The sequence below is a fragment of the Myotis myotis genome, unplaced genomic scaffold (assembly GCF_014108235.1).
Source record: "Myotis myotis isolate mMyoMyo1 unplaced genomic scaffold, mMyoMyo1.p scaffold_m19_p_9, whole genome shotgun sequence".
In the NCBI taxonomy this organism is placed as follows: domain Eukaryota; kingdom Metazoa; phylum Chordata; class Mammalia; order Chiroptera; family Vespertilionidae; genus Myotis; species Myotis myotis.
Window position 1 is genome coordinate 88,453,682 of NW_023416401.1, and position 143,106 is coordinate 88,596,787.

The 143,106-nt window shown below is 46.4% G+C and overlaps 2 protein-coding genes and 1 long non-coding RNA gene across 4 annotated transcripts; 2 read left to right on the forward strand and 1 right to left on the reverse strand.

Annotated features, from left to right (window-relative positions):
- The first annotated feature begins 548 nt into the window (after nt 1–548).
- VAPB (VAMP associated protein B and C) lies at nt 549–66,713 on the forward strand. Of its 2 annotated transcripts, XM_036321506.1 has the most exons (7): nt 29,118–29,214; nt 34,941–35,074; nt 38,445–38,597; nt 52,587–52,690; nt 55,848–55,928; nt 58,024–58,200; nt 65,261–66,713. In XM_036321506.1, the coding sequence occupies exons 2-7, from the start codon at nt 35,047–35,049 to the stop codon at nt 65,417–65,419; spliced, it is 702 nt and encodes a 233-aa protein (XP_036177399.1). In that variant the 5' UTR covers nt 29,118–29,214; nt 34,941–35,046; the 3' UTR covers nt 65,420–66,713. The 2 variants fall into 2 exon arrangements, with proteins under 2 accessions (XP_036177398.1, XP_036177399.1); XM_036321505.1 differs by lacking the exons at nt 29,118–29,214; nt 34,941–35,074 and adding an exon at nt 549–788.
- On the forward strand, nt 18,498–23,037 carry LOC118662738. The gene is made up of 2 exons (XR_004969871.1): nt 18,498–20,062; nt 20,187–23,037. It is a non-coding gene; the product is annotated as an uncharacterized LOC118662738 (long non-coding RNA).
- A 12,521-nt stretch (nt 66,714–79,234) lies between the features above and the next one.
- Nucleotides 79,235–89,920, reverse strand: APCDD1L (APC down-regulated 1 like). The gene is made up of 5 exons (XM_036320980.1): nt 89,786–89,920; nt 89,339–89,429; nt 88,741–88,879; nt 85,192–85,744; nt 79,235–81,353 (listed from the first exon to the last, which is right to left on the reverse strand). Exons 1-5 carry the CDS (start codon nt 89,918–89,920, stop codon nt 80,583–80,585), a joined length of 1,689 nt encoding a protein of 562 aa, XP_036176873.1. The 3' UTR covers nt 79,235–80,582.
- Nucleotides 89,921–143,106: the final 53,186 nt, after the last annotated feature.

Here is a 143,106-nt window from a genome sequence, read left to right on the forward strand (position 1 = left end):
GCAGAAGTGGCACAAAATAAACAAGCAATAATTTGCAACTATTTATACTTAGTGCTTTTCAAACATCACAGCGTCTAGCACACATTCATTCTCCCATAAACATGTTTATAATGAGAATAAATAGTACTTTCATTATTATTAAAAGTCTCTAACAGTGCCTGGCACTACATATGCAGAGGGAAAGTGGAATTTTATTGTTCTTAATTGTTATTATCGAGTAAAGCACTTAACACAACTGCTGGTCCCCAGGGGCCCTGAAAAAACAATCTTCGTGGGGACACTCATTTATCGGCGTGCGGACACACCCCTAGCTCGGTCCTGCGCGGCGCCCCGCCCCGCCCCGCCCCCTGCCTTCTGGCAGCCCGGCTCCCTAGCCCAATGCCGCGCCTGCGCACTGCGCCGGGAGCAGTTCCGGGAGCGCAGCTTCCCGCCGCCCAATCGCGAGCGGGTCAGAGCCAGCCAGACTGCTGCGCGCGTGCGTGCGTTCGTGCGTCGCTGCGTGCGTCGCTACGTGTGTGCCGTGCGCTCACTGGGCACCGTGGCCTCGCCCTCGCCCTCCGCCCCCGAGCTTGCACCGCGTAGGCCGCCCCTCCCTCCGCGCGCACTCCGCAACGACCCCCGGCCGGCCCCCCCCCCCGTTCGAATTTAAAGGGGGCGCAGCATTAACGTCCCCCGCCTCAGGTGACCTCTCAGGGGTCTCCCCGCCAGAGGTGCCCCGCCGCCAAGGAACATGGCGAAGGTGGAGCAGGTCCTGAGCCTCGAGCCGCAGCACGAGCTCAAATTCCGAGGTAAGCCGGGGGCCGGCTATCTTATGCCGCGGGCTAGGCCCGCGCCCCGGCCCCGAGGGACCGGACGACCTGGCGGTGACGTCGGCCTCCGCTTCCCCCAGACGGCGCGTTCGCCCCGCGCCCCCTGAGGCTGAGGGCCAGGCGTCCGGGCGCGTGGGTGGGTGGGCGGGGGCGGGTGCGGTGCCGCTCGCCTCTCCCTCCAGACACTCGGCACAGTTGCCATGTTAACTTTACCGTCTAGTTGGCGGGACTCTGGATGGTGAGCCTTGCCGACAGGCTGTGCCTGCTCTCCGCAGGGTTGACCTCTCCAGGTCATAGGTCAGGTGGCCCCTCCCCAGAGGGGCCTGCGCTGAGCAGCCACCCCAGCTGGACACCTGCAGCCGCCCCCTGTCGCGTCGCGGCCCTTGGTCAGCCTGGCGCTCACCGCCACCATGTGCGCCGTGTTTCTGCAGCAGACACAGCAGACGGGAAGCGCCCTGAGGGCAGGAGTTGGTCTTCCTCTGCCGCGTGCCCAGCACATGATGGGAGCCTAACACCTGCCAAGCACATGAACGGGAGGAACCGCCGCCGGAGCCTGGTGGACGCCCCGGCTTCCTGGTGCTGCCACCCCAGGCCCGTGGCTCCTGTCCGTGCAGCTGTGGGCAGCCGCCAGGGTGGGCACATCCTTTTCCTCCCCAGAACTGCCCCGAGCGGAAGCCAGAGGAAGTTGAGTGTGCCACCGGGCCCTTCCCAGTGTGGACCTTTCGTTTTTATGTTTCTTTTTCTCCCTACGTTCTCCAGTAAATTGCAAGCGCTGTGAGACAACAGGGACCTCGTCTGATTTACTGGGTCCTTCTCCCCATGGGTGGAGTAACTGCAGTAGCCCTGTGCTTGGCCCTAGAGAGACAGCGATTGAACCAGACAGATAAGTTCCCTGCTCTCACAGAGCTTACTTTATGATGCAGGGAGACGGACCAGCGGGTGAGAGTGTTTCAGAGGTGGTACATGCTGTGAAGGAAATAAAGTGCTTGAACAGCGAGGTCACCTCTGTATCGGCAGCACTTGGCCCACAGTACCTGCTCAGTAGATAATTGTGGACTGAATACTGGCCAGACACCCAGTTGGCAAATGGCACATTTGAACCCAGACTTCGGAGCTCACACTCTTTTTTAAAAAAATATATATATAGTTTATTGATTTTTTTTTTTTTTTTATAGAGAGGAAGGGAGAGGGATAGAGAGCCAGAAACATCGATCAGCTGTCTCCTGCACACTGGGGATGTGCCCGCAACCAAGGGACATGCCCCCGACCAGAATCGAACCTGGGACCCTTCAGTCCGCAGGCCGGTGCTCCATCCACTGAGCCAAACGGGTCAGGGCCAGAGCTCACACTCTTAACAAGCATGTTGTCTGACCCCTGGGAAATACTCTACAACTGTGGAGTTGCTTCCTAGGTTAACAATTCAGAGTGACTCCAAATGTGTAAAGAACCAAAGGTTTTTCCATTTAAAATGAAAATTAGAAAAACAAAAACAAGAAAACCCACCACAAAACCTAACAAGGATCATTGTTCCATGACAGTACTTTAACTTACATGATGTTCCCATCACCTGGAAGAGCCAGGCTGTTAAAGTGAATGTGGAAAGTCAAACTTGGGTTGTCTGAAGTTTTCTACCCTGGAAGCCTGGTGTGGCTCCTCTTGGGAATTGGCACATTCATTCATTTAGTCCACAGACATTTCCTGATGCCTGCTCCATGGCAGAGCATGAGTCCCATCACCGGTATGTTCCCATTGTCCCTCAACCCCCCCCTCTAGAACTTAAGTCTAGGGAAGGGGACAGATGATGGAATCAGCCAGGATAATGCAATGACCTAAGTCAGTGGTCGGCAAACTCATTAGTCAACAGAGCCAAATATCAACAGTACAACGATTGAAATTTCTTTTGAGAGCCAAATTTTTTAAACTTAAACTATATAGGTAGGTACATTGTTATTAACTTAATTAGGGTACTCCTAAGCTGGCCTTTGCTAAAAATGTTTCATTTTATAATAATAAAGCCACCAACACAAAATAATTACAGTTCTGAAATTGATGACAAAAATACCTGTAGGATTTGCAGCTGGTTGGAAAAATACAGGTAACTTTATGCTTCGAGTAGGTCCTTTTGTCACCAGTGTGTGATTTGCAGACGCGACTAGCACTAACCACTGCACAATGAGACTGCTGACTGGCTCACTCAGCTGGTGCATGAATTGCGCGCCTCCCCCGTGTATCCCGCGGCCCGCCTGCGCCCCGTCTCCTGTCACCCAACCAACCGACAGACCTGACCGACACCCCCCACTTTTTCTAACGCCACTTCTTCAAAATAGACTCGCCCAGGCCGAAAACTGACTTCTGCGCATGGGCCACGAAGTTTCAGTCGCACTGTACGTGTGCGCCCGCACATGGTATTTTGTGGAAGAGCCACACTCAGGGGGCCAAAGAGCTGCATGTGGCTAGCGAGCTGCAGTTTGCCAACCACTGACCTAAGTAATCCGTAGTGCTCCGAGAGCAATAAGGAGGTCAACTCTTGAAAGGGGTATTATTTGAGCTGAGTTAAAGGTTGAATGGAAGCAGCTAAAAGAAGAATTGGGAGGGGAGCATGTCAAGTAGGGGAAATTGAATGTACAGGCTGAGCTGACTGGGCTCCTTTGGGATGCCACCTGTAGTTCTGAATGATAGGCAAGGAGCATTTGTTGGGGTCATGAGGCAAAGTAGGAGAAGCAGCTGGCTAGTAGACAGGGGTCAGATCTTCTAAGGCCTTCTGTGTACAGATGCAGACATTGTGCGAGGTCATATTGTGATGCTTCTCCTTAGCTGGTCCTTTGATTGAAGCCCTGCAACCTCAGCCTCTTCCCTCCACCCCCTATATTGACCATGGGCTGGCCATTCTCTCCTCAAAACTTAGGATCATTCCCTAGTGATAAGGATGATGCTCATAATCTACCTTGCCTCCTGTAGAAATTTTTGTTATTGTTAAAAGGAGTGATACTATGGTTTTTCAGTGGCTTTGTAAATGTACAATATTATACTAAGATTGGTGGTTGTATTTAGACAGCTGATTTTATCACTTCAGCTTTTTTGCTTAAAAGGTATGGAGAAGAGTGAGCTGCCTGGTCAAAGTAATGATGGCCAAAGTCACTGGGTATTTTGGCTTAGAAGTGGCCCAAGAGAAGTCGAGGTGTCAAATTGTTGAAGGCTGTTGACTCATGACTTCAGAAGAGGCATCTACAGTCATGTGTAAACAAACCATTTTATGAGATTTGTTTGTTTGTTTTAAGCTGATCACTAAAAATTAGAATAGAAATTAGAATAGAAGCTCAATACCTTGGCTTGCTGTATAGAAGATTATTTCAGGATGAGAGCTAACTGGTCTCTTCCAAGTTAACTCAGGGTGATGACTCTGACTTTGGGTGGTTCAATGAATCAAACTTTAACTTAGCTTAAGAAAATAATAATTAAAATACCGATCCAAAAAAAAATTAATCACCTTTTAATTGCAGCCTAAGTGATGTGGGATTGTATTGGGTTCCAGTTGATCTTGGGCATTTTGTTTGATGATGTTGAGTTAAAGATGTTACGAAAGAAGAAAGAACACAGATCTACATGACCTTGTTCTGTCTTATAGAAAGTGCCATGTTGCATTGTGTTCAGTATTAGAAGAAAACCTGCTCGCCTCCTGAAAGAAGCATGACACCATGACATTACCCAGGGTGAAATAGAAGCTGTTTTGGACTGGTGACCTTTCTGAAAGAATTAAAGGCTTTTGTAAACCTCTGAAACCTGTTCTTTGCATTGTCAAAGAGAGTTTTCTGAATTAGTCACTTTGTAATCTCTTCTTTCTCTGTTCTCTCCCTCTTCTTCCATCAGATTCCATCCATGGCAAATAATATCTTCTATTGCTTTGGTCATTGTCCAAGACTCTTAATCCCTCTTCACATCCTAGGACATCCCTCCTCCACTCCCCCAACCCTCCCTCCATGATACTGTCATATGAGAATGGTCTATTAACCATCCTTATGAGCTGGCAAGTTAAGGTTTAAATCTGCCATGAACCTACTTTACTTTTGCCTTATTCTGAAACTCAGCTAGTGGCCTTCAGGAAATCTCAGATGGTTGTACTGTTGGTCAGTATGGATATCAGGTGGGCTGTCACCGAAGGATTGGTGTGATTGACTGCTACTTTGGGGACGAAATAGCATGGCAGATAGGTTGGGGATACTGTCTTTTGTTTAAGGAAAGCATGCTTGGAATCATTAGTTCACCCCCCTTAAGTTAATGTGTAATTTAACATTGTTTAGGGAGCAAAAACATATAAAAACCCTGTAGATATAGTCAGTTGAATGCAGTAATTATCTTTCATATGCTAAGTACAGCATTAGTTCTTTAGCTTTAGTATAGCACTGATTTCCTTAACATTTTATGACTGCATGGACCAGACTGTGTTTTACAGTACAACAAAATGTCAGCAGTGTGCTTAAGATTCTTTACGGTAGTGGTTTAAACCCATCCTGAATAAATGAAGATTACCTTCATTCATTTAATTATTAACCAGCTTGCTCATCAGAAGCAAGGGGCATTTAATTTACTAAGGTTTAGTCAAACTTAAATCTCGATAGATTATATTATTTCTGAGTTTTTGTTACTGGGAGAAAAAAGAACTAAAAGTTAACTTTCTTTTATCCACTTAGTTACTTTTCTTCACAGTTAACTCCTTTTAGTGGGGGGGAAAAAAGGTTAGTTCTAGGCTCTACGCTTATATTCGGGTCATGCTAGCTCCTTGATGTGTGTAATTGTAACATGCATCAGTTACCTTCATAATGACCTGTTAGTTTTGTATCCAAGTGGAATTGATTAAAATAATTAGTCTGAATTGATTCTTATTAAAAGAGATGAACTCTTAGATATTATTAACACTATATTAACACTAAATAAAATTAATAAATTAATTTTATTTATTAAAATTATCTAGCATATTTCCTTCCAATGCTGAAGGCAACATACTGAGAATTTTGACTCTACAATATTACCATTAAGTAGTTGAAAATTAGGGGAGGAGTCAAGGGAGTAAACTATAATGGAATCAGTCAAATACTGCCCTTAGGTTCAATTTTTAGAACCTGAAACTTGAATTTTTACATACGGAATTAGCCCCAAGATTGCCTCATACATCCCCCATTTGTATTTGAAAAACTTGCCATCTGAAAGATGACAACGATTTGGAACAAATGAGCACAGCTTTCAGCAAGATGACAAGAAAGAAGAACAACGAAGAGTGCTGAGTTCCATTAGTCAGGACAGGGCATGCCATAGTGTCTTTAATAAAATAAAATAAAAGCCTTTGCACAGTGATTTTGCACCGGGCATTGTGTTAAAAACAAAGTTGCATTATGGTTTCCAGGCTTACTTTGTCGTTTTCTATCATTTTAGTCCCCTTTCAGGCTGTTATCAGCATAGCATAGCCAGGATTGCTTGGCCCATGCTCAGTGGGTATGTGGAGTCTTTGAAGTTTTTACTAGACAGACTACCTGGACTGCTGGCTTTATAAAAACAGGAATTATGTAAAGACCTTTGTTAAGGAAACAAAATTACTGAACTTGATGATCATTTTAAGATTATTTAAAAAAATAACGTGGCAAATAATATCTCTAGAATACCTATTTTTCAACTGATAAATGTGTTATTTTAACAGAAACTGTTGATGTATAGAAACAATGTCTTAATTTGCTTTAGGGTTCCCCTTACATGGAAAAAAAACATTCAGGATATTGCATAGTCCTATAGGAAAAATCTTGAAGGACATTCTTTTAATAATGTTTTAGCATTAATGGCACAAAAACAATAACACTATAGAATAGCTTCCTAGAGTTTTTCTTCAACCTTTCAGAAGAGTTATTGTCAATTTTTGACTAGCAAGTTAGTGTTTCTCTTCATCTCTGTCAAGGAATGTGTTGGATCAGGCTTTTGGTTTGTATATGTGTGTGCATGCCTGTCTAGACACCTAGAGAGTTGCTGGTGGGCATACATTCTTACTGATACCAGTAACTTGTCTGAATTAATATACAGCTGGCATTTCAACAACCTCTGACAACCTTAGCTTATTTGGGAAGGGGCGTTAGGGAAATACAGACGCTCCTCAACTTACAATGAGGTTACATCCCGATAAACCTATGGTTAAGTTGTAATTATTGTAGGTAGAAAATACATTGAATACACCTAACCTGAAGAACATCATAGCTTAGTTTAGCCCACCTTAATGTGCTCTGAATACTTACATTAGCCTTCAGTTCGCCAGAATCACCTTAGTGCCCAGCTTCATGAGAGAATATTGTATTGCATATTGCTAGCCTGGGAAAGATCAAAATTCAAAATTCAGTTTTTACTGAATACGTGTCATTTTCACACCATCCTAGAGTTGAAAAACCTAAGTGGAACCATTGTAAACAAAGGGTTGTGTGTAAATATTTTTAGAGATAGGTAGATTGAAACTGTTGTTTGTGTCTTTTGAATTCTACTTGAAGATAGTGGAATGGGGAATGGATCCTTGGACCGTTTAGCCAGATTTGAATGGCTTGGGGCCTTGTGAATATTCACTTTTTATATCAGATTTTGATGGTGTTTAATGATTTTGTGTATTTAGAAAACATTGGCTTTTGAGTGATTTGCAGTTCTGCTACTGTGTTTGGAAGGTCAGGTGAAACTTGTGTGGTAGAGATTTCACAGGTTTGCAGATTGTAAAGTGAGGAAGTTAAAGAAATTTGAAAGGATACTAAGTAAGATAAGAATGTCAAAATAAATTACCTTTATAGGTGCCACCTTAAACTTCGCAAGCAGGATTGTGCCTGCATACTCCTGACAGGCTACTACTTTAGAAAGAGAAACAAATAAGGGTGAGTGAATATATAGCTAGAGATTTCTCAGATGTTGAAAGAGAGAAACTCAAGGTGAATAACAAAAAGTGCAGTTTTATTCTGTCTGAGATCTAGTTTGGGAAGTCATTCCCCCCAAAATGACAACCAAACACATGAGCCCAATTGGAGAGGGTTTTAGAGATATGCCTGGGTTATAATGATTGCATAATAGATGTATCCAGTTGTGAATGTTTCAGGTTTGCACCTTTAAAAAAATATTAAATCTTTATTGTTGAAAGTATTACATATGTCCCCCATATTCCCTCATTGACCCCTTCTAGTCAGACCCTGCCTCCCACCCCACCCTAGGCCTTCACCATTTTAATCTTTGTGTCCATGGTTTATACATATATGCATACAAGTTCTTCTTTACCCACGCACCCTCCCTCTGAGATTCCGTAGTCTGTTCTGTGCTTTTATGTCTTTGTATCTATTTTGTTAATTAGATTCCACATATAAGTGAGATCATATGATACTTCTCTTTCTATGACTGGCTTATTTCACTTAGCATAATAATCCCCAGGACCCTCCATGCTGTCTCAAAGGGTAAAAGTTCCTTCTTTTTTACTGCTGCATAGTATTCCATGGTGTAAATGTACCACAGCTTTTTTTTTTTTTTTTTAAGCCAGTCAAGTTTAGCAGTGCGGGGTTAGTGATACTAACTTTAGGTAAGTTCTGGTAACCCACTGCCATCGGACCAGCCTACCACAGCTTTTTTATCCACTCATCTACTGATGGACACCTGGGCTGTTTTCAGGTCTTAGCTCTTGTAAATTGTGCTGCTATGAACATAGGGGTGCATACATTCTTTCTGATTGTTGTCTCGGATTTCTTAGGATATATTCCTAGACGTGGGATTGCTGGGTCAAATGGCAGATCCATATTTAATTTTTTTTTACATTAAATTTTTATTTTATTTTTTTAATAAATATTTGTTTTTCAGATTATTACAGTTGTTCCTCTTTTTCCTCCCATAGCTCCCCTCCACCTGGTTCCCACTGTCCCCCCCCCCCCATCCTCATGCATAGGTGTACGATTTTTGTTGAGTCTCTTCCCATACTGCCCACACCCCCTTCTCCCCGAGAATTGTCAGTCCACTCCCTTTCTATTCCCCTGATTCTATTCTATTCACCAGTTTATTCTGTTTGACAGATTTTTTTATTCACTTAATTTTTAGATTCACTTGTTGATAGATATGTATTTGTTGTCACTTCGTTGTTCATAATTTTTATCTTTGCCTTTTAGCTTTAACTTTTGATTCTTCTTCCTCTTCTAAAGAATACCCTTCAGCATTTCATGTAATACTGGTTTGGCAGTGATGAACTCCTTTAGCTTTTTCTTATCTGTGAAGCTCTTTATCTGACCTTCAATTCTGAATGATAGCTTCGCTGGGTAGAGTAATTTTTTTTTTTTTAAATTAAATCTTTATTGTTCAGATTATTACATTTGTTCCTCTTTTTTCCCCCCATAACTCCCCTCCTCCCAGTTCCCGCCCCACCCTCCGCCCTCACTCCCCACCCACTGTCCTCATCCATAGGTGCACGATTTTTGTCCAGTCTCTTCCCGCATCTCCCACACCCCTTTCCCCCCCAGGAATAGTCAGTCCATTCCCTTTCTATGTCCCTGATTCTATTATAATCAACAGTTCATTCTGTTCATCAGATTATTTATTCACTTGATTCTTAGATTCACTTGTTGATAGATGCATATTTGTTGTTCATAATTTGTATCTTTACCTTTTTCTTCCTCTTCCTCTTCTTAAAGGATACCTTTCAGCATTTCATATAATCCTGGTTTGGTGGTGATGAACTCCTTTAGCTTTTCCTTATCTGTGAAGCTCTTTATCTGACCTTCAATTCTGAATGATAGCTTTGCTGGATAAAGTAATCTTGGTTGTAGGTTCTTGGTATTCATCACTTTGAATATTTCTTGCCACTCCCTTCTGGCCTGCATAGTTTCTGTTGAGAAATCAGCTGACAGTCGTATGGGTATTCCCTTGTAGGTAACTGAGTTTCTTTCTCTTGCTGCTTTTAAGATTCTCTCTTTGTCTTTTGCTCTTGGCATTTTAATTATGATGTGTCTTGGTGTGGTCCTCTTTGGATTCCTTTTGTTTGGGGTTCTCTGCGCCTCCTGGACCTGTAAGTCTATTTCTTTCACCAGGTGGGGGAAGTTTTCTGTCATTATTTCTTCAAATAGGTTTTCAATATCTTGCTCTCTCTCATCTTCTGGCACCCCTATAATTCTGATGTTGGTACGCTTGAAGCTGTCCCAGAGGCTCCTTACACTATCCTCGCATTTTTGGATTCTTTTTTCATTTTGCTTTTCCGGTTGGGTGTTTTTTGCTTCCTTGCATTTCAAATCATTGACTTGATTCTTGCGCTCCTCTGGTCTGCTGTCGGGAGTCTGTATAATATTCGTTATTTCAGTCCGTGTATGCTTAATTTCTGGTTGGTTCCCCAATATAAGATCGAGGGTCACATTAGTTTTCTTGTAGATCTCATTAAGTTTATCGGCGGCTTCTAAACATTTCTTGAGAGACCTTAAAAGTGTGGTTCTGAACTCTATATCTTCCATTGACAATTTTGTCCTGTTTCTTTGTCTCCGCATTTTGTTATGCTTCCTTGGTGCACCCCCTAGTGGTCTTTGTTCGCAGTCTTATAGTTAAATCTTGATTGTTGTAGCTAATTCCAGGGTGGGTTTGACCTCCAGGCCAAGTGGCTATGAGAATCAGCTGTGTCAGCAGTGAGAGAACTTCTGTCCTCTAGGGAGGTGCTAATCTAGCCCTTGCCTGAGGCTATCCGGCAAATGCCTGTGTGCAGGGCTTGGGCGGGGCTGGTCGCACAGGATCAACAGGGTGGGCCGGAGAGAGCAGTTATGGCGGCTCTCAGTCCTGTCCCCAGGGGCTCTGCCTCTCTGAGTCCCAGCACCCGCTGCAAAGCTCAGAGAGAAAGCTGCACTCGCTCTGACCGAAGCCAGACAGTCCCGCTTCTCCCGTTTGAGTCTGGGTCCCTAAAGACTCACCCGGATCTGGAGCTCAGAGTCTGCGACTCCCTCCCGATTGAAAACGCCAACCGCGCACTCCGCACCTCAGAATTTGACTTCAGCACTGTGCCTCCTCTGAGTGTCCATATGCGTTTCTCTTTCCTCCTAGTTGTAGGACTTCCACTCAGCCAGCGTTCCTGTGGTTCTGGGTGATGTCCCTTCCGTTTTTTGGTTTCACTTTTGAAGTAGTTGTTCAAAGCAGCAAACTCCGGCGTTAACCTATGCCGCCATCTTGGTTCTCCTGGGTAGAGTAATCTTGGTTGTAGGTTCTTGGTATTCATCACTTTGAATATTTCTTGCCACTCCCTTCTGGCCTGCATAGTTTCTGTTGAGAAATCAGCTGACAGTCGTATGGGCACTCCCTTGTAGGTAACTAACTCTTTTTCTCTTGCTGCTTTTAAGATTCTCTCTTTGTCTTTTGATCTTGGCATTTTAATTATGATGTGTCTTGGTGTGGTCCTCTTTGGATTCCTTTTGTTTGGGGTTCTCTGCGCTTCCTGGACTTGTAAGTCTATTTCTTTCACCAGGTAGGGGAAGTTTTCTGTCATTATTTCTTCAAATAGGTTTTCAATATCTTGCTCTCTCTCTTCTTCTGGCACCCCCATAATTCGGATGTTGGTACGTTTGAAGTTGTCCCAGAGGCTCCTTGCACTATTTTCATATTTTTGATTCTTTTTTCATTTTGCTTTTCTGTTTGGGTGTTTTTGCTTCTTCGTATTTCAAATCTTTGACCTGATTCTTGGGATTCTCTAGTCTGCTGTTGGATCTCTGTATATTATTCTTTATTTCAGTCAGTGTATGCTTAATTTCTGATTGGTCCTTTTTCATATCCTGGAGGGTCTCACTACATTTCTTGAAGGTTTCTAGAAGATTCTTGAGTAACCTTATAACCGTGGTTTTGAACTCTATATCCAGTCGTTTGCTTTCCTCCATTTCTGTCATTTGTGACCTGTTTCTTTGTCTCTGCATTTTTTTATGCGTCCCTGTGTTGATAGAGTGGCTTTGTGTGCTAGGTGTCCAATAGGGCCCAGTGGCTCAGCCTCCCTAATCACCTGAGGTGGACACTCTTGGTGCACCCCTTTGTGGGCTGTGTTCACAGTCTTGTTGTAGTTAAGCCATGATTGCTGTTGGTATCAGGAGGAATTGACCTCCAGGCCAATTGGCCGTGAGGACAGTGGGAGAACTTCTGTGTTGGAGACACCCTTATGGGGCAGGACTTGCTTCAGTGGGGCTTTGGCGCTCACTGAGTCTGCCCTGGTTTTTAGGTGGAGAAAGGCCAGGCCATTCATATGCAAAAGCCTGTGCGCACAGCTTGGGTGGGGTTGTAAATTGGGTGGGGCTGGATCTCGGAATCACCAGGGTGGAGCAAATAGCAATGGATGCCAGTCTGCTCTGCCTCGGAAAGGTCCCGGTTCTGTGTCCTGCGCCCCTGTGCAGGAACAATGACTGCTGCAAACACCTGTGCGAGAAAGCTGCCCTCACGTTCCGGTCCCACGCCTGACAGTCCAGTTTCTCTCTGTATGAGTCTGGGTCCCCAAATTCTCACCCGGAACTGGAGTTCAGAGCAGTGGGGAGCTTGTATCTCCCTCCGGATTGAAAAAGCCATCAGTGTACCCAGCTCCCAGCCTCTTTCTCACGGGCCTCTGAACCTCCGCACTTCCACACCTCTGCACCCCCTACCGGACTCGATGCGTTTTTCTCTTTCCTTCTAGTTGTAATTTCCACTCAGCCAGCCTTCCCGTGGTTCTGGATGATAATTTGTTTTGTCTTTTAGTTGTAGTTTTAATGTGGTTGTGCGCGGCAGCAAATTCAGGTGTTTACCTATGCCGCCATCTTGGTTGTCCACTCATATTTAATTTTTTGAGGAAACTCCATACTGTTTTCCATAATGGCTGCACCAGTCTGCATTCCCACCAGCAGTGAACTAGGGTTCCCTTTTCTCCACATCATCAATGGCACTTGTCATTTCTTGATTTGTTGGTGGTAGCCATTCTGACAGGTGTGAGGTGATACCTCATTGTCATTTTAATTTGCATCTTTCTGATGATCAGTGACGTTGAGCATTTCTTCATATGTCTCTTTACCATCTGTATGTTCACTTTGGAGAAATGTCTATTTAGGTCTTTTGCCCATTTTTTAATTGGATTGTTTGTCTTCCTTTAGTTGTATGAGCACTTTGTATATTTTTAAAATTAACCCCTTATTGGATGAATCATTGGCAAATATGTTCTTCTATGCAGTGGACTCTCTTTTCATTTTGCTGATGATTTCTTTGGCTGTCCAGAAGCTTTTTATTTTGATGTAGTCCCATTTGTTTATTTTCTCCTTAGTTTTTTTTGCCTTAGGAGATGTATATGTAAGCATATTGCTATGCGAGATATCTGAGATTATGCTGCCTATGGTTTCTTCTAAGGTTTTTATGGTTTCATGACTTACATTTAATTCTTTTATCCATTTTGAGTTTATTCTTGTGTGTGATGTAAGTTGGTGGTCTAGTTTCATTTTTTTTTTTTTTTGCATATATCTGTCCAATTTTCCCAACACCATTTATTGAAGAGACTGTCTTGACTCCATTGTATGCTCTTGCCTCCTTTGTCAAATATTAATTAAGCGTAATGGCTCGGGTCAATTTCTGGGTTCTCTGTTCTGTTCCATTGATCTATATGCCTGTTCTTGTGCCAGTACCAGGCTATTGAGATTACAATGGTTTTGTAGTATAACTTGATCCCTCCAACATTGTTCTTGTTTCTCAAGATTGCTGTGGCTATTCGGGTGTCTTTTTTGGTTCCATATAAGTTTTTGGAGTATTTGTTCTAGATCTTTGAAATATGCTGTTGGTATTTTAATAGGTATTGCATTGAAGCTATAGATTGCTTTGTGTAGTATGGACATTTTAATGATGTTAATTCTATCAATCCATGAACATGGTATTTTCTTCCACTTGTTTATATCTTCTTCTGTTTCTTTTTTCAATGTCCCATAGTTTTCTGAGTAGAAGTCTTTTATCTCCTTGGTTAAGTTTATTCCTAAGTATCCTAATGTTTTTGTTGCAGTGGTAAATGGAATTGTTTGTTTAGTTTCGTTTTCTGAGAATTCATTATTGGTGTATAAAAGTGCCATCAATTTCTGGGTGTTAATTTTATATCCTGCTACATTGCCAAATTCACATATTAACTCTAGTAGTTTTTTTTGGTGGAGTCCTTAGGGTTTTCTATGTACCATATCATGTCATCTGAATGAGAGTTTTACTTTCTCCTTTCCAATTTGGATGCCTTTTATTTCTTCATGTTTGATTGGCTGTGGCTTTGGATTTCTAGTGCTATATTGAATAAGAGTGGTGAAAGTGGACATCTCTGTTTTGTTCCTGTTCTTAAAGGAAATGGTTTTAGTTTTTGCCCATTGAGTATGGTGTTGGCTATAGACCTTTATTATGCTGAGATATGCTCCCTCTCTTCTGACTTTTGCTGACAGTTTTTATGGGTGTTGGATTTTGTCTAATGCTTTTTCTGCGTCTATTGATATGATCCTGTGAGTTTTGTCGTTCAGTTTGTTTATTTGCTGTATCACATTTATTGATTAGCAAATATTGTACCAGCCTTGCATTCCTGGATTAAATCCCATTTGTTCATGGTGAATGATCTTTTCAATATATTACTGGATCCGATTTGCTAATATTTTGTTGAGGATTTTAGCATCTATGTTCATGAGGGATATTGCTTGTAATTTTCTTTCTTTGTAGTGTCTTTATCTGGTTTTGGAGGTAGAATAATGCGGGCCTCATAAAAAGAATTTGGAAGGCCCTAACCGGTTTGCCTTAGTGAGTAGAGCGTCAGCCTGCAGACTGAAAGGTCCCGGGTTCGATTCCGGTCAAGGGCATGTACCTTGGTTTGCGGGCACATCCCCAGTAGGAGGTGTGCAGGAGGCAGCTGATCGATGTTTCTCTCTCATCGATGTTTCTAACTCTCTATCTCTCTCCCTCTCTGTAAATAATCAGTAAAATATATTTTTAAAAAAAAGAATTTGGAAGTGTCCCTTTCTCTTGGATTTTCTGTAATAGTTTGAGGAGTTTAAGTGTTCGTCGTTCTTTGAATGTTTGGTAAAACTCCCCTATGAAGCCTTCTGGACCTGGGCTTTTGTTTGCTGGGACTTTTTTGATTACTGCTTCTATTTCATCAGTTGTTATTGACCTATTCAGGTGTTCTGATTCCTCCTGATTTAGTTTTGGGAGATTGTATTTTTGTATGAATTTGTCCATTTCATCCACATTGTCTTGCTTGTTAGTATATAGTTGTTCATAGTATTTTCTTACAATCCTTTGTATTTCTGTCTGTCGGTGGTTACTTCTGCACTTTCCTTTCTGATTTTATTTATTTGGGTCCTCTCTGTTTCTTGATGAGCCTGGCTAATGGTTTATCAATCTTGTTTATTCTTTTGAAGAACCAGCTCTTGGTTTCATTGATTTTTTTGTATTGTTTTTTTAGTCTCAATGTTATTTATATCTGTTCTAATTTTTATTATTTCCTTCCTTCTACTTACTCTGGGCTTTTTCTTTTGTTTTCTTTCTAGTTCTTTAAGTTGTAAGGTCAAATAGTGTATTGTTGGTTTTTCTTGTTTTTTTGAGGTATGCCTGTAGTGCTATGAACTTCCCCTCAGGACTGCTTTTACTGTATCCCAGAAATTTTGGGTTGTCGTATGTTCATTTTCATTTGTTTCCAGGAAGTTTTTTATTTCTTTCTTGATCTTGTTGGTAACCATTCATTGTTTAATAACATGCTATTTAGTTTCCATGTGTTTGAATGTTTTTGGGTGTTTTTACTATAGTTGATTTCTAATTTCATGCCACTGTGATGTGAGATGTTGATATTATTTCAAACTCCTTGAACTTGTAGTGACTTGTTTTGTGTCCTAACATGTGGTCTGTCTTTGTGAATGAATGACCCTTGCACACTTGAGAAGAATGTATATTCTGCAGCTTTGGGGTGAAATGTTCTATAAATGTCAGTTAAATCAATCTGATCCAGTATGTCATTTAGAGTTATTTTCCTGTTTAATTTTTTGTCTGGAAGATCAATCCAGTGAAGTCAGCGGGGTGGTAAAATCCCCTAACATGACTGTATTGCTGTTGATGTCTTCCTTAAAGTCCTCTGGAAGGTTTTCTTTTAATATATTTAGGTGTTCCTACATTGGGTGCATATATGTTTTATCAGTGTTATATCCTCTTATTAGATTGATTCTTTATTATTATGTAGTGAACTTTTTGTCTCCTGTGATGGCCTTCATTTTGAAGTATATTTTGTCAGATATGAGGATTGCTACCTCCGCTTATTTTTGTTTCCATGTGCATGGAAAAATTTTTTCCATCCCTTCACTCTCATTCTGTGTGAATCTTCTGTTCTGAGGTGGGCCTCTTGTGGACAGCATATAATTGGGTCATGTTGTTGTATCCATTCAGCTACCCTATATCTTTTGATTGGAGCATTTTATCCATTTACCTTTAAGGTTATTATTGATAGATAGTATTTATTGCCATTTTAATTCTGTATATCTATGTTTCTCTCTATCTCTATCTCTCTCTATCTCTATCTCTATCTCTATCTCTATCTCTATCTCTGTCTGTCTCTCTATTCCCATTACAGCAGTCCCTTTAGCATTTCTTTGGTGGTGATAAACTCCCTTAGTCCCTTAGTCCCCCACCCCCCCTTCATGCCATTTCCTTCTGGCCTATAGAGTTTTTTATGAGAAATCAGCTGACAGCCTATGGGAGCTCTTTTTGTAGGTAACAGATTGCTTTTTTCATGCTGCCTTTAAGATTCTCTCTTTGCCTTTACTTGTTGGCATTTTAATTATGATGTTTCTGGGCTTGTGCCTGTTTGGGTTCTTGCTTGGGACTCTCTGTGCCTCCTGGACTTGTGTGACATTTTTCTTCACCATGTTGGGGAAATGGTCTGCCATTATTTCTTCAAGCATGTTCTTTATCCCTTGCTCACTTTCTTCTTCTGGTACTCCTATTATGTGAATATTGTTACATTTCATGTTGCCCACAGTTTCCCTAAGCTGTCCTCCTGTTTTTTAATCTTTTATTTTTTCTTTTTGGTTCTCTGATTGAGTGGTTTTTCTTCTACCCTGTCTTCTACTTCAGTGATCCAATCCTCAGCTTCCCCTAATCTGCTGTGTATTCCTTCCAATGTATTCTTTACTAGTGCTATGCATTCTTTATTTCCAATTTGTCTTTTTTCATTGTTATTTATATTTTCTCATGATGTTGAGCATCTTTGTCATCATTATCCTGAACTCTATATCTGATAAATTTCTTATCTTCCTTTTGTTTAGCTCTTCTTTTAGAGAATTCTCTTGTTCTTTCATTTGGGGGTTGGCTTTTTGTCTCCCCATTTTGGCTGCCTGTTTGGGTTTCTGTCTATGTATTAGGTAGATGTGCTACAACTCCCTATCACTATTGGAGGACAATGCCAGATGCTGCTGTTTCTGACTGATCCTGAATACCCTGTTTGGAGCTACCTGCAATCCACAGCTTGTGGCTCCCTCTGCTGGGGCTTGGTGTCTTTGGAAAGGACGAAGATGTACAACAGGTTTTGCTTTCCTAACCCCAGGCCCAGAAAGAGATTAAGCAAAGACTCAAAGCCTCCAGAGACACACCTCTGCCTGCAGTCTGATTGTATTCAGGCTTGACTAGCCTTAGGCTATGGACACAGGTTGGGGAGAGAGGTGTTCCAACAGGGTGGGTCAACTGCTTAATTCTCCCCCCCCCCCCCGCCCCCCCAGCCGAAAACTGCCTGGATAGCAAAGGTCTATGGAGAAAGATGTCCTCCCCTGTGGGAGGGAATGACTCAGTATAGGAACTGGGGTGGCTGCCTTCCCAGCTCCCACCCCAGAGCCCCCAACCCTGGATTCTCCTCACAGCTCCAGTCCAATTTGCCCTCCCTTCTCCGGAGCCCTATGTGAGTGGCGGCACACGAAATGCTGTGCATTGGCCCTTTAAGAGAGTGCCTTCATTTCCAGTTATCTCTATCTGGCTGACTGCAACTCTGCTGCCTTTCACAGCCAGATGTTCTGTGGGCACCTTTCTCAGATCTGGTTTTCTGGGCTGGGGAGCCCAACTTGGGGTTTAGATCCCGGAGTGCTCAGTGGGAACCCCCGACAGCTGAGATATCTCTCTGGACCTTCATTTCTTGTCTGTGGGAGTCCAGCCAGCCCTTTTGCGTCTCTATGCTGTCTCCACTTTCCATCCTTCATTTGCAGGGTTCTCTGTAGCTAGTCTTCAGTTGACTTTTCAGAGTGTTTTTTGTTTTTGTTTTTGTTTTGTTTTTTAAATATTTTTATTGATTTTTTGCAGAGAGGAAGGGAGAGAGATAGAGAGAAACATCGATGAGAGAGAAACATCAATCAGCCGCCTCCTGCACACCTCCCACTGGGGATGTGCCTGCAACCAAGGTACATGCCCTTGACCGGAATTGAACCCGGGACCCCCCAGTCTGCAGGCCGACGCTCCATCCACTGAGCCAAACCGGCCATGGCTGTTTTTGCGCCCCCCCCCCCCCCCCCCGTATTTTAGTTGTATTTGCGTTTTGGTCCTGAGAATGTGTCAGTGTAGCTTCCACTTAACTCCACCACCATTTTTAAGCCTCTGCACCTTTTATCAACTCATCTTTGGAGGTTTCCTTTGTGGACCCATGACTCCATCTTGTCGGGTAGAATATAACATGACTTGTGCAGGGTTGATTTGGTCACCACTTACTGAAAGCTTCCTATGGGCCAGGCATTGAGTTGGGGACAAAGGAGGAGTCCTGGCCCTTAAAGTTCCCAGCCTCACAGTAGTGTAGGAAGAGAAGAGAATATGGAGACCAGACGCTTATGGGCTGCCCCCATTGGGAGCTTAGAAAAAGCTATGTTAATTCCACTTCATTGTTTGGATCTCATAGAGAAGGTGACATTTGAGATTTGTGAGTTGGCGAGCTTATACTGTGTGTTAGCCATTTTTCTATAAATGCCCGTTTAATTCTTACAACAAGCCTGGGAAGGAGATATAGCTGTGAATTAGAGGTGGAGCTGGAATTTGAACCAAGATTTGTCTTGACTGCAAAGCCCATGTTCTTTATGTTGGCTATATTTTTTGCTTTAAAAGATGAGTGGGAGTTTGACTGACTAGGAAGACCCTCAGTTGTCTTATTTATTATGTTGTTAAGAAGATGAAAGGAAGTCTGGAAATAGGATCTTGGGAATGGAGAAAGAGGATTAAAAGAGAAATAAGACAGAAAAAGAAAGGAGCTTAATTGTAATTGTAATCTAGTAATGGCCTCTTTGGCACTGCTTTTCATGAAGTACAGAGTAGTTATGGAACATTAGAGTGACTAATTGACTTAATATTTTTCTACCAATTTCTATTTTCCCTTAAGAATTTGTATCCTAACTTGATCACTTCTGATTGTGTCATTTATTTGTGTTGAAAATTTAGTGCTAATATTAACACTATACCTCCCCTTCTACCACCCCACTCCCTACTTGAATTCCTTTATTTCCTTGATGCCTGCCATCACAATGTGTTTTAACTGGGTACTGTCTTAACGTTTTAGTTACATCATTCAGCATTTATAGTACAATAGGAAAAAGGGAAGGAAGGGAGTGGTACCTACTTGAGAACTCGGTATTATTATCTCCATTTTAGAAATGAGAAAACCTAGGGCCAGGACTTGGCAAAATGTGTTGATTTGCATCTCGGTTTTTCAGTCCCTAAAACTTGTGTGCTTTGTGTCATGAAGGGAAACTTAGGTTCCTACCCTTTCCATCACTTAGAGACACTCAGCTGATCTCTTCAGTTTTGATTTCCTCTTTTGTTGGAGGAGGAAGCTTGAACTCAGTGCCTCCTGGTGTTTCTCTTAGCTCTAGCTTTGAGAGGTTAGATTCAAGTTTAGTTTAGCTGAAGAAGAAGGATGGAAAGCCCCTGCAGAGAGAAATGAGCTTGCATTTCCCATAGTCCCTACCTACCAGCGCTTCGCACTAGGAGGCTCCCAGACATTTAATTAACCAACCCTCTTGTTCCTGTTGAAAAGCTCACTGTTCTGTTAACCTTACCTGAGTATTTTTTGAGAGATTTTCATCCAGTTTTTTCTGCATCATCTCAAATTTTACAGTTTGTTTATCATGTGCATGTTTTGTTTACGTCTTACTCTCGGTGTGCTTTATGTGGGACATAACCCAGGACTTGGTCATCTTTTCAGTGTTTGGTATGACCATTTGCAATAGAAGCATACACAAGAATAAAAAGAAGGATTTGCTGAAAAACCAAAGGTTTGTCCTTATGGAGGCTTATTTGAATTCACATTCTGTTGGTTGAATTGATTTGTTGGCATATAAATGTATCCTGATGGACTGCTCTGAAAATCTAACTTCGTGCTTTTTGACCTTTTTAAAGTCAGACACTGCTTTACTAATTGGAAGAAGGAAAGCAATGAATCACTCCTTGGAGAATCTGCAGATGCACTCACTCAAAACTTCCTGTGCAATTGAGGAACAGGAGGATTCAGCTGACTGATGGGTGCCTGGTTGACCTCAGGTCTTACCCAGAGGATGGCAGAGGTGGAGAGACAGGAGATGTTACGTAGAGGAGTCCAAAAAACACTTGGCCAGTTCGTTTGGGTTTTTTACTTTGTTATTTGTAAATGAATGCCTTTCCCTTTCAAAGCAAGATAGTTCCTTTCTTTCCTTTATATACCTTACAGGAACACAGCACTCGGCAATTAGTCATCTGCAGTAAGCATTTGAGTGTCTTCCGCCTTTAAAAAGGAATAATTGCTTTCTCAGTTATTTTGCTACTACTGTCTCTTCCCTTCACTTTCCTTCTTATCCTGGCAAATTTCTGGAAATAGTAGTCTTAATCTTCATTTTCTCACCAACCATCCACTCCTAAAGTCATTGCCCAGGATGCTTCATTACCACATCTGTTGTTGCGTTTTTAGTCTTTGGCTTATGTGTGCTCTCTGTAGCATTGACAACTGTTGCCATCCTGCTTCTTGACACTCTTCCCTTCACCTCCCTAATCACTCTCTTTTGGCTTTCTTCCACCCATTTGTCACTTTTGTCCAGTCATCAAGTCCTGTTGATAATGCAGAGGGTTATAGGTTCTCCCTCTCCCCCTTCTTACTCCTCTTCTCTTTCTCTTAGTTTCCCTGCCTCCCTGTCTTTTACCCCTTTGAGGAGCTCTTCTGCTAGTACCCCTGGTTGCTAACATCATTTAGGATGATCCCAGGCCTGACTCAAGCCCATAAATAGGCTTCAAATGCAGCATGGCCCAAACTATACTCCTTACTATTTGTTTTCCTTTTTCTCCAAACCCTCTCTTCCTGCAGGTATCTCATTGAATGATACCCATACCCACATAGCTGACGAACTTAGAGCCCATGACTCAAATCTGCCCCTTCTTCCTTATCACCTTTGTGGTTGCTTCATTTTCCCTTGGACAACTGTAATAGCCTCTTAATTGGTCCTCTTGTATGAGTTCTCTCTTTTCTCCAGACTGATGACACTTTCAAATATGCAAATCTGAGCTTATCTCTTGCTTGTTTAAAATCATTAAATGTCTGTTCAGTACCAAAAGAATAACGTTTAAATTTTTTAACAAGACCTAGAAAATCATTTATGCTTGTCACCCTTGCTCTCTCCAGCACTGTCTTTCCTTATGCCGTGCTCCAGCCTTGGGACTTCTGCAGAAGTTGTTTCCACCACTCAAGATGTGTTCAGTCCTCCTCCTTTTTAAACTGCTCCTTTCCCCTTACCTTTAAGGCTCAACACAGTTTCATTTCTTTGAGGTCACTTTCTTGACACACTCTCCACTCACAGTGTGCCTCTTCCCTGTACCCCCAAACTTACTACAGTGAGTGTATTTGGTTATCTGACTTCCTTCCGCATTAATCAACAAGACCGTTGCCTTTTTTAGACTGTGTCTTATTCCCAGATCCCAGGGCCTAGCACAATGCATGGCACGTGGCAGGTTCTCAGGAAGTTAATGATGTTGGGTCTGAGAATGCTGAGAAGAGGAAGGGAACTTCCTGTGGTTAGGGTGGTGAAACCTGTCAGTGAGGCCTGCTGTGGGCAGCAGGTGGATGTGGCACGGTGCATTTCATTGAGAAGATAGGTAAAGATTTTCTGCTAAATGCTGATCACTTTTTTCTTTTCTACAAACTTACGTTTTCATGCCTCCTCCCCTCCGATTTCAGAGTCAGAACTGCCTCCTCACCCCCTGTTATTTACCCCAACCATTTCCATCAATTATGGTGTCTTGCTTCATTTGTCGGCCTATTCCTGGTGTCTTGAGTTTCTCTTCTACTAGTCCTTCCCAGTGCCTATGAACATGCTTAAGTTGTCCCTTCCTAAAAAGAGATCACATTCCTCCAGATTGTCCCCCCAATTAAGCAAATGCCCAGTCTTCTACCACAACTAAGTTTTTGGAAGCGATGAATCTTCAGTTGTTTGTTTATGTATTCAGTTTCCTTTCAATTCTGAGACTTTACCCCTCTACTGAAACCCTTCTCAGTTCACCAGATTTCTCCCTGCGACATTTGTCTTTGACTTTTCTGGTGAACTGCCCACTTCTTTATCAATTTACTCTGGATGTTGACATTTTCCAGGCTTCTGCTCCATTTAACTACCCTCTGAATGTTACCTCATTAATAATGCCTTCAGCTCTCACTCTACACAGAAAACTTCCAAATCTCTAGCTCTAAGCAGATCTTTTGATCCTACAGTTTTCTGCTTAGTGGACACCTTTCCTATCTGGTTGTCATGAAATCACCTCAGACTTAACCTATTCTATACTGCATCCATGGTTTATTTTCTTGTTCCCATCCAGTGTGTCTTCCATATCTTGGGAATGGCCTAGCATTAGGTGGGTAAGCCAGAAATCCTAAACTCATCTTCACACTCCTTCCTCTACACCTCTCACATCTACTCCGTCCATTTTCACCAATGAAAATCCTGTCTCTTCTCTTTACCCCCTGCCATATCCTGAGTATAGCCCTCTCCCTTCAGGATTTTTGCTCATGTCCCAGCTTTCTGACTCTAACTTCTCCCGGCTTCCCTCATCCTTCACACTGTCCTGTATACAGTTTTCAGAGTCATTTTTCTAAAATTGAAATTTGATCATGTCATTTCTTTGTTTTAAACATTCACTGGCCTTCTAGTTTTTACAGGTTAGTGGTCAAAATTCTTAGACCAGCATCAAAGCCTTTCAAAATTGGGCCATACTTAAAAAAAAAAAAAAAAAAAAAGACATACAATCTCAACTGGTATTTTCTCTTTTAAAAAAAAATATATTTTATTGATTTTTTTTACAGAGAGGAAGGGAGAGGGATAGAGAGTTAGAAACATCGATGAGAGAGAAACATTGATCAGCTGCCTCCTGCACACTCCCTACTGGGGATATGCCCGCAACCAAGGTACATGCCCTTGACCAGACTTGTACCTGGGACCCTTGAGTCCGCAGGCTGACACTCTATCCACTGAGCCAAACCGGTTAGGGCGGTATTTTCTCTTTTAAACAACAATATTTACAAGCTGTTTAGAATAACACTCCGATACACACACACAGACATGCCGCAAGTACAGGTATTTTATATTTTAATTCTCACCTTACGGTACATTTGTTGACTTTAGAGAATGAGAAAGGGGGGGAGAGAGAATCATTGATGTGAGAGAAACATCGATCGGTTGCCTCCTTTATGTACCCTGACTGGGGATTGAACCCACAACCTAAGTATGTGCCCTGACAGGGAATAGAACTCGAAACCTTTAGGTATACAGGACGATGCTGGAGCTAGCCACCTGAGCCACCGTCCAGGCAGTATAGGTATTTTTACCTCTGGTTTATACTGAATGCCAGTAGAGGTGATGAGTAATTCTTTTTAAAGCCCATGATCAGAAAAGGGAAACCCATTTTCCTTCCTTACACCTACCTCCCTAAAATCATTTTTAATACTTCTCCTTCCATTTCCTCTTATAGAGCTCATTGCCAGACTTATGTAGGGTTAAATGGTCAGTTTTTACAGTTTATTTTTGCTTAAACTATATATATGCTTTTTAAAAGCATAAGCACACATGATTTCCCCCCATTTCTCACCTTCATTCACTTCCCTCATGCCCCTTATACTCTAACCATGTGGTGTCTCCTATAGAGGCCGGTTGCACTTTGATCACATCATACCAGGGCTTTTCTTACAGCTCAACATGTATCTTTTCAAATACCAGGGCTTCCATCAGTGTTCAGCTCTCTGCCCTCTCCACCCTCCTGTGTTCACATAAAGTTTCATATGTTAACTTTATTTTAGTATTCAATGCAGTAAGAGGTAGTATACAATTATGCAGTTAATTTAAGAGTGTAAATTCAGGCCCGCTGGGCAGCTCAGTTGCTTAGAGCATTGTCCTGATACACCAAGGTTTCACGTTCGATCCCCGGTCAGGGCACATGAAAATCAATGAATGCATAAATAAATGGGACAACAGATCTATGTTTGTCTCTCTCTCTCCCTGCTTTCCTCCCTCTCCCACTACTTCTCTTCCTTCCTCCCTCTCTCTACAAATCAATGAAAAAAAAAAAAAAAAAAAAGAGTGTGAATTCATGGGCCAAACTGCTTGTTTGTGGATCCTGGATCTGCCACCTAAAAGTCACATGACTTTGGATAAAGTATTTAACTTCTCCATGCCTCAGCTTCTTCACCATGGGGTATATTAAGATGAAATGAGCTGACATATGTAAAGTGCTTAGTGTAAACCTGGCACTGTTAGATATTAACTAATGTCACTATCACTTGATAATTTTTTTTCAAGATAAATGTAACTTCAGAGCCTCAGTCCCAGAAATTCTTATTCATTAGTTCTGGATGGGTCCTGGAATGGTCCTCCAAGGACATTTTCTGTCTTCCTAGGGTCTGGGCAGGCTCAGCAGTGTCATTTCTAGTTTGAGGGACTAGCACAGTACCTGGAACTTTCATTCATCCATTATCTATTGGATGCCTACTGTGTGCCAAGGATTCTTCTAGAAACTTGAGAGACTGAGATGATAATACTGACAAAACCTTTGCCTTATGGAGCTCATCTGGTGTGGGGAAGATGGGTACTAAATAAAAAAGGAAATGTATATAACTGTGTTGCTGGATAATTGATAGGTGCCGAATGGAGGGGGGGTGCAGTGTAAAGGGGTTTGGGAGTGGATTCTGTCTTAAAGAGGGTTATTGGGAAGGCCGTGTGTCTGAGAAGGTGATACTTGAACCGAGATCCTATACAAAATGAGTTTACAAGTCGTGCACACATTTTGGGGAACAGCATTCCAAACAGAGGGAAGGGCAAGGCCGCAAGGTGGTGATGAGCTTAAAGTATTTAAGGGACAGCAAAGTCATTGTTCCTGCAATGGAGTGATGGAGTGGTACTGTAGGAGATGGGCTCAGGGAGGAAGGAGGAATGTTCCTGGTAGGCAGGTCATAGGAGAGACTTTGGATTTTGTTGTGAGATGGAAGCCATGGAGGATTCTGTGCAAGAATCCATTTTTAAAAGAACATGGCTGGGCCCGGCTGGTGTTGCTCAGTGATTGAGCATTGACCCAGGAACCAAGAGATCTTGGTTCAATTTCCAATCAGGGCGTATGCCTGCAGTGTGGGCTCAGTCCCCAGAAGGGGGGTGTGCAGGAGGCAGCCGATCAACGATGTTTTTCTCTCATCAATGTTTCTATCTCTATCCCTCTCTCTTCCTCTCTCTATAAAAATCAGTAAAATATATATATATATATATTAAAAAAAAGAACATGGTTGGTGTGGGGAGAGTTGGCTATGGGAAATTTGTGGGTGCTGCCATGTGTGGAAGCGGTAAGGCCACTGCAATAATCCAGGCCAAGAATAGGAGAGGCTCTGGCATGAATCAGGGTGGTGGCATGCGGAGAATGTGGTAAGAAGTGCTCAGATTCCAAATCGATTCCGATGGTAGAACTGAGAGAACTTGCTGATGGTTAAGTGGGGTTGGGGGAGGAAGAGAGGAAACTAGGTGACTGACTGCTTGTGGCCCAAGCTTTGGTGAATGGTGGTTTCTCCTCCTGAGATGGGAAGTAGTGGGTTTGGGGCTCGAGTGCAGTTTGGACATGATAAACTGGAGATGTTTAGTCCACCTCACCGGCAAGTCGAGATCGGGGAGGGGGTCAGGTTGCAGATACAAATGTGGCAATCAGTTTATTGTTAGAACACAGGTCCTGAGAGATTAGGGTAAGCCATTTCAAAGAGAAGGTATTTGAATAAAACTTTGAAGAATGAGTATGATTTCCAAAGGCAAACAATAGGGAAAATAAAAAAATATTTACATCCAGGTCTCACATTCTTTTCCCCTGGCCTCTTGTTGAATTTGTTCAAGGGGCTGCAGACCTGGTTGATAACCTTTTTTCACCAGTAAACCACTTAGGTTCTCTCCTAAAAAGGAAGCCAGAACAGATTACATATTAACTGATAAGCCAACCAAATTCCGCTATTCCTCAGTGTTTACAAATTGAAAATTTAAGTTGGGCCCTTGAGGTGAGGAATGTGCATGTGTTTTGCTTCACTCTGTGCATCTGCTGTGAATTGGGATGTGTTGATTTTAGTGTGGGCGCTTTCATATGCTGTCCGTCATTTCCACTGAGCATTTTACATTTTGGGGCAGTTTTACTTCTACTGATACTGACTTTATTATGTACTTGACTCAAACTGCTAATTTATTTAGTCAAGTTAAAACCACAACTGCAGCCTTGAGAAATTGGGACTCTTTTCTCTCTCATTACTCATATCCCTCACTGGTGTCTGTCTTGACTCCTGCTTTGTCTGAAAGAAAACACACATAACAAAACCAGTCATGCTTTGTCACTCTATTTAGGTAGAATTTTATTTGAAGTAGAATATTGCTTATCTTTTTGTTTATTTCCATGATAACTGTAATCATAAATTTTGCACAAATTTTGATCTAAATAGAGAAAAATTACTAGATGTTTGTTAAATTCAGTGGGGTAAAAATTGTGCATTGAAAAAAATTCAGTCTATTAAGTAGTCTAAGATCCTTTTAGAGCTGATATATAAAATTCATACCAGTCAGTAATGCTGTTACCTTAAAACAATCTTAACCTATATACTATCATTTGTCTTTGTACTGAAAAGGGATAAGATATATGTATGAAACGTCAGGCCTTGTATTATACTTTCAGCCATTTTTCTATTTAGAAAAGGGGTTGCATTAAAGAAAAGTAGTCATAGTATTTACCTCTAGGTGGGTAAAGTCTTTTAGTCTTCAAAGTTCTTATAATAGATTTGGTCAAAATTTTAGGTTTGTATTTGTCTTGAATTAATAAGACCACTACTGCTCTATACCCATGTAGGTACATTGGTTTTCAACAATTGCACAGTTCAGGATCCCAGTATTTTATACATACAAGGCGTTCTGGGCAAGAAGAAGCGTCTCTAAAAAAGAACATTGTCTGGCCTGACCGCGTTTTAGTTCAATGGTTGAGCATTGACCTATGAACAAGGAGGTCACGGTTTGATTTCCGGACAGAGCACATGCCGGGTTGTGGGCTCCATCCCCTGTGTGAGGCATGCAGGAGGCAGCCAATCAATGATTTTCTCTCATCATTGATGTTTCTGTCTCTCTCCATCTCCCTCTCTGAAATCAATAAAAATATATATATTTTAAAAATAAGAACATTGTCTGGATCTTATGTAAACTACAGATAGCTTTCTTTATTTGAAAAAAACGTTAAATGCCGAAAAATACAGATACTATAATAAACACCCCAATACAGAATAACTAAATGTCAGTAACTTATATATTTTGTTTTAAATCTTTCTTTAATAAATAAACTTCACTGAGAATGTAAAGACATGTCTGCCCTCCTGCCCCTTCATGCCACTCTTTTTTACCCTTCAGAGGAATTTAGTGTGAACTATTTCTCTCTTTTTTTTTTAATATATTAATTAATGCAATATTTTGGCATACTAGTATGCATCACTTAACATGTTTCTGAGACTCATCTATTTTTGAAATATAGATCTAATTCATTCTTTTCAGCTATATAGTACTTCATAAGAATTTAGCACACTTATTATTAACTAGGGGCCCCGTGCATGAATTCGTGCACCTTAAAAGGAACTGTGGGCCGTGAAGCCGCGGTGGGCACAGGGGCAGGTCTTGGCCCATCCTCCACGCCCCTGCCCGGACCCTTCCAGCTGCAGCCCCCAGTCTCCTGTCTACTGGCAGCCCCACTCCACCACTGCAGCTCCTACGCACTGATGGCGCAGAGCGATTGGGACCGGCGCCAGCAGCAGGTTCCAGGGGCGGCTCCAGCACTGGCTGCAGATGTGAGGGGGGCTGGCACCGGCAGTGGGTGTGAGAGGCAGCTGCTGGTCCTGATCACCCCTCAGGAGCAGGGGGAGGTGGAGAAGCCCTAAAGGGCGATCGGGGCCGGCAGCCGCCACTCACACCTGCTGACGGTGCCGAGCAATCTTGGCTGGTGCCTGGCGCTGACAGCGGGTATGAGTGGCGGCTCCAGTGCCGGCAGTGGGTGCAAATGGGGCTGGCACCGGCAGCAGGTATGAGTGCCAGGTGGGATCACAGTGTGTGGGAGCAAAATATTTTTAGTAACCACCAGAGGCTCTCCCAACAACAGCGACAGGTGCTCCACCTTGGTCTGGCACCCCCACTCACCTGCTCCACCATCCCACTGCTGCTGACGCCCACCATGTTCTGCGTGCGCTACCTGGTGGTCAGGGCATATCATAGTGACTGGTTATTCGGTTGTTTGGTTCCGCTGTTCAGACAATTTTCATATTAGCCTTTTATTATATAGGATGAGTTCTTTATTCTGAATGATAATTGCTTATCTGTTAACATAAGGATCTTTTAGTTACCTTGGCTACAACTAAGTATCTTTTAGTTACCTTGGCTGTTCTTTGCTGTCTAGCTTTATGTCTTTCTTGGGTAGCTTTCCTGAGTTTGATCTTGGGTCTTTCATAGCACTTCCCACCCACTGGATATTTGTTTGTTTGTTTATTTATTTATTTAATATTTTTATTGATTTCAGAGAGAGAGAGAGAGAAACATCAAAGATGAGAGAGAATCATTGATTAGCTGCCTCCTGCATACCCTCCACTGGGGATCAAGCCCGCAACCTGGGCATGTGCCCTGATCAGGAATCGAACCATGACCTCCTAGTTGATAGGTTGATGCTCAACCACTGAGCCATGTTGGCCAGGCCACCCACTGGATTTTTACGCTGCAGTAGAGTGCCTTGTGATCTAGTTTTCCCACCTGTGTGACAGACTAAGTTTTCTTTCTTTCTGCTCCAAAGGAACTAGGAAGCTGGTGAGCTGAAGAAGCAATCTGAAAGGTTGGGACAGGCTATTTCAATCAGGCTGGCTTCTAGTGTGCCTTTAATGGCATCATTAGTGAGTATTCTTGGTGTTGATTTTTCTTGCTATAATAATGGGTGTGATGTTTCTCAGTTGCTGGCTGTCTCCTGAGGATATCACGGAGGTTGCTTTATTAATTTAGGATACATTACATTCTAAGATTTCTTCAGGAAAGTTATATGTCTGTGTGAGGGTTCTTTATGTGTGGTTATTTCAAAATAAGAGCTACACAATTAGGCTTTCTGCTGAAATATCGGAATCCAATGTCTGCCATTAAAAACACATTGGTTGCAAAGCTTTATTTGTTTCTAAAGCATCGATTTAATGTGTGAGCTAACAATTCAATCAAGAAAATAGATTTTTAAAAAAACTTCTCTCAGTGTCTTTACTCTTGAATTCATGGCTATTTAAAGAGCACGCCCTCTCCGAATTTCTGTTACTATGACTTTTTTCTTCTTCATTTTTTTGAGGGAAAACTTTAAACAAAATTATCATAGACTAATAATGATAAAAACATTATTGACACAAAAGACCATTTTCAAAACCTTCAACCTGTATACAACAGCACAAATTTACCATGACTTTAGATCCAAGTTGTGGAGTAGGCATCTGTTCATAGGAAACGTGCAGAGTCAGAATCGAGTTGCCTCTCAGGAATCTGGTGTTCACCCTTTTGTTATGGAACAGTTGTACTGTTCTAGGCTCTGGGCATCCAGGGAAGAATGGGATAGGAATAGTTTCTCGTGTGAAAGTTTACTCTAGATGGGAACAAATGAAATAGGAGTTGATCCTAAGTCCTGTGCTGAAGATGAAAAGGATGATAATGCTGGTGAGGGGGCAACAGTTGTCTCAGAGATCATTCACCCAGAACCAACCGGTTGTGCATGCAGGAGGATGCATCAGGAAGAAGAAAACCATTGCTCAAAATAGAAGGATGTCATGGCCATCCTTTCGTTCATTCATCCAATTTACTGAGCACCTGCTCTTTGTTTGGGAGTGTTCTGGATGCTGATCATCAATATTGAACAAGAGGGACAGAAAAGTATCTGTTCATGGAGTTTTTATTCTGGAAGGGGAATACTTACATAAACAAGAAAAGAAGCAATGTGAGGGTTGGTGCATTGCAGATGAGTAGGGAAAGCAGGAAGCAGTAGGATACCTTTAATGAAAATAGACTGCCAAAGGATAAATTTTAAAGACATCTATAAGATATTCAACAGATTTTACTTTATACTGTCCATTTCCCCCATTTTAATATACTTTTCCCGTGCACAGAGCCTACTGTATTGAAACCTCAAGCATAATTTTATTGTCTTAACAAAATCCATCATCAGCCCTAGGCTTCTGGAGACAGATTATTACCTTCTCAGAAGGTAATCTTTTCAGAGTTGAAGTGAAATATGGTTAACTTGTTTTTTGGAAGGTTTGAAGAAAGGAGAGATATTGTACCTAAATTTTGTTTGCAAGAGTATAAAATACAGCTCATTTTATGCAGAATGAAAAAAAAACCTGTTGTGGAGATAATAACTTTAAGTTTATATCTGGAAAGCTGAGACCTGATAGATTATATATCAAATTGCTATATAACGTATTTGGTAACACATATAGTTTGAGTTTTAAAATACTGTAGCTGCATCAGGAAACATATTACAAAGGAAGGGTATGTGTTTCTAACACCAGAATTTAATGAACTCTAAAAAAAGAGAAAATCAATCTCTTTGCAAAACAAAACATCTTTATTCATTTTATATATTTTTACTTACTCATTTTTATATATATATATATATATATATATATATATATATATATATACACATACATACATATATATACTTAAAATGTTGGGGGTGCTACCAAAATATAACTAATATGAAGGCCAGATACTTTTTTCTTCCTCTTAAAAAAAAAAGTTTCTTTTAATAGCAGTTTTAGGTTCACAACAAGACCCAGTAGAAAGTATAGAGAGTTCCTATATGCCCCTGGCCCCATACATGCACTGTCAACATCTAGCACTAGACTGATATATTTTTTTTTACAATCGATAAATCTACATTGACACATCATTATAACCCCAAATTCCTAGTCTACATTTGGGTTCAGTATTGCTGTCATACATTCTGTTGGTTTTGACATTATAATATCATGCAGAATAGATTCACTGCCTGCCTATTTATTTCTCCCTCCCCTCAACCCTGCCTTTTCTAGAATGTTATATAATTGTAGTTATACAGGATGTAGCCTTTTTCAGATTGGCTTTTTAATTTTAGTAATATGCATTTAATATTCCTCAAGTCTGAACATGGTAGCTTATTTTAGTGCTTAATGATATCCCATTGTTTGGATGTACCACAGTTTATCCATTCAACTACTGAAGGACATCTTGGTTGCTTCCACATTTTGGTAGTATGAATAAAGTTGCTATAAACATTCATGTGCAGGTTTTTGTGTGGACATGTTTTTTCAATTCTTTTGGGTAAATATCAAGGAGTGAGATTGATTGCTGAATTGTATGGTAAGAGTATGTGTTTTTGTAAAGAAACAAACTGTCTTCCAAAGTGTCTGTACCATTTCGCATGCCCACCTACAATGGATAAGAGCTCCTGTTCCACATCCTTGCCAGGGTTTAATGTTCAGTGTTTTAGGTTTTGGCTATTCTTTTTATTTTATTACTAAAGGCCCAGTGCACAAAATTAGTGCACGGGTAGGCTCCCTAGCGGCTGCCGGCCAGGGTCGGCTGGCCCCAACCCCTGGTTGAACTCCAAGTCATGGGGACAGTTTGCATATTAGGCTTTTATTAAATAGGATTATTATTATTATTGATTTTAGAGGGAGGAGGGAAGAGAGAGAGACATCAATGTGAAAGAAAAACATTAGTTGCCTCACGTTTGCCCTAACCAGGGGTTGAACCTGAAACCTGAGTATGTGCCCTGACTGGGAATCGAACTTACCACCTTTTGGTGCATGGGACGTTGTCCCAACCAACTGAACAACACTGGCCACTGCGATTTTGGCTATTCTAATAAGTGTGTATTGGTATCTCATTGTTTCATTGCTGTTTCTATTTGCAACTTCCTAATGGTATGTTAACCATCTTTCATTTGTATATATTTTTTCATCTGTATGTTTTATTTTTCATCGGTTTATCTTTGGTGAGGTGTCTGTTCAGATCATTTGCCCATTTTTAAATTGGGCTGTTTGTTTTCTTATTGTTGAGTTTTAAGAGTTTTTTGTATATTTTGGATGACAGTTCTTTATCAAATATGCCCACCCCCACCCCCACCCCATAGTATGTCTTTTGCAAATTTCTTCTCCCAGCCTATGGCTTGCTTGTCTTCTCATTCTCTTGACAGTATCCATTACAGAGAGATGTTTTTAATTTTAATGAATTAAAGCTTATCAATTATTTCTTTCATGGATTGTGCCTTCCTTAGGTGTTGCATCTGAAAAGTAATCGCCAAGTCCAAGTTTATCTAGAATTTGTGTGTTATTTTCTATGAGTTTTATGGTTTTGTGTTTCATATGTGTGTATATATATATATATATATCTTTCTAGTTGAATTGCTGAGTAAAAATAAAATTATATATTTAGCCCTTAAAAAAATTCTGTCCTGTTATTTACAAATGTGGTGATATGATAGCTTTAGGTTACACAGATAAGGCCAAGAATGAGTTTTGAGTTCACTTGGAGTTTTCACTGGTACCTTTTACGGTTGTTGGGACCTGAACTCAAGAGCTTTGTTATAGTCTCCTCCTGCTTGGGTCTGAATGAACAGTTACAGAAAAATACTTACCCATGCAGAGACTGTGACATGTTTAAGGATTTGATGGAATATTTTTTTTCCATAAAATGCTCTTATGTTTCCTGGTTGATAAGTTTATCTTGCCATTTTTAATGAAATTTTCACTATCTGGAACCTGAACTCTTACTGTTGAGAAGTTTGCTGGATTGTGACCTTCTTTCCTTGACCTTTAAACCAGCACTTTGTAATTCTAAGGCTCCATTTTTGTAAGTAAGACTGTTCCACTTTTCACTTTTAATGTGATGCATATTACTGCTGACGTTGTATATTGTTTGCTTTCTAAGGTCAATTCTAGATCTCTTACTGTCTTAAAATACTTTAAAGTGATAATAAGTCAAGGCTAGGTGTAGGAAATACAGTAAGTCGAAAGTTTTGTGACTTTTAAGTGAAATGATGTATAATGACCAATTTTACTGTGGGCTAATTGATATAAACAAGAGCTAAGTTCTTAAGGCGTTATAATGAAACAGTGTTGAGGACCTGTGTTTAGCTTTATCTAAATAACCTTTCAGATCATGTCCAGGAATTCAAATTCAAGTTAGTTAATGCTATTCATGAGCATCTATCAAACTCCAAGAATTTTGACAGGTGAACACGCCTAATAAAAAGCATAAAGAACATTAGTCCAGTTGTTAAAAAGAAAAAAAATTAAAATTTAATCAATAGTCCTAATTTCTTCCAAAATTATGTTGCTTCATTTTTTGACCTCCCATTTCACATTTTAGGTGCTTAGTTCCTAGTTTTGTATAAACATCATCTGAAATAAGGAATAGAAGATTAGAAAGAAAAATGATTAAAAGTATGTGCTGCGGTTCTAGAGATACCTAATCACCTTTTTCATCTCTTAAAAGAAAAAAGCCTAATTTTGAAAGGAGATGTCATTTGTAAAATTGACTCTGTACTTTACAAGCAATGTTTAAATTCATTGGTGATAAATATTTATGTTGGTATAGTAAAGTCCCATTTTTTACATAATGCTTTAATGGAAATGGCAGTTTTATGAAATGAAAGTGACTAGTAAAAATCTGAGTGATGTTCATAAGCCTTTACATCATTTTTATTGAGGTTTTTGTGTATTCTAATTCATTAATACAGGGGAAAAGGAGAACGCTAACATGGTTTATTTCCTATAATTACTCAAATTGAATAGAATTTATTTTCAATAAAATTCTTAAGAGTAAATTGCCAGGGGTGGAGTGAGAAGGGTTGACCTGTTTTTTGTAAAATGTCTTGAGTTTTACTCATGAGGCTTTGCTATTTTACCAGTGATGTTGTTCACTTGCATATATTTTCAGTATATTTCCCTCCAGATTTTTACAAATTATTACCTATGTAAACCCAAGAAATCCCTAATAGGATTGAGTGTTGAAGAGAAATCTGGGATATTTATTTTATCCTGTTTATTACTATAAATATTGCCTTTTAATAATTTAGACTACTTATGTGATGCATATAGGTTGAAACACTATTGAGATTGCTGTGTAATAGATTAACTGAGGGGATTTCCAAAGCAGTTTAGTGTTTACAATTACAATTGGTTTATTTTTTTGTGGAGTACCTTGGAAGAAAAGGTCAATATAAGGGATAAACAAATACAGCAGGCCCTCAGTTAGCATTGTTTTGTTCAAGGTAGTTTCGATATAATGTTGATGAGATGCCTTAGGAACTGAGCTCTTGTTTATATCAATTAGCCCGTGACAAAATTGGTTTCATTATGTGTCATCTTGCTCAAAGTGGTAGGACCTGTCTCTAATGTAAAGTAAGGACTTAACTGTATTTTAAAAATTTAGGCTCCCCAACTTCATGAAGTAAGGTGGGGAGGAGACAATAGAAGTTGAGTTGAAAACAAGTAAGTGTTCTTAATTTCATCACAGTGTAATCTTGCTAGCATCCCTTTCTTTTGCTCTCAGTATACTTTAAGCCACCTTAGAAAAATCTGTTTCTTTTGTTCTATATTTGTAGGCAATTATGAATTCTTCGCATTTTATCTGAAGAGTCTTCCATGTTCTTGAGGCAGAATTTTGTTGAAACTCGTAACTTTAAGCTTATGTCTGGAGAGCTTTAAGACATGGTAGTTTATAACTCACCTTCAAATGGTCAGTAAATACTTTTTTTATCCCCAGGCTTTACATTTGCAAGCATATCCCTTTTTAGGTGAGTCTTTGTGTAGACACACATTTTTGCCTGTTTTCCTCTCCTTTCCCCCAGCATTGTGGGGCTACTTGAGCTGGAGCTATGCCTATGGAGTTCTTGTGATTGGTGATTCTTAAGTGAGGGCAGGGAATGTAAGTAGGTGGTGATAGTGCCTATATAGGTTTGTGTGTCATTTGGGCATGATTGCATGTATGTGTTTGCTTTCTTTGATCCCAGAAAACTAGAGTTGTGTTCAGCTGTTCTTTTTTTCTTTCACCATTGCTGAAGCGATCTCCACCCGAAGCAAGTAGAGAGGCCTTCACGGGAGCTCAGACTCTCTCCATCTTCATTATGAGTCAGACTGCAGGCTTTAGAGAGTGGTGAAGGGTAGAGTCACAGAGAGCCGCTGCCTCTATAATCCCCAAACACTGCCACAGCACCGTAAGTCCTGTTTCTACCTTAATGCTAAGAACTTAATACAAGGATGGAATGCTATCAGCATCTGGCTTTTCTCATGGTAGTTGAGAATCCTCTTGGGCCACAGGGTACCTGCCCTCTTGTGTAAGCTTTTATTTTGCAATAAGGAGATGACTTAGAATGTAGAGAGAGGGTTGTTTGTGCTGGAGTCAGCAGGTCAGATGCACTATCAAGGACTCTTGCCTTTCTGCATATCTGGCCACAGCTGCTTTTACCCAATGCCTCCCTCCCACGGCTTCCAGCCTGACTCCCAAAGGGAGGGCTGAAGGCAGCAGCTATTATAGAAAGGTAAACAAATGGACAACTTCTCTTTAGGCATTTCATTCTTGGAGGTGTCATTGCACATGAAATGAGAATAGCGTTTAGTACAAGTAACCCCAAAACAACAGATCCAGTAATAGAGTTGGTTCTTTTTTTTTTTTTTTTTTTTTTCAATCCTCACCAAAGGACATTTTCTCTGTTTTTAGAGAGAGGGGGAAGGAGGGAGAGAGAGTGAGAGAGATTGTTTGCCCCCCCCCCCCCGTACACACCCCCCAACCCCAATCAGGGCTGGGGATAGAACCTGCAACCCAGGTACTTGCCCTTGACGGGAATGGAAGCCAAAACCCTCTGGTGTGCAAGCTGACGCTCTAACCACTGACCCACGCTAGCCAGGGCAAGCTGGTTCTATTTTAATGACACTTGCATCCCTAAAAATCACCATACTCTGCAAGTAGCACAGTAAAAAACCACAGGACTTGCAAGGGGGAAATGAAGTTAGGTGCGTAATATTCAGGAACTTTGTTGTGTACACACAGACACACACACACACACACACACACACACACACACGAAACTAATAAAAGCAGTAGCACAGTTTTGCACACATTAAATGGGTAGGAAATACAGAAATATTACAGTTAAGTATGGCACTTTACCTCAAAAGACCTGATGTTTACCCATGGAAGTGGGCATCTGAGGAAGGAGGGTCATTTGCTATCGAGGGGACTATGGGAACACCAGGTGTGATGGACATGGTTCCTAACCCAGAAGGTGGACTGAGGCATCGGTAGGTGGTTAAGGTGTGTCGGAGGTGTGTATTTCTGTGCGACATGGTTCAGCAGGGTGCAATTTTCTGTGTTCACCTAGCGTTTCTTGCAGACAAAATCACGCATAAGCAAATGTGGAATTCATTTTATGCTCAGATTGTCCCCCTAATATGCACATCAATCACATTGGAACAAATTCACGGTTTCAAAATAAGCTTTATAGTAGAACCAACTGTAGTTTATTTAATTTTGGAATTGAGTTTCTCTTCCTTTTTTCCTTTCTATCATTATTGATTTCTTAATTTATATTTAGGTTGAGCCCATACCAGATTGATTTTTCATACCCTGAGCACCTCTAGTGCAGAGAAAGCAGCCTAAGATTTTAATTTTGCTAGTGGTAATCTATGAAGTAGTTTTCCCTTTGGTGAAGGAATCTCTGTATATCTGTGTGTGTGTGTGTGTGTGTATGTGTGTGCGCGTGCGCGCACACACACACACACACACACACACACACCTTTCCTAGATGCCCGGCACAGTGCCAGAGAGAGAAACCGGGAACAGTATTATCTTTATCTTCACAAGCTTATAGTCTCATTAAAAAGTTGTCAAGTCATAGATTCAAACATCTGTGTTGGTTGGGTCTTCTTAGGGAACATCTGACAAAGCATCATTATGTATTTGTTAGTTTGTGAAACCACACCCACACACACCTTCCACCCTATCTCCTACGTCCTTGTAAAGAGCTTGCCTAGAGGAAACACAGATGTTATTGGTTTACATGGTGAAAAGATATAAATTTGAAAAGGACCTAATAGGTCTCATAGTTCAAACTTCCCACCTAACTTCTTAAACCCAGTGGTCATGTTTCCATAGTAGATTGGTAAATGGAAAAAAAGCAAGTTTCAGAGCAGTGTGAATAGTATGATCCCATTTTTGTTAATGTTCTCCCCCTGCATGCGTATGTATGTACTGTTTGTATGAGCATAGATGATGTGGAAAGATCTCCCATATTGTTACCTCAGGGTACAAGGGAAAGCTTATTAACTTCCTCTTTATACATCTTTTATTGTTTGACTTGTTTTAAGAAGCATGTTTTACTTTTTTAATTAAAAAATCTAATAAAGTAGAAAATGAATAAATAATAATAAAATATACCCTCAGGGCACTGAGCTTTCTTTCAATCTTCCCAGTAGCCTGGGTAGTTAAAACTGAATGTGACGTTTCAGGTGTGGGCTGCTCAGCAGGACTATGAACCTGCTGTAGCCCAGATATCATGGACTCTAGGGCAGTACCACTGTATTGTTTATAGACAGTTAACACCTCAAAGCCTTTCTTACATTTGCCACTCTGCACACTCTGCCAGTGACTATCACTGTGCACAGGTCTGGCCCTTTACACTCTCCCATTTAGCTTTTCTCTTGTTATTGTGGAAATCAGTATTCAACATAGGTTAAGAGCAGGCCTTGGTTGGAATCAGGCTGCCTTGTTGTAGAGCGTAACTATCACTAACTAGTGTTACAACGTAGACAAGTAATGTGTCTTCTCAAGCCTCAGTTTTCTCATCTGTAAAACAGCAATAAGCATAAAGTTGTGAGGGATGTTGGAATGCTCACCAGATGCCTGGTGGCAAGGTGAGAACATGTGAATTTTACCTGCTACTGTTAATGCACTAACCTCGGCTCATCTGTATTTATGATAGTGAGAGAGTTTTGGATCTCAAATCTTCCCTTAACCATATTCCATTATCCCTTCCAACCTCAGACTGTAAATCAGTCTTCTAGACTTTCCTCCTGAGATCCCCAATCAGTCTCTGTCTCTCATTCCGTAGGTCCCTTCACTGATGTTGTCACCACCAACCTAAAGCTTGGCAACCCAACAGACCGAAACGTGTGTTTCAAAGTGAAGACCACAGCACCACGTAGGTACTGCGTGAGGCCCAACAGTGGGATCATTGATGCAGGGGCTGCGATTAATGTATCTGGTAAGTCCTGAGATTGGAGGCTGGAAGGGTGGACTAAAGAGGCCCCCTGGAGCCAGTGGGATTTCTTAAAGGTTGTATTTGCAATGTAGCAAAATAAGATGTAGATTTCTCCCCCCAACCCTCCAAGCTCAGTGGGTCCCTCTCTCACCTGTTGTTTTTCCATAATTAATGCCTCTTTAGTTTAATGCTTACAGCCTTTGCGCCTCAATGCTTAGAGCAAAATTGCAATGGTAACTTCAGACTTCAGAATGAGTTTGATTTCACTCCCTTGAAATTTGCCCTTCGGCAATAAATAAAAAAGGGCCAAACAAACTTAATTTTACTTTGTGGGAGAAAGCTAAATGGAGTTATTTTCTTATTTAAGCTAAATGATTTCTGACATTAAGCTCATGTCATTTCCAATGACTGGTAACTGCACTTTACTGATTGTGAAAAGCTAAGGGAGACAGGGCTAAGGAAATTGGAATATATTCCAGGGTGTGAGTTTTGTTCGTGTCTGATGGGTTTTTCCCCTTCTGTCTGAGAGGGAATATTTTTTCCAAAGTCCAACTTTTGAAAAGATGCTGGTAAAGTGCCCAAATTGAGAATTAAATTTCAGAATTAAGGAGATGAAAGTGATGGGTTTGACTTTAATATATTTTAGAAATGGAATAAACTTTTAGCTCATTAGAACTTCTGATCCAAGGATGCCTTTGTGTTTGTGAGGAGCTGTGTGGGCGTGTGTGTTTATCCTTTGAGTATCTAGGGAGACAGAGCCACAGCAGGCTCTGCATCATTAGAGGCCACTACTTGTTGGAAATGGGTACCTGGCTGGCTTTTTCCATGACAGATTTTGATTATGATGCATTTGGCTATTCACTTGACACCTGAAAGAAAATGATTCACTTCTTTGGAAAGATATGAGGTGTTTCATTATCTGATCATTTCTGCAAGCTCTTATTCCCTGCATCCATCGGTCTCTCTCATTATGGCGCGCCCACACCAGCTGTCCCCCTGTGTGCTTCTCTCTGAGGCTGCAAAGCCTGATCTGGACTCTTGACTCAGCTTATTATCTAGGAGAAGTCAGGAGAGTAGGAGCCCACATTTATTGGGAGTGTCCAACACTGTGGGCCTGCACACATATTATCTCCTCCAACTTCTGTTCTCTGCCCTGTGAGGAGTGCACTGTCACCTCCATTGTACTAAGACGGACACTAGTGGCTGTAGACTCAGGAAACTAACAAGTGATAGCAGGGTGTAGATTATTCTGCCTAGCTCTAAAGCCCTAGCTCTTTGAACTGTAGCAAGCTGGAGAATGCAAGTGGCCCAGGGTGTTGGTGTTTCTGTAGTCTTGGTTGGTTCCACAGGTTTAAAAACACATGAGTTTCCATTTTTCTGTTGAAATTAAGGGCAGCCTAATCTTCCATTCCCTTCTTTTATTGACTTTTTTTTCTCGATTTCTGTGCCCATATCAAATTTGAGCAAGATTGTCAGTAGATGAGAATTACCAATTTTCACAGTAACTGTGGGAGCAGCAACATGGTTTTCTGAATAAAATAGTCTCAACAGGCAGTTGTACAGTGTAGATGTTCTTTCTGATATTATAAGTGTTTGTGTGTGTGTGTGTGTGTGTGTTTCAGAAAGATCCATCCCTCTCCATCATAGAAATGTCTTTTAAAGTAATAACTTATCCTGGGCATTTGTTTTGATTTATGATTACCTGCTTAAGGAAGACCAAGAAGTTGGGGGTGTGGCCTTCCTTTGGCAGATGAAAAGGGAAGGTGCAGATAGTGGGCATGGTCATCTAGAGCAGCGGTTGCCAACCGGTGGTCCACGGACCACTGGTGGTCCATGAGGTCCGAAAGGTTGGCGACCACTGACCTAGAGTCCCTGGGTGTTTAGTGCCAGAGCTGGTATTTGAAGCCAGGTGTCTTAGCTCCTGATCCAGTGGCTCTAAGCTGCCTCAACAGTTTTAGGGGAAGGTCGCACTTACACGTGAATGTCAAACATAAAGTGCCCTATTTCTCAGCATGTGATGTACTTGGGGGAAAGCAATTGAATAATAAACTGTGTGTCTGCAAGCTTTCCTTCTAGATGGGAAGGATTATGCTTTGCACATGGAAAAAGGCTCCTTGGGTTTTTTTTGGTGTGTATTTATCTCAGTGTTTGAGGTGCCTGGGGATGAGGTCAGATGTCGGTGCATTTCCAGGACCACCCCACCTGTTGCCACAGAAGGCTGACACCGGTTTATTGCAATTTTATGTGCTGAGAGGCTACTGCATCATTAATCAGACATTCATATCTTGAGATAAAAGCACTGCACTTTTCTAAGGGTCCTGAATGCAGCTACACAGTGACATCTTAGCGAATATGTGGTGTTTTCGGGTTTCTTTGGGGGAGAAAACATCCTCAGGAGGGTGAATTGCAGCTTGTCCAAAGGCCAGCCTTCCCTTCTCCCAGGTGCACGTGTAGCCCAGGTGCACTCCCAAGTGCACGTGTATATCACCTGCTCTACTCAAAGATATATTTGAGGTCTGGAAACCTGAATAGCAAGCCCAGCTCTGCTATGTAACTTGTAGCTTGATCTCTGGCCAATCAATCAACCTCTGTAGGTTGCGGTTTTCTCATTTGTAACATGAAGAGTAGTATCTGCCTCACAGAGTATTTACCATGCTGCTTTAACTGGGCATGGTACAAGGGACGGATTCCAATAGCCTTGAAGTAAACTGGCTAGTTTGTTGTTGCAGGTGGATTGTACATACTTGAATTGCTTCTTAAGAAATAAACTAATTTCATTTCATTAATTTTTGGACTTTTTCTGATTTCAATAAGAAATTTGTATTTTTCTTCTTTCTATATTCTGCATTTGTTTTATAGTGAAAAGCTTCTACTAAATTTTCAGATATAATCTATAGAAAGGTGGTCATCGAATCAATTTAAAATACTGCCAGGACTGCCCTGCCTACCACGCAGAACGTCACAGCATACCTGAAGAGGACGTGGTCTACAGGACTTGTCTCCCTGGTCTGAAAAGCTGTGGGATGTGTAGCTGTTTGGGAAGCTTGTAAATCACTCCTGGAGAGGGGAGTGGGCAGGGAGAGAGAGCAAAGAGCAGGAGGAGGCGGCTACCTACCATAGAGCTGGCTAGAGGGACTGAGGTTTTGAAGGCCCACAAACCAGGTTGAGATGTGGGAGCAAGAATTTCTAGCTGTCAGATGTTTTTCAGATACACTCTGTGAGGCTCTTCTCAGCTTTTAGAAAACCAGCATTCAAGGGACCTTACTTTTTTAGTCAGAAGTCCAGATTCTGACCTTTCATGTTATTATCTTCATAAGATGGCAAATCACTTATTAGGTCCTTTAAAAAATCTACCAACTTTGTTTTATAAACTTAAGTGGTAAAGTTATGGGTGGAGATAGGCATAATCTAAACTTTTTGTGCCAGTAGATAAAAATGTGGGGGCATCCCAAGGCGTTTTGGAGCTGTCTACAAGGGCCTCTGATTTGAATCCTTTTATTTACACTTTACGGAGGTGCTCATCTCATCTCATTCTTACAGTGGCCCCTGCGGGGGCCCATGCCTGTTGGATGAGGCATTGTAAGGGGGGGGGAGGGGTGGCAGGTGTTTGCTGTTTCCATTAATTGACCAGAAAGCCATGATTTTGTCCCCTTGCTCTCTGATACACACCATCTACTAGAGATGGCTTTGAATTATTCAACTCTGGACCTCAGCAAGATAGGCACACTTAAATGGAGATCGGAAAAGAGGAGATTGGATCCCCTCCACCCCGCCCCCGAGATTTTAAATGCAAGGAAAATAGAACTTTTTGAATTAATGAAGTGTTTGAAGCAGTGGGGGGTCTCCCCATTTGTTCTAGCTTTACAAAATTAAATCTATTTTCTGAACTGTCTAGTGGGAAAATATTTTTAAGGTAGATAATTTCTGAAAATGTCTTTGTGGTAAGCTGTTAGTGGTTGTGGATTTTTTTTTTTAATGCTGCAGTTTAATAATGAGGGAGTTTTCCATTAATATTCCAAACCATGTTTGCCAGCGGATACAGCAGGTGAAGTGGTAAAATTATGGGCCCATCAAAAATACTTACGCTTCCTGTAATATGATATTAAGTTTAATATTTTTATAACCTTCACTGAATTCTAATTTCACTAAAGTAGCAAGCACACTTCCATTTGCAGTTCAATTATGCACATTGGTTGCCTGTGTACCAAGCAAATTAGAAATGCAAAATCTCTCTGTGTTAGGAGGGGCACTGGGAAGAGTCATTAAAGATACCAGTATTTAGGTACAGATACACTTTACTAAGTGTACCCTGGGAACTGGAAATGGATGAGAGACAAACACACACAAATCTCCTAGTGTCTGAATATGTCATTTAAATTATAATTCAAAGAATCCGGGAGCAGTATTCATTACTGACAGATAGCCCTTTTCAGCACTTATATCAATCACATTTAAAGCATAAAGTTCTTCCAGTAAAATCCTGAGGAAGGACAATGAATATCAGCATCTCTTCTTGGATGGAAACATTGGTCAATTAATGTAATTGGGTAGCATCGCAGTTGGTAATTAATCCTTTTAAGAGTTTGCTGACTCAGTGTGATGAAGCTGTTGGCTTGCCCTGGACCAGCCAACCTTGGCTGCAGCTTGTAGGTGACCAGCACCAGAGTGCAGTTGCACTGCTCCAGAGGAAGAAGTCTGGCGTTGTCTGTCTCCTGCTGATACATGGGAGCTACATTTGTGAGGTTTGGACATCTTCACAGCCATGTTGTTGTTCGTTTGCTCATTTGTTTTGGAATTGAAGTCTCTGACAAGAGAAACATTTTATAAATTGTTTTCATGAACCAGGTTTACTACTCTTAGATAAGAACAACTCACATTCATATGTAAAAGGTATCTTTAATCTTTTTCACCCATATGAGATTCTAGATTTATAAAAAAAGGAAATTACCAACAAAAATTCAGCCTAATTGTGCTTTTAAATATTTTTTTTAAAGTTTACTGTAATATTTAAGTTTCTTAGGAAGAATTGACAGACCAGAGTGAATGGAAAGGGCTGTGAGAGGCAGCCACAGTGCGGGCTGGAAGGAGCACTACAGAGAGCAAGTAGGGAGAGTTCGGAAATGACAGAGTGGCCTGGAATTACTTAAGCATCAGGCAGACCGTTTTTCACATTCCAGTTGACTGTTGTAAGAGACCTGGTTTATAGGTTTTACTAAGATAGGGTACCATGGGTGCTCATGCTCACAGAGCAGGAGTGACCAGGGAGAGGCTGTTGTAGTCCACTATACAGTGTTATGGGAGACAGGAAATGTGCTGGAGGTTTGGGAAAGATGTATATTTTACAAAATATTTATAAAAAAGGAGTGAGCCTTGTTCTCTGACCTGTGCCTGCATATGGCACACATCGTTTTCCAGTGACACTGGGCACATTTGTGTTAATCTCTACAAATAAATTAGACTATGAGAAGTTGGTTATCTAAGACAGGCTAGCCTGAACTAGGAAAGACACAAAGACAATTCAGTGTTAACGTATTTATAAATAGATAAAATTAATTATTTACCTGCTAGACTCATAGTTCCATCCATGGGTCCCTGGATAGGCAGAGGGGAATGTAGTGATGCTTTCAAAGTTTTGAGAATACTAAAGGAAATAATAAATTTACTCATAGGATACACATTGTAACCAAATGTTGAGCAGCTTCACTTTAGGCTAGAATTATATTACCTCACTGTGGTAACACTAGTTATCTTAAGCTGATCATGAGCTCTGGTTTTTCTCTGATTACTTTAAAACAGTGCAGCAGTGACTTCATTATTACAACATGAATTCAGTTCGGTAGAGAACAGTCGTTTGATATATAGGGTGTATGAAAGGGAAAAGAAAAAGGGACAGTGGTGACCAGGACACTGGAAACCGTGCCTTAGACAGAGGGTAGGATAGTGAGCAGCTCCAGGTAGTAGGAGAGAGGAGAAGCTGGCTGATTGAAGGTCTTTGTGCTGCTCTAAGGAGATTTCCAGAGGGAGCCAGATACAGGAGTGCGTGGAAAGTTGAAGGGAAGACGGTGCACCTCCATGAACCAGTGGAAAATGCAGATTAGTACCCAGCATAGAAACATCAAAACATGAAGTCCTGTTCTTGGTCTGACCAAGTAGGAAAGGCAGACCTGTAGGAAGGAGCTTAGGAGTCTGAGCATCAAACAATGTCCACTTACAAAATAATGCCCATGGTGGGAATGAGGTTGTGAGGTGGCATTCCAGCAGGAGCTGCAGTGTCAGGAGGTGCTGTGTGGCCTTTGTTCTCCAGGTGTGGTCCCTGGACCAGCAGGGTCAGCGTCTGCTGGGAACTTGTTAGAAATGCATGCTCCCAGTCCCACTCCAGACCTGTTGAATCAGAAACTTTGGAGGTGGGGTCCTGCCAGCAAGCAGTCCAGGTGGTTCTGATGCATGCTGAAGCTTGAGACCCTTCCTTACAGAGTGAGTAGTGGGTTAAACTCTGAAAGATGTGAGTAGGGCAGGGGGACATGCCAGTCAGGGTCAACAATAGGAGGAAACTGACTGGTAATAACAGAATCCTTGGATATGGGGGTAGAGGCAACACAATATGCACACATGTTGGACCGGCAGGGGCCTGTGTTGGGTCGTACCAGGACATCTGGGGAGAACCAGACTGAAGAGTTGAATTGATTGTCTTTACCTGCACAATGGGAGGTTTTGATCTGAGGGATATCACAGTGGTGACTAGGGTGTTTAGTGGGAGGTAACATTTGTAGGGGTTATGGAGATATATAACTAGAGTAACCTGGTTGGGAGAGAAACTGCAAAGATCTTTGAGGGGGAGAATCCAGATGTCAGTAGAGGCCTCAGCTGAGATGGGTCATGTAAAATGAGAAGAGACATTTTGAAGATAAGATTCTGAGATTAAAAAATAATAAAGCTCACGCTGTAGACTTTTATTCATTAGCTGTTACCATTATGGTGCAGATGAAAATGAACTGTGACGTGCTTGGGTTCTCATAAGGAGCTGTAATGCTGCATTTAATCAAGTCATCATTTCTCTGAGGTATGTGTGTACTTGTGCATTAAGTAGCATATATTCTGCATTTCTTTCTTTTGAAGAAGGTCTGGTCTTATTGATCCAATGTTTTATGATCCCAAAGGCCCTTTCTTAACAGGATCCCACTGTTGCGATCTGTAATACGGCAGACATCATATCATAAAGTGTTAATGTGGGTGAGTGGTGACCGGGTCTCCAAGCTGTCTCCTGGTAACAGGCTTCTTTTTAATGTAGTATCAGCAGATACATTTTAAAAGTAGGATAGATGGTTCATTTAAGAGGGTTTTTATCATCAGTGTCTCTGGTATTCAAGTGAAATAAATTAAGTTAATGGGAGGCTCTTTTATAGCCTGTCAGGGTAAAAGTACATAATTTCTGTCACAATTTGCATGTATGGAGCTGAAAGAACAAACGATTAACAGCATTTATTCTGTCATGTTCTCATAAAGTTCTGGCTAATAGGGTATAGCAAATTGAATGTGACATGAGATGATGGGGGCTGAGAAATACAAACTTTGGACATGAGTTGGAGGCCATGTTGAGCAGGATGGGTATACTGAGGCACAGCAGGAGTCATGAAGTTTCACAAAGTCTAAGAGGCCACCTGACCTCTTTACTCTTTCTTGCTGATTTGGGACCCCAGAAGGAAAGGAGAGCTGGTCGGTGGAACACACCTTCTTTTCCACTTGCTGCTCAAGGCCAAAGGAGAGTCATGGGGAAGGGTTATAGCCACCTTTACCTCCTGAGCTTCCAGTAAGTTTTGCCTGCAGTTCAAAGTTTTCAGCTCTGGCCAGACTCCCTAGTGCACTGGGCACCCGTGTTCCTATTTCACGAGGGCTGCCTTTGCAGAAGGGATATTTGACCTGCTACCTTAGCTGTCTTCAGTGCTCCCTTGTGATTATTGGTTACCACCATTACGCCCTTGCTTACATTCTTGTTTAACAGAGGTCTAAATGTAAGTTATACCTTCTCACAGGTCTTCCTGATCTACACTGTGGTGACTTGGCAGGTAGGGTGTGCTAGCCTGGGGTTGTGCTGATAACATCTGTAAGGTCCACAGGCAGCAGTGGATCTCAGACGGTACCCTCAGCAGAGTTGGAGCAAACAAGGTGGTTTGGTTAGAGGAGCGCAGGAAACCCTGTCCCCTCCCTGCAAGGGACATGTGCCTTTTGATACCACCGAGTCTTGATCCGTACCAGAACTCAAGGCTGGTTTGTGTGAAACTGCTCTCTGTTTTAACTGCAATTTCTCCCAAACGGTACTAGACCGCTACCAGTGTCTTCACTATTCCGCCAGACCATTTTCCTCCTGCAGAGCCTGTGAGGCAGCTTGGTGTAGAGCAGGGGTGGGCAAACTTTTTGACTCGAGGGCCACAATGGGTTCTTAAACTGGACCGGAGGGCCGGAACAAAAGCATGGATGGAGTGTTTGTGTGAGCTAATATAAATTCAAAGTAAACATCATTACATAAAAGGGTACGGTCTTTTCTTTTTTCAGTTTTATTCATTTCATTTATTTTTTTATTTTTTTTATTTTTATTTTTTTATTTTTTATTTTTTTATTGCTTAAAGTATTACAAAGGGTATTACATATGTGTCCATTTTTTCCCCCCGCCCTAGACAGTCCCCTAGCCTCCCCTAACCCCCAGTGTCTTATGTCCACTGGTTATGCTTATATGCATGCATACAAGTCCTTTGGTTGATCTCTTACCCCCCTACCTCCTGCCCCCCAACCCTCCCCGGCCTTCCCGCTGCAGTTTGACAATCTGTTTGAGGCAGCTCTGCCTCTGTATCTATTATTGTTCAAAAGTTTATAATGGTCTCTATTATCCATGAATGAGTGAGATCATGTGGTATTTTTCCTTCATTGACTGGCTTATTTCACTTAGCATAATGCTCTCCAATTCCATCCATGAAGCTGCAAATGGTAAGAGTTCCTTCCTTTTTAGAGCAGCCTAGCATTCCATCGTGTAGATGTACCAGTTTTATTCATTTCAAATGGGCCGCGGCCCGCGGGCCATAGTTTGCCACGGCTAGTGTAGAGTGATGGTGCTCAAACTTTTTAGTTTCAGAACCCCTTTATATTCTTAAAAATGGAAGACCTAAGAACATTTTTGTTTGTTATATCAATATTTATCATATTGTAAATTAAATTGAGAGTTTAAAAAGTATTAATTCATTTTATAATCACATTAATAAATTAATTACCTCAAAAAATGTAGTGAGAAGACTGGTGTTATTTAACATGTCTTGCATACCTTTTGAATGTCTGGCTTAGTGAAAGACAGGTTGGATTCTCCTCTCTGCTCTTGCAGTTAGTCTCTTGTAATGTGTCATTTTGATGAATGTGTATGAAGAAAAACCACTTTTTACGATAGAATATGTAGTTGGAAAAGGGAAGAGTATTTTTAATAGCCTTTTCAGATAATTGTGGACATTATTCTTTGATACTACACCAAAACTTGACAAGTGACACTTCCTTCAAGTTTGGTGTAGTGTGGAATCTGAAACCACTTTGTTTCTCTAAAACACATTGGTCTCTCTTGTACTGTGGTTGGATTATGTAATATTATGTTAGCTGAGTTATACAGGTCTTCCAAATGTTGACATACCTATATACTTATAAAAGCCTAGGTGGCCCTTGCACGCGACATCGTCACAGTATGGCTGCCACAAGATGGCCACACAACACAGCGGAGGCGGGGCCTGGCGGCTGCTCCAGACAGTGAGGCCTGGGGGTCCCGTGGCTCCACGCAGCGCGGATGAGGCGGGTCCCGGCAGAGGAGGCGGGTCATGGCAGGGGAGGGCAGTTGTGGGCGATCAGGCTGGCAGGGGAGGGCAGTTTTGGGTGATCGGGCCGGCAGGGGAGGGCAGTTGTGGTCAATCAGGCCAGCAGGGGAGCAGTTAGGCATCAATCAGGCCGGCAGGGGAGCGGTTAGGGGGTGATCAGGCTGGTAGGCAGAAGCAGTAAGGGGCAATCAGGCAGGCAGGCAGGCGAGCAGCTGGGAGCCAGCAGTCCTGAATTGTGAGAGTGATGTCTGACTGCGGGATCGGGCCTAAACCAGCAGTTGGACATCCCCGGAGGGGGTCCCAGATTGGAGAGGGTGCAGGCCAGGCTGAGGGACACCCCCCACCCCCATGCATGAATTTAGTGCACGAGGCCACTAGTCCTATATAATAAGAGGCTAATATGCAAATTGACCTATCGGCATATCGAACCAGTCACTATGAAGTGCACTGACCACCAGGGGGAAGATGCTCAATGCAGGGGCTGCCCCCTGGTGGTCAGTATGCCAGAAGCCGGGTTCACGGCTGGTGAGCTCAGTGGCAGTGGCAGGAGCCTCTCCCACCTCCACAGCAGCACTATGGATGTCTAACTGCTGGCTTAGGACAGCAGCGCTATGGATGTCTAACTGCTGTCAGTCGTACATCCCCCGAGGGCTCCCGGATTGCGAGGGCACAGGCTGGGCTGAGGGACTACCCCACCCCCGTCCCCGCCCCTGAATGCATGAATTTTGTGTAGTGGGCCTCTAGTTTTATTATATAACAGCAAAAAATCACATTCATTACTATTTCCACTGATCTCATCGGAAAAGTCTTTAAGTACTTGGGAAACTAGGAAGCTCTTGGTGACAGCTATAAATTTTCCAAGATTCTAATTTTTGCTTGGATTTTATCATTGACCACTACTATAAGCTGTTTTCCTTGAACGGATAGACTCACTTCATTCCTTTTCAAGAAAACATCTGCCATTCAGAAAACACCCAGATCTGAATAACCATCGTTTTCAAGTCCATGAGCCAGTGTCCCCAACCAGATGGATGCACAGGAGCTTTTCCCAGAGAGCAGCAGTGTTCTCTGTGCGAGAGCTGCCATGTACTGTCAGGTCTGGGCGTGAGAAAACTAATGCATGACTTCGTCAAGGGCATTCTTCTGTGAAACTCGTCTGCTGCAGTGCCTGATACAGAGACACCAGCACTATCTGGTTCCTGCCCGGGGGGGGCCAGCAACTTTACCCCAGGGCTTTTGTGCCAGCATCACTGAGTGTCAATACAATAGAATAGGCTCATAATATCCTGGTATTATCATGACTTAATGGGTCACCCAATGGGGGGACCTTCAGGGTCTGTGCAATAACACTTTGAGAACCTATGGTGTGGGAGTCTGACTCTGGGGACAAAGCCAAGTGTGTGTAATACTGACTGGCTCTGTCAATTTTTATGCTGCCATGGGACCCGAGTGAGGCCACATGTTCTTTCTAAGCCCTTGTCTCCTCATCCGGAGAATGAAGACATGGGCTTCTTTGACCATTTGTCGTGAGCACTAAATGGTAGAACTAATGAAATGCGCCTGTGTGGGGTTAGTACATAGCAGGTTCTAGAGAAGTTTCCTTTCCTTTCTTTCTTAGAACATTGGTTCTAGCCAAGCAGAGGTCTCTTGGCTGTTCTCTCACTTGCAGTGCCTTGAGGAAGGGGGAGCAGAATGGACAGGGAGCAGCAGAACTTCCTGGGCTGTTTAAGCAGGGAGGTCTTAGGTTCTTTGGACTCATCAGTTCTATGCGGACGACTTAGTGTAGTTTGAAATAAAGAGCCAGCTTCTAAGAAAATTAGCAGTCTTCCTGTTGCTCTCGTCTTCTGGGCTTTGGGCTCTTTACCAGTAATCCTGGTTTAGCCTCAGAACTCTAGGGTGGAGTGGAGCAGAAGGGGCCTTTCACAGCTGGAAAACCATCTCAAGGAAAAGGCAGCTTCTGCTGCAAGAGCTGTGCCCTGCTGGAAGTCTAAGTGTAGTGGGGGACAAGGTTTTCCCTTCCAGAAAAATACTGGAACATGATTTTGTCACAGCTAAGTGAAACCCGAAATGTTCAAAACCCAGTTCTCTTCAGATTTTAAAAATGAACATTAATCTGACAGTGGTTTGAAGACTGTGGCCCAACTCCAAAAGAGGTCGACAGTTCCTGTCTAAGACAGATCCCATTGAGTCTTCAGTTTATCATGTATTATCTTCCTTATTGCCCCGGAGGTGGAGATGGGGACATGCTATGAGAATGTAGCTTTCAGAAGAAGAGGTTGTGGTTTTGACCTGCTAGTGGGTTCAGTGTCAAGCCCAGTGTGTAATGGTGTTCCAGGTCTTTCTGGGAGAGCTCTTGCCAGCTCAGTGGTGCCTGGTCCAGAGCTGCTGGCAAGGACTTTTCCAGGAGAAAACCATGCCCTGATACCTGCAAGAATACATTCTGAGTGCAGTGGCCCAGTGTTTGAAATGACCTTAGTTCTCTGTGCAGATCTTGGATACTCAGGCTGAACATCCTTATGTTACTAATCTTTATTGGTAGCTAGACTCGGTATTATGTGTACACAAGCCCCAAATTTTAAAAAGGGTTGCGCATGTATTAAGTTTTGTCCTGAAGAAGTCTCCCAGCAAGGTTCCCTGTAGCTCAGAGCACTCAGATGTAATGGGGGTAGCAGAGCTGCCTGGGTGACTGTACACTAAAGCGTTTAAATCGATATCTTCTTAGGTTTTAATAGACTCTCTGTCCCCAAGATAGAAAGGACCCCTGCACCCCAAGATGGATGAGGATCTTTGTATTTCTCTTCTCCATCATATGTGGTTCTGTGAAGTATGTGATGGTGGGCCTGGGGTGCAGGTGAACCCATCTCAATTGGAGTGACCAGTGTGGCAGAAGGGGTGCTGGGCTGCACTTTGCTGTTTGTCTTCTTAATGTTGTGACCTTGAGCAAGCCAGTTCACTTTGTTGAGCTCCAGCACTTTCATATGTAAACTCAGTCTTAGGACACTTGCCCCTTATGTGCTGCAGGGGGTGGTTGGTTGTGAGGCTTCCGAGGAAGGGCTGAGAAGCCCTAAGATGGGGGGAGGGCGTTCAAGGCAAGAGAACACTGAAGAGAGCCCAGAGAAAAGGTGGAAGCCTGCAGGTGGAGGAGGACAGAGCCAATCCCTCCTGGTGGCCGTGATGTTGGCCCTGCAGGCAGACCACCTGCATTTGATGCTCACTTCTCCATGTGTGACCTTTCCGTGCTTCCGTTTTGTCCTCTGAAAATAGGTGTCAAAATAACCTCTGCAACAGTACCTGCCCTTAAGGATTACATGGATAATAATAAGCCGAAAGTCCAAGCCTGGTTTCTGACTATGGGAAATGCTCCGTCATGTTAGCTCTTACTCCCGTCAGGACCACAGTAGGCTTTCCCCACATGTGACAAAGTTTTGTTTCAGAGACATAACTAGATGTGTGGTGTAGCCAAAGCCTGATAGCAACCACCATATTTTAGAGCAGCCGTCATTTAACAAGGATAGGTCCAGTCAGAGCAGCGGGTACCTCGGTGCGGTCGGTGAGTGTGACCCTCCAAGGGAGCTGTTATGTGAGATTCCTCTAGGCCCTTTGGAGAAAAGGGGCATATCCATGCTGTGAGTGTGCTGTTTGTGAAAAATTTACAACATTTTATTGGCAAAACTATATTTCAAACATTACCTTGATTACCTTGCTATGGGAAATAGGACAGAGAAAAGCAAAAGCAATTCCTTACATGTCTTGGATTATTCTATATTAGTTCCTAAAGAGATTATTTGGATGTTTTCTTGAGCAAACAAGCATGTGCTGTTTTTACCTGCTTTACCTGTTCTGTGAGGGCTGTAGGAGATATATTGTCAGGTATGCAATCAGTGGACCAGGATTCAGAAGACCTGGGTCCCAGCTCTGCCACACCCTGCTGTTCAACCTCGGGCAAGTCACCTAACTTTTTTGGACCTCAGGTTTGAGACCTGAAAAGTGGAGAAGATGTTGGTCATCTTGCCCTGCTCACTTCACCTGGGGCATCATGAGGCTCAGTGAGAGAATCCGGGTAAATTGCTTTACAACCAAATACAAGTATTAACAAATGGCTGCTGGTAACCAAGTTCTGACCCTCCTAATGAAATATTTTCTTTCTCAGTGATGTTACAGCCTTTCGATTATGACCCCAATGAGAAAAGTAAACACAAGTTTATGGTTCAGTCTATGTTTGCGCCAACTGACACTTCTGATATGGAAGCAGTAGTAAGTACTGAATGCTTCTTACTTTTTAGTATTCAATGATTAGGGACAGAATTGTGGGTGCATGCAGTTCACAGTATGTTAGAATTGTTTTAAAGGGGAATGTTGTTTCCAGGGAGGTTTTTACTCTGGCTGCCTTTATGGTTTTCCTAAAAGCTTTGATTTTTTACATTTTATGTAACTCTCTAGAATACTGTTCTTCTTTGACTTTTGTATCTCAGTTTGCCTCAGCAATTCCTTGTTCTGATGTATTGTATCTTGAATGGTTTGTGGGTTCTCTCCCTTTCCTCCCATCATGTGCCCTACAGAAAAGGGCACCCGCTCATTACCATGTGTCCCCCCCCCCCTCCCCCCCGAACTCAGGGGGATGTGAGCGAGGTGAATACTAAATGTTCTCCACGGTTAAGAACTCCCCCCTTCCCTCCCCCCCCCCCCCCCCGGTTCTGGTAAGCATGATTTTTTTTTTCCCTTTTAGGTTCTTTCATTTTTTTCTGCTTAAATGCATTTTAACTAATTTGGTAAAAATAAGGTGACTTCATTTTCATAAAATAAATGATACTATATTATTGATTTTGCTGGAAAAAGAGTGTAATGGAAATTCCAAAGTAAGCTTGTTACTCAAATAAATGAGGAGGCCTTCTGGTGCTGTGAGTGTGTCTCAATATACAGAGCAGCTTCGCCATCCATCGCACCGGCCAGGACAGGTGTCTGGTCCTCACAGAGTGGGAAAGAAAGGCAGATTGCCTCACTCCAGCCTGCCAACCCAAACTGAGACTGCAGTCATCCAAGGAATGTCTGCAAGTTTGGTTAGCTGTGACTCACACCGTCTTGTAGTTTTCTCTCTCAGAGTTTGATACTGAGGGCTGTTTAATGCACAGCTCACCTTTGTGTCTCAGAATCACCACACTGCCTTTTCTACTTGTCTTGGAAAAGTAAACCAACCATCTTCATGTGTTTAACTTGGGGCTGTAAATGGAGAAGCCACTATTTGGGGGTTTGAGAGAGATCAGTGATAATGAGCCATCTTCCTTTGCATAAGAACAATTATTGAGGCTACTTTCCCTTTTATTTCCTAGATCATGATGTGTCATTTCATGTTAATTTGTGTAATCAAGGAAATGTATGGCAAATACGAAATAAGGGATATCTGAGAATATGTTCTATTTGGCTTTTGTTGCATGGCTTACTGAAGAGAGCATGGGCTTGGGTGTGGAGCTGAGGCCTGCCTTTTACTAACACCTGTGGCCTTGGGCGATTTCATTAACTCACTTGAGGGTTTGGTCACCTGTAACATGGGGTTAAGGGCCTGGTTGATGGGTTGTCGTGGGATGAAACGTGCTCTGTGTAGAGCACCTGGCAGTGCCTGGCTCTGTTTCATCTGCTGTCACAGGTCTGGCACTCTCGTAGTCAAGGTGAATCTCACTTCCTCATACGGTAATTTTTGTACCAGTTTTAAAGATGTTTCTATGAAATATACATTGTAGAATTTTTGGAAATACAAAAATGAAAAGTTACCTGAAATTTGTTATACTTGACCTAACCACTGTTAATGAATGAAGCCTTGAGCTTTTTTATTTTATTTTAAAATATCTTTCTTTTTATTTTGATATACAGAAAGTTGAAAAAATGCTACATTAACCACTCATATTACCTTTACCTAGAGTCACCATTTAACATTTGCCACATCTGCTCCATTTCTGTCATAAGCTTTCTTTTCTACTGAACCACTTGAGGGTAAGATGCAGACTTCACCCCTAAATGCTTCAGAATAAGGCCAGTCTCCTATATAGCAACATACTGTTACCACAGCCTAGGAGTCAACATGGATTGTATTGCCTAACAGAGAAACACACATTACAGTGTTTTTCAGTTGTTCCCCAGTGGCCTTTAGTTCTAGTCTGGTAGAGTAGCCTGGACCTTTTTAGTTTTTTATTACTTTGAATTTTTTAAAGTCCAGGCCAGTTGACTTTTAGAATGTCCCACATTCTGGATTTGTCCAGTTGTTTCCTCATGATTAAATTCAGGTCAAATGTTTTGTGGCAAGAATATTCCATAGGTGATGTCATGTATGTATCATTTCAGAAGGCATTTAATGCTGATTGTCCCTCTGTTGGTGACACTAAGTTTGATTACTTGGTTGCAATGATGATGGCCAACTCTTTCCAGGGTCAAAGCACATTTGCCCCTTGTGGTTAATAACAGGGAATCTGTGATGCGCTGAGTAAACTGGTGCTTGGACTCAGCAGCAGTCCTCCTCCCAGAGGCCTTAGCATCCAATGATAGTCCTGCCCAATGCTCTGACATGTGTGCATGTTTGCATAGAAGTAGACTCAGAACATTGATGTTGCATCTTCACTGACTTTCTGTGGACTTCCCATGAGTGAAATGCTTCTCAGTGTCCTGTGAACGGCATGCTACACCACGGAGAAACTGCCAGGGTTTGTTGGCAGTTCACACCCTGTTGTCTTCATTCTTGGTTCTTAGTACCTGTGTTGCTCCAGCTGCCCTTGCCTCTTGGTCCTGGGGCAGGGCTGGGGGAGTTTATTCCTTCTCTGTATTGTAACCCTCCTGATGCACTGGGCTACAGTTCTCAGAATCCCATCTTCCACTTCCAAAAGGAGGAAGAGTAAACCAGGAATGCAGCGTCCCAGAACAGGGTTTAGCCAGGAAGCCACCTCTACCAACAGACAGAGGGAGGAGGAGAGCAGCAGAGAAGGCTTGGCTAATGTGCCCTGTTGGTAGTTGGCAGCATGGATCCCGAACCACACCCAGATTGGACGTGCTTACTCTAAGGGATGCACCCTGTAAAGGAGGTTTATTTTCTTAAGGGTCAAGGTTAGCCCTGGCCATCCAACCATCAGCCATGGTCCTCTCTCTTCTAAGTGCTTCCCACAGACTAGCAACGGGGGGCATTGGTTGACTTTGAGGAGTTAGGCAGCAAGACTGGGATTTGCGAAGTGTAATAAATATTCAGGAAGGCTATTATATTTAATCTTGTCATGTTGAAAATATTGAAATCTCAGCAGACTTAATTTCTTTATTTGATATATATCAGGGCTTTCTCATTAAGAGTATTTTTCTGAAATTGTCAGTTATAGGAAGAAAATTATTCTTCCCGAAGCTTTATAATATCCTGATTATTAAATTTAAATTGTTTTAGTGGAAGGAGGCAAAACCGGAAGACCTTATGGATTCAAAACTTAGATGTGTGTTTGAATTGCCAGCAGAAAATGATAAACCAGTAAGTATATTTATAGTTAACAATAATTGAATGTTGCAAGCTGATACTTATTTGCATACCATCTCCTGCAAAACCAGGATTTAAGTTGGCAAATTATTTTCCTCTTTCTGATGCATAAAAAAAAAAATCTTAAGTCGACAAATAAGTGGGCCCCCACAAAATCAGCCTTTGAAAGACTTGCAGAGAGACAACCAATTGGAATAATTTTTGCCCTTGCAAAGTACAACCTGTTGGCTGTGGAAATGTTATAAATCCCAAAGAGCATCTTTGACTTCACAGAGTTATAGGTCGCTCTTACATGGGGTAAGACTAAAACAGGGAATAATTTGCCATTTATCATGGTGCTTAACAGACAGGTGTTAAGCATGTAGGGTCTGTTGTTTCACAAAGAACCTAAAGGTTCTCCAGTCTGCTGTTTCCCTCAGCACCACCTCTCTATCCCGTAACCCCACTTCCTGCTGCTGTCAAAATTGCTTCTAGAGGAGGAGTCTCCAATTCAGACTAACATGTGGGCCCCATACTCTGCTATGGGCTGTCCTGGGCCTTATAGAATGCCTGACTTCTGCCCACTAAATACTGGTAACTCTACCTAGTTGTGACAACCGAAAATATCTCCTGACATTGCCAAATATGCCTCCCCTCCCCCCCCCCCCACCATTGAGAATCCCCTGTGCTGTCTGAGGGGTGAATCCAAGGAACAGCTTCTCTCAGGCTTCCGCTCACTTTTCTCTTTGTGTAAAACCGAGGGATTGGCCTGGCATGGCCCTTACTTGATTCCAGTTGAAGGCAGAAGACTGAAATGCTAATGTGGACTCCCTTCAACCTAGTCAGAAAAACTTAAATTGTATTAAAAACACAATTTGAAGCATAGGCAGAGTATTAGCTACCCTGATTGTTAATAGCTGAGACCTTCTGAGAACATTACCGTAATGACCCCCAGGAATGCTCTGGATCTGTGCCAGAACTACTTAGTATGTTCTTTCTGCACAGTCACTGACGTGACCATTATTCTGTTTCTTTGAATTACACATTATGTCCTGGGAAGGTCAGTTTTGGAAGTTACGAGACCTGTATTCTGGTCCTAGCTCCAGCTCTGATACATTAGCTTTGTAGATTGGGGCCTTGCCTTATAGGGCCTCACTCTTCTCATCTGGAAAATAAAGGTTGGAGCTAGATAGGTCAGTAGAGCTAGATGAGTAGTTCTAGATTACTACTTGGAACCCCACCACCCAGGACAGCTCTCCTTAGCCTCTACGCCAGGGTTCCTCAAACTACAGCCCGCGGGCCACATGCAGATACAAATACTGTATTTGTTCCCGTTTTGTTTTTTTACTTCAAAATAAGATATGTGCAGTGTACATAGGAATTTGTTCATAGTTTTTTTTTAAAACTATAGTCCGGCCCTCCAACAGTCTGAGGGACAGTGAACTAGCCCCCTATTTAAAAAGTTTGAGGACCCCTGCTCTACGCCATCCTCTCCCCCTCCCGTCCTCCTCCCAGCCCTCCCCCCACCCCTCCCCCTCACTGACACATCCCTAGTCAGTCTCAAGATGATGCCATAACACATGGAAATGGGGAGGGGGGCACATGTAACTTTCCCAGATTGAAATATTGCAGACACTGCACTCATTCCACCTTCATCCCAGCTTCCAAGCTCTAAGTTTATGAACTAAATGCCCTCTGTGTCCTCCCTGGCCTCCCACCCCTGCCCAGCCAGTCCTAGGATGTTCAGATCTTCACGGTGACAGTAATTTGTGGATAAGAGTTCCTGCGCTTGTACAATTACCGCATGCTAATTTTTGCATGGTGGGAGTCTGATGGTACAATACATACAGATTTTTCCTCCTCCTCTGAAGCATTAGTCTCGGCTGGACTTTGTTATTTGCCCTTCTCCATAATTTCTGGGGCCAAGTTGCTTTAGATTATTAATATTAAGATACTAGATGAAGTGATCCATTTTTAAATAAACGTGACATCTTTCAGTGTGGATAAAAGGCTGCCATGTGTGGTGTTGCTGAGAGCTACTTTACTTTGCATAAAAAAGTCCTTTATTACATAGTTGGTGACACTTGGGCTTTCATTTATTTCTGAACAGCATGATGTAGAAATAAATAAAATTATATCCACAACTGCATCAAAGACAGAAACATCAACGGTGTCTAAATCTCTGAGCTCTTCTTTGGATGATACTGAAGTTAAGAAGGTGATGGAAGAATGTAAGAGGCTGCAAGGTGAAGTCCAGAGGCTGCGGGAAGAGAACAGACAGTTCAAGGTAACAGCATTTCCTTTTCTGATAATCTGAGAAAGGAGGCTTCTTCCCTAGGATCTTGGGGAGGGAAGTTGATGAACCCCTGAATTTGTAGGCTTGTTTGTATTAGCACACTTTTCTCCCAGGGAGAAATTCCATAGCTTTCATCGGTTTCTCAAAAAGGCCTTGAACTTCCCCTCCCCCCATCAAGATCCTGTGTCTATTTAAACTCTTGTCCCCTGGTGTTAAAAACAAACAAACAAACAAAAAACAAAACCCCTCTCACCTTCCATTAGTGTAAAATGAATATTAGACATAAAAAATAAAGCAGCAGTGGTTATGTGGAATTTACATTTTCAAATCCCATTTCATCCCCACTGGAGGAGAATCTCTTTTTGAAGAGAGTAGATACTGACCTCTCCTCCATTTTAACGCAGGCATAATTCTGACTTTTGAAGATTCTAAATGAATCTGAACATAAAGCCCTTGTTACACTATACATGGCGATGAGGTTGGAGTTGTCAGAGTAGGTGGAGATTGTGGAAGGAGAAACCCGTGTCCAGCCATGGGCAAGATGGCTGGCAGTGGTGCTGGAGGGTCAGGCTACACTGGGTGGTAGAGGAAGGGGGCGGGGCACTGCTCTCGCCTTGGAGGCCTGTGGTGGTGTGGAAACAACTAGTCAGACTTGAACTAGCTCTGAGTCTAGTGTGTGTTAATCACAGCATCTCCTGGACCTCTTTCCCAAAATACCTCTGCAGCCCCTTCCAGCTTTAAAAGTGTGTCTGTTCTAGACACAGTAGTGAAGAAAACACTTCTGATCATTTGATCAGAGGAACTTTTGTTGCAGCTTAAATTTTGAGGCTGACCTATTCCCTTCATCTTGGTCGTGCCACCCAAGCATGTAATAGGTTTTTGCTCTCTAACTACTACAGCACTCGGTTCTCGTAACAAATTCATTTCCGCCGACTCTTCTCTTTTATTCTGACAGTGTGGTCGGTCTAAAACTGTCAGTGCCTGGGAAGCGGCACTGTCTTCTTTTCCTGAAGAAGTCTTCATTGGCCTCATGCCGTGGAATAAATTAGGAAGCTGACTTTACTCTTTGGCTAAAAATCTAAGATACATCTAAAGCTGCTTCTTGAGTATATTTCTCTTTAGAAACAGAGTTCTTCGACATTTAAAGTGATAAGTAGGTAGAAATAGCTTCTATATAAACCCAATAAAATAAACGCTGTATTTTGCTGTGCCCATTTTTTTTAAGTTAATCAAATAACACTGGTCATTTATCACACTGTGCATCGATATTGGCTATGTCCCATGAGCAGAATATCTTTAAAATATTATCAGGCCAATCTTGACATTAGAAGATTCTTTATCCTGCCAGACACTGATTTCTTGTTTTGTGGTTTTTCATTCTTTTATTTGGCCAACAAATTTCTGGCCCTACCGTGCACCCAGCACTGTGGGTACAAATGAGAGCAGTCCTGCCCTTGAGAAGTTACCTGAGAACAGAGAGACATAGGCACAAACTTTGACATAGAGTGACAAGCAGTTCCACAGGTACATGGAGAGTCGGCTTGGTGGGCTGGCTGCTGCTTATCTTCAGGACCTGATAGGCACTAGGTGGATGTGAAGGAATAGAAGGAAAAGAAGAAGGGAAAGTGCAGCTGGTTTGTGAGTCCTGGGATGAGCAGATGGGTCATTAGCCAGAGTTCTAGCTGCAGAGTATGGCTGTGTGGCAGATAGGAAGGCTTTGGTGTGTGTCCTGTGTAGGGATCTAGGGCTGGCCTGGGACAGGGAAGGAGGAAGAAGGGCCATTTCCTTGCACACCTGTTGATGGAGGAATGTAGCCAGGTACCTTTATATATAGGAAAAGTAATATTGCCTCTTCAATGGAAAATCCATGCACCAAGTAGAAAATATTTGAGATGCATGTATCAAGTTGAGTCACATTTTAACATTCCAAATTCATGTTATTTGAATAATGAGAATCCAGCAGTCTACATGTAACTCATCAAATACCTGTACACAGCTCTGCATTGGAAAGCTTCTCGATCCCCTACTTCCAAGTTTCTTGTGATTTTTATTTATTTATTTTTATTTATTTATTTATTTATTTATATAATTTTTTTTTTTAAACATGTTTTTTATTGATTTTTTACAGAGAGGAAGGGAGAGAGATAGAGAGTTAGAAACATCGATGAGAGAGAAACATCGACCAGCTGCCTCCTGCACACCTCCCACTGGGGATGTGCCCGCAACCCAGGTACATGCCCTTGACCGGAATCGAACCTGGGACCCTTCAGTCCGCAGGCCGATGCTCTATCCACTGAGCCAAACCGGTTTCAGCGATTTTTACTTTTTTTAAATTAAATCTTTATTGTTCAGATTATTACAGTTGTTCCTCTTTTTCCCCCATAGCTCCCCTCCACCCGGTTCCCACCCCACCCTCTGCCCGACCCCTGCCACCGACTGTTCTCATCAATAGGTGTACAATTTTTGTCCAGTCTCTTCCCACACCCCCCTCATCCCTTCCCCCCCCCACCCCCCGAGAATAGTCAGTCCACTCCCTTTCTATGCCCCTGATTCTATTATAGTCACCAGTTTATTCTGTTCATCAGATTATTTATTCACTTGATTTTTAGATTCACTTGTTGATAGATGTGTATTTGTTGTTCATAATTTGTATCTTTACCTTTTTCTTCTTCTTCCTCTTCTTAAAGGATACCTTTCAGCATTTCATATAATACTGGTTTGGTGGTGATGAACTCCTTTAGCTTTTTCTTATACGTGAAGCTCTTTATCTGACCTTCAATTCTGAATGATAGCTTTGCTGGGTAGAGTAATCTTGGTTGTAGGTTCTTGCTATTCATCACTTTGAATATTTCTTGCCACTCCCTTCTGGCCTGCATAGTTTCTGTTGAGAAATCAGCTGATAGTTGTATGGGTGCTCCTTATAGGTAACTGACTTTTTTTCTCTTGCTGCTTTTAAGATTCTCTCTTTGTCTTTTGCTCTTGGCATTTTAATTATGATGTGTCTTGGTGTAGTCCTCTTTGGATTCCTTTTGTTTGAGGTTCTCTGTGCTTCCTGGACTTGTAAGTCTATTTCTTTCACCAGGCAGGGGAAGTTTTCTGTCATTATTTCTTCCAATAGGTTTTCAATATCTTGCTCTCTCTCTTCTTCTGGCACCCCCATAATTCGGATGTTGGTACGCTTGAAGTTGTCCCAGAGGCTCCTTACACTATCTTCATATTTTTGGATTCTTTTTTCATTTTGCTTTTCCGGTTGGGTGTTTTTTGCTTCTTCGTATTTCAGATCTTTGACTTGATTCTTGCGATCCTCTAGTCTGCTGTCGGAACTCTGGATAATATCCTTTATTTCAGTCAGTGTATGCTTAATTGGTCCTTTTTCTTTTCTTTTTTTATTTTTTTAAATTAAATCTTTATTGTTCAGATTATTACAGATGTTCCTCTTTTTTCCCCCCATAACTCCCCTCCTCCCAGTTCCTGCCCCACCCTCCGCCCTCACTCCCCACCCACTGTCCTCATCCATAGGTGCACCATTTTTGTCCAGTCTCTTCCCGAATCTCCCACACCCCTTTTCCCCCCAAGAATAGTCAGTCCCTTCCCTTTCTATGTCCCTGATTCTATTATGATCACCAGATTATTTATTCACTTGATTCTTAGATTCACTTGTTGATAGATGCATGTTTGTTCATAATTTGTATCTTTACCTTTTTCTTCTTCTTCCTCTTCTTAAAGGATACCTTTCAGCATTTCATATAATACTGGTTTGGTGGTGATGAACTCCTTTAGCTTTTTCTTATCCGTGAAGCTCTTTATCTGACCTTCAGTTCTGAATGATAGCTTTGCTGGATAAAGTAATCTTGGTTGTAGGTTCTTGGTATTCATCACTTTGAATATATCTTGCCATTCCCTTCTGGCCTGCAAAGTTTCTGTTGAGAAATCCGCTGACAGTCGTATGGGTATTCCCTTGTAGGTAACTGAGTTTCTTTCTCTTGCTGCTTTTAAGATTCTCTCTTTGTCTTTTGCTCTTGGCATTTTAATTATGATGTGTCTTGGTGTGGTCCTCTTTGGATTCCTTTTGTTTGGGGTTCTCTGCTCTTCCTGGACCTGTAAGTCTATTTCTTTCACCAGGTGGGGGAAGTTTTCTGTCATTATTTCTTCAAATAGGTTTTCAATATCTTGCTCTCTCTCATCTTCTGGCACCCCTATAATTTTGATGTTGGTACGCTTGAAGCTGTCCCAGAGGCTCCTTACACTATCATCGTATTTTCGGATTCTTTTTTCATTTTGCTTTTCTGGTTGGGTGTTTTTTGCTTCTTCGCATTTCAAATCTTTGCCTTGATTCTTGCGCTCCTCTGGTCTGCTGTTGGGAGTCTGTATAGTATTCGTTATTTCAGTACATGTATGCTTAATTTCTAGTTGGTTCTTTATCACAACATCGAGGGTCTCATTAGATTTCTTGAGGATCTCACTACATTTATCGGCGTCTTCTAGACAGTTCTTAAGAGACCTTAAAAGTGTGGTTCTGAACTCAATATCCTCCATTGACAGTTTTGTCCTGTTTCTTTGTCTCCGCATTTTTTATGCTTTCTTGGTGCACCCCCTAGTGGTCTTTGTGCGCAGTCTTGTAGTTAAGCCTTGATTGTTGTTGGCAATACCGGGGTGATTTGACCTCCAGGCTAACTGGCTATGAGAGTCCTCTGTGTCTGCAGTGGGAGAGCTTCCATGCTGGATCTCTAGGGCGGTGCTAATCTAGCGTTTGCCTGAGGCTATCCGGCAAATGACTCTGCGCAGGGCTTGGGCAGGGCGGGTCCCCGGGGATCTACAGGGTGGGCCAGAGCGAGCAGTTATGGCTGCTCTCAGTTCCGTCCCGAGGGGCTCTGCCTCACAGTGTCCCAGCAACCGCTGCAAACCTCGGAGAGAAAGCTGCCTTCGAGTTCCGACCGAAGCCAGACAGTCCCGCTTCTCCCGTTTGAGTCTGGGTCCCTAGAGACTCGCCCAGATCTGGAGCTCAGAGTCTGAAACTCCCTCCCGATTGAAAACAACAACCGCGCCCTCCGCCTCCAGCCCACTCCGCATGCACTCCGCACCTTAGTATTTCACTTCAGCACTGCGCCTCCTCTGAGTCTGGGTATGATATTCTCTTTCCTCCTAGTTGTAGAATTTCCACTCAGCCAGCCTTCCTGTGGTTCTGGATGATGTCCGTTCCATCTTTTAGTTGTTTTTTCAAGTGGTTGTTCGAGGCAGCAATCTCCAGCGTTAACCTATGCCGCCATCTTGGTTTCTCTGGCTACATGCCTCTTCTGCTAGTTGGTCCTTTTTCATAATCTTGAGGGTCTCACTAGATTTCTTGAGGGTCTCACTAAATTTATCGGCGGTTTCTAAAAAATTCTTGAAAAACCTTAAAAGTGTGGTTTTGAACTCTATATCCAGTAGTTTGCTTTCCTCCATTTCTGTCATTTGTGTCCTGTTTCTTTGTCTCCGCATTTTTTATGCTTCTCTGTGTTGATAGAGTGGCTTTTTATGCGAGGTGTCCTATAGGGCCCAGTGGCTCAGCCTCCCCAATTACCTGAGGTGGACACTCTTGGTGCACCCCTTTGTGGGCTTTCTGCACAGTCTTGTTGTAGTTAAGTCTTGATTGTTGTAGGTATCACTGGGAAGAATTGACCTCCAGGCCAATTGGCTGTGAGGATCAGCTGTGTCTGCAGTGGGAGAACTTCTGAGCTGGAGACACTCTTCTGGGGCAAGACTTGCTTCAGTGGGGCTTTGGTGCTCACTGAGTCTGCCCCCTGAGTGTGTCCCTTATGGATCTGAGGAGTTGTAATCTGGATGGTCCCACTCTGACCACTGGGTACACTGGCTCTTGGATCTCTAAGGAGGTGCTAATTTAGCCTCTGCCTGAGGCTACCCAGCAGGAGCTATGGAGAGATTCCTCTTCTTTGTTTGGGGTTTGGAGGTGCCCAGATGAGGCCCAGCTGTGAAGCAATGCAAGCTGCTGTAAGGCCTTGGACCTTCTTTTGGATGTTTTATGTCTCTCTGATTCAGCTGCAGTTTGTTAGGTAATTTTCAGGTTGCAAAGGGCCAGACCTTTCATATGCAAAAGCCTCTGCAAACAGCTTGGGTGGGGCGGGGCCTCTTGGGAGCAACAGGGTAGAGCAAACAGCTATGGCTGATTCTCAGTCCTGCCCTAAGAGGCCCCGGGTCTCAGTGTCCCGTGGTAATCACTGCAAGCACCTCTGAGAGAAAGCCGCCCTCGAGTTCTGCCTGATGCCAGACAGTCCAGTTTTTCCCCGTATGAGTCTGGGTCCCCAGAGACTCACCCGGAACTGGAGTTCAGAGCAGTCAGGAGCTTGAGACTCCCTCCCGATTGAAAAAGACAACAGTGTCCTCAGCCGCCAGCCCTCTCCACGTGCGCCTCCGTACCTCTGCACTTTACCTCCGCACCTCCTCTGCGTCTCAGTGCTTTTCTCTTTCCTTCTAGTTGTAGAATTTCCACTCAGCCAGCCTTCCTGTGGTTCTGGGTGATGTCCGTTTTGTCTTTTAGTTGTATTTTTGAAGTGGTTGTGCAAGGCAGCAATTTCCGGTGTTTACCTATGCCGCCATCTTGGTTTCTATTCTTGTGATTTTTATATTCCTGTCTTGAGAGGTACCTATCATTTCAAAAACTGATGACTTCATTAGGGAAGCCTGTTCAATAGAGGAAGGAAGGACAGAGGGGTTGGGGTTGGATGTAGGTGAAGAAGAGCAGCTGAGAGACATGGCCAAAAAAGTGGGTGTGTCCAGACTAGACCATCTTAAGAACTTTTTTCTATAAATCATGGGGAACCAAGGTGTGCCCTGCTTGGATTTGTGGTGCAAAAATGTGTAGGATGGATGGAACAAAAGAAGGGCTTCTGATATTTTTTAGTGTCCTCAAATCAGCCCCCTCCTAGGCTTCAAAATGAGGAAGTTGGACCACATCATGGGGTCTGAGTGTGGGTATGAAAGCCCTCTGCTAAGCTGTACAGCTGACTCTGCTTCTGGTGTGTGGATTGTCTGAAACGTGCATTTGCTCCCTCAGGAAGAAGATGGACTTCGGATGAGGAAAACGGCGCAGAGCAACAGCCCCATTCCTGCATTGGCCACGGCAGGGAAGGAGGAGGGCCTCAGCACCCGGCTGCTCGCGCTGGTAGTCCTGTTCTTCATCGTCGGTGTCATCATAGGGAAGATCGCCTTGTAGAGGCAGCATGTGGAGGGGGGTCGATTGGATTGATGGATCCGCCGTATCATGGGATTTAAATTTATCATAACCATGTATAAAAAGAAATTATGTATGATGACATCTCACAGGTCTTGCCTTTTAAATTACCCTTTCCTGCGCCTGCGAGTGCACCCATACACAAATGTAACACAATGTAACAATCTTTTAGAAAGATACAAATGCATAATACATGATGGGGAAAAGAATGATCTTTGTTAATGATAAGGGAAGCCATGATTAAGTGGTAATGGCATGTTGTAAATGTCATTTTAAACATCCGTAGCCTCGGTCCATGTCGCTGGTTACCTCTCTGAAAACACGACTCTCTTCCTTGCCTGGGTGCCGGCCTGGGAGCCAGAGCCCAGCGTGGTGGGAATACCATCCCTCCACAGTCAGCCCACGCTGCTCGCTCGCTCCCAGGCTTCTTGTCCGTGTGATGCCCGGGCCATCAGTTCCTTGGGACTGATGAGCAGAGTCAGCCGCCGAGAATTGTGCTGTGGCGGCATGGGCAGGGTACGGGACACGGGTGGGCATGGGCACCGATTGGCCCATACTTTGGAAGGAAAAGCCAGTGCTTTGTTCTCTTAAAGGGACCAAGCTAAATTCCTGTTGGTTCACGTCGTGTGATTGAACTGTATTCGGAGATGTTTAATGCATATTTAACTTATCTAATGTATTTCATCTCATGTTTTCTTGTCACAAGATTATAGTTAATGCTGTGGCCTAAAAATCACCTGTGCTACATAATGCCGCCGTTGAAGCTGGCATTATGGCCAGAGGGCTGTGGACTCTGCATACGAATATACAGACGTGTGGTTCATTTGAATGTTGGAGAACAGCAGCCAGGAAGTATTTTTCTGTGTAAAAAATTAACAACTATCAGAGGGAGGAAAATTTGTAGTAGCAACAGTAAACTCGATTGTACCCTTTTTAATGGAGAAGAGCAGCCGATCTTTTATATTGTTCTCTCACTGCCCACCCCTCAGCCAGCACTCACACTTCCAGCACAGGAACCCCAAGCCTGGTCGTGATCTGACCTTACAGATCCAGCTGGGGATCAGGCAGTGAGTTAGGCAGCAGAGGGTTAGGCGAGGGAGTCAGCCGCCGGGGCAGGGAGGGTTGCGTGAGGGGCTCTGCAGGTAGTCCATCTAGCACGTGGTAACTGAGAGTTTGACTGTGGAATCATTTTATGCCGTAAAAGACCAACCCAATTCTGTTTGACTATGTAGCATCTTAAAAAGAAAAAAAGTAAAATAAATCCCCAAAATTCAGAGTTCTTTTGTCATTTTGTCACATTTGCTATATGCGAGGAATTATTATTTTTATCATAATCATCATTATTTTGTCATTGGAAGGTTGATTTTAAAATGTACCATACCCATGAGAAAAAATACGTTTAATTACACACACACACACACACACACACACACACACATATTTGGGGTGTTGGCTTCAACTGCAAATATAAAAATAAAATTGCTGAACATCGTAAGCCCCAGTCTCCCTTGCCCTTCCATTGCTTTGCCTGCCTCTCGGGGCAAAGAAACCTTCCCTCTGGGTCGAGGAGCCCTGCAGAAGAGACTAGTGGGAGGTACACTGAGATGGCTTCAGTGTGTGAATGGGTCTAAAAGACAGATTCATCAACAGGAAGACAGTTCTTAGAAGCCATATACCCCGAGTCTTCTTCCCCCCAGTCTGGCTGGGCACATGGCCCGAGGTTCTGGCTCTGGTGATCTGGTCAGGACCCAGCCTGGAAAGCGGGAGTCTGGTTAGTCAGTAACTTGCTGTCTTCACAATAAGGTCACTCTGTGTCCTGAGTACGTCCTGCACCTGTCTCACCAGTTGCACTGAGCAGGCAGCCATGGAAGGCTGCCCGTTGTGAGTGAGTCTCCCTAGTTTTTCCATGTGGGTCCTGGGAGTGAGCTGCGAGGCATGTGGACTGAAATGTGTCAGGTGTGGGCCCACAGCGGACTAGTCCTTTTGCCTCCCGTGCCGCACCTTGGAGGGAATGGAAGTGGTTAGGAAGGCCGCAAATGTCCCGTGGCTCTGGAGCAGGGGCTGCACACTTGTTCTTAAAGGACATGGCTGTGTGTTCCAATAAAGCTTTATTCACAAAAGCAGTTTGTTGGATTTGGCCTTTGAGGCTGCAGTTTGCTGGTGCCTCCCTATGGGTGACTAAGTTCTTAGAGTGCCTGGGAAGCCTCTGTTTTGGGTCTTCGATCGTGACAGCGTTTCGTGGACATCTGGAAGCAGATAATCAGCTTCTTAAGAGTATGGGCATTTTGTAGCTAAAAATCAAAATTTTAAATCCAGAGTTGTCTCTTTTTTCTAATTAAACATCCTGTAAAATCTCCCTCTTAGAGGTTCGAACTTGGGGAACACGTTACTTTGTGGGACTTTTTGGCTGAGTGGGAGAAGGGAATTCCCCAGTGAGGGTAGTGGCAGGGAGATTGGCTGTTCTCTGAATTGTCCTGGTCAGTAAAGAATGTGTCACAAGAGAATGTGTGAGGGAGCCAGCTCTGCTAAGGCTCAGGGGCCACTTTAAGAGCCGTAACACTCAAGAGCTTGGCCCTGGAGAAATGCACATTTCGGGGGCCTTTTCTGGAAAGGGAAAATCGAGATGTGGATGTGCACGGTCCTATCACATGTTCTGTTCTATCCTGCAAGGGTGGGAGTCAGAAAATTGAAATAAACTGTCACAGAACGAGGCTGACGTTGGTTGGGGTGCTGGCCAGGAACAGAGCTGGGCACTGCAGGCAAGTTGGCCGCTGGTTCCGTAGCACCTCAAAGCCTGGTGCCCTTGTTTTAGAAATACCCACCATGCAGTTTGCAAGTACTGAGATGTAAGCAATAACAGAGTGCCATAAATTTTTATTGATCGCATTTTTAAATGGATAATTTAAGCTCCCTTGGCACGATACAAAAATACCTCTTGAAGAGAGCAGACTAAAATTTGTAGGTGTGAGGACCCGGCTTTAATTTTTTCTCTCCTAGTTTGCATGTTTTCCCTCATTAGTCTTTCTAAACTGCTGGCACCAGCAGTAATAAATACTGATAAAATCAAAATTGATTTTTACCAGTGGACAGTTTATGCCTAGAGAGATGGCTTATACCTAGCTTATACCTGCATAACACAAAAGGGGGAAAATGAAGAACCTCCAGTGATCCGTGTAAACCTAAACGCTTTCAAACAAATTCTAGGAACAGAATTCCTATCGAAAGATACCAGTGCTGAAGGTGGCGAGTCAGAACTGAAGGCAGTGATAGCTCAGAGCTAAACAGCCTTTCAAATTAATTTGAAAACAAGCCGTGTGTGTGTGTGTGTGTGTGTGTGACATGTACCATATGTAAGTAGCTTCCCATTTTTCCAATGGTGCCTATATTGTTTGCACACACAAATCTCTGTATTTGCAAACTCTGAATCTATGCCAAAATGTAATACCATTTGTCATTTTCGGTTCCTTTTCTAGAGAACTGGCCCATTTACAAAGTTGTTTTTTTTTGTGTGTGTGTGTTTTTTTTTTTTTTCTGGTGTGTTTGTGAAATTCTTGGTTTACAAGAGAAAAATAAGGAGAAAAATGGGACATGGGCTGCAAAGTCACCTGAACACTGGAATGACCTTGACCTCTGAGACTGAGTTAGCAATGGCCTTGGATCCCAGAGCAGCCTCTCCTCCCCCTTTCCTTTGAGCCCATCTGGCTAGAGAAGGCGCAGTAAAACTATGGAATGAATCAAAAGTTAGGAGTCCTGCTGTTGCTGAAATGGAGTAGGACTTAATCCTAACCTAAAGAGTATGTGGGTGACTACGGTTCATAGTACGCAGATCCGATCGGGCCCTTGGGGCCCCCCTGTACCCTATGTGAAGGGCCTGAATCACTGGGACATTGTCTCAACCTCACAGTCACACAGGTGACCTCAGGGAAGGCTGTGGTGAGCTAACTCCCCATCTCGCACTGGCGGTATACACCTTTATGCATCTGCCGCCCTCATACCTTATGTAGTTGCTTTACGAGAAAGTGGCTAGAATCAGGACTTTCCTTCTGATGGTTTTTGGTTTTGGAACTGAACACATGTCAGACAGTGAAGAAATGCGTTTCCATCTTCCCAGTGCCTGCAGCCTCTGCCACGTGCTCCTGGAAATGAGTCTGGGGCTTCAAGGAAGCAAATGAGCAGTCTGTCTTGGGAGGGAGGGAGGAGGGTGGTGGCCCAAATTAACTGGGAGCCAGGACAGCTCATTAGAATGGGCGTCACAAGAGAGGCCTGCTAGGGTTAGGAAACAGCCAGCTGCTGGTCTCCGCTCTCCCGAATCAGGTTGCATTTCTCCGGGAAGTCGCCAATGGGAGCCAGTAATAGCAGGCCCTGATCCGGAGCATTGGCCCAGAGGCAAACCTGTGAGGCTGGGAAAGTAAATCTCAGGCCAGATTCCCAAACCCTACTCCTTATCCGAGTCCCACCGGCAGCAGACTCAGCCTCTGAGACCATTAGTTGGGGTGCATAAGGCCACCCCCAGCTCAGGTCGAGAGACTCAGACCTTCCTTTGAGGGGTTGCTTGACACCACTGACAAATAAGGTTTTGTTTTAATTTATTTTCATTACAGAGATATTTTGAAAAAATTTAGAAGGCGTGTGCTCACATGCACGGCTGTGCATCATAGTTAAAAGTGAAACCATGGAGGTGGATGAGAGGCTTCCCCATTAATGTAATTACTTCGGATTTTTTTCTTAATGGAATTAATTCATTAGAAAATGTTGGCATCCGATCCGTAGGAAAGGAAGACAAAGCTAGCAACAAAAATATAGCTATTATCTCACTTGCCATAAATATTTGCAATTATGATACCTTGGAATGCTGCCACGATATGGATTGCTTTGATTAAAAGATGTCAGTTGAATAAAACAGTACGGGGGGATAATAGTTTTCTGCTACTAGATAAATGCTAATGTTTATTTTTAAACCCGGAAACATTGATCCTGTGACAATGCCCCGTTACAATTACTTTATTATCCCAGGGGTTGATGTATATTTAATCATTTGGCTAATGGATGTGAGTGCTGTCCTGAGGCTGGCTCGCTGTCCCACTTGCATTCTGATGAGCGGCAGGAGCCCCCCAGGCTGCTCAGGTGGGGCAGCTGCAGATGGGGCTGCTCAGGTGGGACTGTGGCTCCCGAGCTTCGTTTCACTGGTATCCAAAGCCAGGTCTGGCTGAAACCAAACGGATTACCCTTTATTTTCTGTTTCCCTTCAGTAAACACCGACCAGGGGAGACAAATCAGCCATCTTAACACAATTTCATTAAGGCTTCGTGCTAACAAGGACGCATCGCCTTTCACAGTTGAAGCCGATGATCAATGAGCTTGCGTGTTGCCCACCTTGATGTGATGGCTTTCCATGTAACACCCAAAGGGCTGGTTCTTTTTGCCTGCATTCCCATCTTTCTTTAGGATTTCAGAAGTAAACTCATTTCAGCTGCTACCCTCTCGTCCAGCATGCATTTAGAAATTTTTTCCCCCACTGACCCTTTTACTTGGAATCAAAGATCAGAATTGATTGTCTAATTCTGAGACCACGTGGACAAGAACAGCTTCTTGCTTTTCCCCATTTACTTACTCATTCAGCAAACATTTATCAGTTCACCTTCTCTGTTAATTACCGTGGGAGATGCCAAGAAATTAATCAATGGGAGTGATTGGTTTTTGGTTTCCATTTGTAAGCAATAAGGTGATCCAAGCTTATACATAGACTAGAAAAATGCATTTTGCTCTCATTTCTATTGGTAGTGTTTCCTCTTTAAAGACCGTTTATAAACTGCCATTTGGAATTTCCTATAAGAAACTCAGAATGATCTATTTAAATGTTCCCTTCGCCTCCCCTCTCCTCTTTGAGTCAAGAAGTATTTTAGTACATCCTGCTGTCCTCCCTGCTTTACATCTTTCTGTCTGTCTGGAGAGATCTCCGCAGCGTGTTTTCATTGTGACTTCAATGTACATTAACATTTGGGGAATTTAGTGTTTTAAGGATGTCTTAGAATGCTTTAGATTGCATATTTTTTCTTTGATATATTTTAAAGTTGAATTTCCTATTTGGACATGGGATTCATTTTAAAAGTTGGTGCAGGAAAGGATTCTCCACCGTCATACATTCTGGTTATTTGATATGTCATCGGTTGGAGGTTTTCTGGCTAACGTGGCACTTGCCAGAGGGAAGGAGATGTATTTCCACTGTGTCCAAATCCAAAGAGACATGCACAGCGTGCTCTCACATGTTCCGTGGCAGCCCGAAGAAGCCTGCCTGCCCAGGCACACACTTTTGTACTAGTAGTCTCTGTGTTATGTTCAGTAAACTCTGCTCTGAACATATTTCAGGGATGCTTCAGTGTAAAATTATTTTGAATGGATGGCTTAAGAGCCTTGAGATGTGCTTTAGAGAACCTTCTAGAGCCCATCACTGCTCTGCCACTGCTGCTTAGGAACAGAAAATTGGTTTAAATGAAAGATTATAGGTATTTTGTGCCAGAAAACAGACTCAAGAGATAGCTTAGGTCAACGTCCTCATTTTTCTGATGAGAAAACTCTTGCCCAGAGAGCCATAGCTGTCAGAGGTTGCAAGGTGGGGTGGTCCCTGTCCCAAGCAACAGTTGACAGTTTCAATGTCACAATGTTATCTTGTTGACATATTAGTGAAAAATTTTTAGCTTCTTTTGTCAAAGTACTACATGCAAATGGTAAGACTTCATTGAAGCAAGGCCAAGGGGCAGACAGTACAAAGTGAGCTTTTCTCTAAGCTCAAATCCCCTTCCCTTTTCCAGAAACTGTTGTTTTATGTGTTTCTTGTTTGACTCTCTCTAGGAGATCCTCAGAGTACATATGTCTGTGTGCACACGTGTCTGTGTGTGCACATGTGTCTGTGCGAATGGCCATTGTGTTTTCCTACAAGCGGCAGCACGCACTACCCATTCTGTTGTGCGTGTTGTGCTTTGACTTTGTATGTTAGAGATCATTTCGTATCTGTGTGTTTGCTCAGTGGCACTGTAGTTTTCCTCGGCGTGATGGGCTCATAACTCACTGAGCCAGCCCTCTGCTGGGGGCGTTTCTATAGTTTCCAGTCTTGCTGCTGCAAACACAGCTGTAGCAAACACCCCTGTAAATGAGCAAGAATGTCCAGACAGTTCCTAGAAGTGGTTTAGTTTGTCTTCCAGGGAGGGTGCACCTACTCCTGGTCCAGGACCACCCGCATTCCAGCCCTTCCTGCAGGCTGTGTTGTCTGCTTCCCGTGTCTTTGCTCATCTGAAGAGGAGATGTGATTGCTTAGCTTTAATTTGCATTTTTTTTTGCATGAGGTTGAGGTGCTTTTCATATGAGTTAAGGCCATTTGAACACTCACGAAGATGAGGAGTGAATAAGGTCAGGGAAACAGGCTTTCCACACTCAGGGCTGATAACAGCAGCAGAAATGAAGGTTCTCTTCAACTAAAGGACTTGTATGCATGCATATAAGCATAACCAGTGGACATAAGACACTGGGGGATAGGGGAGGCTAGGGGACTGTCTAGGGCGGGGGGATAAAATGGACACATATGTAATACCCTTTGTAATACTTTAAGCAATAAAAAAAAAAAAAAAAAAGAAATGAAGGTTCTCGGGCATACTCATGATGTGGGCACAGGGATCCATATTATTCTAGGAATAGGGATAGAAGCAAAGGGTATAGACATGGGTTGGGCAGAAGGAAATAAATAGCCTCTACAGCCAACTCCTGGAGCTTCGACCTGTGCCCTGTACGAGCTCACTCACTATTGTCCTTGTCCGGATGTCTGTGTCACACTTGTGTGCAGGGGTCCTGTTGACTGGTCTTCACAGACAACACAAAAGAGGAGGCAGATTTGGGCATCTCAGACACGAGCTTCTATAAGAGGGGCTGAAAATGGTGATAATCGCTAAAGGGTTAAAATCAGAGCTGTGACAGAAGCATTTTCTGAACAATAGAAGGAGCTGTTCTGAAGAAATAACTGCACTGACTGGCCATTATCTCTCAGTGCATTCAAGGACAGACCTGCCCCCTGAGGATGTGCAGAGTCCTGTGACAGGTGTGATGTACCCCATGGGAAACCTGAAACACTCCAAACTTCACTTCCTACTTTTGTCTCTGTTTTCTTAGCAACATTTGACTGCTCAAGTCACTTCAGAGAAGAAAAGGAATAGTAAAAATTTGGAGAAACACACAGTGTTTGGACTTTTGGAAAAATGTACCTTTATGCTACTTCAAAAAAAGTGTTAGGGAAGTGAGAAGGAAGGACAGGTGTTCTACAGTTAAGCCAAGAACCATGGTTATATTGCATACCCCCTTTGTGGGGTCATGCTACTTGTCCTAAAGGTGACTCCAAAACATAGACAGTATTTTCCATTACTGATGACAAAACCATCACAGAGTAGCCATCCAGTTCCTGTGTGAGGATAGTTGTACTAGGTATCTATACTAATAATAGAGGAATATGCAAATTATCCAAGATGCCATCACAGTAATGACTGAACAGCAGGCTGCGTGGGGTGACCAGGCTGGCAGAGGGGGGCTGTTGGGGGCAATCAGGCTGCCTGGGGGCCAGTAAGGGGTGATCAGGCCTGGGGGGCAGTTTGGAGCGACCAGGCTGGTGGGGGGGGGCAGTTGTGGGTGACCAGGCCAGCGGGGGTGGGGGGGAGGGAGTTGGGGGCAACCAGGTTGGCAGGGGGAGCAGTGAGGGGCAACAAGGCTGGCAGGGAGGGCAGTTAGGGGCGATCAGGCCAACAGGCAGAGGCGGTTAGGGGCAATCAGGCAGGCAGGCAGGTGAGCAGTTAGGAGCCAACAGTCCTGGATTAGAGAGGGTTGGGCTGAGGGGACACCTCCTCCCTGCATGAATTTCGTGCACCAGGCCTCTAGTAAAAATATAAAAATCAAGGTTAGAAGTCAGTCTGAGGATTTCAAAAGTATCATTCACTGACTGCCAGCTTCCAGAGTTGCCCTTAAAAAATCTAATGACATTTTAATTCCTGATTCTTTAAAAAAAATTTTCTAGGGGAAATTCTTCAACTTTAATTTTCAACTTTCTTTTGATTTTCTTCTATTATATTTATAACTTATAATTTTCAAGGATTCTTTCCTTTCTGGTTACTATTATTTGTGTACTAGAGTTCCGGTGCACAAATTTGTGCACCAGTAGGGTCCCTCAGCCTGGCCCGCAGGATTGGGCCGAAACTGGCTCTCTGACATCCCCTGAGGGGTCCCAGATTGTGAGAGGGCACAGGCCAGGCTGAGGGAACCCACCAGTGCACGATCGGGGCTGGGGAGAATATAGAGGTTGGTCAGCTGGGGAGGGACCGAGGGAGGGTTCCAGGGTGTGTCCAGCCCATCTTGCTTAGTCTCAATCAACCAGATCTCAGCAGCAAGCTAACCTATCAGTCGGAGTGTCTGCCCCCTGGTGGTCAGTGGATGTCATAGCGACTGGTTGACCAGTCGACTGTCTGCCTTCTGGTGGTCAATGCACGTCATAATGAGCGGTTGAGCGACCTTACCATATCATTACCATATTACGCTTTGATTGGTTAAATGGACGACTGGATGCTTAGCATATTAGGCTTTTATTATATCGGATGGCAACCTGATCTTAGTAGTTACATAATATTTTCTTTTCACTGAAGAAATTGTAGTTCCTACCCAGCTGGCATGGCTCAGTGGTTGAGTGTTGACTTATGAACCAGAAGGTCATGGTTCAATTCCCAGTCAGGGTACATGCCCAGGTTGTGGGCTTGATCCCCAGTGTGGGGCATGCAAGAGGCAGCCAATCAATGATTCTCTCTCATCATTGATGTTTCTCTCTTTCTTCCTCTCCCTTCCTCTCTGAAATCAATAAAGAATTGTAGTTCTTGTGTTATTCTATAAGTTCTTCTTTGTTGTTCTATAAGAGGGACTGAAAAATTGTGGTGGCCTTTAAAAGGTTAACATTCTTTTCACTGAGAATAGTATAATTATTGTTGCTCTATCGCTTGCATTATCTTCTACCTACTAAGCACTTTGGACTAGATTGGTATCTTTATCATTTTGGAGGCTTTCCTCTAATGCAGTGGTTCTCAACCTTCTAGCCCTTTAAATACAGTTCCTCATGTTGTGACCCAACCATAAAATTATTTTCGTTGCTATTTCATAACTATAATGTTGCTACTGTTATGAATCGTAATGTAAATATCTGATATGCAGGATGGTCTTAGGTGACCCCTGTGAAAGGGTGGTTCGACTGCCAAAGGGGTCTCTACCCACAGGTTGAGAACCACTGCTCTAATGCCTGTGACCTTGAATGTCCTTATGTAGAGTGAAGCACTAGCAAGCTGGTGGGCACCTGCACAGGTGGATGGGATATGAACGGTGGGTTTCTGTAACACACCTCCTAAGGACTTTCAGTGTCTGTAGTTGGTCTACCTGGGGCTTCTTTCTCTGAAGACGAATCTTGGCCGCCATCTCTCAAGGAGGCCGGCCATGCACCCTCACTTTTATGTGTAGGGTTTTCTTCACTACCTCTATTTTCAGCTCGATTCCTTGGCCTGGAACAGTATCCTAGTCCAGAGAGCCCCTGGTTAAATTTCTGGTTTCTTACAGGGGTTAGAGACGGGATTTGGGGGTAAAATGACTGTTGTATACTTTCAACGAGTCCTCTTATTTTCTGCCTCCCTGCTCTTCTGTTGTTCAGGGGCCTGGGGCTGCCAGTCCCTGGGCCATTGGAGAATCAGTGGACCTGCTTCAGGCTCTGCCTCTCAACCAGCACTTTTTTTCTGTTTTCTGTGATCTGCTGTCAATGATACGTTATCCATCAGCTTTCCAGAGTCCAGAATTTTGCTGATATCTCTTGTTGACTGTGTTCTCTTCTACTTTTGTGTTTATCCATATGATTTGTGCCTTTTTAGTATGTTCCTACAATTTAATGAGGCTTCAGAAGGAAGGAGAGGTAAAAGTATATGTTCCATCGGCCACGTTAGCCAGAAGTGTGGAATCTTCCTCCCCAGGCACCCAGTTCAATACCTGGCACATGTTGGTGTCCCATAAATATATGTGGGTCTTATTCAACTGACACGGTGGATTTCAACAGAAGTAATGACCACCTAAGTTTTTTACTTTTGTTTTTGCTCCTGAGGAATTAAAAATTACCAAATATAGGAATAAGAATAGTAGGTTATTAACCCCTGGGAGAGAAATACGATGTCACTGGGGGGTTCTCTGTGTAAAGCCGTCCTCTTAAGACACGTGGTGGATTCCTCTTGAATCTGTTACTAGTGATGGGCCTTCCAGGTGCTGGGGCTGGATGGATCCTGGAATCACCAGGTTGAGGCTCCGGGTCTCCCAGTCTCCCCCACATCACAGGTACGAGAAACCTGAGGTGGACCCGTGGGGACCCTGCATCAGGCTCTGTGGTCCTCTGTTCTAGGACGGCAGTTGGCCCAGTGCCCTTCCTAAACAGCCTGGCTAGCAGAACACAGTTCTGAGTTCTGTTCTGCCCATCTTATTAAAAAAATAAAAATAAAGAAGATAGAAACATCAAAATTCCAAGCCAGTATTTAGAGTATGTGGTTGTCACCTTGATGCCTGAGTTCTGAGCCTCCAACCAGTACCCGGCATTTATTCACTCAGCCAGTGTTTGCTGAGCCCCTGTTATGTGCCATCCACACACTGGGGTACAGTGGGGAGCAAGACAGACATGGCCACTGTCCAGAACTCATTCTAGAGGAGAGAGGCTGATGAGGAAAAAGGAAAGGAACGAAGAGGGACTTTCACTGACAAGTGCTGTGGGGGTGAAGATAAAAGGGGTGGGAAGGGGCTGGTGGGGGTGGGTGGCAGGGCCCATACAAAGGCCCTGGGAGGGAAGTGATTAGGAGTGGCAGGGAGCCCCTGCCTGGGGTAGAGCGGGAAGGCGGAAGGGGGTCAGAGGAGGGTCTGTCTGGAAGCTTAGAAGGTTATTCCTTGAGTGTGAAGGCAGGTAATTTACTCCGTCCTCACGTCCACCTGGTCCTAATGGGTCATGTGTGCGATAGGAACCCGGCTCTCAGTCACTGAGGTCACCAGGTGGCCCCTGCCGCCCAGGGCCCGCCCTGGAGGCGGGTAGGCCCCTCCCCACAGGGTTGCACTAGTGGCCCTGAGGCAGCCCGGACTCCCCGCCCCTGCACTCCGTCCTGTCTGAGTCACCCACCCCAGGAGACCAGGGCGCAGTGGCAGGGTCCCCGTCACGCCACCGCCAGCCGCTCTGGGCACCGCTGGGAGATTAAACACATTCGCTTAGAAAAAGCAAAGAAATAACTTCTTTTGATAACCAGCATCTGTTAGTTAATGGGCCTCTGAGAGCTGTATACAATTTAAACTTTTTATTAAAAAGAAAAAAAAAAGCTCATTTACTCTCCTGGGAGCTTACGCTGTGAAATTATCAGCTGCTCGGCTTTTTCCTTTTAAACGTGACTGAACATACAATGGAGAACATTAATTTTGTTTTGTTTTGTTCTGAACGAGAACTGTGGGTTTTACTTTCCTCTCTTTTGATTAAAGTCATCTCGGCTTGTATGTGGGGGAGCCAGACTCACAGTGGGGAGCAAAGAGGGGCCCCTGAGCCCCCAAGCCCACCCTCCTTATTTTAGCCCTGAGCCTGGAGCGGCCGCAGGCCTTTCTCCAGCTGTGATGTTTTCTACCGGCACCAAGGGCTTCGGAACCAAGAAGCCCCGGAGGGGAGGGGGCCTGGGTCCAGGTGGCTGGGCCGGGACCTTCCCTTCCTCAGCACAGCCTCCTAATTAGGTGGCTCACGCCACATCCCACAAAGCAGCCCTGAATCACTCCCCCCAAATACGGTCAAGGAATCCCACCCCTGTCAAGGGACTGGAGCCCCCAGTGCCAGCCCGGAGGAGGCCCAGCTGCTGGGGCCTCGGCCAGCCCCTTCCTCCCTGAGCCTGAAGCCGTCACCCCTCACCCACACTGTCGGGCCGCTGGCCAGGGAGGCTGTACCTGTGGCGGCAGTGACCTCACAGGTTTCGGCGTGAGGATTAACTGGCATCACTCGGCCGTGCGGACTGAGCTTCCACTGAGTGCCAGGCGCTGCGGGACCTGCTCGGAAAGGTCGCGGTGCCTCAGTGCTTCCCTTTTACACTGGCGGCAGAGGACCCCGAGTCAGGAGGCATGACACAAAGCAGAAGGGTGATGGGATGGGTAGAAGACGGGAGGGAAGGAGGCCGCTCTCTGGGGATGCTGGTGGCGGGTGTCATGAGGAAGGACGTGGTCTCAGGCTTGAAGGCAACGAAAGAGCCAAGCTCAGAAGGATCTGGGGGAAGAGGTGTTGGCAGAGAAATAACATGCGCAGAGGCCCCGAGGCGGGGAACAGCTTGCTGTGATCAAGAGGAAGAAGGAACACAGGTGCAACCTGGGTGGGGGAGGCAGGTGGGGCCGCGCAGACATCGGCGAGCAAGAAGTTGGGGTTTCTTCCGAGTGTCCTGGAAGCCCTGGAGCTGTAACCAGGGCCGGCCATAGCGCGGCCTCGAGGTGCATAACAGCCATCCAGCGATGGCCACCCCCGGTCTCGTCCTCTTTCTGGAAGACACTGCATTTCTCTAGGCTCATAGCCCCCTTGGTTGACTTTAATAACTGGTGAGAGCATTTTTCAGACTGTTTAATTTTATTAAAAGATTCAAATTTGATGATAAATGATGGCATGGCTGCCTCAAGCCTTAGACACAGACTCACTCAGCTGTGGACACATTATCACCACCCACCCTCCTCCCACTAGGGACCCCCTCCACCCGATGCAGTCTGAGACCACAATAATTCTTTCTTGTGCTTTAGTAAATATGCCAGGAACACTCGTCACTCTCTGAGACCCACAGACAATATGAACTTGGTGGGGTGTGTGTTTTTTTTTTTTAAGAAGAATGGGTAGATAAGTTAGAGCAATTTCAGCGGGCTGATTGAACCCCACACAATCTAACGGAAGGACAAGGGCTTCCTTCTGAAAGCATCATTAGCCTCACAGACAATTGTTGTTCGAGATCCGTGACAAGAGCCAGAGATAGGAATCGGGCGGAGGAAGGAGGGGGTGCTTCGTCGGCACCGAGTCCCGGAAACCCTTGCGCCCACCAGGATGCCAGTTAATTTCACAATGTACAGACGTGGCCCTGGGCACACAGGCAGGCCTGGAGAGGCACAGCCTGTCCCCACCGTGGCCACAGCCTCCCGAGCAGGGGAGGACGCAGGCGCAGGAGCATCTGTCTCCTCCGTGTCTCCTCGCAGCCGCTTCCTGCCCGCTCCCTGGGGTGGTCCCAGAGACACATTCGGGATTGTTTTCTCCCTCCTTGTCCTCGAGGCACAGGGAATCTTGAAAACAGAGAACACCTGTGCAGGGCTAATTACAGAGCGCGTGGTAATGCCGATATCATTAGTATTAATTACTTTCCCAAGGCTGGGAACACCGCTTTCCTCCCAGGACCTGTTCCCGGCGCCAGCCCAGCATGGTGGGGGCAAGGGCCGCCGCATTCCGGGGCTCAGCTGGAACACGTGCGTGCGCCGGAGGCGGCATTTACCCCCACGCGTGGACCGCTGGCGGCCTGCCTGGCGGAGCACGGGCAGGTGCACACAGACGCCCCCAGTCAGGATTCGGGGAAGCTGAGTTTCCCCCAAGAGACAAGCCTTCTGCCGGAGAGCTGAGAACCGAGAGCCTGGGCGGCATCTGTAATCATGTCTGAGTGTGTATTGCTAAATTCGAATTAGTGATCTTTAAGGAACCTCCCTCGCATGGGCAGACCCTCACCCCCATTGCGCAGAATCCCAAGGGTACAGGAAATAAGGGGGCCTCTGAGGTCCAGTCCCTGGTGCAGGTCCCCGAACTGCCCACAGAAGGCGGGAGCCAGTGTTCAAAACTCAAAGCAATGGACATGGCCGCGAGGCCCAGGCTCGTGGTCACAGTTGCTAACCGACCGCAGTATGCACTCCGCAGGGGCTGCCGCACGCAGGGGCTGAGCCACCAAGATACAGGCTGAGCTGACAGTGGCAGGGCACCACCTGTCAGTGACGGAGAACAGGGAAGGAGTGGCCTTCCTCACAGACAGGTGTGGGGTCTGCGCCAGGCTGGAGTCCCCGGGGTCAGCGGGTCCCAATCTCATAGCCGCTGGAGGAAGGCCAGCCCAGGAATTAGGAGCAGAAAGGGGAGAGGGGCCACTGGAGGACAGCGCCTCCCACTGTTGAGGGGCTTCTGCAGCAGAGGCCCGTGCTGGGGGGGCTGGGAGAAGTCCCGGGCCGCCCCGTTACAGAGCACCAGGGGCGCTTGGTAAGACGTGGGGCGCTTCTCGGGGGTGTCCGGACTCGAGCCATCAGTGGGCCTTTGTCCGATGAAGAGCAGGCTTTGCCCGAGGGGGTCTTGCTCCACCTTGAAAAGCTCATATTCCACGTGGGGGAGCCTGATGCCCAGGGGCAGGCACCCATTGGTGGCTGTGACATCCCGTTCCGCTCCCAGGGACCAGGCCCCGGGGCCCCCGCAGCTGCTCGGCTCTGAGACGTTGAGCGCGGCCGTGGTGACCTGGTCCATGGGGGTCACACGAGCCTCTGTGACCTGGAACACCAGCTCAGTGCCACCGAGGACCTTGGCGGATGGCGTGCCCCTGGTGTAGCGGCCGGCTGCGTAGACAGTGAAGGTGGGCTGCTGGCAGGCGGGGTCTGAGAAGTGATGGTAGTACCCTTCCCAGGAGCGGTTGTGCCCATGGAAGGTGAAGAGCCTGGTGAGGAAGAGCACGGCGGGGCGCACCTCGCACCCGGGGCTGACCCACTGGCCGCCCAGGTGCAGGGGCAGGGCCACTGGGGCAGGCAGCACGGGAGGATGGTGCTCGTCGGAGCGGGCGATGAGGCTGCAGGCTGGGCAGGGGTGAGCGTGGTGCTGAAAGAGACACACAAAGGTCAGTGACTGTCTCAGCTGGAGAAGTCGGGGTGCACTCTGGGATGGGGTGCCATGGGGCCTACCCAGTGGTCACCCATCACTCTCCACTCCCAGCCTCCAGCTCAACGGATTCTTAGCTCTTCTTAGACCCTCTGGGCCTTTGCCCCTGCTGTTCCTCTACCTGGGATCCCCCAGAGCATAGTTTGATCGCTCCTCATCCTCTAGGACTCAGATCAAAGAGCAGCCTTAGGGAGACCCTTCCTGAACACCTTGCCGGGGCATCCTCGGGGCCTTTCTAGTGCTCAGAGACCTGTCATTCCCCGCCTCCCCTTCTTTCCACCCTCCCCGTCATTAGATCGTAAGCTCTAGAAAGCCGGGACTGTCTCTGTGGCTGCTGTGTCCCCAGGGCCTGGCACAGTGCCTGGTCACAGCAGGAACAAAGTTGCTGAGTGATGAGGGAATGGATGGATGAATGAGTGGATGAGAAATGGAATGGAGGTGCCCTCTGTCCTGGGATTTGACAGAAGTTGTTCTTTCCCACCCCCAGCCTGCTTGGTCCTAAAATTCGGCCGTTAAGGCTTATTGTGGTTTCCTTGCCAAGGAGACTCTCTCTACCCTTTCCTGCTTCTGGGTGCCCCTGAGGGCCAGGAACTGTGCTAAGCATGTCTCATGCAACAGTTACATGTCAGAGTAGCAGAAGCTGAAACCCAGTGGGCCAGGCGTCCAGCCAAGGGTGTGGCAGAGATGTGTTGAACCCTGTCTGTCGGACCCCATCCCCTTTCTATGCAGAAAGCCTCATGCCCCTCCCAGGAGCCTGGGTCCCCATTACTGGGTGCAGAAGAGAGACTGTATCTCCAGAAATTTCACCTTGGAAGGTGAGCAGCCTTCCTTCCACATCCCTGGAAAGTGGACATGGCACCAAGGATGGGAATACTCCCCCTGCCGCAGAGCCCATCGCCTGGAGCCCGTGCGGAGGGGATGGCTGGGACATTGCAAAGACGCAGAACACCAAGGGGGGCATCGGGATGTCATTTACAGTAGGGACAACCGGCCACCCCTGAGGCGTCAGGTTCTCTGTGGCCTGGGCTATGAGTTTCCTCTCTTGGTGGCCTTATTTACAGTTTCCCTGCCTTACGGAGCCTCGGGAGCTGGGTTTACAGGGAACACGCCAACAATAGCCAGATGCTGAACCGAACTGCGAGGGAGTAGTCAGTCTCTGCTGCCCAGAGCCTAGTCCCGAGCAGCGTTCTGAAAGGTGAGCTCCTTGGCACAGCCGCGTGTCGGCAGGGCTGGCGTGGGACTAGCACACCTGCGTTTGCAAAGTGGGCGAGGGAGCAGGGCTTCCTGGGGACCCAGCTGGGAAATCAGCTTCTTTTTTTCTTCTTCTTCTTGGAAAAACAAGAGATTTTCACAGATTGCTCCTGGGTGACTTTCGTGCCAAACAAGTGGTGTCTGGGAGGGCTGGTTTAGAAAGAAAATATTGGATGATGGGAAGTATTTTTCTTCTTTTTGGATGACCACATTGAAAGCTTATTATTTATTTCTACGGTGAATCTAAACTTGCCTTGATTTCCATAATGTAGAGAAGTAATTGGTTTTGATTTGGGGGGTTTTGACCCAGAGTACTTGAAGGTGCTTTGAAATACCAGCAAATGATGGCAAAAATGTCTGTGATGGGCCGTTAGCGGAGGGAGGGCATTGCGTTCCGGGGGGGGGGGGGGGGGGGGGCGGGGGCGGAGCCTGCTCCAACACTGGCCGTTCCCCCGCATCCCGGCTGTTGTCATGCTGGTATGTGTCCCCACAGCATAAGGCATCACAGCAGCATAAGCCCAGGGCCGCCCTCTTTCCAGAACGGAGCTGCCTTCTGCAGACAGGACATTGGGGGTGCTGGCTGCTAATTGGGGGCAAGCGTTTTTCTGCGGAGCAGGAACCGGTGGAGAACCTGGCGCACTTCTTAGAGAAGGGGGAGAAAAGGCACGCCCTTCTCTGATGCCCTGGAAGGGGGTGAAGGAAGGGGCCGCCTGTCAGTCTCCCGGGCGTCATTTGGCCGAGGCCCGGTTGCCTGTGTTCACAAACAAGCCTCCAGCCAGCAGAACGCGCGGACGCAGGAGCCAGGCTCCTCCTGGTTCAAGCTTGTTACATAAAGTTACTTCTCCAACAGCACATACCGCTTCTAATTAACCCCCAGAGGGGACACCAGGCTTGGATGCTTTTGGTTGAGTGCTGGCTGATTGATTAGGATTCTATATGCAGGCAATGAATTTGGGGATCAAATTGGTTTGAAATTAACTTCTAAAAATGTTCATGTTTACCATCTGGTTGGGTCGTGGGCAAGGCTTGGGCCCCAGAGAGCACAAGGTCACGACTGATTCGTTACTTAGGGATATATATGCCGCATCTCCTTCTTTGAAATTATCTTCCTTTTTTTCCGGAGAGGGGCCATTTAATTTAATGTCCGTGCATCTGGCACCACTCATCCCTGCAAACGTCCTGGTGCTCTGCCTCTCAGTCACATTGCAGGTGGCACCGGCCTCACGGACTGGTCAGGCGGCAGAGGGCCAGAGGCTGTCCAGAGCCTGGCCTGGGAAGGCACAAAAGTGTCATTCTTGCGCCAGGAGTCCGTCCTCTGCGTGCAGGGTTTCCCTAATGAGGTGGTGGGCTCCAGTCATGACCCTGCCAGCACCTTCTCCTAGGTAGGAGTAATGCCAGACCGTCCTACAGTGGTTCTCAACCTTCCTAATGCGCGACCCTTTCATACAGTTCCTCATGTTGTGGTGACCCCCAACCATAAAATTATTTTTGTTGATACTTCATAACTGTAATTTTGCTACTGTTATGAATCGTAATGTAAATATCTGATATGCAGGATGTATTTTCAGGGGTCACAACCTCCAGGTTGAGAACCGCTGGAATATCGGCTGCCAGAAAGGGAATACTTTTGAGGTTATGAAAGAACTGGGGCTGATTTTCTGATTATGAGAATGTCTGGTGCTTTTTTCTCTGCTCCCCCAATCCTGCCTTGGGAGAAGAGGGGTGGGCTCATTCCAGGCCCTCACCTTGGGGTGCTCCCAGGGGTGAGAAGTTGCCCCACCTGTTTTCAGTGTATAGTACACAGTAGGCACTTAATACTTGCTGAATGATGAATTAATACTTGCTCAAAGAGCACTTGACAGGGACAACTGACCTCATCCGTCCCTCCCTCCCTCCATCTACTTTTGAAGGACGTTCCTTGGGTGCCAAGTTCAGACATTTTCAACCTGGAACCCTAACCTTGACTTCCTTTTGACTAACCTCTAACTCAGTGGTTTTCAGCCAGTGTGCCGCGGGACCCTGGTGTGTCGACAGAATTTTTAAAACATGCAATACCTGACTCTTTAGTCGGGGGTACTGACCTCTTTTCCCTTAGATTGTCAACAGCCCACACAACAATAGCTGTTAGGTGTGAATAAATAAAAATTATACCTATTTTTTTCTCAGATCAGTGAAAAATATCTTTTTTGGCATGCTGCTGAATTTTAGCAATTAGTTTATGTGCTATGAGATGAGAAGATTGAAAATCACTGCTTTAATTGATAAAAGTTAACGTTTCTTCTCACTGTGAATGTAGACAACAAACTCCTACAGCTTCCAGAACCTCTGACGCTGTTGCCTGTCTCATTTTAACATTAGTAAGGATCCTGGAAACTACGCTCATCACTACTTTGAAATTAAGGGAGAGTAAAGACTTCATGTGGCCACAGACCAGGGTGGGGAAGCATGAAGGCCCTGGGCAGGGGCAGATGAGGCAGGGCTTGCTCGGCCGCGGCTCTGAGCTTGCCCTCCCAGGGCCGACACTCACCAGGGCGCTCTGCAGCGGGCGCTGGTAGCCGGTGGGCCGGTAGTGCCACCTCTCTGCCCAGTTGGTGTGGATGTCCCCCAGGTACAGCTCCTCCACCAGCTGGGGCCCAGCCCGGGGCTGCGGCTGCAGGCGGCGCTGCACTCGGACCAGGCTGAGCTCATGCATGGTGAAGCCCAGGGCGGACATGCAGTCCCGCTCGGCCCGGGCACTCAGCAGCTCATACAGCGCCCCGGACACCCAGGCCTCGGCAGGGGGCAGCTGCTGGGCACAGTCACGGCTGGCCTGGGTCCGGTTGAGGCGCCTGGTGATGTCCAGCAGTGCATGGCGGCTGTGGAAGACGATTCCCACCTTGTGCAAGTGGTAGTCGGCCTCAGTGGCACCACGGGTGACCCAGGAGGCCCGGCGTAGGCGGACCTTGCCCTTGATGACCAGGGAGTGGGCAGGCTCCTGGCAGAGGGGGTCCTTGTAGTAGAACTGGTGGGCTCGGAAGAGGCGGCTGGGGAAGAAGGTGTAGGAACGGGTGAGGAACTCGGGCCCAGGTCGCACCTCGCAGCTGTCGGGTGGGAGAGACGGGGTGGGCAGAGCAGTGAGAACCTGCATGTGAGCCCCTTTCTGAGTGGGTCCCACCCCCTACCCCCACCCCCCACCCTAAACCCCCATTGCAGACCTCAGCTGAGGGCTGTTGGGCCTCTACAGAAGTGATGGTGAACCTATGACACGCGTGTCAGAGGTGACACGTGAACTCATTTTTTTGGTTGATTTTTCTTTGTTAAATGGCATTTAAATATATAAAATAAATATCAAACATATGTCTTTGTTTTGCAAATATCAAAAAATTTCTATATGTGACACGGCACCAGAGTTAAGTTAGGGATTTTCAAAATGCTGACATGCTGAGCTCAAAAGGTTCGCCATCACTGCTCTACAGCCTCAGTTTCTCTGAGTGATCTTAGTGAGTCCCACTAGGGGGGCTGGGGCCCTCCACTCAATGCCTGTGGCTTTGGCAGAAGCCCGCTCGTCCCCTTCCATTCAATCCTATCACCTTCTTCAGGTGACACCCTCCCTCGGGGCCCCCGTGGGTCCCGGGGCCCCAGGGAAGTGTACAGGCCTTGCCGCTGGGAGACCTGGTTTCAGCCACTCTGTGCCTCACCGGGAATGTGAGCCAGGATGACGGCCCAGCTCCTGTGTCTGTGATGGGGAGGTCTCCATCACAGTCATGGACATGTTCGCACAACGGTCACACCTGAGAGGTACTCCCCCTCAGGACCTCTGTGCTGGAGCTCTGGAGGCAGTGCCCTGCCTGTTCTCTCTGTGTTGGATTCCTGGCACCTGGCCCAGAGCCCGGGACCCAGGATCCTCCTTGGGTCCTGGCTGCTGGACCATGATGAGCGTGGATGTAGGCGCTCAGATCCTGTCTCCCTTCGGCGAGACTGGCCTCCCCACCAAGTTTTACCCACGCCTGTGCCAGGCTGTGGGCCTAGCCGTGGTCAGCAGACATTCAAGGTTCAGATCATGCATATCATTGCTTTTCTGGGTGGTCTCTGTGGCAACTGCTCAAGGTTATGGTTGTAGAGCTAAAGCGGCCAGAAGCCTATGCAAGTGGGGACATGGCTGTGTGCCAATAAAACTTTATTTACAAAGACTTTATTTACAAACATTGGCCCTAGCCCCCAGGCCCTCAGGCCCTATTCTGCGGGTGGTAAGGATGAGCACAGGGTGGGCTTGGGTGCCAAGAAACGCTAAATGGCTCCGGGACTCATGTCACAACTGGGCTGGGACTCTCCCACCAGGGGCTCGGGGGGGTGCGTGGTGGGTGAGTCCAGGAGAAGAGCAGGCAGGTGCCCCCTCCCAGTGTCCTCCGCCCAGGGGCCGCCGCCCAGGACCTTCTTGCTCAGCCTGCCCGACAGCGCTAAGCAGAGGTGCTGCTGGAGCCAGTGTGTCTTTAACGCGGCCTCCCTTCCTCCCAGAGACAGCAGGCCGGAGGCTCCGCGGGCAGCGGACCTAGTGAGAATTTAATTACGCCGTTTGATTCTCATTGACTTTCTTTTTACAGTTCCCTCCAACTTATGGCAAGTGGCCCTGCTCTCCACGTCCAGGACAATACTGCGCTTCCTTTAAAAACAATCGAGGACACTGAGTGTGCTGCTCACTGCGTACTGTTGTCCTCAGTGCAGCTGCCAGGGTAAAGGAGTCTGTGTAAGTGACCGAAGGCAAGTTGGTGCAAAGGGAAAGTATAAGGAAAGCGCCAGGATAGTTAAACACGAAGAAGGATGCTCACACGCCGAGGTCGCCTCAGCCCCCTCTTCGCCCGTGCCTCAGACAAGGCCCGGGAGGGGACGGTTTGCCTAAGGGGTTGCAGCAGGTCCCACTGGACATCTCGGTCTCTGCACTAAGGCTGTCTGGGAAGTACAGAGGGGAGCTTTCTAGGAAGAAGGTTCTAGAAGTTTCTAGAAGCACTGTTCCAGAATGCAATTGCCCCCGGGGCAGGAGCAGCCAGCAGGCAGTCCCTACCCTTCCTGAGCCCCAGTTCTGTCTCAGAGTGACCCCGGCCAGTGGTGCCTGGGTCGCCCCGGACTGTGGAGTTGGGTGAGAGCCTGGGAATGCATCCAAAGGGGCTTTGCTGAGCTCCAGGCCCTCCTCCACCCAGAGCGATAGCAGATGTTTGGCATCTCGCTTCTCTCTGACCTCAGAAGGTGCGTGGAGGACACGGAGAGTCCATCCAGTCCCTGATCCTAGAATGGGGCTGGCTGGAAGGGGCTGGCTGGAGAGAAAGTGATGTGCTAGGTGTGGAGGAGGCCACTACCTCCCTTCTCTCCATCCCCACATTAAGAGGGAGGACCCCACAAATGAGGGCAGAGCACGAAGCCCATTGCCCCAGAGAGCAACAGTGCCTGAACTGGCAGGCCAGCCTGCAAGGTTAGGGAGAGAATGAGACAGGCAAACAAGACACCTGAGCCCTCTCTAACCCACTACTTCCTGCCTCAGGACCTTTGCACCAGCTGTTCTCTCTGTCTGCCTCTTCCCCTGGTTCTCTGGGTGGCTGACTCCTCTTCTTTCAGCCTTCAATGGAACGTCACCACCTCCGAGAAGCCTTCCCTGACCACTCTCACAAAAACCCTCCCAGGTCACTCACTATTACATCCTTGTTTTATGTCCTTCATTGCAGAGCTTAGCACCACCTCGAGATTGTGTTACTTATTTCTGTATTCACATGCTTAGAGTGTGTCCCCCTCTGTACTAGTTCATACTAGGCACTCAATAAGTATTTGTGTAGTTGGTGTTTGATGCGTTGAGTAGGTGGATTTTGTCCAGTTGCTGCTTGTGGCTGGGGCATGATGCCCAACACGGTGCTTGCCTTCCAGGCTCACTCTGTGGTGTTGGTGGTGGTGGTGGTGGTGGTGGTGGTGGAGGGTAAAGCTTTATACCACAGGTAGAAGGCCTCTTAGACAATAGGACAGTTGTGCCTATTTTACAGATGTGGACACTGAGGCACAGAGAGGAGAGTCTCCCAGCGCAGGGGCCTGAGGTCAAGGTGACCTTTGGTCTTACCCAGTGGAGATCCAGGGTCCCTCGAGGCGTGGAGGCAGCAGTGCAGTGACGGGCGCTCTGCTGGTCAGGGGCTGCTGGCAGCGAGGTTCCCAGCGCAGGTGGCCACCCCCTGCTTTCCCAGCCGCCTCTGCAATATGGGCTGCAAAGCAGACAGACCCAGGGTTAGGGTTCCAGCTCTGCCCAGGTGCCCCAGGTGCCCCACCTGCCCTCCCACCCCAACCTCCACCTCTGCCCCTCCTGGGGCACCCAGCTCCCCCATAGGCCACCCCAGCCCCTGAGACAATGATGAGGTGCCTAGAATCAGCCTCCAGACTCATCTCCTGGTTGTGACCACCATGGAATCCAAGTCTCCTGCAGGGAGACTGTTCAGATTCCCAAAGTCACTGTGCTGAGCCCGACTTCCGCAGCCCAGACCCTGCTCAGACTTGCCTGCCGTGGCTGGGCACGGCCAGGGACACGAGGGCCCTCACTCCCGGACGATGGCACTGTCCACCATGGGATGGGACTGCCACCCCTTCACCAAGGAGCCCAGGTTCCGCTTGACCTCTGCCATGTAGAGCAGAACTGTGCTGCCCCTCGAGGCCCCTCACGCATGGACCTGCCTCGACCAGGCCTTTGCTGCCTGTCTCCATCTCTGTGGGCCCCCGGCCAGCATCCAGCACGTGGGGCTGGGGTGGAACCTGAGGCCTCTGGGGGGAGGATGGGTGTGAACAGCGGGGTGGGGGCCCCAGGCCCTCCTGAGTGACCCCCAAATGTGCTCATCCTGTGGAGACCAGCCAGGCCCGGCCGTGGGACTGCTCCTTCTCTTCCAGGAGCTGCTTGGAGGCGAGAGCTCGGGGCCTTCAGCTGCTGAAGAGCAGCGATCCCGCCAGAAACCATCATCTCTCCTCCGAGCCTGGCCTTGACACAGCCCAGATGGCGGGATGCTGTGGGAAGCCTGGCAGCGAGCGGTGTCCAAATATGACAGCAGCGGCGATGCTCCGGGTGGCTGCCCTTGACCGCTGGCCCTGCTCCTGCAAAGGGCTTTCCAAGGTCCTCTTCCCACCGAGCCTGTGGCCGAAGTGGGCCAGGGGCTCCGGGGCCTGGCGGAGATGTCGGCCAGCCGGGGAGGCAGGCCCTGGCGGGAGGCTGGGGCCGAGTGAAGCAACAAATGAAGGATGTATTCTGTCCCCTTCCCCATCTCACGTTCACAGCTTCTCAGTCATGGTCAGGAAAGGCAGCAGGGCCAGGGGTGGGGGCTGTGGAAACCTGGGGACCACACGACCCCTTCACAGGGCACCTGGTGTCCCCACATGGACTTGGGGGCCCGTGGTTGCCAGTGGCCTCTCAGGAAAATGAGGCAGAGTGGAACCCTCACCTCCCTGGAAGTTGGGAGTCTCATCCAGAGACGCTCAGGGTCCCCAGTGGTTGGCTGAGAAAGCTGGAGCAGCGGGAATGGTGGTGACAATGACAATAACCTGACTATTAACTGAGTATCGATCCATCCGATCTCATACGTCATCTGCCCTTTGCAGCAACCGAGGACACGGGCGTCAGCCTTAGCTTCCTTCTCGGCAACATGGCTTAGCTTGCATGGGGGGCATGGGCTGCCCAGCTGTGGCAGAGCCAGGGTTCCAGCCAGGTGGTCAGACTCCGGCCTGACATCTTAACTGTTGCTCGTCTTGCATGGCAGGCAAGGGGGAGTGGCTGTTTTCAAGACTTGGTGGGATGCAGGGTGCTCCACAGGCAGTTGCTGAATGAATGAATGAGTGAATGAAGGAAGGAAGGAAGGAATGAGCAAATGCCGAGTGGAGGAAGGAATGAGAATGCTGGTGCAGCCCTGGGCCCCTGCGACCTTCCTGGTTTATCCTACAGCTGCTTTATTGGTTTTAATCAGCCGAGTAGAAGTGAAAACCAACAGCCAGCTGTCAGGGCCCGTGTGCCGAGCGACTACATACCAAGGGGCGTCTTGCGTGAGAGGAGCCTGTGGTGGCTCCGCATTAACTCGGGCAGGGAGATTTGCGGGGATGGAGCCAGGGCATTGTGGTGGGTGGGCATCACGGACGGGCCAGACTCCGGCAGACCGTGTGGGGAGTCTGAGCCGGACGCACGCGCCTCAGCGCCAGCAGCTCGCACCTTCCACCTGGGGACCTGGGCCCCGCGTTCAGTCCTGCAGGTGGTGTGCGCACCACTGTGCCAGAGGCCCTCCCGGGTTGACCTGGGGAACGGATGTGAGCAAAGGGCAGCACAGGCCCGAAGGGTCCCGGCGTTTGCTCGCGTCTCAGCAGAACGGCCAGTGGCTCTGAGGAGGGCTCTGAGGAGGGCACTGAGGAGGGCTCTGAGGAGGGCACTGAGGAGGGCACTGAGGAGGGCACTGAGGAGGGCACTGAGGAGGGCACTGAGGAGGGCTCTGAGGAGGGCTCTGAGGAGGGCACTGAGGAGGGCACTGAGGAGGGCTCTGAGGAGGGCACTGAGGAGGGAACTGAGGAGGGCACTGAGGAGGGCTCTGAGGAGGGCACTGAGGAGGGCTCTGAGGAGGGCACTGAGGAGGGCACTGAGGAGGGCTCTGAGGAGGGCACTGAGGAGGGCTCTGAGGAGGGCTCTGAGGAGGGCACTGAGGAGGGCACTGAGGAGGGCTCTGAGGAGGGCTCTGAGGAGGGCACTGAGGAGGGCTCTGAGGAGGGCTCTGAGGAGGGCACTGAGGAGGGCACTGAGGAGGGCACTGAGGAGGGCTCTGAGGAGGGCTCTGAGGAGGGCACTGAGGAGGGCTCTGAGGAGGGCACTGAGGAGGGCACTGAGGAGGGCTCTGAGGAGGGCTCTGAGGAGGGCACTGAGGAGGGCACTGAGGAGGGCTCTGAGGAGGGCTCTGAGGAGGGCTCTGAGGAGGGCTCTGAGGAGGGCACTGAGGAGGGCACTGAGGAGGGCACTGAGGAGGGCTCTGAGGAGGGCACTGAGGAGGGCTCTGAGGAGGGCACTGAGGAGGGCACTGAGGAGGGCTCTGAGGAGGGCACTGAGGAGGGCTCTGAGGAGGGCTCTGAGGAGGGCTCTGAGGAGGGCACTGGCACTGTCCCCCGGCTCCGCTTCTCGAGGAAACGTTTTCTGCTCCGGAGGAAGCGCTGTCCCCCCAGCACCTCTCGGAAGGCGCGGCCCTGACTCCTCAGGGAGCCTGCTGCCGAAGTGGTTTACTTCGTCTTGTTTTTCTGTGAGAAATTAGGATTCAATTAAGTCGGGAGATGATGTGATACGACGAAATCTCCCTGCATTCAGAACATGCGCACACAAAATAGAAAACACAGCCAGCGGGGGAGGGGGTGGGAGGCAGGAGAGGCACGGGGATCCACGCTGATGGAAGGAGACTTGACTTGGGTGGTGAATACACTGTGGTGTGCAGAGGGTTATCCTAGAACTGTACCCCTGAAACCTGTCCAGTTTTATTAACCAATGTCACCCCAATAAATTCAATTACACACACACACACACACACACACACACACACAGAGCGCTGTGGAAACACCCGATCGAACATGACATCTTCCCTCAACCGTGAGCCGTCCACGTCAAGGTTGCCAACATTAAATTAGCTGACTCGAAATGAATACATGAAATTTTCTCAGCTGAAGCTTTTGAGGGAGTCTTTTGATTTTCTTGTCTTCGCTCTCTCTTCTTCTTTTCTCTCCTCTAGAAAAGTCTTAACTAAAGAAGCGGCAGCTGCAAGCAGATGGTGCTGGGGGCAGGCTGTACAACTTTTCGCAGGGACCTGATAGACTGAATTAAACGCATGGGCCAAATTGATTTTTATCAACCATGGATTTTTAATTAACAGCGGTGTCCACTTACTGCCATCCATTATTTACTGTTTACCCACTAATTAAAAATTACGCTGCTTTTGCACTCATAGGAGCAGGGACATTTGAAATTAGATAGCATCGTTCAAATCACCTGCAGAATTAAATCCAGAGCGCCCAAGTGCCCAGACCAGGCTGCTGGGGTTTAAATGCCATCCACTCTAGCATGGTGCATTATTATGAGTCAGGAGCCAGGAACAAGCTTCCCCACATGGAACCTGCCTGGGGCTGTGAAGGGGATGGACTTGCTAAACCTCTGCTGAGTCCCTTGGCCTAGATTGTCTCAGATCAGCTGCCATGTCTGCATCATGGTGGGGAGTCTCCCAGCTTCCAGGGCAGGGGGCCTGTCAATGCAGGGATGCCTGTTGCCAAGTGCCTGATGTTGCTAGGGACCAACAGCTGTAATTTGCACAACCACCACTGATGGAGATTCTGTCAGTGCCCCCATTTTGCAGATGAGGAGACTGAGGTTCAGTGGGTTGGAGGGCCTTGGCTGGTGTCCCTCTATCCCAATTCAAAAATAAATCTTGGCCTGGCCGGTGTTGCTCAGTGGTTGAGCATCGACTAATGCACCAAAAGGTCCCCAGTTCGATTCCTGGTCAGGGCACGTGCCCAGTATGCGGCCCAATCCCCGGTGAGGGCCATGCATGAGGCAGCTGATTGTTTCTATCTCTCTCTCCCTCCCCTTTCCTCTCCTCTAAAATCAATAAAAGATAAAACATATTTAAAAATAACTCTTGGTAAAATATGCCTAACATAAAATTTACCCTTTTAACCATTTTAGCATGTACAAGGAAAACCCAGTGACATTTAGGACATTCACCATCACCCCTGTCTCATCCCATCTCAGAACCATCTCCCTAGAAAGAAACCCCAAACTCACTAGGAGTCACTCTGTGTCCCTCTCCTCTCAAACCCTGGCAGCCACAGATCTGCTTCTCTGGGGACTCGCCCTTTCTGCACTTCTCTAGAAGTGGGAGAGAAAATGCGCCCTTTTCTTATCTGATCTTCAGTAACACCCCTGCCAGGTGGGTGTGGTCCTTCTCATTTCACAGAGGAAAGTGGAGGCCTGGAGAGGTTTCTCAAGCTCACAATCCGTGTGGTTTTTTTTCAAAGTAAATGTAAAGTGTAGGTCTGACTTCACCGGAGGAGGGTGGGGCGGTGGCCAGGGGTGTGAAGCCAAGCAGACGGAGAAATAGCAGATCTTCACACACTTTTTTTTTGGGGGGGGGGGGGGTAGGGGACGGGGCAAAAAGCAAAAGCAGAGCACTCTTTTTCTCCCTTAATTGGCGAGTCTGAGGTTCCGGGAGGTGTGCCAGGTGATTTAGGTGCGGGAGAGCTCCTTTATTCCCGGTGCCGCATTGATTTTAGAGGGTGTGAAAAGGCAGCCAGAGCCCATGGCCAGCTGTGCTCTCACCACGCTCAGAGGACCGGCTGAGCTTTGGAAGGGGGTTGGTCTGAACTTGATTTTGAAATGTTAAGTCACACTTGCAGTGAATATTATTTACTAAGTAAAGGTGAGTGCTGAAGGCCTGAGGGGGCCTAGAATGCAGAGGGGCAGGTGGGAGGTACCGGCACCAAGTCACGGCACCTCGCGGCTGCCCGGCCTGGGCTCACAGTAACAGAGCCCCCAAACTGGGTGACTGAGCACAAAGGTCCGAAGTGTGGCCGGCCAGGCTCCCTCCCCAGGCTGTCTGGGAGACTCCTTGCTGCCTCTGTGGCTTCTGGTGGCCCCAGGTGTCCCTTGGCTGGTGGCCACTCCAGTCTCTGCCCCCCTGGTCACATGGCTGTCTTTCCTCTCTGTCTCCACATCGCCTTCTCCTTTCCCTTATGAAGACCCCAGTCCCCACGTCGGCATGACCTCATCTGAGTGCGATGACACCTGCAAAACCCCATTTCCCAGCCAGGCCACACTCAGAGGTGCCAGGTGTAGGATTTGAACATGTCTTTTGGGGACACACTTCAGTGAGGGCCATCCAAAGCCCAGGTCCCCCGGCCACCCCTGTGCATTCGTCCCCTCACCCGCATGGTGGTCTGTAAGGCGTCATCTCCGGGGCACGCGGTGGTAGCTTGTCCCGAGGCGGGAGATGTTCATTCTGGTCACTTGCTCGAGGAGATGTCTGTTAGTTCTCTCCACTGTTCAATCCCCACTTTCTCTTTATAAGGAAGAACTATCTTATGGGGATATATTTAGAAGTAATGTAGGTATCTTTTTTATTTTTATTTTACTCCCCAACCCTAATTTTATTTATTTATTTTTTAAAAATATATTCTATTGATTTTTTACAGAGAGGAAGGGAGAGAGACAGAGAGTCAGAAACATCAATGAGAGAGAAACATCGATCAGCTGCCTCCTGCACATCTCCCACTGGGGATGTGCCCGCAACCCAGGTACATGCCCTTGACCAGAATCGAACCTGGGACCCTTCAGTCCGCAGGCCGACGCTCTATCCACTGAGCCAAACCGGTTTCGGCCCCACCCCTAATTTTAGTATCTATTGATGTCCATTGGTGATTCTTGCTTCCAAAAATTATTGTGATGGTGTTTTCCAAATGTCCATTCTCCAGTCCTGTCATTCTTCCTGAATTTATTAGTTGAAACTGTGCCATAAGGAAGCACTGTCCCATGTCCCCATTCATCTCTTTAGTCAATTATTTGCACTAGTCTGAACTCACAGATTATTACTTCACTGTACAGGTTACAATCTGTTGCCATCATTATTATTTTTGTGGCTCAAATTGTCCCCGATGTGGACATTGGGAGTTTCTTCAACTCAGCTCCCGTTCCTTGCACATGCGCTTCTCATTTTCGTTAGCACTTCCTCAATTTCTGGTGCCAGAGGGTCTTCCAGGCTCATTCTGTACTTTCTTGGCCCCAGCCCTGGAACCAGCCATATCTTCAAGAGCCCTGGTTCCTTTTATTGGAGAATGGTGTTTAGAAACCAAGATCTGGGTGCTAGGTGTGCTCACTGCTATTGAGGCGTCACTCTGGGCTCTTCAGCTTTCTCCTTCCCACCCTCCCTTGCTTCATTCCTCCCTTCCTTCTTCTCTCCTTCCTTTCTCTCACTGGTTTGCTGACTCCACGAGAACAGGTCCCATCTCTCTTGCTCACTGCTTATTCCCAGCACCTGGCACACCCCTGATGATGCTGAGTAAATATTTGTTGTGTTAAAATGTGGATGACACTTAGAACAGTACTTTCACATAGTGCAATATGCTAGCTATAATTCTAGTTATAATTCCTACTTGTAATTGAATGAGTGAATGAGTGACTTGTGCTTTACCAGGCCAATGCACATGACTCCATGTTGACAGTCCCGCACTCCCTGGGAGTTCCCCTCCTAAGCATCGGCTGGCGATGTCCATTGTGAGTGTGGCTTGAAATGGAAGCGGAGAGAGAAGGCTCGCAGCTGTTGGGGTCACTAAGAATCTGGCTGAGGTGGAAGGTGGTCTGCAAGGCAGCTCCTAGCGGGCTGGGGCTCAGGCGGACCCAGGCAGGTTGAGAGGAAGGAGAAGTTGATGGAGGGAGATGAAGGTGTGAGCCTCAGATTTTGCTGAGAGCTTCGAGTATGAGGTGGATCCAGAACTGGTGCTTTGCTTTAAGGCCTCTGTTGACCCTGGTAACCTGCTTCAGCCAAACCGAGACCCTGGTGTGGTTTTACACCCGCAGGGAAGGCTCCTACGTCCACAGCACACAGCTCAGGAGAAACCAGCTCTGTGAGGTACAAATGTAAGCCTCCTGGGTGACGTTACATTTCCTAGTAGCCACATTTTTTTTTAAAAAAGCTAAAACTTAGTGGGCGAAATTAATTTTAATGATATTGTTTCCAGCCCCAAATATTATAGTTCAACGTGTATAAATGTGAAAACTATTAATGAAATACTTTATATGTCTTTTTCATACAAGTCTTTGAAATGTATTTCCACGCACAGCCCAACTCAATGCAGACCGGCCGCATCTCAGGGCCTGGGGGGCCGCGTGTGGCTGGGGGCCACTGCGGGAGGTGCCTGCGTCGAGGGGTGCTGTCGGGAGGTCTCCACCCCAGCTTCTAAAGGCCACGGGCAGTGTTTTCAGGAGAGAAGGTGGGATGTAGTGAGTGAGGCTCTGGTCTCTCACCCCCAGTGTTAGCCCAAGCAGCCCCTACCCTTTGCTCCGGTTTATATATCAGGATCCAAATTAAGATCTACTTTGAAAAAAAAGGAAGTGTTGTATTGGTTAAAAAACAACAACATCTGAAACCCTCTGGTTTATTTCAAAATCCTCAGCTTGAGGTAATTCCCCTAGAATGTTTGGACGTGGGACCTTGTGCACATTTTAAGTAAAAATCCCCCCTGAAAGTGTAGCCCGTGGTGACAGGAAGCGGCTGCGCTCACACACAGCGACGGCACGGTGGCCCGCGGCGGAGGTGGCAGCTGTCACCACGCCGCTCCAGCGGAAGATGAGCTTTCTGGGGAAGTCGCTGCACCAGAGGCACGCAGACTGTCCATTCCAGCTCCCCCGAGAGGGCCACAGATGGGCACGCGTGACAGTGCCAGCAAATCACAGGCCCACCAAGACCAGCTCTGAATTCTAAGGAGCCTGAGCTTCCCCTCCGGTGTGACCGCGGCTCTGCACACGGCCCACACGGCCCTCCAGCCACACCGGCATCTCCTTGGCCATGTCATCGGAGGGTCTTTGTGTTCAAGGCCAAGGGTGGGGAATGGGCTTTGCATCGTGTGCTCTAGAGAAGCTACAATCCACGGCAGTGAGCCGGGACTCTCCAACGTGCTCTCTTTCTCGTGAGCTCGGGAGTCGAAAGTTGCCCCGAGGAATCCGGGGGCCTGGCTGCCTGGAAAAGCAGGGTGCGAGGCAGGGGCGGCAGATAGCGGGTTGGAAGGTTAGCGAAGAGACATGGTTTCTTTGTCACTGCTGCTCCCTTGCTCCATGACCTGTCCCAGGCCGGGCTGGACCCAGGGGTCACTGGCAAAGGTGGGCCCTGCTTCGTGCCACCTGGAGAAGGCGATCCTTTTATGCTTGCATTTTCCAAATTGAAAACCTTTCTTTTCTCAAGGGGAGCAGCTGGCCACGTAGACATCTCCCCATAGCCCGTGCCGAGCATTTCCTATTGAGGGAGGAGGAGGCGTTCGGCTCATGGAATGGGAAAGGAATGGGGGCTTGGGGAGCGGGTCTGGCCCACCAGGCCTGGCTCAGCAGCCAAGGTTTTTTTGTTTGTTAGTTTAGGAATGTTCCAGCACAAATCTGTTCACTCAAAACTCTCCCTGGGCCCCACGATAGTGCTAATTACGCCTCATTCTGGCTGGGCCTTCCACCCAGATGAAAACTGGAAAACCCAGCCAAAGACCAGCTGTTTTCGAACAGCCGGGGCACCAGGGTGATTGATGGGAGCTTTTCCCTTTCACCCAGATGTTCTGGTGTCTTGGAGACAAGGCCTTGTTAGCTCTGCTTCAGCGCCTGTGTTCCCACATCTGCACGTTGGCCCTTATATTTTCATATTTTTTACCAAATTTGGTCAATGCTCTCCACTGATACGTCTCCCGTGCTCTGAGGAGTGGAGCGAGGGGGAGTCGGGCCTGGACGGATGGAGCGTGAGCTTTCCAGTGATTTTAGACATGCCTGGGTCTCTCTAGAGGAGCAGTTACCAGTCAGTATTTGCTAAACAGAACATGTGTCTAGAATTCTCCCATTGGATTGAATCCTAATCACTCTCTTGGCAGAAGACTGAAGCTTTCATTGTTATATAGAACAGGAATTTGGCAAGATAATCGCAAGTTTTGACACATTCAGCAAGAAAGAAGACGCCGTGTGACTGGTGATGGCTCCTGGAAGAGGGATCTCGGAGGCACATGGAGGAGCTTAACTCTCTGCGGGGCCGTGGGAGCTGGTTCTCCAGATCTTCCTCAGAAGGGCCAAGAACCTTCCTGTCTCAAGGAGCTGTTTAGGTTTCGAGGAGAGAAGGATGGAGACTGGTGGTTGCCCTTGAGTGCCTTTGGGTCTGAGAAGTGCCCAGAGGTGTCGGGGCTCACGCGAACAGCGTTGGGGCAGGACACCACTTATGGGGCTGTTCTTGGGAGGCTCCACAAGGGGGACCTCTTGAGCTTTGGTTGGGGTGGTTGGGCACTGGGGCGAAACCCAGCACCACCTCCTCCTGCCTCAGCCTACATACAGCCCAGGACCACCAGCTCTCTCCATCCACCCTGACTTTGGCCAATTGGGAACCCATGGAAGGAGGGCCTGGGGCCCATGCTCTCCTCCACGTGGGATGGCTCCGTTTCCACCCCCACAGAGAATGTCTTTGGAGACTCAAGGGCGAGGGTAATGAGGTCGCCCAGCCATGCCTCCTTTCAAGGAAGTTTGCAACACAGAACAAAAACTGCAATTGGAACCACAAGAAAGGGCATCTGGGAGCTTCATAAACAGAAACAAACGCCTTGGCTCCCCAGGCCTTTCCCCAAAGACGCATCGGGGGCCTTGGGGCAGCCTCCACAGGAAACACGGAGATTTTAAATGCAAGGAAATTATTGTAATTTAACAAATCAATTTTTCCTACACTGTGTTGAGATTAAGTTTGTGGTCTCTCTCATACATTCAAAATAAGGAATTTCCCCGGAGTGCAATTTTGTGGGAAAACCGACATCATGTTTCGAAAAAACCCATTTTGTTAGGAGTCACCAGATTTTATTTTAAGAGAAATGGTAATATTTAATTATGGCATTATTTTACAGTCTAGAAAATTAATGTGCTTTCAGAGTTTCCGGAGAAAGGCTGGCCGTGGGTCCGGAACCCTGTTTTTAAATTACCATACAAATAGAATCCCAAAGACGCAAATATTGGCTTAAGTGTTGCAGACAAGGTGCAGGAAAACGCGCCGGCTTCCTAAATGTTAAATAAACAGGCTTGTAATTCTTGCCTCTCCGGCGACCCTGGACCCGCGCTCCGGTCCAGGGAGAGCGCACACAGCGCAGTGCAGGCTGGGTGACCCCTGAGGATTAGCACCGGTCTCCTCTCACCATCCCAATAATAGGCCAGGAACTCTGTGAGGCTCCGGGGTCTGCCAGCCCATGCTGACTTCCAACAAGCCTCGGGGTAGGTGTTGGGATTGCCCCCATCTCACAGGCCAGGAAGCAGGGTCTGAGCATGCCCAGGTCTGTCCCTCGAGTGGGCAGGTGGAGAGGCCCAAACTCCAGGGCAGGTCTGTGACCTGGAAACTCCAGGCTCCTGCACACATAGCCTGGCCTGTGCCGGGACGTGGGCTGAGCACCTACTGTGTGCCTGCCCATGGGGCGGCAGAGATGCTGCCACGAGGGCTCCTGTCTGAATCTGAGCTGGCACAGCGGAGCCCGGGGTGCGCTGCCGCTGCTGGTCCATTTGCTGGAGGGACAGGCAAGGAGGGGCCTCGCCTCCTCTTGAGTCTCACAGGCGATGAGCTGCTTGACAGGTGGAAGAGAGCCGAGATGGGTCCTCACTGAGGAGGCTGCGAAGCTGGCCGGGAGGTGTGAAGAGCAGCCAGCCGGGAGGCATAATGAGTCCTGTGCTGGGGGCACGGAGGGTTGTCATGGGGAGGGTTGGAGAGGCAGGGAGCCGCAGGAGGCCTGCGAGCCACTTCTGGGTCTGGAGTGTTCTTCAAACAGAGGAAGCCATGTGGGTGGGGTGGGGGTGACAGCCAGTGGCACTCTGAAAGGCAATGCTTTCCAAAGGGCACCGTGCCTACCTGGTGGTGCTGCCATGGCCTCAGGGGCACACGCTGGCAGCTCATGGTAGGTTGGGTACACGTCTGTTCTGACTCAGTTCGATAACGGACACAGTAAGCCTGGATCTTGTTAGCACGAGGCTGATGCATACAGGGACAAGTTATTTTTAAAATAAGTGAAAATGAGTTCGTTGGTTTGGAGAGAAACAGCGACCCAAGGACAGTGGCGATCAGATGTGACAGGTGGTTGGGGAGCAGAGCTCTAAGGTCCTGCTGGCTTGTGTTCAGGATGATCCAGTGAAGGGGGGAGCTCAAGGCCACCTATTGGAGATGACCTCCGACCTCCACCCACAGGCGAGGCTGGGGCAGGAGATGTGGAGTGAAGGCAGGGAGGAGAGGGTGAAGGCAGACGGGCGCTGGGGGCATGGCGGTGCCCCTCCAGAGATGGAGAACTGAGAGTTCATTGTTGGGGGCGAGCTATTGGAGGACCTAACAGGAGGAGCCAGTGGGGGGACTGGCCTGGAGCCACACATCTGTCCACAGGCATACCCGAGGCGAGGACAGAGGGTGGAAGTCAGCCAGAGCCAGGATCCCAAGGAAAACGCCTCCAGGGAAAGGCAGGCCGAGGCTGGGAGGCCCATCAGAGGGGAGTCGGGTGCTGGGAGCAGGGCTGCAGATAAAACTCAGGGTGCCATTTACATTTGATTTCCAGATACACAACAATTTTTTAGTGTCAGTGTGTGCAGATATTGTGTGGATAAGTGTAGGTGTTTGGAGAAGGGAGACAAAGCCAGAGGGATAGAGAGATTGTGCTTTATGGCTTAATTATTATTTTTATGTAAGTTCTTTCATGCTATATACAAGGCAGGAAAAAAAAGAATCTGAAAATACAGAAAAGGATGAAGGTGACATAAAAGCTCGCCCACGGTTGCCTTCCCCAAGTGAATTGCCATTAACCTGCTGGTACATGTGACCCTTCAGATTCTGGAGTCTGGGATGCCCTGAGGGACTCCGGTCCCCTTTGAACATCCATTGACAACACCACCTGGCCCATGGCAGACACAGGTTACATTTTTGTTGAATGAATGAATAAATCATCTGGCCTTTTTTCCTTTTGGCACACACATACATGTACGTATCCAGTTATTTTTTTACACGTATGGGATCATCCTCTGCATGCCATTTGAAGCCTGTGTTTTGAACTTAATCATAGGTGTTGGAAATCTTTGAGGAAGGTTGGCTTTTGGGGACCACAGGAACTAAAGTGTATTCACAGCCTTTGAGGGAGGGGCCAGAGGACACCAGGCAGTGGCTTGAGCAAGGGGTGAAATAGCCAGGGAGGCAGATGCCTCGTGAAGAAAAGTCCAATGAAAACAGGCTGAACCTTTCACACAAAAGCAATCCATGTCTTGCAGTGGAATTCTCCAAATGTATTAAAAAGGTGTAAAATGAAAAGTGCAAGTAGCTTTCTACCCCAGAGCCCTGGTTGCTCCCTCGAAAGTGAATTATTTTAACAGTTTCTTGTGCATCCTCCCAGAAAATAGTTTCATGCCGAACTCTGCATATAAATGTATATGTTTTTTATTTGGCTATTAAAATTTTTTATGAATGCAATCTTTTTATACACATCGTCCTGCATTTTGCTTTTTATGCTTAAATTATCGGAGCGATCTCTGCATCTTAGATTTAGCTCTTCGTAGAAAAGACAAAATAGTATTCCATGATCTAGGTGAATCTTAATTAGTTAGCCACTCCTCTGTAGATGGTCCTTTAGATTGTGATCAACTAAAACAATTTTTTTTTTGTTATTACATGCATCGATATGTTGGGCTTCCTTTAAATGTATCTTGGTGTAAATTTTGTGTGTCCTTTGGAGATATTCCTAAGAAAGAAACTGTGTTTGCATTTAATAGATTGACAAACTGAAGCAAACTGCCTTCCAAAAATGCTGCTTCAGGGGACCGGCCACCGGCAGCACACGGAGCATCAGCGTCCTCCCATCTTTGGCCACACTGGCCTTTATCAAGCTTTTCATCTTTTGCCAATCTGACATGAACAGTGGAAGAGAAATGACAAATTAATGAAAATTTGAAGCTAATCACACATTTTTGTGCCTATAAATAAGTAACTGAATGAGCTGATTCTCTACTAACTTGGATTCGTACTCTCCTGTGTAGTGTCACTGCCACCACTCTAGGTGAAACCGCCATCATTGCTCACTTGCAAGGCTGACAGTGGCCCCTCGCTCTTTCCTCAGCACCCACTCTGCCCCCGTAATCCATTCTCCACAGAGTAGCTACCATGGTCTTTGAAAAATGTAAGTCAGCATCCTGCTTCTGCAAAGTGTCTCCTGAATATTTTGAGGGACACCCTCCCTGCACACCAATAGATTTGATGTAAAATATAATTTTTCAGAAAGTAGAGAAGCCTCTGAGTTCCCTGGCCCCAAAGTGAGCTGAAGTAGGTACCTGCGGAGACCCTCCTGGGGCAAATGCCAACGTCAGTATTGCGTGTGATAGGAGTCTGGTGGGGAGCCAGGGGTGAGGGTGGTCCCAGGATGCTGGTGCCCCTTGACTCCTGGGAGAAACAGATATGAATGCTTTCTTGAGAAAAAGCATAATAATTTTAGGCTCCAAGATTTTCCATGGATTAAGAACAATCTGCATGAGTTCTCAAAGATCACCAAATACACAAGTAACCAACCCACTGTGGAGTGAGAGTTACTAGAAAAAAAAATTATATCCCAAGAGCATCTGCTATTGGAATTATTTTAAAGAAAAGTGTGTATGAAATGGTTAATGAAATAAAATATGGGATTCAAAAAATATGAACAACAACCATAAGCCTATAAAAATGACCAAAAAGATTTGAAGAAGAAGCAAATAGAACTTTAAGAAATATATATATATGGCTAAATGACCAACCATCCATCCATCTGACCATCTGACAAACCAACCAGCTAGTACATATGACACGCACTGGCAATTTAAAAATAGACGTTGACTCGTGCATGCGCAATACATATAAAGCTCTTGTGCCAATTGCACATGTGTTTTGATCTGACATTGTCTATCGTAAACTTGGTTGTTTTCATTGACATTCTGAAGTTGAAAGAAAGCGGTGGTGACAGAATATGTCTGGAGACCAACTATTGGCACAACATACCATTTGAGTGATGATTCCATCAATTCCATGGCTGATGCTAAAAAGGAAAATTTTCCCATCAAATTTCTTAATAGTATTACTCCTTCGGGAATGCCCTGTCATAAATTAAAATTGAAAGTAGGTGTAATCATCATGCTACTGTGAAATCTTAATAGTAAATGGAGTCTTTGTAACGGTACTAGATTTATTATCAAAAGATTGTGAATTGAAGCTGAAGTATGAACAGTATCTGCAGAAGGAGAGGTTGTTCTGATTCCAAGAATTGATTTGTCCCCATCTGACACTGGCTTCCCATTTAAATTAATTCAAAGACAGTTTCCCGTGATGCCAGCATTTGCGATGAATATTAATAAATCACAAGTACAAACTCTAGACAGAGTAGGAATATTCCTACCTGAACCTGTTATCAAACATGGTCAGTTATATGTTGCTTTCTCTCGAGCTCGAAAAGTGTGTGACGTTGAAGTCGTAAAAACTTCATCACAAGGGAAATTAGTCAAGCACTCTGAAAGTGTTTTTACTCTTATTGTGGTATACAGGGAGATATTAGAATAAGTTTAATCAATTTATCAGTCATTGTTTTTTATCAATGTTGTTCTTATATCATGTTTTTGTTGTTTTTATATCATGTTTTATATCATGATGATATGATCATCATGTCTTTGTTGTTATATCATGTTGTTATTGTTTATTTATTAATTAATTTATATATTATTTTCATATGCATTTTACTAATTTTCTTTCATCTCTGACACTTCTATTATAGAGAAAGGGCAAATAGTGATATTAAAATATTTTTTCTAATTAATTTGCTTTCATTGTGCACAAATCTGTGCACCAGGCCACTAGTTGTTGATATAAAAACTTAGTGGTTGGATCATAGGACACATTAGATACAGTTGTAAAGGGAATTATTGAACTGGAAAATAAATGTAAAGAAATCACCCAGAATTCAGGAAAGAGAGGAGGTCAAAAACTAAGGAAAAGGGGTTGAAGACACAGGAGCTATAATGAGAAAGCCTAACTATTGTCTCTCAGAAGGCAAGAAAAGACAAAGTAGAGGATAAGCAATAGGTGAAGAAAAAAGGTTTGATAATTTTCCAGAAGCAGTAAAATACTCCACACAACTGGTAGCAGGAAGGACAGTGAGTACCTAGCAGGGTTAATAAAAATAAATTGACACTGAAACCTGAAGAGCACCAAAGGTAAAAAGAAGAGAAAGCGCCATCAACCTAGATTTGTGTATGCAGCCAAATAACCTTTCAAGAGCAAGGGTGAAACAAAGACAGGTTCAGATGAACCACGCTGAGTGTGCTTACCATGACACTAAATGACCTTTTACACACAGGACTTCATAGAGAAGGGAGTTCTGATTTAAAGAAGCTATAATGAGGGAAGAATTTGAAATATTGTAAATCTAAAAAACTAGGATAAATGGATAATCTCTAATTTTGTGGGGGTTCAAAAAAGGACATAAGTAAAATCCTGGAAGCATGTAATTTGGGAAAGGAATGATCAATGTGAATTAGTGTGGCTTAGTGTAAATTCCTTCCATTATCAGGAAAAGAGTTATGATATTAAGATGTTATCATTTAAGAGGTAAACACTAAACTAATAGAAGTATTGTATAACTTTTAAACTAGAAAAAAAGTAATAAGAATAAACATAACCCAGTTAATCCCATAAATATTTAAAAAATCAAGAAAGGATGAGAAAGCATTAACAGCACAATTTGTAGAAAACTAAAAAGATAATTTTAAAAATCTGGTTTACTAGCCATTAATGAACATTATCAAATTGGATTTTTTAAACTTCTGATATATGTTGTTTACATACTTAAAACATAAGGACACAGAAAGGTTGAAAATAAAGGGATTGAAAAGCGTGTACTTGCCAAATACTAAATAAAAGGAAGCTGATATTAGATAAAATAGGATCTACTATTGGAACCATTAGTAGGATAGAGATCACTCCATAAAAGGTCCAGGCTGCTGGGATGATATGATCATCAAATAGCATCAAAATATGCAAAGCAAAAATATCTATAGATATAAGGAGATATTGGCATATTCATCATCATTAAGAGAGATTTTAGCACAACTCTTTCAATTATTTACAGGTCAAGCAGACAAAAGGTCAGTAATATGCAGAAGACTTAAAAACACAAAAAGCAAATAGAATTCACTTTATATCTGGGGTTATATACACAGGTGCATATGTATGTGTGTTGTGTGACTGTATCTACACAGATATATGTAAAATACTGTACCCAACAATTAGAGATGCACATGCAACATTTACAAAAAATGAGTGTACAGTAGGCCATAGAATAAATAAAAAAATTCAGGCCTGGACCAGTGGGTTAGAGCTTCATCCTATACTCCAAGGTTGTGGGTTCAAACTCTGGTCAGGGCACATACAAGAATCAAACAATGAATGTGTAAATAAGTGGAACAACAATCGATGTGTATGTGTGTGTCTCTTTTTCTCTCTCCCTTCCTCTCTCTCTAAAATCAATAAACAAAACATGTTCAAAGAATTGGTATTAAACATTTCTGACCATAATGCAACTAAATTAAAAGTCAGAAATAAAAACATTTTTAAAATTTGATGTGTTTGGGAATTTAAAAATCTTCTAAAAACACTCAGGCATCAATGAAGAAATCAAAATAATAGTTAAAAATACAAAGAGCTTAGAGCTAAGCAAAAAGTGAAGTGAAAACAGTATATAACCAAAACCCATGGGGTGTGGAAAAGGCAGGACTTTGACAGAAGTTCATAGGTTTATAAGTTTATATTTAAAAGAAGAAAGTCTGAAAATTAAAGATACTTATTCCAACTTAAAAAGTTAGAACAAGAAAAACAGAGTAAGCTCAAATAAAGCAAATAGGAAGAGATAATAAGGGGGGAAAAGCAGACACTAATAAAATGGAAAACAAAGCTATGAAAGAATCAACCAGGCCCAGGTGGGTCTCTAAAATCCTTAACAAATCACATAAACCTCTGGTACAGTGGTTCTCAGCCTTGGCTGCACATTAGAATCACCTGGGAATCTTTTTTTAAAATCCTGATTTCTGGGCCTCATCCTCCGGAAATTCTGTTTCTTTGTTATGGGGTGGGGCCACAACATTAGTAACAAAGAAACAGAATTTCCGGAGGATGAGGCCCAGAAATCAGGATTTTAAAAAGATTCCCAGGTGATTCTAATGTGCAGCCAAGGTTAACACCTTTCGTACCGCATAGAAATCTCTAAGACATATGCCAGGGACCGCACGTTTTTGGGCAAACTACATGTTATTTAAATCATCATAACTACAGATCATAATGCACTTTAGGTGTTGTTTTTCAATAATTATAACATTTTTATTTACAAAAACAATTAAACAAACAAAGTTCCTAGTACTTTTTTAACGTATGGTACTGCGTAAAACATTTTCTAAAAGCGCCAGGAACTTGAAGACGAAGACTATTCGAATGACCAAAATACAATGTAACTGCAATGCTTTATGGGCTCGTGCAATTATATAGTTTTTCGTAGATTGACCTGCACGGTTTCCACCAATGAGATCGCTTCATTCGATGTGGACATGGCAGTGTGTTGACATCTAAGGTCCATAACAGATGGCGCGTGAAACACGAGAAAGCTTGTGAGCGGTAGGAAAGGTGTTTAAGAACCACTGCTCTGGTAAAACTGGTCATTGAAAGGAAGGAAGGAAGGAAGGGAGGGAGGAAGGGACAGTGTATAGAAGAAAAGAGAGAAAATAATGTTGGGAATGAAAGGGGACATAACTACAGATTTAAAAAGATTATGGTGCACACACACATACATATATTGAAATATATATATATGATTTTTTTAAAAAAAATATTTTAAATCTCACCCCCTTAATAAACAAAAAAACAAAACAAATAAAAATCCCAGGCCAGGTGATTATACAGGTGAGTTCTACTAAATTCTAAAGAAACAGGTCATTCCAATTTTATACAAACTTCTAAGCAGCAGAATGGAAAGAACCCCCCCAAATCCTCTGTGAGTCTCTCACCAAGGCCAGACCCAGGTTTTGTGGAGCCTGAAGTTTATTCCATTTGCAAGACCCTCTTAAGAAAAAGAATGAAAATCCATACAAAAGCTCAAAATCAGCATAAAACAAGGATCACAAACATAACCAAACCTAGAAAAGCAGCACAGCTTCTCAGGCAACTGCTTGAACCCTTCCGGTTGCGCAGTGCCTGCTGCCTTCCTGGGACACAGGCTCTGTGGTTTCATTTTCTCCGGCAAGAGTAGAAAGTCCATGTCTTTCTTCTGCCTTTGTTGACTGAAAATATGTTTGGTTACTGACAATGAGATAAGTTTCTTCAGCTTATTGTTACGTTGTCATACATTTCAGTGATACCTGTCTTTCTCTGACTGACTTATTTCACTTAGCATGGTACTGTCCAGGTCCCTCCATGCTGTCTCAAAGGGTAAGAGATCCTTCTTTTTTACTGCTGCATAGTATTCCATGGTGTAACTGTCCCACAGCTTTTTTATCCACTCATCTACTGATGGGCACTTGCACTGTTTCCAGATCTTAGCTGTTGTAAATTGTGCTGCTATGAACATCGGGGTGCATGCATTCTTTCTGATAGGTGCTCTGGGTTTCTTAGGATATATTCCTAGAAGTGTGATCACTGGGTCAAATGGCAGATCCATATTTAATTTTTTGAGGAAACTCCATACTGTTTTCCATAATGGCTGTACCAGTCTGCATTCCCACCAGCAGTGCACTAGGGTTCCCTTTTCACCACATCCTCACCAGCATTTGTTGATTTGTTGATGGTAGCCATTCTGACAGGTGTGAGTTGATGATAACACATTGTCCTTTTAATTTGCATCTCTGAGATGAATAGTGACTTTGAGCATTTTTCTTATGTCTCTTGGCCATCTGTATGTCCTCTTTGGGGAAATATCTATTTAGATCCTTTGCCCATTTTTTAAAAAATATATATTTTATTGATTTTTTTTTTTTTTTTTTTTTTTTTTTTTTTACAGAGAGAAAGGGAGAGGGATAGAGAGAAACATTGATGAGAGAAAAACATCAATTCATCTGCCTCCTACACACTCCCTACTGGGGATGTGCCCGCAAACAAGGTATATGCCCTTGACTGGAATCAAACCTGGGACCCTTCATTCCGCAGGCTGACTCTCTATCCACTGAGCCAAACCGGTTAGGGCTGCCCATTTTTTAATTGACTTGTTTGTCTTTCTTTTGTTAAGTTGTATGAGTTCCTCATATAGTCTGGATATTAACCTTTTATCAGATGTATCATTGCCTAATATCTTCTCCCATGCAGTGGGCTCCATACATTCTTATGGTTTCACAGCTTACATTAAATCTTTTTTCCATTTTTAGTTTATATCTGTGTATGGTGTAAGAAGGTGGTCTAGTTTCATTTTTTTGCATGTATCTGCCCAATTTTCCCAATACCATTTATTGAAGAAACTGTCTTGACTACATTGTTTGTCAAATATTAATTGAGCGTAATGGCTTGGGTCAATTTCTGGGGTCTCTGTTCTGTTCCATTGATCTATATGCCTAGTCTTGTGGCAGTGCCAGGCTGTTTTGATTACAGTGGCTTTGTAGTATAACTTGAAACCTGGTATTGTGATTCTCTGACTTGGTTCTTCTTTATCAAAGATTGCTGTGGCTATTTGGGGTCCTTTTTGGTTCCATATAAATTTTTGGAGTATCTGTTCCAGATCTGTGAAATATGTTCTTGGTATTTTAATAGGGATTGCATTGAATCTGTAGATTGCTTTGGGTAGTATGGACATTTTAATGATGCTGATTTTACCAATCCATGAACATGGTATATTCTTCCACTTGTTTCTATCTTCTTCTATCTCTTTTTTCAGTGTCCTGTAGTTTTCCAAGTACAGGTCTTTTGCCTCATTTGTTAAGTTTTTTCCTAAATATCTTAATTTTTTTCGTTGCAATGGTAAATGGGATTGCTTGTTTAGTTTCTCTTTCTGAGAATTCATTATTGGTGTATAAAAAAGCCATCAAGTTTTGGGTGTTTATTTTAAATCCTGCTACATCGCCAAATTCATTTATTGAATCTAGTAGTTATTGGTGGAGTCTTTAGGGTTTTCTATGTACAAAATCATGTCATCTGCAAATAATGAGACTTTTACTTCCTCCTTTCCAATTTGGATGCCTTTTATATCTTCTTCTTATCTGATCGCTGTGGCTAGGACTTCTAGTACAATGTTGAATAAGAGTGGTAAAAGCAGACATCTCTGTCTTGTTCCTGTTCTTAGGGGAAATGGTTTTAGTTTTTGCCCATTGAGTGTGATGTTCACTGTAGGTTTATCATATATAGTCTTCATCAGGTGTGGATATGCTCCCTCTATTCCCACTTTTCTGAGAGGTTTTTTTTTTTTTTTTTCAGAAATGGGTGTCAGATTTTATAAAATGATTTTTCTGTGTCTATTGATATGAACATGTGATTTTGTCTCTTAATTTGTTTATGTGATGTATCATGTATATTTTAAATATATATATTTTTAAATATATTTTATTGATTTTTTACAGAGAGGAAGGGAGAGGGATAGAGAGTTAGAAACATCGATGAGAGAGAAACATCGATCAGCTGCCTCCTGCACACTCCTCACTGGGGATGTGCCCGCAACCAAGGTACATGCCCTTGACCAGAATCGAACCTGGGACCCTTGAGTCCGCAGGCCGACGCTCTATCCACTGAGCCAAACAGGTTCGGAGTATTTTAAATATTTTAAAATATATTTTTTATTGATTTCAGAGAGGAAGGGAGAGAGGAGGAAAGAGAGATAGAAACACCAATTATGAGAGAGAATCATTGATTGGCTGCCTGCTGCATGCCCCCTACAGGGATCAAGCCCAGAGCCTGGGCATGAAACCTTGACCAGAATTAAACCTGGGACACTTCAGTCTGTACGCTGACTCTCTATCCACTGAGCCAAAAAGGCTATGCTGCGTTTATTGATTTGTGAATATTGTACCAGCCTTGCATCCCTGGAATAAATCCCACTTGATCATGATGTATGATCTCTTTAAAATATTGCTGGAACTGATTTGCTGATATTTTGTTGAGGATTTTAGCAACTATGTTCATCAGCGATATTGGCCTGTAATTCTCTTTCCTTGTAGTGTCTTTATCTGGTTTTTGGAATTGGGGTAATGCTGGCCTCATAAAAAGAGCTTTGAAGGGTTCCTTCCTCTTGGATATTTTGGAATAGTTTGAGGAGTATAGGTGTTAGTTCTTTGAATGTTTAATAAAACTCCCCTGTGCAGCTGTCCCGGCCCAGGCTTTTGTTTGCTGGGAGTGTTTTGATTACTGCTTCGATTTAATCAGTTGTTATTGGCCTGCTCAGGTTTTCTGATTCTTCCTGATTCAGTTTTGGAAGATTGTATTTTTGTGTGAATTTGTCTATTTCATCCACATTGTCCAGCTTGTTGGCATGTAGTCATTCATAGTATTTTCTTTTTTTTTTTTCAGGTGATCATCATGGCCAGGTTCCTTTTAGCCAGGTTCCTCTTTTTATTGTCCTCTTTTTTTTTTAATTAAATCTTTATTGTTCAGATTATTACATTTGTTCCTCTTTTTTCCCCCAATACTCCCCTCCTCCCAGTTCCCGTCCCACCCTCTGCCCTCACTCCCCACCCACTGTCCTCATCCATAGGTGCACGATTTTTGTCCAGTCTCTTCCCGCATCTCCCGCACCCCTTTCCCCCCCAAGAATAGTCAGTCCATTCCCTTTCTATGTCACTGATTCTATTATGATCACCAGATTATTTGTTCACTTGATTCTTAGATTCACTTGTTGATAGATGTGTATTTGTTGCTCATAATTTGTATCTTTACCTTTTTCTTCTTCTTCCTCTTCTTAAAGGATACCTTTCAGCATTTCATATAATCCTGGTTTGGTGGTGATGAACTCCTTTAGCTTTTCCTTATCTGTGAAGCTCTTTATCTGACCTTCAATTCTGAATGATAGCTTTGCTGGGTAGAGTAATCTTGGTTGTAGGTTCTTGGTATTCATCACTTTGAATATTTCTTGCCATTCCCTTCAGGCCTGCAAAGTTTCTGTTGAGAAATCCACTGACAGTCGTATGGGTATTCCCTTGTAGGTAACTGAGTTTCTTTCTCTTGCTGCTTTTAGGATTTTCTCTTTGTCTTTTGCTCTTGGCATTTTAATTATGATGTGTCTTGGTGTGGTCCTCTTTGGATTCCTTTTGTTTGGGGTTCTCTGTGCTTCCTGGACTTGTAAGTCTATTTCTTTCACCAGGTGGGGGAAGTTTTCTGTCATTATTTCTTCAAATAGGTTTTCAATATCTTGCTCTCTCTCATCTTCTGGCACCCCTATAATTCTGATGTTGGTATGCTTGAAGCTGTCCCAGAGGCTCCTTACACTATCTTCGTATTTTTGGATTCTTTTTTCATTTTGTTTTTCCAGTTGGGTGTTTTTTGCTTCTTCGCATTTCGAATCTTTGACTTGATTCTTGCGCTCCTCTGGTCTGCTGTTGGGTGTCTGTATAAATTCTTTATTTCAGTCAATGTATGCTTAATTTCTGATTGGTCCTTTTTCATAACCTTGAGGGTCTCACCAAGTTTATCGGTGGTTTCTAGAGAATTCTTGAAAAACCTTAAAAGTGTGGTTTTGAACTCTATATCCAGTCATTTGCTTTCCTCCGTTTCTGTCATTTGTGACCTGTTTCTTTGTCTCCGCATTTTTTATGCGTCCATGTGTTGATAGAGTGGCTTTCTGTGCTAGGTGTTCTATAAGGCCCAGTGTCTCAGCCTCCCCAATTACCTAAGGTGGACACTCTTGGTGCACCCCTTTGTGGGCTTTGTGCACAGTCTTGTTGTAGTTAAGTCTGATTGTTGTAGGTATCACTGGGAAGAATTGACCTCCAGGCCAATTGGCTGTGAGAATCAGCTGTGCCTGCAGTGGAAGAACATCTGTGCTGGAGACACCCTTCTGGGGCAAGACTTGCTTCAGTGGGGCTTTGGTGCTCACTGAGTCTGCCCCCTGAGTGTGTCCCTTATGGATCTGAGGAGTTGTAATCTGGATGGTCCCACTCTGACCACTGGGTACACTGGCTCTTGGATCTCTAAGGAGGTGCTAATTTAGCCTCTGCCTGAGGCTACCCAGCATGAGCCCAGCTGTGAAGCAATGCAAGCTGCTGTGGGGCCTTGGGCCTTCTTTTGGAAGTTCTGGGTCTCTCTGATTCAGCTGTAGTTTGTTAGGTAATTTTCAGGTTGCAAAGGGCCAGGCCTTTCATATGCAAAAGCCTCTGCAAACAGCTTGGGTGGGGCGAGGTCTCAGGGGATCAACAGGGTGGAGCAAGCAGCTATGGATGCTCCTCAGTCCTACCTAAGAGGCCCCGCTCCTCAGTGTCCCGGTAATCACTGCAAGTACCTCTGAGAGAAAGCCGCCCTCGAGTTCCGACCGATGCCAGACAGTCCAGTTTCTCCCCGTATGAGTCTGGGTCCCCAGAGACTCATCCGGAACTTGAGTTCAGAGCAGTCAGGAGCTTGAGACTCCCTCCCGATTGAAAAAGACAACCATGTCCTCAGCTGCCAGCCCTTTCTGCATGCGCCTCCGTACCTCTGCACTTTACTTCCTCACCTCCTCTGAGTCTCAATGTTCTTTTCTCTTTCCTTCTAGTTGTAGAATTTCCACTCAGCCAGCCTTCTTGTGGTTCTGGATGATGTCCGTTTTGTCTTTTAGCTGTATTTTTGAAGTGGTTGTGCGAGGCAGCAATTTCTGGTGTTTACCTATGCCGCCATCTTGGTTTCCCCTCCCTTTGGGCTTTTCTGGTTCTCTTTTTTGTTCTTTAAGTTGTAGGGTTAATACTGTTTAGATGATGTTTCTTGTTTTTTTGAGGTAGGCCTGTTGTGCTATGAACTTCCCTCTCAGGACTGCTTTTGCTGTGTTCCAGAGATTTTGGGTTGTTATGTGTTCATTTTCATTTGTTTTCAGAATGTTTTTAATTTTTTCTTGATCTCATTGGTAACCCGTTCATTGTTTAATAACGTGTTATTTAGTCTTCATGAGTTTGAATGTGTTTGGGTGTTTTTACTGTAGTTGATTTCTAATTTCATTCCATTGTGATCTGAGAAGATGCTTGATGTGATTTCAGTCTTCTTGAACTTGTAGAGACTTGTTTTGTGTCCTAACATGTGGTCTATCTTTGTGAATGACCCAGGTGCACTTGAGAAGAATGTATATTCTGCAGCTTTGGGATGAAATGTTCTATAGATATCAATTTAATCCGTCTGATCCAGTATGTACTTTAGAGTCACTATTTCCTTGTTAAGTTTTTGTCTGGAAGATCTATCCAGTGAAGTCAGTGGGCTGTTAATGTCCCTACTATGACTGTATTGTTGCCTATCTCTCCCTTAAAGTCCTCTAGAAGGTTTTTGTTTTTTAGATATATTTAGGTGCTCCCATATTGTGTGCATATATGTTTACCAGTGCTATAACCTCTTGTTTGGTCAGTCCCTTTAGTATTATATAGTGATCTTTGTTGTCTCTTGTGATGGCCTTCATTTTGAAGTCTGTTTTGTTGGATATGAATATTGCTACTCCAGCTTTCTTTTTCCCACCATTTGCATAGAACATTTTTTTTCTATCCCTTCACTCTCATCCTGTGTGTGTCTTTTGTTCTGTGGTGGGTCTCTTGTAGACAGCATATAGTTGGGTCATGTTTTTGTATCCATTCAGCTACCCTATGCCTTTTGATTGGAGCATGTAATCCATTTACATTTAAGGTTGTTATGTTTAGGTACTTAATTATCGCCATTTTAATTCTGTATGCCTAGTTTTCTCTCTCTATTTCTTCTTCTCATTGCAGAAGTCCCTTTAGCATTTCTTATAATGCTGGCTTGGTGGTAATGTACTCCTTTAGCCCTTTTTTTTTTCTCTTTGTCCAGGAAGCTCTGTATTTGACCGTCTATTTTGAATGATAGCCTTGCTGGATATAGTAACCTTGGTTTCAGATCCTTACTCTCCATTACCTTGAGTACTTCGTGCCATTCCCTTCTGGCCTATAGAGTGTCTGATGAGAAATGAGGTGTCAGCCTTATGGGAGCTGTTTTGCAGGTAACAATTTGCTTCTCTTTTGCTGCCTTTAAGATTCTTTCTTTGTCTTTAATTTTTGACATTTTAATTATGATGTGTCTGGGCATGGGCCTGTTTGGGTTTTTCTGCTTGGGGTTCTCTGTGCCTCCTGATCTTGGTGACTTTTTCCTTTACCAGGTTAGGGAAGTTTTCTGTCATTATTTCTTCAAAAATGTTCTCTCTCCCTTCCTCCCTTTCTGCCTCTTCTGGAGTACCTGCTATTCGAATACTGTTACCTTTCACATGGTCCCACATCTCCTTTAAACTGTCCTTCTGTTTTTTAATTGTTTTTTCTTTTTGGTTCTCTGAGTGAGTGATTTTTTTCAACCCTGTCTTCTAATTCACTGATATGATCCTAAGCTTCCCCTAATCTGCTGTGTATTCCTTCCAGTGTGTTCTTTATTTGTGCAGTGTCGTTCTCTATTTCTTTTTTCATAGTTACTATATCTTTTCTCATGCTGTTGAGCTTCTTTACCATCATTATTCTGAACTCTGTATCAGATAAATTTCTTATCTCCATTTCATTTATCTCTTCTTCGGGAGAATTCTCTTGTTCTTTCATTGGGGGTTGTTTCTTTGTCTCCTCATTTTGGCTATCTGTTTTGGTTTGTGACTATGTATTAGGTAGGTCTGCTACACCTCTCAATCTCTAGTGGAGAACAGTGTCAATAGCTGTTTCTGACTAATTCGATCAGACAAATATTCAGACTCTAGACACCACCTCTGCCTACAAACTGATAGGACTTTGTCTTAAATTGCCCTCAGACAATTGTCCATAGGTGGGGCAAGAGTTTTTTTCAACATGGTGGGACAGTTGCTTCTGCCAGGAGGCTAATTTTTATTCTCATTCTCTTAATGGGCCTGAGCAACTCTGCACCGTGGGGTGGAGCAAGGTATTTTCCAATAGGGTGGATCAACTGTCTTTCCCCCAGACAAGGTTGCCTTTATAGCAAATTTCTGCGTGAGAAAGATGACCTCCACATTGTGAGGGAATGACTCAGCACAGGAAACCTGGCTGTCTGTCTTCTGAGCTCTAACCCCAAAGCCCCTGATCCTGGCTTCTGGTCATATAGCTCCAGTTCACTCTGCCCCCTCTCTGTCGGAGCACAGGTGGGTGGCTTGACAGTCAATTTTGTGTATTATCCCTTTAAGAGAGTGCCTGAATTTCCAGTTGTCTCTCCCAGGCAGATAGTAACTCTGCTGCTTTTCACAGCCAGATGTTATGTGGGTACCCTCTCAGTTCTGGTGCTCTCTACTGGGGGGCCCAGTGTGGAGATTAGACCCCAGAGTTCTCAGTGGCAACCCCCAAAGCTGAGATATCTCTCTGGAACTTCAGTTGCTGGCTGTGTGAGCCTGGCAGTCCTTTCGCGCCTCTGCCCCTCCTACCAGTGTCTATTCAGTCTCAACTTTGGTTCTCAGTCATCAGGGTTCTCTCCAACAAGTCTTCTTTTGATTATTCAGAAAGTTTTTCTGTATTTTAGTTGTAATTCCAGTTTGGTCCTGGGAGCATGTCCGTGCAGCATCCACTTACTCTGCCGTCATTTTTAATCCCCTACCTCACGTTTTCAATGTCTAGGAGATCGATGTCCCTGTGAGCACCTGGCTCTGGGTCCTGCCCCTTCCGGGTTTGACAGGACCATCACGAGCGACAGACCGAAGCCTCTGGAGGACAGTGTGTAGAAGGAAAGTTACAACGTAGTCACATTTATGGTCGTGGTCGCCAAAGTCCTAAATAAAATGTTAGCAAATGGAACACAGTAGCATTTAACAAGATCATGCAGTGGGTCTATGTTGGGTCTGTCCCAATAAGGCAGGAGGGCTTCATTTCAGAAAAATCTATACTAGTAAATGTCATTGGCCACATTCACAGATTAAGAGAAAAGCCATACCACCTACTCAGAGCTGCAGGAAAAGCATTGGCTAAAATCCCACACCCATTAACCATTTCAAAGAAATCTTATCCAAAGGGAAACCATTTGAAAATATCCTTATCCTGATTTGAAATATGCCTTATTATAGGCATCCCCCAAATTCCTACATTAGATGATAATTCTTCAGGGTGACATACAGAATGTCTTTGGTCAGGAATAAGAACGGTGCCATCATCAGAATGGACGTCAGTTACTTTCAACATTTACTGAAGGTCCTAGCAGTTCATTAAGAAAAAGAAAAGGTATAAGGATTCAAAAGGAAATAATATTACCACTATTTGTAGATGATATAATTATTTATGTACAAAATTCAAAATCTACAGAAAAATTAGTTGGAACAATAAGAGTGTTTAGTAAGATGTCTAGATAGAAGAAATCTCTGTAAAAAAATCAATTACAATCTGTAATAGCAACAAATGGGTAGGGGAGATACCATTTACAATAGTAGTAAAAAGTATAAGGTGTTCAGGAATAAAAATAATAAAAACAAGCAAGACATAGAGCCCTGGCTAATGTAGCTCAGTGGTAGAGTGTTAGCCCATGCACCAAAGGGTCTGGGGTTTGTTTCCCGGTCAAGGACACGTACCTCGGTTGTGGGTTCATTCCTGGCCCCAGTCAGGGTGCATGCAGGAGGCAACCAACTGATGTGTCTCTCTCACATCAATGTTTCTCTCTCTCTGTCTTACTCTCTCACCCTCCCTCCCCTTCCACTCTTTCTTAAAAAAGAAAAAAATCAATGGAAAAAATATCCTCAAGTAAGGATTAACAACAACAAAAAGTATTGAGCCCTAACCACTTTGGCTCAGTGGATAGAGCATCGGCCTGTGGACTCAAGGGTCCCAGGTTCGATTCCAGTCAAGGGCATGTACCTTGGTTGCGGGCACATACCCAGTAGGGAGTGTGCAGGAGGCAGCTGATCGATGTTTCTCTCTCATCGATGTTTCTAACTCTCTATCCTTCTCCCTTCCTCTCTGTGAAAAATCAATAAAATATATATTAAAAAAAGTATTGAAAGATATTAAAGAAGATATAAATTAATGAAATGGAAAGGAAAGATCAAGAGGTGTCTGTTCTCTATAGAACTAATCCAGCAGTTCTCAACCTGTGGGTCACGACCCCTTTGGCGGTCGAACGACCCTTTCACAGGGGTCGCCTAAAACCATCCTGCATATCAGATATTTGCATGATGAATCATAACAGTAGCAACATTACAGTTATGAAGTAGCAACGAAAATAATTTTATGGTTGGGTCACAACATGAGGAACTGTATTTAAAGGGCTTAGAAGGTTGAGAACCACTGAACTAATCCATGATGGATTCGGTCAAAATTCCAATAGGTCATTTTGCTTTTTATTTTTTTTAGTATCTTGTTAAGATGGTTATACAATTTATCTGAAAGAGCAAAAGTGTGAGAAATTGAAGAAAAATAAGACATAGGGGCCTGCTGTATCAGAGATCAAGATTTATTGAGAACAGGAGTAATTGTAGCATCATATATTTCTTGAGGTGATAGATAAATTGACCAACAGAATAGGACAGGAGCTCAGATCTTGACTCACAGAATGTATAGGTTGATGTATGTCTGGGCTGCTGGTCACTGGGGAAGAGATGGCTGTTCCGTCAGCAGGGCCATCCAGTTGGTCATCCACTGAAGAATTTAGAGAAATTGGACCCTTCCTCACACCATACTCCCAAATCAATATCCAGTCAATAAGACTTAAACATAAATGGCAAAAATACTAAAGCTTTTAGAAGAAATGTAAAATAATGTCTTTATGATCTCAAGATAGCAAAAAAAAATTTTTTTTTAAACAAAATGCAAAGAATGTTAACACGACATTAAAATTAGGAAGTTCTGTTATCCAAAAGATGCCGTAATGAGAATGAAAAGGGAAGTGATGAACCAGGGAAAGGTATCTGCAGCCCACATAAGGGTTAATGCACAGAATGTGTGAGGAAGTCCTACAATACGGTAGAAAACCAGGCACAAGACATGAGCCTGTTTCACTGAAGCGTTAACGCTGCGGAGAGCTATTCACATCCATCACTAGGCAGGGCCATGCAAGTTAAGATCCAATGAGGTAACGTTTTGACACTCACCACTTTAGGAAAAATTACGAATTCTAAAAATGCAAGTGCCAGGGAAGATCGGTGGGAACCCTGTTGGTGGGAGTGAATCAGGATAAGTACTTTGTAAAACAATCCTTGTAAAGTAACTTTATAAAAGTTTACAGGAGCTTGCAGACATTTTCTGGGACTCACAGGTAGAAATACATTTCAACATCAGCACCTGATATGTACGCCTGCATGTGAACGTACACACACACATACATGCACACGCACGCTCACCCATGCCTGCACACCACATGTGTGATGGAGGCTTCAGGAGGTAATATAGGCTCTCCCTAGGAGACCTCCACTCTGCAGCATTTCTTCTTGTTCACGGTCTGAGCTTTGCCAATGTGATTTCCTGACCCATGAATAGATCCTGACTCAGACTTTATAACTCTTGCCCACATGTTCCCAGTGACAATTACTAGAATGTTGGTAACAGCCTTGCTTATAATCTCTCCAAACTGGAAACAAATGAGTGTTCACAGAGCGAAGCATAGAAAAGTAACCTGCAGCGCCTTTACATGGTGGAATATTATACAGCCGTGAAAAATGGATGACTGCAGCCACACCCAGCGACATGCACACATCTTGGAAACATGGTATGCAGTGACCAAAGCCAGTGCCGGAGAAGAGAGACAGTGTGCAGTAACTTTTCTATGGCTCAGGAATCAGCGCGGCTGAAAACTGCCTGCAGGGTGCACATATCTGGAACAAAGCGGGAAAGATGCACATCCTTTAGGAAGGGCAACAGACGTGGCAGGTACAGACGCCGGCAGTGTTTGGGTCTTGCTGTGAGAGACAGGGTCACAGCTGTCCATTCTATGTTCTGTTTCAAAGTATACATATTTTTGTAGTCATTAAATATGATGGAATAAGGATCGACATTTGATCAAGTCATCTGTTCAAAACACTTCCCATTTCAAAGTCTGACACAATGCAGTCTTCACTTGTGATTCCTCTCTCTTATCATTTTATTTTTAAAAAAATATTTTTATTGACTTCATAGAGGAAGCGAGAGATAACATCAATGATGAGAGACAATCATTGATGGGCTACCTCCTGCACGCCCCCTACTGGAGAGCCAGGTGGCAAACCAGGGGTGTGCCCTGACAGGGAATCAAACTGTGACCTCCTGGTCGACCCTCAACCATTGACCCACACCAGCCAGGCTCTCATAATTTTCTCCAGCACTCTGCCTACCACTGCCCTGAGCTACTGTCAATTTCCTTTGATCACATCCAGTATATGGGCTGATGTGTGTTCCCCCCAGATCCAAATGTTGAAGCCCTACTCCTGTGTGATGCATTGGAGGTGATTAGGGTTAATGAGGTCAGGAGGGTGGAGCCCCAGGATGGGATTAGTGCCTCTGTTTTCTCAGTCTGCACAAGGGGGTCAGAGGCTTGCTGTGGGCAAAGAGGAAACAGACAAAAAGCTCAGTCCTGTGTCATTCCTGTCGCAAAAGGGAACACGAGTGGGACCCTGGCCACCAGCCCCAACACGCCAACATACTCAGCTGCTAACAGGGCCATGGGCTGAGCCGGAGTGCCGCCTCCCTGCACTTGTCCGGGACCCCCAGCTGAGGTCACTGCTTCAGGGACCGTGGGCATTTCCATTCAGTCCCGCTTCCCCCAAGGTAACGGATTCAGGTTGGTTTTCGGAATCCCGACAGGAAATGTGAGTGTGTGAAATTACTGCCTCTATGTAGCAATGACCGGGCCAAGCCCGGGTGGGGCGTGGGAGACACGGGGCGAGGAAAAACGTGCCTGGCTCCGGAGCAGTCCAGCCCTGTGGGGGTGGGTGGGGGTGGCCACGTGGCTGGGGGGCAACCGGCCGGGTGCAGCGAGAATGACGGGCCCTCTGCCGGGTTGTCAGCCCTTGGGGGTGGGGGGAGCGCATGGGAGGCCTCCCAGCAGTGCCACGTACTTGGGGCTCCTCGGGGATTGGGCAAGGAACGTGGGGAACGTGCCTATGGCAGTGAGGTGGCAGGACAGCAATCCCTTTGAGGTCCCTTCTGCCCCGTGCGGCCACTAGACTGTTCCAGGCCTGGGCGGGCGGCGGGGAGCTGGAGGGCCACCTTCGGGAGCAGCCCTGCGGCGACCACCTTGACAGCCCAGGTCACAGAGGAGGGAAACCTGGCCGGTGACTCACTCTGCTGATTCCAGAACACAGCTCCACAGGCAGGGCCTAACCAGCGGGGCTGGATTCTCCCTGTTTGGCGGCTGGACATCCCGGATCAAGGTGTCCGCAGGGCTGGCCGCTGGGAGGCCTGCGCCTGGCGTGTTCCTTCTCCCATCTTCACATGTCTCCCTCTGAGAGTGTCCGTGTCCGCGTGTCCCCTTTGGATGAGGACACAGTCCTGGTGGATAAGGCCCCACCTAATGACCTCTGTCTTAAGAAGGACACATTTCAGGGCTCTGGGCGAGAGGACTCCACCCTCGGAATTTGGGGGAACAATTCCACCCCTAACATTTCCTCAAGCTCATGCCACTGGTGGGGAGCAGGGCCCCCTCCAGCCTCGACTAATACATTCTCATTATTATAAAGAATGCGAGGCAGGCGAGCAGATGCCCCTCAGTGCCCTCCCACCTCCTCTCCCCTTCCCAGCAGCAACTCATATTATTAGTGTGTGCATCTTTTCAGATGTTTATTTCCATGAAGGAATATACATAAATATGCGCTGTGGCAGAGGGGAGGCTGTTTTTAAAATAAAATTTAAATCCCTGTTACGGTGAAAAACCTGCCTAATGAAAATTATGTTTCAAAATAGACTGAGGCGTTCTTTGTGCTAAATATGGTGTCCTTTGTCTCATTTGCAATGGAAAAGTCCCTTGTTTTTTAAAAAAATACATTATTAAGAGGCCTTATAATACAAACCACATTTTCCAATTCAATAGCATCCAAGGTCAGCCAAGCAAAGACAATGTAAACTCGCTGCGGAAGCGTCTTGCTCAATAATGAAATTTGTTCGGAGGGCAGCATTATAATCAGAGCCTGGTACAAGCTGCTGAAATGGTAGCTCTGAAACGAGCCCCATTCAGTAATTGGGAGCCTATTAAAGCAGCTTACGTGCAATTTCAAGTATTGCATTTCCTGATTAACAAGGATATAATTTCTTGAAGGAAAAAAAAACAAAAAGGATTCTGTTTATGTCCTTGGTTTCCTTGAATTGGCCCTTACGCGAGGAAAGGCCACAGGCCACCGGTCTAGGCAGAAGCTGACGAGACACATTGACCAGGGAGAGGGGCTGAGGGCTGCAGAGCGGAAGGAGGAATTTCAGGAGGATCTGTCTTTACTGGCCACCTGAGTTCTGTTTGGAGCTGGAGACCAGCTGAATCCACAGCTCCTGTCCTCGATGCCCAGGGCTACCGAGCCAACCTCCCTGGTGGCAGGTCTAAGCCAGTGTGGTTTGTAGAGATGCCTCGTCCTCCTTTGGGCCAACGCCCCTTGTCCGTGGAGGCCGTGCGCGTCCCCTGCAACCACAGCCACTATTGCCGTGGGCCTGAGACCGCCTTTCTTGGAGTCTCATCTCTGTCATGTGTCCATCTGCTGGCCAGCTCCCCCCACCCTCCTGCGTCAGAGCCCTCTAACCCTTCATTTCTCCCCCTGCTCTACTAATTAGGACAGAGTTTCAGGGTGGCCACCCTCTTGGAGCGTCCACCACCCACACTGGGAATCTGTGGCTACTTGCTGTTGGCACATCTCTGTGCAGCCGCCTCTGAAGGGCCCGGCTCCTTCAGTGGACAGTGCCTTCTGTGAGCAATGGCAGAGCTCAGGACACCTGTGCTCTAGGATTTCTTAACACCAACCCAGCCAAACGGAGTTCTTCATTTCCCCTCCCTCCAACCCAGCTCCTTCTATGGGTCACAGCTAGCCCAGGAGCTAGAGAGTTCAGGAGCGAGTTAGAAGGTGACCCCTGGGTAGGCACCCCCACCCCCAGGTCCCATCTTCCCCCTATTATCAGGCATCTGGGAATGAGTCTGGGAGTCATCTCTTTATCCCTGTTGTGGGCTGAATTATGTCCCCCCAAAAGATATGCTCAAGTCTTAACTCGCGGTACCTGTGAAGCTGCTCTTGGAAACAGGACGAGGTGGCCCACCCGCCTCCCTGACTGTCTCTGTCATCTCTCCTGCGCCAACCACTCTGGTGTCCTTCAGTTTCCGAAACGTGTCTCAGCCTTCACACCTGCCGAACCCTACCAGGCTCCTTTCGCCCCAGGTCTTCACGTGCTGCCTGCCTCTGTTCATTCTAGAACCGAGCTCCGTGTCCCTCCCTGGAGAGGCCTTCCGGGAGACCTCAGCTGGCAGCCCCACCTCTGCGTCGCTCTCAGGACACGCCCCTTCTTTTCTTCACTCATAGTGCTATTGCCGTCAGTCTTTTCTCATTTATTTATTTGTTTTCTTATTTATTGTTTATGCTCTCCCTGTCCCCCCCCCCCCCCCCCAACTAGAGCACAAGCCCCGTGAGTCCCACCAGGCCCAGGCCCAGGCCCAGACCCCTTTTGTTCACTGTTCTGTGCCCAGCGAGTAGAACAGTGCCTGGCATAGTAGGCGCCAGCTGAATGTCCGTTTAAGAACCGACTACTGGCATGAAGAGATATCTCTGCCATTGAGTTGAAGTTGTACAAAGTTATCTAAAAACGTAAATGCATGCTCGTTCACTGAAGCTCTCCCAAATGAGAAGCTGGAGGAGGGAGAGAGAAGTCTGTCTTTGTGCTTAAGCAGGATAAAAAAAGAAAAGAACTTTCTGAGCAAATTATCTACATGAACAGGGACTGTGCTTCACCCTCTGATAACGAACTCCAGCCCCGAGGGTGGCTCAGTTGGTTGGGTGCCATCCCGTGCACCAAAAGGTTGCTGGTTCAATTCCTGGTCAGGGCACATGCCTTGTTGCGAGCTTAATCCCTGGCATGCAGGGGGCAGCTGATCTATGTTTCCCTCTCACATCAATGTTTCTCTTTCCATCTCCCTACCTCTCCCTCTAAAAATAAATTTTTAAAAATCTTAAAAAAAGAAAAGAACTCCAGTAGTTCTGGCCTCAGATCCTCTGGAAGCTCTCTGGCAATGAATATGCAAATTCCCAGCGATCCTTGAAGCCCTTACAGGATTCTGGAGCCTCAGGGTCCTGACCTCTCCTCCCCTGCCCCTGTCCGCAGCAATAATGAATAGCCTGGATGTGAATGGACTTAAGTGTTCACACGTAACCTGGAACTCTGACTTCTCAGGAAGCCGGGTGGCCCCTAAACACCCTCAGCGTCAGAAATGCAGACACAGGCACCTGTAGACCCTGAGAGCGTGGGGTGGGGCTGACCATGCAAATGCACCTAGTCACTCAGTCACAAGGTCACTGCCTTCTCTGCGATTTCAATGGGCACTTTAAATTCACCTTCTGCAAAAGGCAGATGAAAATGCAAAGGTATTGTAAGACTGTGGGAAAAAAAGCAAGCCCAACATTGGTCGTTATAAAAGCCCAGGTAATCGCACTCACCAACAAGTTGGCTTTAATTTTAGTAACGGTGGGTTGCTGTTAAAAAAACTGTAGCCCATCAGAGTCTGGTTAAGACTCTTGGGCCAAACAGTAGACTTAAGTTTCAAACTATCTAGAAACCACACCCAGCCACCCAAACACATGTTAAAACAACTAATTGTATATTTCAAAGAACAAGTAATTTCGTTTTACTGTGGTCACTGTGATTCCAAGCTAAACACATTCACAGCTTGCTCTCTGTTTTTACACATCTTTTGGGGGAAAAGATGGGGTTGGGTGTGAGCTATTGCTTTTCTTCCCATTTTCGCTATAATTTACCACTGAGGTTTGAGGAGGGCAGCTCAAGGTTTTAATGCACTTTGAGCTCTGAGGTGAGCTAACCTCAGTAAAGCATATATGCTATTTAGCTATCAGCTCAGAGATCATGGCCTCAAAGTGGACACCGGACATACTCATCAGGTGCTTTGGTTGCAAGCAGCCGAAGCTATGTCTGACTCAGACAAGCTAAACTGGGATTCCGTGGAAGGGCATGGGTGCTCACTGATCTAAGAGGTACTCAGGGGGTCCGGCTGGTGGGAAGTACCCTGCAGTTTCTCCGGGACTCCCCTGTGAGCAGGATGCATTTTAACTTCTGGTCATTGACATAAGATTCCAGGTCTTGGGGCAAACATCCCGTTTGCTCAACCTGAGACTCATGCCCTAGGCCAGTGATGGCGAACCTTTTGAGCTCGGCGTGTCAGCATTTTGAAAAACCCTAACTTAACTCTGGTGCCATGTCACATATAGAAATTTTTTGATATTTTCAACCATAGTAAAACAAAGATTTATATTCTTGATATTTATTTTATATATATATATTTAATATATTTTATTGATTTTTTACAGAGAGGACGGGAGAGGGATAGAGAGTTAGAAACATCGATGAGACAGAAACATCGATCAGCTGCCTCCTGTACACCTCCTACTAGGGATGTGCCCGCAACCAAGGTACATGCCCTTGACCGGAATCGAACCTGGGACCCTTCAGTCCGCAGGCTGACGCTCCATCCATTGAGCCAAACTGGTCAGGGCTATTTTATATATTTAAATGCCATTTAACAAAGAAAAATCAACCAAAACAATGAGTTTGCGTGTCACCTCTGACACGCATGTCATAGGTTCGCCATCACTGCCTAGGTGGAGGGGAGACACCTTGATTGACCATTCTCCAGGATTTGAGTCAATGCAGAAAATGTTGCTGCTAGTAGAAGGGAGTGTGACTTTACCTATTGCTGACATCTATCCACCCATAGCTGTGTTCTGGCCTCAGTCACCCTATCAGGATTCCATTTCCTGGTTCTGAAGCCCCATCCACTTGGCTGTAGACAAGGCACCTTTGGCATGCTCCCAGGAAGGGTCCTGTCTAGATGTCTGGATGGTCGGGGCCCTGCTCTTCCTTAGATCAACACCAGGAGCAAAGTTTGTCTAAGACCATCTCTCCTGCCCAGGACCCCAGTGCCATGCTGGGTGATCCCACTTCTGACACCAGAATCCTGCAGTCAGATCAGGATTCCCAAGCCCCAGTTTCCACTACTTCTCTAACCAGCCTCTTTTGCTGAGGTTCTAGCAAACCTTGGGGATTGCATGACTTGGAGATTGTAATCTCGGTGACAGCAGACACCCAGCCCCTTTCCTTGGAACCCGCAACCCCAGATGGAACTGATCCTGTAGGAAATACAGAAAAATCATATAAAGACAAAGAGAGAAATCACCCATAATTCCACTTCCCAGAGATAACCACTAATTTCTTATGTCTTCTTCTAGTTTTTTAAAAAAATAAGGATGCCACCCTTCCAATTAAATCGTATTTGAAATCAAATGTACATACACTGTGTTTCTGTTCTAACATTATGCCAAAATTATCTTCCCATTTCATTCAATATTTTTAAATATATATATTTTTGCGGGTGCATAATTCCCTCAAAATTTGTTGACATCTTTGCCTAACATTGGGTATTTAGGTTTTGGTCTCCTGGTCTCCCTTTCCTCCCTGGGTCCTTGGTCATGGCTTGTCCCTGCCCCATCACCTCTCAACTGTAGGCTGATCACCTAAGTTCTTGAATCTCCACTTCCCAGAAACACCTGATGCCTTCCCACCCATCAGAGGGGGCCCTTCAGATACAACACGAGGAGTTGTGGGCTGAATTGTATCCCCTCAAAAGATACGTTCAAGTCCTACCTCGGAATGCGACCTTGTTTAGAAATACAGTTGTAAATAGTTAAGATGCGGTCCCACTGGAATAGGGTGGGTCCTAATCCAAGAGGACTGGTGTGCTTGTAAGAAGAGGAGAAGACACACACGGGAGGAGAGTGTTGTTGGGGGCAGAGATTGGAGTGACTCATTTAAAGGCAACGTAATACTGAATGTCAACTGTCATTGAAAGAAATAGTAAAGACACAGATTGCCAAGGCCTTTTAGCAGAAGCTACAAGAGGAAAGAAGGCTTCTCCCCTACAGTTTCAGAGGGAGCTGGCTCCGTGACACCCAGATTTAGTTACTTCCAGGATGGTGAGTCAGTTCATTTCTGTTGTTCTAAGACATCCAGTTTGTGGCACTTTGCACAGTAGTCCTAGGACACGAACACAGATATCCCAAGCACATGGTGCCATCCCAGCCACTAGCGGGGGCCCTTTGGCTACATCACCAGGCAAGGGCAACCCCGCCCCCACGTGCCTTTTGTAGCAGAAACTTGGGCTTCTGACCTCCTCACTTACTCTGCGCCCATCCTCCTCTGACCTGTCAGCCACCAATTCCGACCCTTCCTCCCGCCACACTTCTGATTCCTCAGATGCTCTGTGGCCGTCCCTCAGAAGCAGTAGATCTTGGTCCCAAGAGCAGAACCCACAGAGCAGTGTCCTGTCATAATGATGTAGTGACACCTACCAGGCACCTGCTCTGTGCCTGGCCCTGTGGGCAGTCTCACCTACTCCTCACAGCAACCCATGGGTAGACATGACTTGGCAGAGGAGGAAACTGAGGCCCAGAGGGACTAAGTAATTAGGAAGTCAGTGGAGCAGCTGGAATTAGAATGTGGGAGATTGAATTCCAGAGCCCAGCCCACGCAGCTGTCTTTGCAGATGGACAATTAAGGTCCTTCGCTCTTCAGCCCCTCTCAGAATCACATTTAATTGAGGATTTAAGACTGTTCCTGTTAGCATGCCTGTGGTCTCCACACTGTGATCTTCCGCCCTAAGTCACGTTATGTAAGCTGTCAGCCGCATGCCTCAGCGCGTGGGTATCTTCCGCTGCCCGGCTTCGTTCTAAACCCGGCTTCTTTCCAACAGGCAGCGGAGCAGGAGGTCCTGGCCTGAACCTTGAGCTGAGCTTTCCAGGAAGGGGCAGTCGAGGCATGAAGCTCGGTGGCCCACAGACCTCAGTGTCTGGCTGGCCAGCTGGATGCTCCTAAGCGCATCTGTCCTCTGTAACACAGTGCCAATGGCATAGGGAGGTCACAGGCAGAACCGCTGAGCACACGTGCATGTATGATAAGACCACCTGGCCATCTATTATCCCTCAGGAAAAAACGTACATTTAGCTCATCGCCACTGCGCGGGCTTCACTGGAGTGAATGTGAAAGAGATGAGGAGCAGGAACACCTCTCAGGAAGCTCAGGGGAACCACGGGCAAGCTGGGAACAACTGCACCACAGACGGAGGTAGCCACTTTTCCATATGTAAAGAGCACTAACAAATCAATAAGAAGAGACTCTTTAAGAAGTCCAATATAAAAGTGGGCAAAGGGTATGCCCAAAAGGAAAACCAATACAAGGGGCCCCTAAAAGTAGAAAGAGACGTTCCTCTTTGCTCACAATGACAGGAAGGAAGTCTGAACATCGCCGCTGGCAGGATTTGTGAAGAATGATACTGACAGGTGGTGAGGACGCAGGATAGCGGTGCTCCCATAGGCCACCCGTGGGGGTGTTGGCTGTGCACTCCATGTGGAATGGAGGCTCGCGAAAGACTTTAACACACGAGTTGCCACAGCAGTTCCACTGTTAGGAATTCACACCCACATCTGCAGGTGAAGGGGAGCCTGGGGGCAGGGAACATGTTCTAAGCAGAAGGAACAGCATGTGTGTGTGTGTGTGTGTGTGTGTGTGTGTGTGTGTGTGTGTGCGCGCGCGCGCACAGGCTGTGGTGGAAAGGAGCTGACTTGATGGACAGCCTGACACTCTTCTGTGTGGCTGCGTCACAGTGGCAGCGGCTGGGGGTCGCCGTCTTCTCTGAGGAGTCTGTGGGGACGAGGGCCGAATGGGGACCCAGGAGCCCTGGGAGAGAAGGCAGGGCTGAAGGGGAGCGGACAGGCTGGGGACGTGGCTGAGCTGAAGGAGGGTCTGGCTGGGACTGAGCCCCACACACCCTGAGCGACTCTGGAGGTGGACTTTCTTACATTCTACCCTGACAGCAGCATCTTAAACCTCAAAACTGGCCCCTGAAAGTAGTCAAAGTCCTCAATTAGACCAGAGGCATGCCTCACGGGAAGTGGCTGGGGGGGGGGGGCTGTCCTCTCCTCACCCAGGGACGCTGTAAGGTGGGCTCCTAGGGCATCTGTGCCCCCTGCTGAGTAGGGGCGGCGCTGAGCTGGTGGCCAGGTGGTGGCCAGGTGGTGGGACAGCTGGTGGACAGGTGGTGGGAGAGGTTGTGGACAGGTGGTGGGACAGGTGGTGGGACAGGTGGTGGACAGGTGGTGGGACAGGAGGTGGACAGTTGGTGGACAGGTGGTGGGACAGGTGGTGGACAGGTGGTGGACAGGTGGTGGGACAGTTGGTGGACAGGTGGGGGACAGGTGGTGGGACAGGTGGTGGACAGGTGGGGGACAGGTGGTGGGACAGGTGGTGGACAGGTGGTGGGACAGGTGGTGGGACAGGTGGTGGACAGGTGGTGGGATAGGTGGTGGGACAGGTGGTGGACAGGTGGTGGGATAGGTGGTGGGATAGGTGGTGGGACAGGTGGTGGACAGGTGGTGGGACAGGTGGTGGACAGGTGGTGGACAGGTGGTGGGATAGGTGGTGGGATAGGTGGGGGACAGGTGGGGGACAGGTGGTGGCCAGGTGGTGGACAGGTGGTGGGATAGGTGGTGGGATAGGTGGTGGGACAGGTGGTGGACAGGTGGTGGGACAGGTGGGGGACAGGTGGTGGGACAGGTGGTGGGATAGGTGGTGGGACAGGTGGTGGACAGGTGGGGGACAGGTGGTGGGATAGGTGGTGGGACAGGTGGTGGACAGGTGGTGGGATAGGTGGTGGGATAGGTGGTGGGACAGGTGGTGGACAGGTGGTGGGACAGGTGGTGGACAGGTGGTGGGATAGGTGGTGGGACAGGTGGGGGACAGGTGGTGGGATAGGTGGTGGGATAGGTGGTGGGACAGGTGGTGGACAGGTGGTGGGACAGGTGGGGGACAGGTGGTGGACAGGTGGTGGGATAGGTGGTGGGATAGGTGGTGGGACAGGTGGGGGACAGGTGGTGGGACAGGTGGGACAGGTGGTGGGATAGGTGGTGGGATAGGTGGTGGGACAGGTGGGGGACAGGTGGTGGGACAGGTGGTGGACAGGTGGGGGACAGGTGGTGGGACAGGTGGTGGACAGGTGGTGGGACAGGTGGTGGGACAGGTGGTGGACAGGTGGTGGGACAGGTGGTGGGATAGGTGGTGGGACAGGTGGTGGACAGGTGGTGGGACAGGTGGTGGACAGGTGGTGGGATAGGTGGTGGGATATGTGGTGGGACAGGTGGGGGACAGGTGGTGGCCAGGTGGTGGACAGGTGGTGGGATAGGTGGTGGGATAGGTGGTGGGACAGGTGGTGGACAGGTGGTGGGACAGGTGGGGGACAGGTGGTGGGACAGGTGGTGGGATAGGTGGTGGGACAGGTGGTGGACAGGTGGGGGACAGGTGGTGGGATAGGTGGTGGGACAGGTGGTGGACAGGTGGTGGGATAGGTGGTGGGATAGGTGGTGGGACAGGTGGTGGACAGGTGGTGGGACAGGTGGTGGACAGGTGGTGGGATAGGTGGTGGGAGAGGTGGGGGACAGGTGGTGGGACAGGTGGGGGACAGGTGGTGGGATAGGTGGTGGGACAGGTGGTGGGACAGGTGGTGGACAGGTGGTGGGACAGGTGGGGGACAGGTGGTGGACAGGTGGTGGGATAGGTGGTGGGATAGGTGGTGGGACAGGTGGGGGACAGGTGGTGGACAGGTGGGGGACAGGTGGTGGGATAGGTGGTGGGATAGGTGGTGGGACAGGTGGGGGACAGGTGGTGGGACAGGTGGGACAGGTGGTGGGATAGGTGGTGGGATAGGTGGTGGGACAGGTGGGGGACAGGTGGTGGGACAGGTGGTGGGACAGGTGGGGGACAGGTGGTGGGATAGGTGGTGGGATAGGTGGTGGGACAGGTGGGGGACAGGTGGTGGGACAGGTGGGGGACAGGTGGTGGGATAGGTGGTGGGACAGGTGGTGGGATAGGTGGTGGACAGGTGAATGCTGGCGTTGTTACTAGGCACTACATTCGGGGGAGAGGGGACTCTGGGGACTAAAATGAGAGTTGAAAGCATGTGTCTTGGCAGAAGGAGGTTATGGGCTTCTAAGAATCGGATACTTTCAGGGCTGGAAGCAAATCTAGGTGACTCCCTGTGCCGCGCCAGCACAGCCAAGGGTGAACCTGAGAGGGGCGGTGAAGGATTGAGAAAAGACAGACAAGAGAATAAAGCTGGGTCTCGGTGGGACGCTGCTTCTCTGATGGAGAGACAGAGCCATGGACTACAAGCCATGTCTTTATTTTGTAGCAGATTCCACGAGGCAGAGTAAGGGGGTGTTCAAGATGTTTACAACATTCTCTTGGGTTTCAATCCTACTCAACTACATGCACCTGAACGCTATCAAGCCCACATCACTCAGGCATGTGGGGCCACATGTTTGGACCATAGGTTCAAGCTCACAACCACAGCTGTTGGCTATAATTGTGCTGAGAGGGCCCTGCCTTCCAAGTGGAGACTTGCACGTGACCATGAGAGGTCTGTGCCCTCTCATTAGTCGGAGGCTTGAACCTGTCCAAACACTATAGCTGCTCTCCACAACTCCCTACCAGTGATGGCGAACCTTTTGAGCTCGGCGTGTCAGCATTTTGAAAAACCCTAACTTAACTCCGGTGCCGTGTTACATATAGAACTTTTTTGATATTTGCAACCATAGTAAAACAAAGACATATTTTTGATATTTATTTTATATATTTAAATGCCATTTAACAAAGAAAAATCAACCAAAAAATGAGTTCGCGTGTCACCTCTGACAAGCGTGTCATAGGTTCGCCATCACTGCCTAGCCCTAGCCAGTGGTCGGCAAACTCATTAGTCAACAGAGCTAACTATCAACAGTACAATGATTGAAATTTCCTTTGAGAGCCAAGTTTTTTAAACTTAAACTATATAGGTAGGTACATTGTTAATAACTTAATTAGGGTACTCCTAAGGCTTAGGAAGAGCCACACTCAAGGGGCCAAAGAGCCGCATGTGGCTTGCGAGCCGCAGTTTGCCGACCACGGCTAGCCAATGCTACCTCCCACAGCATCCGGCTCATTGTTGGATACCTCTGGTGATGGGGCAGCGGTTCTCAACCTGTGGGTCGCGACCCCTTTGGCCAGCCGTGGGCAAACTACGGCCCACGGGCCGGATCCGGCCCATTTGAAATGAATAAAACTAAAAAAAGAAAAGACTGTACCCTTTTATGTAATGATGTTTACTTTGAATTTATATTAGTTCACACAAACACTCCATCCATGCTTTTGTTCCGGCCCTCCGGTCCAGTTTAAGAACCCATTGTGGCCCTCGAGTCAAAAAGTTTGCCCACCCCTGCCTTTGGCGGTCGAACGACCCTTTCACAGGGGTCGCCTAAGACCATCCTGCATATCAGATATTTACATTACGATTCATAACAGTAGCAACATTACAGTTACGAAGTAGCAACGAAAATAATTTTATGGTTGGGTCACAACATGAGGAACTGTATTTAAAGGGCCAGAAGGTTGAGCACCACTGCTCTAAGGCATCCCATTCCTTCCCCTGCTGAACACCCTTCAGTGGACCCTCCATTGCCCTTGACAGGAAGTTCAATGCCCCCCTGTGGCCCTCATGGCCCCATGACTGAGCCCTGCCAACCTCCTGGCCTCTCCACCCCTCGCCCATCACCCTCTCTTGACAGCCCCACTGGCCTTCTCTGGTCATGAACTCATGCAAGTCCCTCTCCCCGTGTCCTTCCTCCGCCTTCCTCTTTGTTCAAGCTTTAGTCACTTATCACCTTCCACACCACCCCGCCCAGGCCAGATGCCCCAGGACCTACTGGGTAGAGCAGCCACTTGCAATGAGTCGCTCATTTTAGGTTTAATCGTCCAATTTGACTCTGACTTCCCTGAGGCCAGGGGCGGCCTCCCTTGTTCCTGTATCGGCAGGGCCTTACACCAGCGAGGGGCACACCCGGCGCGTCACCCAACACTCACTCTGAGGGTTGAAACTCAGGTGGGCACTGCTCTGCTGGACGTTCTTCCTTGTACCCACCTCACCCAGCGGAGCCATGAGTCTGTCGTTATATCGTCGCACGGGTAAGGAAGGTGATGACGACAGGCCCACGGTGGGGCCAGGGAGACAGGGTGCGAGAAGTAGCCTGGCTCACTCCATAGGGACAATGATGAATTCTGTCGCTGTGGTCACTATCCTGACAATAGTCACAGTGCTCTTGGGGACACACAGAACATCGAGAGGGAAGGAGACCCACCCATGGCCAGCCTACACTCGCGGAGGCAACTGAGAGCGGCTGCCTCTCCAGGCTCATGCAGGTGGCACATGCAGGTCACAGGTTCTTGGGGTCAAGTCCAACCCCAGGCACCCCTTCACCCCGTCAGTCCCCCTGAGGCCAGTGATGTCACCATTCCCAGCTCACTGCTGGGGACACGGATAGCAGGCAGGGAAGGTGAAAGCTAGGGTGGCCCCCAGTCTGTCCAGCTCCTGGGACGTGCCCTCCAGCTCTGCAGCACACAAGCTGTTGGATTCAGCCCCGTCCCGCCGGCCTGTGGGCACGCAGGTGGTTCCCCCCCGCCCCCCCCGCCCCGGCTCAGCTGGGAGGCTGACATTCTCGGGGACACACCTGCCTCTCCCTCCCACTGTGTACCTCACTTCCTGGGTCTCAGACAGCTCCCCTGTATCAGTCTTTTGGAAACCGTCGGGTTCAGGGAGCCAGCACACTCACGACCACCCCGCAGGCTGACGCAGCCCTCCTGTGCGTCAGGCTGTGCACCGGCTTCGGGGGAGCACCTTCTCTTGGCAGTTCTGTCAGTGGCTCATTCTGGCTCCAAAGCTCTCATTAACATCGGTAACTTCCAGGGCATCGCACGGATAGTTCTTCTTCGGTCGCTTCTAACTGGCCCACCGTCCAGATGGTTTTGAAATCAAGGAAGCTGCTCTGTTTGCCTGGAGCTGGGTATTTTGAATCTGGAGATTACAGCTCCGGTCAGAACGATAAGCGAGACAGCTGGCTGCAGTGACCGCCGGGCAAGGCAGCAGGAGAAAGTTTCAGCTGATAACTTTCTTTATTTTAAATAATTAATCCGATTACTGATCTCCATTCACTGTTGATTTTCGGAGGAGTGTACTTAAGTTAATTTTCTTCCCAGTTTTTATTCTCGGATTCAGAGCGGAGCCCCACACTGACAACTAATTTATTATGGGCTAGCCTGTGATTTCGTTCTAGTTAATCTGTCACTAAATGATAACTTGCCATCGCAAAGTACATGGTTGGAGATAAAAGCAGGGCTGAAATTAGACCAAAAGAAGTGAGGAATAAAAAGGGGCTGTGGTTTCTCATTTCCCCCCTCAAGCATAAATTGTCGAGTAAGGAGATTTTTAAAAGCCAGAAATTGCTGTGGAGTGAACTCGAGCTGGGGGCCAGAGCGTTGGCATGGGCACAGCTGGCATCTCAGGGCTTTGCTGCCGGGGGTCCCTAACCGCACTTCCCCACTCACGGCCAGACATTCACCAGAGGACATCCTCAGAGACAAGAAGGAGCGAGAAAAAGTGGGAAAAATCAACGTCCAAACTGGAAACTAGCTTGGGGTGCTGTTTTTCTTGGGGCCTCACCGTACCTTTGATTTCCTGATTGCTCAGAACAAGAATAACAAAATCCATCCGACCCGGTGATTTTGACAGATTCATCGGAAAAGCTACCAGTTGAGTCTGATGTAGCCATACCTGTGGTTTTCAATCAAGAGTAGCCCCCCCCCCCCCGGGGACATCTGGCTGTGTCTGGAGACCCTTATGGTTGTCATAACTGGGAGGTGTTGACATTGGCAGGTAGTAGGTAGAGGCCACGGATGCTGCTAAGCATCCTACAGTGCATGGGGCAGCCGCGGAGAGAATGGTGAGGACCACAAAAGCCAATAGTATTGAGACTGAGCAACCTTGGTGTGTGCTCCCATATGTATGTGTGCATGCGTGTGTGTGCATGCGTGCACGTGTGTGTGTGTGTGTGTGCTCATTGTGGATTCACTTGGTGTGTCCTCCACAACGTTTCCGGAACCTGGGGACACGAAGCAGGCGCGCCTCGGCGCAGGTGCCTACATTATGTAAGTATCTGAGGGTTCACTGGGTTCTGTTTCCTTTCACCAAAGCCAAAGGACCTTGTTGCCTGGCGGTGCAGCAGTGGGAGAAGTCCTTGTGAAGGAGTGTTCGGTGGGAACGGTGCCGGCTTAGGGCAGGGAGCGGCCGAGGCAGCTCCAGTGGGTCGGCGCCCTCCTTGCGCCTGTGACTGAACGCAGGGCGCCTCTGCCCATCGGGCGCTCCCTCCCGGCTCCTCTCCTGGGGAATCTGTCTGACTCCCATGGCTGAAGGTCGAGGAGCAGCGCAGCAGGACTCTCTGAGAGCAAGCGCCCTGCTAAGCGTCCAGGGATTTTATTGGCATGACGAGAAGCTCCCCGCCTGCCAAGGACAACAGCCCTGTGCTGTGACCAAGCCTGCAGGTTTCTGGGGTCACCTGTCCCGTGGGAGGGAGCAGGTAGGGAGGGGTGGGAGAGAGCGTAAAGATGATGGTTCCTCCCTCGCCTGGTTCAGCTCTGCGCCCAGCAGTCCTGCCACCCACCCCTCCCCGCCCTCCCCAACCAGAGAACAGGGCTGCCTGCCCTGTGCTGTGCCCTCTGCTGGGACTCCTCTGCAGTGGAGGGCCCTGCGACCTCTCACCTCCAGCCCTTGGTAACTGCACCCTTTGGATGGACGTGTCTGTGACTCACACACTGCTCCCTCCAACCCCCCCCCCCCCCCCCCCCGCCTCCCTTGACTTCCTTCAGACCCTTTCACCTCCCTCCATCCATCGTGCTTCGAAGCTGGAGGTTGGGAGAAGACCCATTGAGGGGCTCCTGCAGGCAGACCTGGCTTTGCTCCTTGGCTGTAAAGGAGCAGAGTGCCCAGTGGGACTTGACAGCCGGTGGCCTGGCTGCGCTGGCTGAATGCTCCCTCGGTGCCAGGCGGCACGCTGCGTGCCTCCCCGCCCTCCTCCACAGTCCTCACAATGAGCCTAGACAGAGGCGAGGGCTTTGTGAGCCCATTGGACAGATGAGAACACTGGGCGAGGAGCTGGTGGCCATGCCCAGGCCCCACAGGTGGACGGAAGCTGACCTGGACTTCGGAGCCAGGTGGCTGACTCCAGGGCCAGAATTCTTGACCCTTCACAGTGAGGGTGCTCGAGGTGAGCCGGGGCGGGCGCCCTGCCATGACTGTGGTGGTTGTCGTTTTTGCCAGTGGTGCCCACCATGGTCCGTTGGCATTTGTAGAGTTTTGCCCACTCCCCACCCGCTAAGAAGCACCAGCAAACGAGCAGTTAGTCCTGTCTCCTCTACCGGGGGTCCTGGGGTCCCTTGGCCACCCCCTCTCTCCCATCCCCCCACCAGCCTGGGCCCAGGGTCACTGCGCCCTCCCCTAACTTTTCCCCAGCCCTGAGCACCCCCAGGTCCAGGATTCCGTGGGCAAGACCAGCCTGTAGCCCTGCTCTCAACACGGGGGTTTGTACCTTGCCACGGGGGCCTCAGTGGGCCTGGGATCCTCCTGATCTTCTTGGAGGTACCAGTCCCTCTGGAGCCCCATCCCAGGGGCTCCTCCTAGTGCCTGGAGGTCAAGCCTCAAGGGGCGCGGGGGGGGGGGGGGGGGGCGGGCAGAAGGGTGAACACTTGGCGCAATGACACCCCTCCCTCCCGCAGGGCCCGGAAGGAGCCTGGAGGCTCAGCAGGTGTGGGCCAGGTGAGGCTGGGGAAGGGCTAGCAGGAGGCAGCATCACCCATGGTGCACAGACCCAGACGGCAGTCCCCAAGGCCCCTCAGGAGTCAGACGGCGAGCTCCCTCCCTTCCGACCTTAGGCAGCGAGCCAGCCAGCGAGGAGGAAGGTGACACCTACCTCCCAAAAGCATCAGGACCCAAGCGTAGGGGAGCATGGCTGTGGGCATCCCGTCGGGGCTGGCAGGATGGCCTCGGCACCTCCACGGTGTGTGGAGGGAGGCGGGGCGCCGGGCTCTGGGGCCGCAGCAGACGCTGGCGCCCGGCTGGGGTCCCGCGAAGAAGTTGCAAGGGCCCTGCGCCCCCCTTGGCGCTCCCTCTGGGCTGTTGATAGTTGTAAGTCGAGCTGCGCACTCATAGGTCCAACTTGCCAGAAGAGGTGGAGACAGCCTCCGTGGCGCGCTCACCAGCGCGGTGCGCCCAGCCCTCTGGCATGGCTCCTCCTGCCATTCAGACCCCAGCTGACCCCTTTCCGTCCCCTGCCCCTCACCTCCCCAAAGTCTTTGCAGGGAGCAAGACCTCCCTCAGTTCCACGCACTCCTTTCTGCAAAGTGCACCCAGGCAGGCTGGTCCCTGGAGGGACAGGGGGCGGGGAAGCTCTTCTGAGCCCGCTGGTCTCTGACCCTTGAAGTTTCTACTCAGATTCTCTTGGGAAAGTCACTGACTGGCAGCCCAGCTAGGGGCACAGGGAAAGGGGCCAAACTGGCGCCCAGCAGCCAGCACGCTCTGTCATTAGCCTGTGGGTTCCAGAGAGCATCCAGGCCAAAGTGAGGCGCCGGCCAGGGCAGCTCCCCACCCTCCTGCCCCAACTCCTCCTCCTGCCACCACCTCCCAGTTCCCATCTGAGTGAGTCATTTTAGGTGACAGCCCAGAGGCAGCTGGATGGAGGACAGACAGCATGGCCCCCCCATCGGCCGCCTCCGCCCCCACCCAGGTCCCGGAGCTCCCAGGCAGTTCCCAAGTGGCAGCGAGGCTTGAAGGAGGGTCTGAAGGAGGACTCTCCATGAGTTACTGGGTTTATGAATGAAGATGAGAGAGAATCACTTGGATTGGAAAACATTTAACCGGATTGTTCCTATCTACATGGGCCATCTGGATAACTGAAGGGAAGCTGTGGAGGATGGGGCTGAGGCTGGAGACGTGTAGATCTTGGTGTCTGTTTTCATTGTGTTGCCATTAAGTGAGAGGGGTGGGGGTGTGGGAGAGAGGGGCGGGGGAGAGAGAGAGAGAGGGAAAGAGAAAGTGAAAAAAGAGGGGGGAGAAAGAGAGACAGAAAGTAAGGGAAATGAGAAAGAGAGAGAACAGAAAAGAGAAAGAGAGAGAATAAGAGAGAGCCGGAGACGCCCCTTGCTGAGGACTGGGAGATGGGGGACGGGCCTGTGCCCAGGATGCCCATGCAAGCTGCCAGCCTGTCCTTAGACGGGTGGTAGATCCATCCGCCCGTGCTTGTGGGCTGCTTGCCTCTGGGGGTTGGGAGACAGCACCCAACCTTCTGACTCCTTATGAGAAGCTTGGGTGAGGCTCTCAGGCATCCAAGAACCCCGAGGCCACCGGGCTGCCCTGGGCACTCCTCTCCAGGGGGCAGAGGAGCACGTGGGAATGGGGCCACAGCGTGATCTTCCGCAAATGGAAATGTGAGAGAAACGATCAATTTCCTTCCTGAAAAGGACATTTCTTTCCTGGTCTCTATGGGTTGCTGAGAACAGCCTGAGACAGAGGGGGCCTTGCTGGAGTAGGCTGGGACCAGCTCCCCTGGCAGATGGTGGCTCGGGGCCACATATGAAGTTCTCAGGAAAGGGGTAACTTTTCGGGGCCGGGAAAAGTTGCACAGGGTGAATATAATTGCATAATCAGAACTATCCGTGGCAATTATGTGTCTTTAAATTTGCAAATAGTACGGTTACGGATAGTTTTAAAAACTTAGTCCTTGACTAAGACGCGCTCTCGGGATTCTGAATGAGGGTGTGTTGCTGGGCTGACGGGGGCGGGGGGTGAGTATTCTCGGTGTGGCATGGGGAGTGGGTGCTGCATTTGACAGCCCAGGTGAGGTCACAGTTCGGTACTTTCAGGACTCAGTTACTGCTGTCCACAGCGAGAAGGTCCCTACAAAGTATGATGAATCGCTGTATTGACTTGTAAATAGGAGGAATTGCTGATAATTATGGAGAAGAAGGAAGGATTGTTAGCCCCATTTTACAGAACCGGGAAACTGAGCTCAGAGAGGTTGTGCCACTGGCCCAAGGCCACACAGCTGGAAGGTGGCAGAACTCTCCAGGCCCAGCCTGTGACCAAGATGCTCTGCATCTCCACAGGGTGCCCTGTATCACTGTGCTGTAGTTCCATTCCAAATCTGAAGATTTTATTGAAAAAAATCCCATTCTAGCCCACTGGTGTGGCTCAGTGGATTGAGCATCATCCCATGGACCAAGAGGTCCTGGGTTCAATTCCCAGTCAGGGCACATGCCAGGGTTGTGGGCTCGATCCCCAGTAGATGGTGTGCAGGAGGCTGCCAATTGATATGACTCTCATCGATTTTCTCTCTCTCTTCAATTAAAGAATATTTTTTAAAAAAGGAAAGAAAGGCCCATTCTATAATAACAGCTTTTCTTCAAAGAGGTTTCGGAACGACAGGGAAAAGCCCTGCTTGAAAGTGCTTCCTAAGTCTTAGCTAAACCCTGCAGTTGAGACTGAGAGTTTCAGAAGGGGGACCCCGCCCCACCCATCATCGCACTCCTGGCGGGTGACCCTGGGGAGAGTGGGCGAAGCGAGGTGGGGGTTGGAGGCCACCTGGTGCAGCTCGTCCTTCTCCAGGAGAGGGGATGGAAGCCCAGGGCAGGTGAGCTACCTGTTCCGAGGCAACACAGATTTTACTCCAAAGAATTTACAAAGCAAAGGAAATGAACGAATCATATTTGAACACGACTCTCGTCTGGTCATAGGAGAGCAAACAAGAGAGAGAGAAGGAACCTAAGCTAAAACTTATTTATTGGCTTCAAACTTATGTTTACTTTTAACCAAAAACCCCCGAAACAGCTCTGTGGTCCAGCCCTTGCATTTTGCTGGAGAAATACGCTCAGTTCCGGCCCGTCCTGCCTTCAGAGCGGTCATGGAGAACATTTGAAATGGTGGTCATCGCAAGCTCGTTTGAAGGAGAAGCAAATCCGTTCTTGAGCCCTGACCTGCTGGCCACGACTCACGTCCACGGGCACTGTGGCATCTTGGCCTCCAGAGCTGGGCCTTTCTGGGTTGCTAACCACAGGCACCTCCCCCCGTGCTCAGAGCTGCAGGGGACGGGGGCACACAGGGCCGGCTTCTCTGGGGCCAGGCCCAGCCTGTGTGGGGGAGGTGCCGGGAGCTGGATATGGGTGACAGGAGAGGGGAGGCCAGCCTTCCACCCTCTGCATTCCCCCCCCCCCCGCAAAAGTCGGGGGTGGGTCTGCAGGAAATGGTTGCAGAACAGAGCCTCCTCCTCCCTCCCCCACAAAAGCCCACCTCATTCCCGCCCCTGCTAAATGCACCCGGGAAGATAGCTTGCCCCAGGAAATGTTGCTATAAAATGGTCGGTTTCCTCTGCTAGTTATCAGGGGTATCTGATCAAAGAAATTGTGCCCAGGCCTGGTTATCTAATAACCAAGTAAATATCCAGGCTGGTTCCCGGTGGGCAGGGTGGGTAGGGCTGCTGTGGATGAAGTTAGGGACAGGCCAGAGTGGGCTTGACCTCTCTTGGTGACAACTGCTGCCTGCAGGGTATCATGCTGGCCGGACCCTCTCTACCACCCCATGCTACAGATGAAGAAACTGCGGCAGGGAGACCGTGTTCCTGCCTCCCAGAGAGTGTGGCCATGGGTAACTGACACTCACTTGCCCCTGTGATAAGGGCCACAGTGCCAGTCTTGCTCTAAGTCACACTACTGTCCCCTGTGCCTAGCATGCCTTGTGTGTAATGGGACTCACTACATAGCTGCTGAACGAATGAATAAACAAGCAAACAAACTACACAGAATGAGCACGGGTTTCACGTTGGAAGGCTTGCTCTCGAATCTAAGGCTACCGGTTAGCGACTCACCACGGCCGGGGCTGGGGTGAGGCCCCAGGGCTCAGCTGGGAGGGGCTGTCACCCGCAGGCTCACACAGGTCCAGCGTGGGTGCCTGAACATGAGTGCCCCCTCGGTTTCTTTCTAGGTAAATTGGGGGTGACGCCTCTGCTTCATCTGCCGTGTAGGATTAAGGAGCAGTGTCTGCAGAAGTAGGCACTGGGTGCAGGAATCCATGTTCTTTGGCCCTGAGACACACAGCTGGTGTGAGGTGGAGCCTGGGTGAGAACCTGGTCTGGGGCTTAAAAGTCTGGCTTCTCCGCCTGACTCTAAACTGCCTGGGTCCTGATGGCTTCTTCTGCACCTGCCTCTGGGGGGAGGCAGGTTGTGAAAATGCCATGGGCTGCCCAGAAACTTCCCCCAACTAGTCCTCACACCTGTCTCAGTCTTCTTGCTCCATCAGACTGTGTGTGTGTGGTGGGGGGTGGCGCAGGGCATTCAAGGGCTTACTCTGTCACTTGGCATATAGGTGTTCAGTTTTGGGTGGATGAGTGGTTCCATCCCCTCACCTGGGGGATGGATGGTAGGAGGATGGTTAGATGCATGGATGGATGTTGGATAGATGAATGGGTGGGTGGATGGATGGATGGATGGATGGATGGATGGATGGATGGATGGATGATAGAAGAATGTACAGATGGATAGATGGGTGGATGGATGGATGGATGAGTGGGTAGATGGATATATAGATGTATGTGTGGATAGGTGGGTGAGTGGATAGGTAGATGGATAGCTGTAATGATTAACATTTCAGTTGTCACAGTTGTTGTTCTGGGTGGTGCCCGAGCTGAATGGCTTGTTGATTTTATTCTCACATCGATTAGTTTATTAGTAAGATTTCATTAATGTATTAACTCACCCTCGGATTACCAGTCCTCAGCTGTGGAAATGCATCATTGTTCCTGTACTCAAGGGCACCACACAGGTGGGCCAGGCGTTCCCATGTGGATAGCCACAGAGCCAGCATGGCGGCTGGGTGCCCAAGCTCATTGCCGAGTGACGAACCAACACCTGTTATGTCGCCACCAGGCTTGCTTGCCTGGGAGGGTTGGGGTTGGTTTTCTTTTCAAACCTCATGATCCCCTGCCCAGCCTCTCTAACGGATGCCAGGGCTGGCGCTCATGGGGTGTGTGACTCTGGGCCACCTCGCAGCCTTGTTGCTCATCTAAGAAAGTGAGGATTCTCAGATGGTTTGGGGTAGGATCTTGGCAGGTAAAGCTCTTAGTGTGAGGCCTGTGGTGGGATGTCCTTGTAAGACGGTAGCCATTCCCAGTCCTGATGAGTCCCCTGAACACAGAGGTGTGTGGCTCTTATGTGCCCCAGACCCCCAGCACCCAAAGATGTGTGGCATCCAAAGGTGCCTCCCCGCCATCCACTGCCACGCGGGGTTATGTGCTGGTTCATTCCGTCCACAGGTGAGGTTTGGTGCATCGTCCAAGGAGCAGCTGAGCTACATTCAAGGTGAACAGACAGAAATGTGGGCTCTGCCCTCAGGCGTCTGAGCTGGGAGGCCTCAGGATCTTTCACTTTCAAATGCTCCCTTGGGGGCTGGCATTCGAAGACACTATGATTTTCAGTGTGTGTAGCTAAGGCCACACATCAGGCGTATGTGAGTGGATGCCTTTAGGCGGGAAAGAAGGGATGCGGGCCTGGGGGCTCGGGGGAAGGGATAAAAGATAAGATTCAACAAAGGCAGGTCCTATCCAGACGGAGGTTATTACCGCGCAAGCCCTAGTAATAGCATTGCAGCTTTCTGCATCTGAGGTCCAAAGAGTAAGATGAGCCAAAGGGAAAAGCATCGCCAAATCTCCCTCCTGACTATGGGGAAACTGAGGCACAGCAAGAGGAGAGATCGCTAAGGTGGTGGTTGGGTGTCCCGGTGTGGGAATTCCTGACCCCTCCGTGTCCCTCCCGCAGACCTCGGTGCCCGGACCCAAGGCTGTGGCACAGGTCCCACCTTCTCCCCTCTCAGCGGCAGGTCACCTTCGGAAGCCCTCCGCCTCCCTCCCCACCCCCCACCTGGGTGGCAAGAAAAGGGAAACCTAATGTGATGATTCCTCCGTTTTGAGAGGCTTTTGTTGGAGGAGAAAAATGAAATAAGAAAAGTTGGGGGATGTGCGTGCCTTCAGACTGTTGCTTTTTTTTTTTTTTAAACAACAAAGGTTATTGTTACTCCCACTATGAAAATCAGTATATGCTTCTAACAGAGCATTTCAGAAGCACAAAGTTTGACTTCTCTCCCATGATGCAGTTCACCATGCTCCTGATACACTGTCTGGAAAGCACAGAGGAGGAAGAGGGAAAATGAAAGTCACGCGTAGTCCTACCTGTGGGACGCGCCTGCTGACGTCGGGGCGGAGGGCCCGTTCTCCACTTAGATACAGTGTTTCCAGTCCACGGTCAAATGTAATAATGTCTGTGTCTAAATAAACTACTAAGTCCCCAAGGTCGTCTTTTGGGTGAATTTCTCAGCCTTTAAGGAGCTGTCAGGTGCAAGGACATGGGGGAAAGAGGCAGGAGGACAGAAATCGAAGTCATGTTCTTTTTTTGGCCCAAATATCCTGCACATTGAATTTGCCTTCTGTT

Coding starts and splice junctions, on each gene's coding strand:
- APCDD1L (XM_036320980.1), bottom strand. CDS start 89,920: ATGGGGAAGGGGACAGAATACATCCTTCATTTGTTGCTTCACTCGGCC. Junction 89,430..89,785: donor CCACTTCGGCCACAGGCTCG/GTGGGAAGAGGA, acceptor TCCTCCCCCCAG/AGGCCTCAGGTTCCACCCCA. Junction 85,745..88,740: donor GGACCCTGGATCTCCACTGG/GTAAGACCAAAG, acceptor CCCACCCGACAG/CTGCGAGGTGCGACCTGGGC.
- VAPB (XM_036321505.1), top strand. CDS start 731: ATGGCGAAGGTGGAGCAGGTCCTGAGCCTCGAGCCGCAGCACGAGCTC. Junction 38,598..52,586: donor GGCTGCGATTAATGTATCTG/GTAAGTCCTGAG, acceptor TTTCTTTCTCAG/TGATGTTACAGCCTTTCGAT. Junction 52,691..55,847: donor CTTCTGATATGGAAGCAGTA/GTAAGTACTGAA, acceptor AAATTGTTTTAG/TGGAAGGAGGCAAAACCGGA.